The sequence below is a fragment of the Myripristis murdjan genome, chromosome 13, assembly GCF_902150065.1.
Source record: "Myripristis murdjan chromosome 13, fMyrMur1.1, whole genome shotgun sequence".
In the NCBI taxonomy this organism is placed as follows: domain Eukaryota; kingdom Metazoa; phylum Chordata; class Actinopteri; order Holocentriformes; family Holocentridae; genus Myripristis; species Myripristis murdjan.
Window position 1 is genome coordinate 4,873,654 of NC_043992.1, and position 144,179 is coordinate 5,017,832.

General features: G+C 45.3%; 5 protein-coding genes across 7 annotated transcripts in view; 1 reads left to right on the forward strand and 4 right to left on the reverse strand.

Moving 5' to 3' along the window:
• The first annotated feature begins 326 nt into the window (after positions 1 to 326).
• Positions 327 to 6,228, forward strand: sertad3 (SERTA domain containing 3). 2 transcript variants are annotated; one of them, XM_030066348.1, is made up of 2 exons: positions 327 to 473; positions 2,566 to 6,228. In XM_030066348.1, the coding sequence occupies exon 2, from the start codon at positions 2,569 to 2,571 to the stop codon at positions 3,622 to 3,624; it is 1,056 nt and encodes a 351-aa protein (XP_029922208.1). In that variant the 5' UTR covers positions 327 to 473; positions 2,566 to 2,568; the 3' UTR covers positions 3,625 to 6,228. The 2 variants fall into 2 exon arrangements, with proteins under 2 accessions (XP_029922208.1, XP_029922207.1); XM_030066347.1 differs by lacking the exon at positions 327 to 473 and adding an exon at positions 1,034 to 1,276.
• A 1,315-nt stretch (positions 6,229 to 7,543) lies between these two features.
• kcnk6 (potassium channel, subfamily K, member 6) lies at positions 7,544 to 34,162 on the reverse strand. Its single transcript, XM_030066349.1, has 3 exons — positions 33,713 to 34,162; positions 22,052 to 22,444; positions 7,544 to 9,278 (listed from the first exon to the last, which is right to left on the reverse strand). The coding sequence occupies exons 1-3, from the start codon at positions 34,071 to 34,073 to the stop codon at positions 9,022 to 9,024; spliced, it is 1,011 nt and encodes a 336-aa protein (XP_029922209.1). The 5' UTR covers positions 34,074 to 34,162; the 3' UTR covers positions 7,544 to 9,021.
• Positions 34,163 to 40,794: 6,632 nt separating this feature from the next.
• On the reverse strand, positions 40,795 to 59,217 carry LOC115369676 (sarcoplasmic reticulum histidine-rich calcium-binding protein). Its single transcript, XM_030066342.1, has 5 exons — positions 55,805 to 59,217; positions 51,880 to 52,079; positions 46,873 to 47,000; positions 44,798 to 44,912; positions 40,795 to 42,978 (listed from the first exon to the last, which is right to left on the reverse strand). The coding sequence occupies exons 1-5, from the start codon at positions 58,572 to 58,574 to the stop codon at positions 42,847 to 42,849; spliced, it is 3,345 nt and encodes a 1,114-aa protein (XP_029922202.1). The 5' UTR covers positions 58,575 to 59,217; the 3' UTR covers positions 40,795 to 42,846.
• Positions 59,218 to 65,633: 6,416 nt separating this feature from the next.
• prx (periaxin) lies at positions 65,634 to 97,076 on the reverse strand. Its single transcript, XM_030067484.1, has 10 exons — positions 97,009 to 97,076; positions 92,046 to 92,503; positions 88,928 to 88,983; positions 84,490 to 84,597; positions 81,983 to 82,108; positions 80,894 to 81,053; positions 79,941 to 80,134; positions 78,907 to 79,151; positions 66,732 to 78,514; positions 65,634 to 65,920 (listed from the first exon to the last, which is right to left on the reverse strand). The coding sequence occupies exons 1-10, from the start codon at positions 97,074 to 97,076 to the stop codon at positions 65,634 to 65,636; spliced, it is 13,485 nt and encodes a 4,494-aa protein (XP_029923344.1).
• Positions 97,077 to 142,720: 45,644 nt separating this feature from the next.
• The window catches only part of pld3 (phospholipase D family member 3), a 14,721-nt gene continuing 13,262 nt past the window's right edge, over positions 142,721 to 144,179 (reverse strand). For both annotated transcript variants that reach the window (XM_030066344.1, XM_030066345.1), the window contains exon 12: positions 142,721 to 144,179. This exon is cut by the window's right edge and continues 98 nt beyond it. In XM_030066344.1, the coding sequence (XP_029922204.1) occupies positions 144,090 to 144,179 (90 nt within the window). In that variant the 3' untranslated portion in view covers positions 142,721 to 144,089.

The window sequence follows — 144,179 nt, forward strand, 5'->3', positions numbered from 1 at the left end:
TGTCAGACAGGACAACACCGGAAATACCTGTTTCTATCTTCACAATAAAATCAAGAATCTTGTCAAGTGGACGACAGATTGTCCAATAGGTATATAAGTACAATATTATATTTGCACTGATTTCGGTGGTCTTATTTTTGTTTAGCATTGAAAAGTTATTTGTATTCGTGGCAACAGCTGCTGACGGGAGTGGCTTTTATTTTGTAAGTGTCAGGAAGTTGTTTTTTTGTGTGTGTGTGTGTGTGTGTGTGTGTGTGTGTGTGTGTGTGTGTGTGTGTGTGTGTGTGCCCTCTGGCGTCCAATACGCAGGGCGAGGCGGAGCTAAATCTGTTTTTCAAAGTGGACTGGTCGGGACTTCATGTGGCGATAAGTGGAGCCGTGGACTTTAAAACCCAGCCGCTCCGCGGGGACACCGAGCGCCTCTCCGGGCTGTGTCTGCTGGCTGTCCCGCCGGGCAGAGCCCCCTGCTCCAGGTAGGACCCATGCTGCTGTGTGGCTGCTGTGGACCAGCGTGTCCCAGTGAAACTGCCTCTGCTGTGGACGTGGACATGTGAGTCCCTGCGCCGTGTCAAAGCACCACGGCACCGACGGAGAACCTCTGTAGTTTCGGACAGTTCTGACGCCACACACCGCGGCCGTGTTTTCAAAGGCGACAGGAACTTGCAGCTTTTTAGGTCCGTCAGTGAGAAACAGAGCAGAGAGAGGAGGCTGGGAAACAGAGTGAACAGCTGCTGTCGGCGCTGCCTCTGTGCTCACAGCCTGTGCGCCCATGGAAATCCCTCTTTTATCGGTGATGTAATCATGAAAGAATCACTGTAATGCAAATTACATAACAAGGCAGTGTTGTCCGTACAGCAGACACTTAGGGTTGCATTTGTAGGTTTATACAGTACATTACTTCTTACATCATCATTGTAGTTAATCGCTGGTTATTGTTACACGCGCGTTTGATGCAGTTCTGTAATGAAAAATAAACGTGGAATTCGCCGCGGTGGCACGTAACGTATGTAAACTACATTACCCATAATGCCACGAGGCACGGACAGCCCCCAACGAACGGCTTTTGGCGTGAAACTCAAATCCCGGGCGGGAGAAGAGGAGAGAGCAGTCTGCCGAAACTGGAGGCTTAACGCCGAAACCTTTTAAAAACACACGCCTCCGCCGGGTTAACGTGTGTTTGTGAAGCGGCACCGGGGTTTAGCGAAGTGTTTCTCGGTGTGAAGAGGAGCCGGGACGGCGGCGTGTCGGTTGGCCGGGAGGGAAGTGAGCTCAGCAGGTTTGTTTGGTTTCAAAGTTGGACTCCATGGCGTCGGTTGCCTCACATCCACCAACACGTTGGTCCGTCGATCTACTCGTTTCTGTCTAGTTAAATTAAGTATTTTTATTTTTAAAACATAACCCTAGCTTTTAGCAAGTCACACTTATATAAAGATCCACGACGCCCACGTTATGAGACTCGTACAGTCGTGCTAAATGAAACGAGCTAGCTAACTTTACCGCTGCGACCCCCAACCAGCCGCTTCCTCTGCAAACCCAGGAAAACAACACGGTTAGCATGGATGGGAGTGAAAAATAACAATTCATTTGCTATGAATCAGCTGTTTTAAAGTAACCTGCACAGTGTTTAACTCCAGGTGGTTTACTGCGGCGTCGCTAACTGCCAGGGTCATGACGGGGTTTCTGGAAGTCATGGAGGGAAAGCCAGTGAACATGATTACACGGTTTTGGGACAGTTCATATAATATCAATGCATTTTGTCAGCCTCAGTGTAAGAGATCATTAATTAGCTGCTAGTGATTGATCCAGCTTAATAATCTTCCACTGGGTTTATATTATGCTCGCTACCCCGCACGATAAGAGTAAACTTAAATCAATTGGTGTCACTTTAACCCCGTAATTGTGATTTAAACCTCGAGAAAATGATGAAAATAAAATGTGTCAGGTGCTTTCTGTGTCTTTTTGACGACCTAAACAGCTCTCTAGATAAATCATACCCTCACCCACTACTGCAGGAGTGGTTATGTTCTGTTGGGGCTCCAAAGCAGAGAGAAGCTTTTTGACAATTATAAATGGCATGTCATAGTTCCTCAAAGTTATCTAAAACAACTCAAATAATTTTATTTTAAAATGTTGATATTTCTTATACATTTTATACAGCCAAAATAACCTGGGGCCAAACTGACCCTAAACATGAAGCAAAAAATTATGTTAATCATGTATTTAGAGATGCTAAACACAGAGAGATAATAGGAGGGTTAAAAAAAAAAAAGTTAGTAAATTTGAATGTAGGAGGAGATCTTTAGGAAACACTTAACATAACTATTTTCTGTTGTGTTCATATTATGCTCACTATCCCTGCAGAACAATATAAGTTTAAATAAAGAAATAAAGACCTCTGGTTCTGATCTGAAATTTTAATCAAGGAAATAAACTAGGTATGTTTATGTAGGTCATTGAAATTCAGCATTTTAATTGAGGAAAGCTATGGAAAGTCATATTTATGTTTGTCATGGAGTGGGAACCCTGCAGTACAAGTCAGCTAATGATTTCTGCGTCTCTCCACAGAAGATGATCATGAAAGGGCAGAAGCGTAAACTCTCGCATGAGGACGTGGAGGTCTCGGACAGAAGTGGTGCCTCCTGGGAGAGCCAGCGGCAGTTTGTGTTTTACGTGTCTCTCAACAAGTATCAGCGAGGCCAGGAGCTTCCTGAGCCCAGCCTGCGGCGCTCTGTCCTGATCGCCAACACGCTGCGCCAGATCAGCCTTGAGGCCGCCGAGGCCCCCCCTGTTGATGTGGGGGTGTCGTCGCCTCCGTCACCCTGTGGTCCTGCAGCCTCACCGGTGAAGGAGAGGGAGAGCATCGCCCCCAGGATGGCAGCACCAAACTGTCCTGCGGCGGTCGCGGTGGCCACCTGCCCCTTGGCTGCATCAAACCACCAGTCGGTCGCATCAAACTCTGCACCGAGCAGATCTCTGGCAGGCTGCTCGTCGAGTGCAGTGAATTTTTCTCGCGACGATGATGAAGAAGACTGGGGGTCAATGTCCGCCGACCCTGATTTCTCACTCTCGGCGGCCATCTCCTCCATCCTCACCGCTCTGGACTCCACCATCGATGGACAGGCGGTTCCGCGGACGCCTCTCAGGTCCTTGGAGAACCTGACAGCACTGGCCGGGGGTCCTGAGGGAGATGCAGCATGGGCAAAACAGGGCGTGAAAGGTCACTGGGGTGGCAGCTGGGAGCGTCAGGAGGAGTGCAGCATGGAAGGGATGAGGTCCAGCTACCTTGGGGATCTGGCGGTGGAGGATCTGTTCCAGGATATAGACACGTCCCTGCTGGAGAGGGACATGGGGGCGCTTGGCGTTCGAGGAGGGGGAGGTGTGCATTCCAGTGGAGATGATCTCCTGAGGTACCTGCCTCCTCTGTCCTCTCCGTCCTCCTCTTTCTCCCTGTCGTTCAACCAGAATCTCAAGTGCCTGCCCTCATTCTCCTCCTTCAGCCCATCTTCGTCTTCTCCTTCCTCCTCTCCTCTCTCCTCGCCATCAGCTTGTCCGTTCTCCAGTCAGAGTCACACCAGAGAAGGACTCGAGCTGGAGCATCTGATGGAGATTCTAGTGGAGTCCTGATGGCCTCGAAGAAATCCTCTAACACAGGAAGTAAACCGCCTGGCATGGGCTGGGTCGCTGAACAAAGACTGAAGTGGACATGAAATGACTAAAGAGCTGTGTCTTTACTGTAGCTGTTTGGAACTGGTTTTATAAGGCAAAGACTGGCTTGTCAGAGTTGTTAAAACTGCTCTGCCTGGTTTTATATTTTATCTAATTTCCGGAATGGCATATTATGGTCTTTAGTAAGTTTGTTATATAACAGAAGGCTCTAGAAATGTTTGTAGAAACTGTAAAAAGGATTGTTGTTTCAAGACACAAATTGCTCCACTGGCAGGCAAACATGAGTTGCAGCTGTGATGCACCTTGGCAACATTGGTTTTCTGGCAGAAATGAAAGGTGAATCACAGGAGAAAGCATGTTTGAGCAGTAAGTCGTTGACAATACTACATGATGATACAATACTACAAAAGTGTTATTTGCCAAAAACCCTCTGTGCTGTTCTAAAATTACTGCACAAGTGTCAAGTGGCTTTTTCAGGTCAAAGGCAGTCACATGCTGTTGCATCTTAAAAAAAAAACAAAAAAAAAAACAAGGGATACAAATGTTGCATAAGTCTACTTTCTAATCTATAATATTTAAAGAAGAAAACTTTTCAGCCGAGCAGTATAGGTCTTAGGCATTACCTAAAAATAAGTGACACTCAAGTAATGATATTGTGATGGTATGTGTGAGCAGTTAAATGAACATTATGCAGTTACCATGTGTGTTAGTTTTACAGCTCAGCCAGTCAGAACCGAGGGCCACTTATACCAGTTTTATGAGACAGAGTTGATTCAGGAAATGTGAAGTCGCAAGGTAATCACAGCAAGTGCATTGAGAGAACTGCTTGGCCAGTGTAAAATTTGTCAAATGCATCACAGCAGCAAGTCACCCTGCCGTCACACCTGGCCAGCTGCAGCTGCTTTAGCAGCATCACCCATCAGCAGCCAATCATGTGCAAGCATTGCTTGGTGCTGGTGCAACAGCAGACAGCCGGCGAGGTCAATAGGTGGACACAGGTGGGCTTGATGTGGGTGTTCAGTGAGGGGATCTGCTGGTGTTGATGAGAGCTCAGAGTCTGAGGGAAGGAGAGAGATTGAAACACTAATGTCAACAAGTCATATCTTCTGTGAAGAAACCCCTGAAACCTCATGATCAGTGAGCTGTAAAGCAACGTGAAGACAGCTGCTCAGAGATCAGGAAGGGCTGATGAACCAGGTCAGATGTTAGTCAATATTAAACACCTTGTTAGCTGCTGATTATAATGCAGTCGTCAGGTGGCCGTGGTCCAGAACAACCAGGGTTCTGGTTTAATTACAAAAACTAAAAATTCTTGAAATTGATCTCTGTAATTCAGCAGTCCTGCTTCCTATCTGCTTGCTGTGAGTGATACAGCAGTAAGTAGAGAGCACATGAACTTCAGTAGATGTGGAAGGAAGTTGTGTTCATGTACCCTGTGTTAGTACTGCACAATACTAATCACTGAAAAGTATACTGTAAAAGAGAACTGTTAATGCCTGTGAACCCCGACATCACTGAAGGCTGACAAGATCAAGTCCTTGACTGACGCCTGGGTTGGAGCGGTGACCTCTGACCCCGGCAGCGTCAGGATCAGCTGGACGAGCAGGTTACGCTTCATGTGAACCACTGACGTCTGGCTTTCACTTCCAGTCACATACAACCACTATGCAACCGCTCTGAGCCGTGCAGCTGACCTGATCCCGGTTGGTCGATCACAGTGAATGTTTCAGATCGTCCTATCAGGGCAAGAAAAAAACCCTTCAGTCCTCAGGCCACATTGGCCGATTCCAGACGGTGTTGATTTCCACTCTGTACTGTGAGAACGTCTGTTCGCTCACCTGTAGCTCATTTTTTGTCTGTTTCACTCGGGTCCACATGTTTTTACTGGTTTACATTTGAATTATTGCACTTTTGTTAATATGTATTGTTAAGTTCTCACATCAAGTGAGTGTGAATTGTTTTGCTCAGTCCATTCAGCAGAGGTAAAATTTTAGTGTAATTCAACCAGATTTTTTCCCTCTAAAACAATATGCAGTTTCCAGTGGAGTTTTAGCAGCCTGTGTTTGAACCGTAACAGCCAGGCGTAGGTTTTGCTCCAGAATCTAAAAAAATCAAAATCCACCCACTGCTGAATAATAGAATGATGGACTGAGCAAACGCTGAGATCAACTGTTTGAGGAAGCACATTCTGCCTGTTTGTCGGGTTTTTGTACATTTATATCCTGTTAAAGGATCGAAGTTGCTTTCTATGCAAAGGTCCCTTCTGAAGAGCTGGACTGCAGTCTCAGACTTTAACATATTAGTTAACAAGATGGGTAATTTAACGGACGTACCATATGTGAGAATTCACTGATGTGTTTGGGGTTGTTATAGTAATATACCTTGGCAGTTATTTTATTTTAATTATTTCAAAGAATATTTTAATGGTTATGTTTTGGAATTTAGGGTGTAAAGCCCAGATACTATGACTTCATGTTTTTTTTTTTTTTTAAGTCAAAGGCATGAGATACATAAAATGTCTGTTCTCCTATGCTGATATTTTTAATAAAATGTGAAGATAGAGTTGTACATGCTTTTTATTTCACACCTCTGGTTCATTTCATTTATCAAGTGAAAGTGGTCACCTGATAGTGAACCAAGCCACTCTGCTCCAGCCCTAACCCCTAACCCCTAACCCTGTAAATACAGAGAAAATGAACTTGGTGTACTCCAGGTTTTGAAATGTCTGAAACTGGACAGGAAGTCTGGATTAGCGTTATTACACGATCCAAACAGACACCAACAGTGTCTGTGGCTTCAGACCTTTGTAACATCCTGCTGATTGTTGAAGAATAATGTTCATATAGTGTAACGTGGTGTAGTCAGCAGGAACACCTGTCAAACTTCACATCAAGACAAGGAAAAACATTTTGTAATTATAAACCCTCTTATTCCTGGTCTGGGCAGCTGGAGTCTATCTCAGCATGCACTGAGGTGGACCTGGGTCATACAGTACCTGCAGATAAATCCAGATGAAAAGCTCGTTACCATAACAAGGAAGATATTTTTGTCAACACTGAAATCAGGCAAAAACCTGCCCAGCTTTTTTTTTTTTTTTTTTCTTAAATGGTGCAGAGTTGTTGCCAGCACATGCAGATGTGGTTAAATGACAGGAGTAAAGTTCAGGCAGCCAACTACACTGACCCCACGTGGCCAACAGTGAAATTACACCCACACATGACGTCAGCCCACCTGCTCCTCCAGATCTCCTGTCTGTGGTCACTCACCTCAACCTGCACCATCTGTCCTGCAGGACTCCTCCTGCTGCAGCCTCACTATCCTGTTCAGAGTCCAGTTATGAAAAACAGAACTAAGCTGCTTATTCTGACCAATATTTCTTCAGCTGTACCCCACCATGAGCAGCTTCATAACCTCATCAGCTTGCAAAATGAGTTTGCGCAGCTTGAGTACAGTTTTGGCACTTGTCTGAGACAATGTGCTTAAAAAAGTGGCTTTGATTTTTGCCCTTGAAGAGCCTCTTTTAAAAAAAAAAAAAAAAAAAACGTATTCATCTCACGGCTCTGAGGCCAAAAACCACCTCCCACCCCAGCTGACATCAGAGGACAAAACCTGAGGAGGCGCCACGGACAGTCAACTGGAGGACTGACTGGGCTGCATTAATATTCAAACTGCAGCTGATGGTAAGGGCGGAGTGTCTGAAAAGCATGGATACTAACTATGCTCTTTTCTATTACAAAATGTCTGCAGGAAAAACAAACATGTACACACACACGCCACACACACGCCAGCTCTGCTTGAGGATGGATTTATCGTGGAAATATGAGCGCCTGCTGGAAGGAATCCAACACCAGAGTGGAAAAATAAGAAAGACAAAGCATTACAAAGCAAAGTTTATTTATTGTTGGTGTGAATACACATCTAATTAATATTCTAACTCTACAGCTACGTACACCAATGTGGTCAGACAAAGACATATTTACATTTACAGTATCGAGATATATTTGGCCTGTTTAAATGACACTTCACGCAGCTCACTGCTGTTCAGGTGCTGAGAGGAAGAGGCAGGTGTTGTGGAGTGGTGTGAGTCTCCGTCCTGGTCTCAGACAGACAGACAGACAGACAGACAGACTCACAGTGGATCTGACAGGTAAACACAGCAGGTGGTGACTGACGGCCATTGTTTTCCTGCTGAGACGCCGCCACGCCCTCCGTCAGCACAAACACTTCTTATCCACCCGGACTTTCAATTTTTTTACTCCTCCACTCCACCTCTTCCAACCCTTTAACCCTATAATGACTGTTTTCAGAGGCTTAGTCGGACGTTGCAGTACATACACGTGGACACTAGGGGGCAGCACCATAAAAGAAGACAGCTGATACAGCACAGTGCTCGTCCGTTCTCTCCAAGCTTAGACCAAAAACACACAGAGGAAATCTACAAGACGAAGGGAAATGTCCCGGTAAAGTTGCACACACACTGAACCGCTCAGTGTGGACACGGAGCAGCAGCCTGCAGGCGCAACACTTGTCGTTTCAATATGATTTCCATAATCCATGCATGTGAGGGTGCATTAAAAGTACCACGAGGATGAAAATGTAATCATAAGAGCCGGACCACAGACTAAAATCAGTATTTTACAAACCAGTAAACAGTCTGGAGGCAGTGCAGCCTGGACGTGTGTGTGACAGGTGACAGAGCCCAAGCTAGACCATGCATAAAGGACACCTGTGAGCAAACGTGCACGGTGCGTTTCTCTGATCAGAGCTCAGACATCATGTTGAAGTGACAAGTGTGACGTAACAAACTAACTGTGAAATGACTGACTGCATCTGGTGCCCAGCTCCAGCACTTAGGTGTCATGTGACCTGACTAACGCTACAACACAGCATATAGAACACTTGTAAGACACGTCGGGCGTGGTTTTGGTCTGACATCAAGCACAAAGTGAGTGCCGGTGTTTGGTCCCAGCCCTTCCTGTGCTGTGTGAGGCTGTCAGCACACCGAGCCAAGCCCCAGCAAACCCGTGATTGTGCAGCGCCTCCCCGGGGTCTGCCAGGCCTGTGCAGGAAAGCTTCGCCTTGTGCCTCTCAGCCTGGGTGTGCCGCCTTAGTTATGTGGACGGTTCAAGTGAGGTTCGTAAAGTCCACAGCCCTTCTCACTGCTGGTAAACTCCTTTTTCGTCTTTAAGTGTGTCTTTTGTTTTCCCAGAGGCTGAATCTCAAAACTCCCGTCTCAGTTCCTCTCACCCTTTCTCCTGTTTCAGACAGGAAAAGAACAGATGGAGGAACTGAGAAAAAACCTGAGATTCAGCCCTCCAGGTGAGGTATTGTCTCCTCGTCCTCCCAGACCACGGCTCAGCCTTTGTTGATGGTGTTGTACGAGGGCTGAGATCCGGGCTCCAGCGGCTTGGTGGCGCCTTCCTCCGTCAGGCGCGGGGAGGCGGGGCTCTGCCGCTCGGGCTCGTCCTCGATAATGGGCTCGCGGTCGTCGTCGAGCTCGGCCTCCTCGCAGTGCGGCAGCTGCAGGAAGTTGGTGAGGCCGTGCAGGTCGGCCATCCTGTGGAAGGTGCGCAGCAGCAGGTACATCATCATCAGACCCACGAACAGGTAGACTGGAGAGAGGAGGGGCAGAAATACAAGAGGTCATTCCACAGCACAAGACATTTGATTTCAAAAATTTAAAAAAGAAAGTTATATAAAAGTTATCTACAGTACAGACCATCCCGTCTGTTCAAGTTACCATCAGACATCCACTGAACGCAAGTTATCCACCGCCTTACAGTTCAAAATAACACATCTATGTAACTCAGACAGCTTCAGAGCTGCTGGAAGGGTTATTTTTTCTCTTTGACAGAGCCAGGCTAACAACTCCCATAGACTGCAGGTCTTTATGCTAAGCTAACAGGAAATGCTACCCATAGGAACAGAACCACCGGACGTACAGAGGAGAAAATGGTGTCCAACATCTGGTCTCAGCCTGGGGAGGTCAGGGAAAGGAGATTTTGCCTGAAATGTTGGATTATCCTCCTGAGACCCAGCCTATTCAATTATGTCCTCTGTAGTGGACATCAATTGATCGTCTATATCCTTTTACTCATTTGAGCTGCCCTATCAAGTCCTGGTGTGCAGAGGACATCCAGGCCTTTCCAATGATATCTCATATGATAAGGTGGGATGAGGGGAACACCCACTTTCTATTGAGCCAAAATGGCAGCTGCAGAAAAACGCACGTCGTGAAAAAAGAAACAGGAAGTCTTATGAAAATTATATATTTTCTTGTTAATGGCATTGATTGTCTGTAATTGATTATCTGTGGTTATTTGATTGGTTTTTTATTTAAATTTAAAATTATCTGTTTTTTACAGTAAAATCCACTACAGTACTGTAAAATCTAAAATAAAAATATTTTTGTGAAATTCTAAATTGTGAGTTGTTTTAACTCTAAATAGACAAGAAATCACAAAAAAAAAGTTAAATTGGAAGACACTTTTTCTCCTTGGGTCTCAGGGGGTTATTCCTTTAGGTACTGTGTGATCAAAAGTGAATCTGGAATTTAGACTAAAACTCCTAAGTGTGTGGCACAACCAGGACCAAGAAGTAAGGCTGTGAGTCTGATTAATCGATTTGGCATTTCTACCTCAGAAATGACATAAAGTAACAGATTGCATGCAACAGGAAGTAGAGAAAGCTCCCGAATAAGACCGAATGCTCCTGAAAACATGAGGTGACTGCCTGACGTCTGAAGCATTAGGTATGTTTTTTATCTTGTTTTTAAGCCAAGAGGAGGTCATATGGAGAAAACAACCAACGTGTTTGGAGACCCTGAAAGTCCCCAGGCAGCACTTCCATGGTCAAACCATCACAGTCCTAATCCCCACCAGAGCCTCTAAGCTTTGTCTGCCCAGCGTCCAGGGGGTAGATGTGAGGCTTTGACCCCGACTGGACACCACAGACAGACGGACGGCTGCATGGCTTCATTAAGTCAAACCGCTTCAAAACAAAGAGGACAAAACAAGTTTCTGCTCCCATTCCTCTGCTGGCCGCGAGGTTTACGTCAGTCACATGTGTTGTGAGGGCAGAGGTCGTGGGCCTGGATGGCGCTGCCCTCCCTGTGGACAAGTAGGTTACCAGGCCGGGCTGAGGCCTCAGCTCTCATTAGCTAACAGGGGGGGCTGCAGGCACACACAGGACTACATAAGACTCTGTTTTCTAAGTGTGTGCCCCTCTCCCTCCCTTCAGTCCTGGTGTGTTTACAGGGACAGCACAGACAGTGAGAGCACGCCTTGTTTTCCTGCTCCAGGAGATGCCATTTGCTGCCGTTTGTATCCTTACAGGCTGAATGTGTTTTTTTTTTTTTAAGGAAAATCCTACTCAATGTATAAAAGAATCCCTCGCAACCATATCCCCTGAGCCACTAGAGGTGTGTGTTGGTGTGTGTGTGTCTGCCTGGATTTTCTTGTTGTGCTGAGCTCGGGACTCTTCTGGGTGTCGGCCAGGGGTGGACTGGCCATCGGGCCCACCGGGCATTTGCCCGGTGGGCCGATGTGCTAAGTGGGCCGACAGTCCCCCGACACTTTTTTTTTTTTTTTATTGAAATAGCTGACCGTAAGACCAGTAGATCAGCGGCCCAATCGACACTGGGCTGGCCCAGTCACATTGCTAAACAACCCCTTTTGCGTAGTTTGGTCCCGCCTGCATAATGATTTTGGCAAATAAAGTCATTGCAAGAGTTTGTTTACTCAGCACCGGGCCGGCCCTTGAGACACGCTGTGGCCCATTGGTTATTTGCCTTCACTGACACGGGGCTGGCCCAATCATATCATGAGCCTGTGGCTCGGTGAGCCGGTGTGCAGTGCAACGCGGGTCGAACGTTATCTCATAGGATCTACTGAGATGGAGAGAAAACGCAAAAGTGGCGCAGAGAAACTGCGAGAAAAAAAGCGGCTGTCAATTTTCAAACCGATCAGACTTTTTCGGTTTTTCGTAATTTATCAATATGAATGAAGAACAAGCCCAAACAATGCCAGAGGAACACAATTCCCGATGGTAGAGCGGATAGTGCCCCCGTCTGCCATGTAGGAGATCTTTGGTTCAATTCCCCACCCGGACAAAAGTTGGATTTTACTTTATTACCTCAGTTTGTTGTTAACCATGACAGTGAAGTGATTCTTATCATTCTGCCTGTCACTGGCTAGATGACACACACAGTGGCATTTAGCGTTTCTGTAATTTTCATTTCTGTACTCTTTTTGTGAATTTGTAACCCAGGTGCTAAATTATTATTATTATCATTATTATTATTATTATTTTGCCTTGTTTTGGGGTTTTTTGTTGTTGTTGTTGTTGTTGTTGTTTTTGCCTTTTTTAATGCCTTGTTCTAACTTTATGGGGAGATATATATACCAATCGAATCAGATTCAGATTTAAAGGATTTGTGTGGTATACTTTGTTTGTCGCCATGACCTTCCTATGTGCAGTTTGGGCTCATTCTCCATTCATGCTGATAGGCGCCTGCACTTACTGATCTGAAATAGATGCCCAAAAGGTGTTGGCCAGTTGTGGCCTGTTCAATAGAATAAAAAAGTTCAATTCCTATTCATCTATTGTATTTTATTGTTCCACTATAGTACTATAGGCCAGTATGATTGGGGCAGCCAAGTAATTTGACATATTTGAACAATTTTTTAAAAAGTAACGTAATACTTTTCCTGGTAATTAATTACTTTTTAGTAGAAGTAACTAGTAACTATAATTAATTACTTTTTCAAAGTAACGTGCCCAACACTGCCAGCTAACTAATTGCATGGCATTATGGTTTTAAAGAGTTGCACAGGTGTTATACACATTTAAGAGAGCAAAAAGACCGGAAAGGTGTGTGTTATCGAATGTGGTGGGCCGGTCTGGTCCAAAATGCCCGGGCCGATTTTTTGTCCCAGTCCGCCCCTGGTGTCGGCCTTTGGGCACCAACAACACAACGTCCAATAGAAAGCTGCAAAAATTAAAGGCCGGGGAAAACAAGTGAACATCCTGAGGAGAAACGCCGAGCGGACAAAGCTCGTTCCACAGAGAGTCAATCTGGGGTTGAGCTTGCAGCTGCTGGCGAGCGCTGAGGGAGATGAGGAGGATGAAGAGTGACGGGACATTTTTTTTCTAGGATGGCGATGCTATGTCCGGGGGAGGATGTTTCATTTCATCGCCATCCTAGGAAACGAAAAGTGGTGGTATCTTGGCCGACTTTGAATGTTGTGTTTATGAACCACAACCGACCCATCCTGCTCATTCTGCCTTTAAAGTTCAAAAATCGACGTCCAGATCGCACTACCCACCACAGTAAAAGTCAGGCTTTATGTTTGGTCGAACTTTCTGTTTCATCTAAACAGAACTCAAAATGCCACCGCTGCTTTTCTTTAAGACCCAACTCAGAACCAGAAGTAACAAACTATTAATGGACAGAACAAGAACCACATCAGGAAGTTAAATACGGGCTGTCCAGTCCAACTGTGTTAGATAGAGGGCGGTCGGGCCCCCGGCGGTCAGGCTTCACTCGGCCTGATGTGGTACGCGCTCTACCAGCTGAGCCCACACATGCTGCCTGCGGTACCATCAGCTTTGTTCTGTGTAAATGACATTTGCATCTTCCTTTCACCAATTAAAAAAAAAACAGACACTTGTTTACATGTAAACTACTTTGTTACACTTATTTTTTTAATGTTTTTATTTCACCTTTCTGTTATTTAAATTCTCTCTTCTCTATTTTCACTTCCCAACATTTCACTTCCACAATTTCTCCTGTTATCTTTACGCAGTGAAAGACATCTGTCGCTGTTTTTTTTTTTTTTTTTTTAAACTTTACAGACATTTTAAGGAGCTGCAGGCAGCCTGTGTGTTTAGGCCAGGATCACACCAAACTGTCTCTGCCAGCCAACCCAAACCAGAGGAGAACCAGTCGTGTCTGAGTGTGAATGCACAGGTGACCAAACAGGTTCATGCTGCAGGACACACAGCAGTCACAGTGACTCTGCAGCAGCAAACATGAAAAAAAACAAACAAACCCTGACCGCAGCGTCCTGTGTTTGAATCCGACCTCAGGGCCTCTGCTGCAGGTCGTCCCGTCTTGCCCCGTCTCTCTCTACTGTCACTGTCAAATACAGCAGAAAATTAATCCTAAACATTAAAAAAACGACACCAGAAATTCTGTAAGAGAGAAATTTGCTGCTGTGGAAAAGCATTTTGAGTGTGATTTTGGTGTTGCTCTGACTTGTGTCTGTGATTATGAGGTCAAGCTGCTGCCAGCCTCTTCTACCACTAAAAAATGACAATATGGGTAAATATTTATTGTGTTAATGAGGAACAAGAGCTCATTTCCTGCATCCACGCTGGGACGCTGTGGATTAAGTTCACCCACCAGTTAAATCTGAAGTAAATTTTATGAAGTAAAGGGACATTTAAAGACATTAAACTTAATGCTTTTTGAGAATGTAAGTGATTTTTGTTTGTGCTGGTGGTCAAGCAGCTAGAAGTCCTAGCTGAGCCAACATGTTATGTACTACACCTGATCTCCTGACCTTCATGTGAGGGCAGATGTGTGGGGCACACACTGTTTTGAGGAGGCGGTGAGAGGAACAGGCCCCAGCAGGCGGCTGCTCGGTAATCCTCCACAGAGAGAGGCTGCGGGAACCGATGGGGTTAATCTGACTGGATCTGACCTATATCATTATTATATAACAGTCCCAGGGACAAGGAAAAAAATCCGTTTGGCCGCTCCATGTGAACCGCCGGGCCTCCTTCCAGCCTGAAAGCAGGAGATTAGCCGAGAAGGACGGAGAAGAAAACAGTCCCAACACATCGGCCCCGGCCTCTCGGACCACAAACGCAGCAGCAACGTTGCTTTAAAACTAGTGAGAGAGCAGATTACACGAGTGCTGAGACGACTCCAGATATAAGGCCACATTTGAGCATATACTATAAAAACACAAAACAAACCAAAAAAAAAAAAGACATTTTGATTTCGAGGGATGCTGGTCACCGGTTAGAAACACGTCGGTGCTCTGCTCTGGTTGAAATAGTTGTACTTTTGCCAAATTAAATGTTCCAGCTCATGTACACAGATTTTCCCCTTTTGCACTGAAATAAAGTTTATTAGTGGTGGATCTTCCTCTGTGACAGATGGAGAGATAAATGTGTTCAGAGGTTACAGCGCCACCATCTGACTTCTCCTCAGACCAACAGAGTTGTTAAAGAAATATTCCAAGAAGTGTAAGTCTTTATGCAAAGCTAACAGGAAATGCTAACCCATAGGAACTAAACCACTGAACTGAACATCTGGTCTCAGTCTGGGGAAGTCGGGAAAAGCAGATTTTGCCCCAAGGAGATTTTTCCCTCAGCGTCTGCTTCTACTTGGGTTAGTGATTTCCTACACTTCCCAGAATGCCTTTTGACATCCCACAGAGAACAGGTCTGTTCTGAAAATAGCTAGACAAATAGGGTTTGTGATTATTATTATAATGCAGTTTGTGAAGATCCGAGGACAGACGCGCTCTGTGCCTCTCTGATGGATTCTTCTCGTATGATTGTTGAACATCAGTGTAAAACTGGCAATCTATGAAGAAGCCCTTGATCTTCCTGCGGTCAGACTCCACTGCAGAGGCTCTGGAATAAGGATCCGCCATCAAACAACAGACCAGGCAGCAGCAGCTGTTTTTAAATAGTTTGACAGGGCGTTACAGACCATAAGGCCGTCATCTGAATAAACTGGTTGGAGTGTGTTGCACTCATCTCTGTGCAGGGCCACTTCAACATGGAACAGTCATTCCAGCCCTAATTCAATTACAGAGGAGGCGGCTCACACAGAAGCGGAGGAACTGAACATGACTATGATCATATTAACCACGTGGCAGCGACGTCTCAATCACAGCGAGGACGCGGCCACTGTGGTGAGTGCGAGGCGTTTGAAGGCGTAGCGCTCACAATCAGCATGCCAGTGACACGGCCTGGAACACAGCGCTCTCCTAACGGGGCGTGAGAGCGCAAATTAAAACCATGAATCATGGGGCAGCGATGGCTCACAAGGTCTCGTTACACCATAACTGGGATATGACCATTAACTTGTGATGTGTGTGTAGTGCAGCGTGCACACGGCACAGGCCTCGGCCATAAAAACCAAGAGGTGTGTTTACCATTACATCCAGGCCACGTTGTGTTTTATATACAAGTTATACTGTTGATATTTAAATCGGGGATTTGTATTCCACTGCTTTCTCCGGGTTTCATATTAATTCCAAAAACCGGCTTTCAATGATCATCTAAGCCTTTAATACCTAATATCTTTTCCATTTCCGTTTCCATTATTTTTTTTTTTTGTTAAATCGGATTAACCTGCAGTGAATGTGATGGAGGAAGAAGTTTAAAATCTTCAGAGTGCCAAATTGAAGAAGTCAAAGAGCAGTTTCATGAGTGAGGCAGGCTGCCCGACTCTGGGGCAGGACCAGGCAGTCCTCACTTCTGGGACTCACTGTCTAGCAAGTGTGTGTGTGTGTGTGTGTGTGTGTGTGGATATTTGAACAGCTGTTTCTTTTTGCCTGAAACATGAAATCCCATCGCCAAAGAGAAATGCGCTCAGTTCCTTCAACAGCTGTTTTACCTTCCTCCAGACGTGAGTGTGCATCAGCTGTTTTCTTTATCAGCTTCCCAATTCCCCGTTAGCTGTGACTGGGATGCAGGGTGTTGCAGAGACGCAGCCGGTCCAGCATTCCTCGCCAGCATAACCAAGAGTATAACCACACATTCTTTTGGGGAAAATACCAATCTACAAAAGTACAACCAGCACTCTCCTGGTTTCAGTCCTATCTCACCAACAGGAAACAGTTCATCACCATCGGAGACTCTAGTTCCACCCCGGCCCCAGTCAACCAAGGCGTCCCTCAAGGCTCTGTGCTGGGTCCCATCCTTTTCACCATCTATATGCTCCTTCTTGGTGAAATCATCTGCCGCCATCGCAGTGAGACGGGGTAAAGACTGGTGTGTTCAGTGTCCTCAAAAACCCTTAAGTGGACGTGAAGCTAGGAGGTTCGACTGTGGAGATATCGGCCCACTGGACCCTCCATTATAAGGGAATGGGAGATATGATATTTTGTCAAGCAAAAGTCTTTGGTCTGTACACTTTGGGACCCATTTAGGAGCACGTTTCAGGTCATTCTGAATCTGAGTCATTCCGAGGTCCTAACCTTAAAACTTTAACCAGACCATACCTGTATACTAATTAAAAAAAAAAAAAAAAAAAAAAAGCGTACGTATTCACATGCTTTGGGTATGTAGCCTGATTTTCCCCCACTGGAAGCCTTCATACTTGCTGCTGCTGGAAAAGGCATAAATCTAACTGGCAGGTGTGTGTAAAGTCAGTAAACATCGACTCAAACCAAGTGGAGGCACCATCATGGAGAAATCACAGACTGCTCCTTTAAATGTCACTTCAAATGGTCAGTGTAGTCCTCAAAACTATGACTCTGCAGCTCTGTGCTCCTTCACTCCAGCTGAGTGTTTATGCAGATGTCGACTGAAGCCCAGATGGCGACTCAGTGATAAACCATTTATGCAATAACATAATTCTATACATTGACCTTATGTGAACCCTCTGCAAGGAAGCCGGCGGTGGCTTCCAGTGAGAACTTCAACTTTGTGGAGGAGGATTAAGCGAGTTGTTGAGGCATGCCTTCCTCAACTGAAGAGCTCTTTCTAAAATTAGGCCGCTCCTGTCCTTTAACGATTCACAGAAAGTCATTCATGCCTTTATATCCTCTCGCCTGGATTACCCAAACCTGCTGCGCTGCTGCCTCCCTCAGAGGCAAACAGCACGTCTTCAGCTGCTGCTCCAACGCCACCGGGTCTGCAGGAACACACACCGGCTGCCTGTACGTTTTACAATCGAGAAGTCTCCTCTAAACGCTCCTAAACCCAAACCATCTGAAAGGGGGTGGGACCTTTGCTGCCAGGACGGCTCAACCTCCTCAAGAGGTCAGATCAGTCTGTTCTGACTTTTAACCACACTGTTTTAGATTGGCTTTTTTATGCTTAATTGTGTTACTACTTTCTAACTAATGTTTCAGTGAGTGCAATATAAATTTTTTTTACTATCATTGTTATCCTGATGCTGTATTCTACACAAGTCAATCATAATCTTGTTTATTTCCTTCAGTCTTTCTTCCCTGCTTCCCCTCGTCTAACAGAATCTGCCTCCTCTTGTTCTTGTCAGGAGGAGGAAGGTGAGAAAAGAAAGAAAAAAACAAGAGCTAGTGAGGAAAAGAGCTGTGAAATTCATCAGCAGTGTTAGCACAAAGCGTCTGTCACCTCTGGCTCTGGCTGTGTTGTGTGTGTGTGTGTGTGTGTGTGTGTAGGCATCTGGCAGCGCTGTGTGAGCGTCGGGCAGCGAGCTAGGACAGGAGTGTGAGGTGAGTCCTGCTGGCTGGCCCGGCCTCACACACAGTGTGTGTCCACAGTGGATCTCTGAGGTAAACACCAGTCACCTGACGGGCTACAGCTGATGCTGAGACCATTAGCTGATCATTAGTCATGTGACAAAGTGAATTGTTTGGCAGTTTGACAACTGATGAATCATTTTAGATTTGCAGGTTACAGCTTCATAAAAGCTAAACATGTTCTTTCCTTTAGCCGGTCGCTGGTGTTCCAGCGTCAACTTGTGGTTGTTGAACGTGACGTCAGCGCCGCTACCCCGCACACTTGTTGATCAGAACTGATAGTGAGAGGATCAATAAAGATGCCGAAGGCAAAACACTCCAAGGTTTGGCTACATTTCACGTCTAAGGAGGATGCAGACTCTGTGACATGCAACAGATGCCTTAAAGCAACGTCACGCAAGGGAGGTAGCACATCGAATTTAATGAAACATCTGGCACACATGCAGTTTATTTCAAAGCCAAACAATGCAGCGTGTTTGATAATCTACGTCAGCGGTCCGCAACCACCGGTCCGCGAACCGGTACCGGTCCGGGCTGTGCAGCCTGACTGTAACCCCACCTCCCCCGTGGTTGCGCACGAATGGCACAAGTTTATTAGTACCATATGTTACTTGTATTTATATTGTTTAAATATTTAAGTTAATATTGTGTTCAATATTACCCTACTGCAGAGACCCTATTTGAGGTGAGGTGGAAAATAAGTCAAATAAGCTGTTATTCTTTGTGTTGCTTGCTGCTGTAGCCTGCCAGTGTTTTCATGAATCATGATTGTGCTTGTGTTACCACCGGCCCCTTGAACTTTGTTTTTGATATTTAATATCATTAAAAAAACATGTTTTTTTAAAATTCTTTTCACGTCTTAATTTTTTACACCAAATTAAATTTAAGAGTATCAATACGTGTATTGATAAGTACCGGCACCGATAAGCAGTATCGGTATCGGTACCATGAAAATCCTAACGATATACATCCCTAGTCATGGTACATTAATGTCATTATTAAAGAGAAAAAATGGCTCAACACTCTGGTTAGAAAGTTGATCTGGACCTCAGCTCTCTCTGACGGAGTGTCTGCCGCCTGTCTGTGGAGTGAGCTTCACTCCAGTTAGAGCCTCAACAACTACGCTGGCACAAGCTGAGGCACCACATTTCCTATTTACATCTAGAAGATCCACAACGGTTAGTCGAATAATTGATTAGTTGCCAACTATTAAATTAATCAACTATTTTGATAATAAATAAGTTATTATTAAGAAGAAAATGTAAAATTCTTTGATTCCAGCTTCTTAAATGTGAATATTTTTTGGTTTCGTTCGTCTCTATGACAGCAAACTAAACGTCTTTGGGTTGAGGATGTCGCTGTGGCCTGTGGGAAATTGTGATCTACATTTTTCACCATTTTCTGACATTTTATGGCTCAAACAACTAATCCATGAATCGAAAAATGATCAACAGATTAAGCGATAATGAAAATAATGATTTGCAGGTCTAAAATCTATTACATTTATTTCAGTGACAATGTAAGCTACAGATTTCAAAATGGTAACTAGTGACTTCAGTGTTTTTAGGGGAGGTGTGCACAGGCTGCTCTGTAAGCAGAGACTTCAGTGACACGCTTCGTTATATAAAATACAACTTGATCAGTGTATTGACTTGAAGCTGCTGTCTTGGTTAGCTGGTTACTGCAGGTTACTTCAGCTTACAGTCTGTAACTCTGACCACACAGTGTGTGTACGCAGTGTGTGCTCGCCTACAGGAGTGTGTGTGATATCCTGTCTTTATTAAGCAGAAACAGCAGTGTTTGTTTAAGATCCACGTTCTGCAGAAACACATCCTGATATGAACGGCATCCGGGACCAGGAGGAGGCCCGCCTACTTATCAAACACACACACGGCCACGGCAGAGGACATGTGAGGCACACACACACGCGCGCGATGCATGATATTCAAACCAGATGGGAACAGCCAGTGAAGCAGGCAGACAACACAATAAAAGGAAGGGAACACAAGCAGGAAATACAAACTCTCAGTGCAAGTGAAAGCTGGATGACAAGAAAACAATGGAATACCAGCGAGGAAAACAACAACAACAACAACAACACTGTGTATGCTGTATTTCTTAACCAGGAGCACAGACTGCAGACAGAGACAGGCAGGGGCAGCAGCAGGTGTGGGAAGATCCTGAAACAGATGTTTTGGAGATCTGTGATTTTTAGTGATGCAATTTTTTTTCTTTGGGTGTTTCTGGTCTTAAATCTGAGACTGAAAGGCATCGAGCAGGGAGGCAGACAGGAGTCAGTACTGTCAGTGGTGTCAGTACTGTCAGTGGTGTTGTCAGCTGTGTCAGTGGTATCGTCAGTGGTGTTAGCGGTGTTGTCAGTGGTGTTAGCGGTGTTGTCAGTGGTGCTGTCAGTGGTGTTAGCGGTGTTGTCAGTGGTGCTGTCAGTGGTGTCAGTGGTACTGTCAGTGGTGTCGTCAGTGGTACCGTCAGTGGTACCGTCAGTGGTACTGTCAGTGGTGTCGTCAGTGGTACCGTCAGTGGTGTCGTCAGTGGTGTCGTCAGTGGTACGGTCAGTGGTACGGTCAGTGGTACGGTCAGTGGTGTCGTCAGTGGTGTCAGTGGTGCTGTCAGTGGTGTCAGTGGTGGTGTCAGTGGTGTCAGTGGTGCTGTCAGTGGTGCCGTCAGTGGTGCCGTCAGTGGTGTCGTCAGTGGTGTCGTCAGTGGTGTCGTCAGTGGTGTCAGTGGTACCGTCAGTGGTGTCGTCAGTGGTGTCGTCAGTGGTGTCGTCAGTGGTGTCAGTGGTACCGTCAGTGGTGTCGTCAGTGGTGTCGTCAGTGGTACCGTCAGTGGTGTCGTCAGTGGTGTCGTCAGTGGTGTCGTCAGTGGTGTCGTCAGTGGTGTCGTCAGTGGTGTCAGTGGTGGTGTCAGTGGTACCGTCAGTGGTACCGTCAGTGGTACCATCAGTGGTGTCAGTGGTACTGTCAGTGGTACTGTCAGTGGTGTCGTCAGTGGTACCATCAGTGGTGTCAGTGGTACTGTCAGTGGTACTGTCAGTGGTGTCGTCAGTGGTGCTGTCAGTGGTGCCTTCAGTAGTGGTGTCAGTGCTGTCAGTGGTGCCGTCAGTGGTGTTAGCGGTGTTATCAGTGGTGCCGTCAGTGGCTTTAACCAGAGCTCACCTAACTAACTGGCCGCAGCACATGTTTTCCAATTATTAGCAAGAGGCTTTTTTTTTTTTTTTTTTTTTTACACCAGGCTTCAATCGAAAGTGAGTTAACATAAGAACTGTGGCTCTTTGGCTCTGCCTGTTGATGTTTAACTCAACCAACAGGCTGATTCATGCTTCCAGAGCAGCTTCACCAGCTAGAAAAGTTTGCATTATTATTCTTTAAATAAAGCTCCACTTGGAGGATCTATACATTAGAGTGATGCTCACAAAACCAGTCAGCCAGCCAGACCTGAGTGCATTTTAAACCTCAATGAAAGCGGCGTCTCTGCAGGAACACGGTGTCTCTGTTTGACGTATCTGGAGCTGAAGAGGGCCTCGGTGTAGCTGTGGTGCACCTGCCCTCTTCGCACCATGTCTGCATGAGTTTGTGTGCTCTAACTGGTTGGTCAGAGGGACACGGGGTCACAGAGGCACATCAATGGTGAAGTAAAAGTGCCACCATGCTCCTTTCATTCATTTGTCATGTCTTTTTGTGTTTCTTGGACGGGATGTAAATTAAACTAATTTCACTATACAATCTGTTGTATAATGACAAATAAACTTCCTTGTAATCCTTGTAATCCTTGTAATCATGCTTTACATCACATTTAAATGACGTTTGACTATAAAATTCAAGCACAGACTGCTGTGTTTACTGAAGTACATCCACAGCTATCCACTGTAAATCCAGTGAGACGGCTGGACTCACCCATGATGGCGACCTTGTATACCGGCCGGTACTTCTGGCCCGGTTGTTCGCCCGGCACGTAATCCCCGAGCCCGATGGTGCACAGCGAGATGAAACAGAAGTAGATGGCGTCCAGGAAGGACCAAGACACTTCCACCGCGCTGAACACTGCCGCCGGCGCCACGAAGAAGCACAGCATCACCAGGACCATGAGCAGGGTGAAGTGGACGGCGGTGGCGGGCCGAGGGTCCATGCCCGTGCGCTGCAGGACGCCGACGGGGGCGTAGACCAGCGGGTACATGAGCCTCTGCACGCAGGCGGTCAGCACCAGCATGGTGAAGGGCACGCCGATCAGGGCATAGAGGATGGAGAAGGCCTTCCCCGCGTCAGACAGAGGAGTGTTGTGACCGTAACCTGCAGACAGAGGAAGACGAGGGAGAGGAGGTAGAGAGAAGAGGAGGCGTGACAGACAGAAAGATGAAAAAAGTGTTAAATGAAGAGTGTTAAATGTTAAATAGGCATGCTGGGAAACTGGCAGCACGCTGAGTTTGCATATGTAGAGTGAAATGTGCAGGGAGGAGGACCAGCCGTCCTCGTACCATCTGTGAAATATCTGTCAGCCCCAGCGTCAGCCAGGCAAACCCCTGTGCATTAACTATGCACTACAAATTTTTTAAAAAGAATCATATATACAGGGAGTTTGACAGGTCGGGTATCCACTATCAGCAACTTGATGGTTAAAAACTTAAAACTTAAAACTTTCTGTCCTGTTTTCACATTTTCAGCTGCTCAACAATGAAGCACAAGCATGTAAAGATCAATTCACTTCAGTTGAATACACAGCGGGCTCACAGTTTGATATTATCACACATGTCAAACAAAACCCAAATGGAAAACCCTTTAAATTCTGTGGAAAAGCTAGAGACAAAAGACATCATTAATATCGTTTCTCCACTGCAGGAACAGGAACCCTTAACCTCTGCTTCCAATGGAGGAACCAGCCCATCTTCTCTGAGTTGTAGCCCTGAAACGTCCCTCATCGATTAAACGATCATGATGCAAGCAGCACGAGCGTATCACCCCCACCCTGGTGACTACTGACACAAATGATCAAAAGACCGTTCTATCGAGAGACGGTTCAGCTCGTAATCCAGATAAACACACACCGTTTGTGTCCATTTTCAGCTGCCGCCATGTCACAGCCTCCATCACTTTGTGTACAAGCTGTTACCAAACAGACCAACTACAACAACACAGTGGCACGACACTAAATCATCATGATCTTCCATGTTTCCGCCACCTCCTGTTTGCAAAAAGTTCACTATTCTTGGAAAGCAGTGGAAACGTAAAAAACACACAAGAGCTTAGGGTCCGTGCTCTAGCTCTGCCCCGGGACCGTCCTCCAACAGCGAGACCATTGTGGCCATCGTGAATTATTTCATGCCCCTTTAAAGTGATTTAGACCCCAGACACTTGGTCCAACTCTGAGGAGCAGAAGCACATCTTCACCAACTACCAAGGTGCATGGAGAGCAGAGAAGATCTGCAGAAACCAAGCCTGCAGCAACACTTTACTGACAGACCAATGTGGTTTGGCTTGTAGCTTTCATCAGGATCCTTCATCATGACCCTGATGAGGGCCCATGGGAGATCATAAGAAATGCCTGTGATGTAGACCACAGGCATCAACTCTGCAGAGCAACAGTCTAAGAAGTTGCCTCAACATGTAGTTTGATCCCACAGAAACACACAATCGATTACCTGTCCAGCCAGAAAAGCTGGACAGGTAATCGGTCCACTTAAAACCACAGCGCAGCACTGCTACCTGATGCTGGTCTGAGCCGGTTTGCTCCGGCGAGGGGAACCACGTACGGCGACTCCAGCTCACCGCGAGCTGCTGGCCTTGAGCTGCTGCCAACTGCTCAGTGCCAAGAAAACACAGATATGGAGCAAGCGTGGTCAACACTCGTCAACTGCTCACGCTTCAGGTAAGCAGATTCATAAAAGCCGGGTTGTAGTGCAAGCAGCCACTGAGTCAAACCGGACTACAGGGAGCCATTATCCCCCAAACACAAATAAAACGGCTTGAAGTGACGGGTGCTGCTGAGCCGGCCTGGGTTCAGCTGAGAGAGAAAGTTAATCTGCAGTGAGTGCACCCAATGAAAACATAATAGAAACAACTAAGTCACAGTACAAGCTGGTGCTGGGCGGTATGACCAAAAATGTATATCACGGTATTTTTCAAAATTATATCGGTTTCACGGTATATGACGGTATTTTCTTTTTTCATGCACGACTGGGTGTTAACCACATTTTCTAATGATTTAGAGAAGAATTACTGCAGTAAATTAACTTAGAATGACCTATTTTACTGTCATGAGGAATGAATACTGGACATTAATGTCCAAGTTGTCCACCCTAGTATTAATACAGGTTTACATGGAAACACAAAATGATGCAAAGAGGTGGCACTCATGATTCTAATGAAGTGAAGGAATCAGAATGCATGACAGTAGCAGTCAAAATACAGAACCTTTTTATTATGCAAATTTAAGGCCACTTGCATTAATATGCAGACGGATTTGACTGATTTACAATATGTTAAATTATTATTATTATTTTAAAAATGTTAATTACTTATCAAATAGACCTAACAATTCAGCTACCAATGAATGAGCAGTGGTATGCATGTGATAACATAGATTGAAAAATAAGCCGAAGTGATACCTCTTCTCTGAATAGACAAGCTAAGCCAGTGTGCTGCTGTTGGCCAGTGAAAATAGAGCGGAGTGGCAACTCTTCGCTTTGTTACACAATCTATGTCAGTGCGCTGTGGTAGCTGGAAAGTTTCTCTGCCTTTGCCAGACGGATTTTTTGAAGCCGAAGACAAACAGCCGACACAGCTCCTCTTTTTGGGAAAAGTTCTTCAGCTTCATTTTCTGGGTCCCCTCTGCTTAGTGAGTGCAACTGCAAAAACAGTTCCCCCTCTAACGATGTCCCGCGGCTCAACGTTCTGCGTGCTGTTCCAAACGTTATGTGCGCAACACACACACACACACACACCGGAATTTGGGTACTGTATCTGAAAAATTCATATCATAAAAAAAAATAATAATAACACCGGTATTCGGTATGAACCGGTATACCGCCCAGCACTAGTACAAGCACGTAACCAAAAAGCACAATAAACTCAATAAACACACACTTTTTCCCCCACAGCCACCAGAGCAGCCCCCTGTCAGACCAGACAGGGAGTCAGCAGCTTGATGGGGTGTAATACAAATTAAAATGTGCTCATCCACGCCAAGTAAGTGTTTGTACATGCACACCCTGCAATACGATGTGATGTGAGATATAAACACACAAATCAAAACGAATAACTTTATTATTTCAATCTCTTATTATCGCCTCAGATGCCAAAGTAGACAACAACAACACAAAAGGCTGACACAAAACAAAGTCACCATTTTTATCTCAGACAACAGAAGTTTCCCTTTTTTTGGAAAACCAAACCATCAGTTATTCCTTTATTTGTGTCAAAGCAAAATTTGTACCAGTAACCATTAAAAGACATTTAAAGTCGCTGCTTGTAACATTTTAAAATTTGATGGCTTTAGTGCTGAGATCAAGATCCTGGATCTCCAAAGATCTAAGCAGAAGTGAACCAGATAAATAAAAGCTTGAATAAATAATCCCACTGAAAGAAAATGAGTATCTCTTCAAGAGTGAATTAGCATGACTCATCATTTAGGCCTAATCCGTTTATAAGCGACAGCGTAACAGCTAGAAGACCTAACCTCATTAGAGCCTCCGTCTGAAGAAGCCACTGTGATCAGTAGGCGGCTTCAGATAATCTCTTTAAAAAGGCACTGCTTGTTTAGGAAGGATTGCGTTTGAGATTAGTACAAAGCTTCCTCTGTGGAGGTCTGCCCTGCAGGTTCTGCCCTGCCATCGGCCAAGAGGAGCCGGAGGAGAGCCCAGCGCTGCTCTGCACCGCCTCACCACACCAGACCACAGCAACACACCGTGTTAGTTTGGTGAGACGTGGCGGAGGAGTACGCTCACACACGGCTCATCACTGGCTGACCCCTGACATCCAGCGACAGGCACGACCACACTCTGACCCACAAGAAAAACAAGAGAATCAGCAGAATGACACTGTGGCTGACTGTCTCCTCCACAGGTTTACTGCCTTCATGCACCTGAGACTCACTCAAAGGCAGAACGAGTAGGAAACTATTTACAGACTGACACAAAACTAATCCTCTCCATCATGACTGTGAGCCACTAGCGGTGCGTGTTTGTGTGTGTGTGCGCACTGCAAAAACTCAAAATCTTACTAAGATTATTTGTCTTATTTCAAGTCAAAAATGTCTTATTCCTAGTCAAAATATCTCATTACACTTAAAATAAGACATGATCACCTCAGAAGTAAATTGTTTTTAGACAATTGTCTCTTGTTTCAAGTGAAAATTTGCTTGAAACAAGTGAAAATTTGCTTGTTTCATTGGCAAAATTTGTTTCTTGTTTCTAGCTAATTTTCACTTATTTCAAGTGAATTTTCACTTTTTCCACTGGCAAATTTTGCCAATGAAACAAGCAAATTTTCACTTGTTTCAAGTGAATTTTCACTTGAATTTTCACTTGAAACAAGTGAAAATTTGCTTGTTTCATTGTCTAAAAACAATTTACTTCTGAGGTGATCATGTCTTATTTTAAGTGTAATGAGATATTTTGACTTGAAATAAGACAAATAATCTTGGTAAGATTTTGTGTTTTTGCAGTGTGTGCAGAGACCCTGCCCTCTGCCTGGATTTTTTTTTTTTGCTGATCTTGGGACTCTTTTCTTTGGGCAGAGGGTGTGTAGCTTCCAGCCAATCACAGCGCACGGTGCCCGATGGACGGCACAACATCCAATAGGAAGCTCCGAAACTTCCAGACTACAGGAAAAAGGAAATAAAGCGAGGCGAAACGCCAAGCAGACAAAGCTCGTTCCACAGCGAGGGTGAACCCGGGCTTGGCTGTTTTGTGTTTTGGGCGTTCATTTCATTCCGTCACCATCCTAGGAAATGAAAACCGGCTGCCGGCGGTTTGCTCAGACAGAGACTGCAGACGGTTTCCGCAGAGACACTGGAGGAGACCGTCTCAGCTGTGCTCGGCAGTTTCTGGCCAGTTTAGCTTCCCGCTCATCTTTTTACTTCTACAGTCATTCAGAGGTACTGGAAATTGTCTCTTCTCCTGCTGGCCAGGTGGAAAAAAAGAAACCAAATCCTAAAACAAAAAGAGCCCAGGACTCTTCTCTTGCTGTGGTGAGGATCAGGGCAGAACAATGCGCCTTGCCTTGCAGCGAGAGAAGAAAAAAAGATTTCTTGAGTGTCACAAAACAAAAAAATCCACTAAAATAAAGCATATCTTAAGAATGGGTTGACACTGACAGTCATGATTCCCATATTCACTGAAAGATGTTGAAAAGAGCAAAACGTACTCGGCAAAGTCACTTTCTCACTATAAGGCAAGTGACTGACACATTACTAGAGTGATTCAAAATGAGCGGTATGCCTTTAAGGACAGAGGTCAGCAGGCTGCTGTCCCGCTGAGCTGACCTGAGGGCGTCACGGCCACACAAACACAACACAGCCGCTGCCCTGGAGTTCAGCGCACTGACACGGCACGCGGGGCAACACGCCAAAAACACGGCAGCCCCGCTTATCAGCTGTGGGCATCGGCACCTCGGAGGAGGCAGAGGGGAAGGAAACGGTGCGGCAGACAGACCTCGCCTCAACACGTCTCACTTCTCCTCTGCTTCATGTATGAATTTGCATGTTGCAGTGTGTGGGCCGGGCTGGTGATGCTGTGTGTGTGTGTGTGTGTGTGTGTAGGTAGTCATTTGCCTACGTGGCCCAGCAGTGAGTGAGTCATGAAAGCCTCCAGCAGCTTCCCTCTGTGATGTTTTGTGAGTGAGGAAACCCTGGGCTCTGGATTCGGACTCGGAGGAGTTGAGTTTTACCTGGCAGGTTGTTCAATAACTTTATTAACAACAATGCAGCGAATTATGGTTAACTTAGCTCACATCGAATTAGCTAATATTAATGTGAGCCTGAGATGGGCTATGGTTGAGCTTTGAATTCCTCATTTTTAAATTACTTTAGCAGCGGGCCAATGCTTTTAATTCATTTCCTGCGTTAGCGTTAACTTCCCCCTTCATTGTTTCTGCGAGCCGCAATAGTGTGACAGAGATCCACCCACCAGCAGCTGCCTGTTGTGCCACCAGGGAAGTTTTCATAAAGTTATTCAAACAAACTCTCATGCACACTGACGAATAATCGTTTTAATCTTCTGAGGGACGGAGGAAAATAACACCTTTCTACAGAGATAATCAGGAAGCCCACAGACTTGGACATTTGCACATTGCCCAAATCTATTTGCACATTGCCCACATCTTATTTGCACATTGTGTACATCTATGCACACTGGTTTTTTGTTTTTTGCACATTGGGTACTTATACTGCAAAAACTCAAAATCTTACCAAGATGATTTGTCTTATTTCAAGTCAAAAATGTCTTATTTCTAGTCAAAATATCTCATTACACTTAAAATAAGACATGATCACCTCAGCAGTAACTTGTTTGTCTCTTGTTTCAAATGAAAATTTGCTTGAAACAAGTGAAAATTTGCTTGTTTCATTGGCAAAATTTGTTTCTTGTTTCTATCTAATTTTCACTTATTTCAAGTGAATTTTCACTTTTTCCACTGGCAGATTTTGCCAATAAAACAAGCAAATTTTCACTTGTTTCAAGTGAATTTTCACTTGAAACAAGTGAAAATTGTCTAAAAACAAGTTACTTCTGAGGTGATCATGTCTTATTTTAAGTGTAATGAGACATTTTGACTAGAAATAAGACATTTTTGACTTGAAATAAGACAAATAATCTTGGTAAGATTTTGCGTTTTTGCAGTGTAGATCTTTAGATCTCTAGTGTCATCTTTTATTCTTTATTTTTGATTTATTTAATCTTGTACTCTGTGGATACTGCTGAAAACTGTGAATTTCCTTCGGGATGAATAAAGTATCTATCTATCGATCTATCTATCATCTGGTGTGCACGCTCAGAGCTCAGAACCACACAGACGGACCTGCTTCCTTCAGACGAGTCAGCGAGATGCCAGGGACAGATGAGGACTGAAGCCGACGTTTCACAAAAGCTGCTTTCCACAGGCACTAATTCAGTCTTTAGCAAAGTCAATCAGTGACTTTGGAAGCAGTAACTGGAACTCATCAGTGATTTTCAGTAACTTGCTCTGCTCATTCCTCATGCTCCCACCCCAATTTTGTGGATATCTTTTGTGCATTTTGAACACTGGGCAGCAGGGCATGTGAATCAGTGCACGCTTCCATCAGCGAGGACTTCATGATGTGAGTTATTCTGAAAAGCTCATGACTCTGACACGATCAGCGCTGGACGGATCTGATTAATGTGGGAGAATCGGTCATGCCAGCCCTCAGTGAGTGCCGCTCTGCTTTATTAAAAGTCAGCCGCCATGTTTGCACGTCTGCCGGGTCATTTCTTCAAATCAACTTTCAGCCTTTAACATATTTTTATGTATTTGTCGGTACATGAGCTAATCCGCCTCAGCCAAGCGTAAAAGCCTAAAGTAGTTTACACAAAATTCTAGTGTTTCCATTCAGGCTTTCTTGCATGCAAATTCAAAATTTACATAAAAATAGACAAATTCCCCTGCTGACCTACAGCGTGGCCGAGCCTGACCCCACAAAATAAAAGGCTCTTCAGTGAGGAGTCGGTCACATAATTAAAGGGCTGCTGCTGCTGCGATGCCATGCCGGGCTCAGGCCTGCCCAAACGCCCCACAGCAACGTCCACAGAACGTGCAGCTTGGCTTTGCTTGTGAAGATACATCGTGGAAAACAGTACAGCCGGCTCTTTGTCATGCTGTCGGCATGCAGCCCAGCAGAGAGCCAGTGTTCTTACAGTACACAATCACAGGCAGTGATACTTTATTGATCCCCGGGGGGAAGCTGGGTAAACGCACAGTAAACCGGGTGCATGCGTATCGACTCCTATATCCTTCAGCTATGGAAAGAAAACCATGTTTGAAGCTGCTGAGACAACACAGGGCTGCTTTCTACTTCAAAACAAGAAACAAGTTTAGTTTGCAGTGTGAGAGCCAAGTTAGGAGTTTCAAGGGAAGGAGTTTTCATCTTTTTTGGGCAAATTCATATGATGACCTGTTGTGTGAAAACACAGCTGTGACATTTAAATGAGTGAGCAAATCAAAAGATTCAGGTGACTTACTTTGCTGAGCTTCTTGCACCCAGACTCTAACAAGCCTGGTGGATTATTTCATTGAGTCATTATTAAATGAGCCGCTGGCTGCTGATTGGCTGGCAGCGCTGGTGGCCCCACCTCCCCTCCCAGCATGGCCATCACCAACGAGGCTGCTAAAGCATTAAATCTGACATCTGACGTGACTGGCTGGTTTTTGATGAAACCTGGTTTTGACAAACACAAGCCAGCTCTGATTGGCTTTTTTTTTTTTTTTTTTTTTCTGGTAACATTATTTCCCACAGAGAAACTGTTGAAACAGCGAGGAGCACCAGCACCATCTTTTAACACGGTTTCAACATCATCCCAGAATGCAACATCCACACCCAAACCTGGGGGGAAGACTGGCTTTGTAATATCTTCCTTTAATACAGGCTTTCTGCCTGGCTCTGATTTCTTTACCTCGCACTGCTTTATTATTGTGTGTGTGTGTGTGTGTGTGTCTGTACATATTGTCTGTTTGCTCAAGTGCAACTGTTTTTGCTTTGGGGAATTCCAGTGCAAAGTTTAGGTAGAGGCCATGTGTGAGGGAAACACATGTTCTCACATCAGACAAATGTCAAACAGGCATGATGGGCCCGTGCGTGTGCATGACATTCACAAACCAGGGAGAAGAGCGGTGACTTTCTGCATCAACATTTCAATTAAATATGTTCTGCCAGCAAATCCTGTTCCAACAACACTTGGGTGCTATCAGGTGCAGTTGTTTTCAGCGACAGGTAGTTTCATTCGCACCGATCATGCACATCCTCCTACCTTACACCTGCACCCAGGCACCTTGACATTCACTCTGACAGGAAACGAGAGGTGAAAAATGTAAATCGAGACGCTATTTTTGTCTCGACATCTGCTGTGAAGAGAAAGTGAATGCTCAATGCCCGACCCCTCGCTCCACACCCACCGTCTCACCTCCAGCTGCTCCTGCTGGACACGACACAGTGGAGGTCACGGAGGAGGTCAAAACACAGTGCATGCTCACCAAAACCTCCCCGGGATGTTAAAAGAAAAACCATCCGTGTAGTGATGCTGCCAAAAAAAAAAAAAAAAAGACATCCGCAAGTTGAAAAGTGCCGTCTAACTACAGAGGCCTCAGATTCTGTAAATGTTCAAGCACTTCCACTCATCATGTTTTCTGCAGCAGATAGGCTACATATTTTGGAAATGAACTCATCACATGCTCATATGACCATGCATGTGAACTTGAGCTTGTGTGGTCTGAAAAAAAAAAAAAAAAGGCCCTCGAGGAAAATAGCTGCCTACACAGTCATTAGCTCAGGTGGCTAGAAATTTCAACGACAAACCCATTCCTGGAACATCCGAGCCGGTTTCTACACCCTAAATCACACAACAGATGGTTACATCTGACCCGGAATCTGTGCTCTGGTAAATGTCAGGAACTTGAAATCACCCCCTCCTTCTCATCCTTATTAACTTCTTTGTCTCATGTCTGTGCCATGTGAGCTCCCTGAAGCCCTGACTGCACTGCACACTTCCTCTGGTCACTGTGCATGAGAATGAACAGCCATACAGTTTGGCCGTGTGTGCAGACAGGGCCGAGCTTGGATGGGAATGTCCGACTTCATCACAGGGCCAAGCTCATCACTAGTATGAGTTTAGCTACAAAATAAAAAAGAAAGAAACTAGAAGAGTCCTCTCAGCACAATGCAGAGCGCCACCTCCTCCAGCGCTCACACTCAAGACGACAGACCAGCCCTTTTATCGTCTCACAGGGAGAAGGGAAAATACAGAGGCACTGCCTGCGTGCCTGCCCGTCTCCAGTGTTCAGAACAAACAACTGAGCAGTTAGAATGAGTGGGAAAAAATGATTCACTTAAGTATTTTTTAACTGATTTCTTTACTACAGAATCAATTTAAAGTAAAGTAAAATCCGCTGGTATCAAACATGCCATGCTAGGTTGTCGGCAAGGCGAGCTAAACAACGAGCGAAAGTTCGGCTAAATTTTGCCATGGGGAAATCTGTCATGTCTGTTTTCAGCGGGGTCTCTTGACCTCTGACCTCCAGATGTGTGAATGAAAATGGGTTCTCTGGGCAGCCACGGCTCTCCCCTTTGCAGACATGCCCACCTTCTGCTAATCCCATGCAGTTTGGGCCACAAACCCTGCAGTCCACATGTGTTCTTGTGGCCTGTTGTAAAATGGTGTGTTTGTGCAGACTGGGGCCTAAACAGTCTTGGAGTTGCATCAGTTGGCTTTGACTGGAAAGCTGAGACTCTTGTGGATTCAATGAGCCACATTTGATTCATGTGTGATGACATCATTGTATAAACCTGTTGTGGCCTTTAGAATAATCCCAGCTTTATGGAACTTTACATCCACAAACTAGAGGAATAGCAACGCATATGGAATCAGCACCAGAGTATCATCATGACAGTACGGAATCAGTAGAGCAACACATCGTGGCGGCCCGAGGACTCAGCACTCAACTGCAGTACAAAACAGGTTTTTCAAAGGTTTTGAATCACCGCAACACAATTTTTGGCGTGCACAGAAACGTTGGTGGTGTGTGAGATCAGTGGCAGGCAGACACATGGACACACAGACAGAACAAGCAGTCCTTTTTTCACCTACCAGGAGAAGGGAACATACAGAGGCACTGCCTGCACCTCTCCCCTTCTCTGGTGCGCTGAATCACCAGAACCACAGGAGGCCCTTCATCATACATACAGTCAGCACTGCACACACACTGAACACACCATCCCCTCCAGGCTACCGACTGACAGAGATTAAAGAAATAAAAAATAAAAAAAAGCTACAGGACATGAGCGGGCCTTTGAAAGAACAGGAGGCATTTTTCTTTTAAATTCCTCTGATGAACGTGAAAGCCTCCCAGCTGCAGATCCGTGTGCCCACAGCCCACAGCCCATCCTGGCATGTGATAAAACAGAGCCTCAGCTTGGAGGAGCATGACCTCAGGGGCTCACACACACACATACACACACACACAGGCAGAGCTCAATGCCACCTTTATGGCTGCCGTTATCTGCTGAAGGATCATAAAACATATCCTATGACATTATATATGGTCATCATAATGAACTGTAGTGTGGCTGCGGTGCTCGGCAGAGTTCAGTTCACCTCCCCGAGCTCTGCGCTGTTTGATCTGTATCACTCTAACATTCCTATAGGACACCGTTTATAGTTGCAATGACACTTGTGCATAAAATAAGAGCAGCTGTTAAAAACAATGTGAGTGGAGTTGCTGCCTCCTGCGTCAAAACACAGATTAGAGGCTGCAAACCGGAGCGCCTGGTGGGAGCCATCACCGGAACTTTTGGAAAACTTTGTGTGTGTGTGTGTTTGTGTGTGTGTGCCAGCTCACCGACGGTGGTCACCAGAGTGTTGGCGAAGAACATGGACGATGCCAGGTCCCAGTTGGAGGACGTGGACGAGTTCCTGAGGACGGACACGCCGTACTTGTTGGCCGTGAGCACTTTGCGCAGGAACTGTTCGAGCGCCGTGGCGTTGACGCAGCTCTGGTTCAGAAAGCCCTGCTTCAGCGCCTCCATGTCGCTTTTCAGCCGGTCCTCCACCGGCCGCTCGATGCTGGAGAACACCAGGGCTCCGAGCAGCAGGTAGATGACATAGAAGAGGATGAAGCCCGTCAGCAGAAGCCAGGACCTGCTCACTGAATGCATGTCTCCTTTGACGCGTTTCCTAACATCAGCGGAGCGGCTAACCATAGCGTCCCTCCGCCCGGCTCGGTGCCTTCCCGACTCCTTCTCCTCTCTGCAAACTTTTTTTCTTTTTTTTTTTTTTTTTTTTTGTTGGGCCGTCCTAATTGAAGCTGAACCCCTCCTTGTCACCGTATCCTCCTCCCACAGGAACAGGAGGAGGGTGTGTTCTGCACAGGGCAGAGGAAGTGCATCTCGGGTGCTCAACAACATGACTTCAATAAAATAAAGTCAGCGTCCCTCCCTCAGCCCCTCCTGTCCAGTCTGATGCAGCTCAGCCTTAAATTCTGCCTTTTAACAAAGTTTATAATGTTCAGTTTGTGTTGACATTGTGCAGAATGTGTCACTTTAATTCTGTGTTTTTTACTGAGGTTGTAGTTTGCAGAGGTCTTATACTGAACTACATTAGATTGAGGTGTTTCCAATTTTTTTTGTCCTCCCTATTTATTTAAATGAGGGGGGACAGAATAGTGGAAACAGCTGTCAGTAAAATGCAGTCCAGTTCAACAGCAGCACTATGAGCTCAATGCCAAACACAGAAGTGAATGAACACCTCTGTTACCATGACAACAAGAAACGCTGAGCATTATAGGCAGCAGGAGAGGAAACTGTATGCCACAACAGCTGGACTGGACATAACATGACATAACATAACATAACATGATGTGGTATAACATAACATAACATAACATAACATAACATAACATAACGTGACATGACATAACCTGACTTACCATAACAAGACATGCCCCGCGCATGACATGGGATGGTATGGTGTGACATAAGTTGACATAACATAATAACATTAAATAACATCACATTATATTTGTTTCCTTGTCAGTTATTTCTATGTAAGGGACTGGTGATTTTGCCGCCTTTGCAGGTGTTTCTTTGCTGTTTTGCACCCAACGCCGCTCACGTCCCGGGACACATGAGCTCTGAGACGTGACCTGACCATGCCACATGTTTTCTATCACAAGTGGCCTCAGTGGGATTACAGCCTCTGACCTGATCATATACAACCAAAACCAGTGCATACTGCTAATACTGATATCAAAGGTGTGTTAATCACACTTTAATGAATGTAGCATGTATTATTATTACATCCTAATGCTGCAGGACTGTGTGAGTGTGTGTGTACCCTGCTGAGTGTGTTACTGTGGGTGGCTGTGCTTGTGTCAGTGTGCACTGGAGATCAACATTAGTAGGGCATTTAATGATATTTCTTTGGAATTTTCAGTGAATTAGCAAATAAACCAGCCTAATAAAAAGCCTGATCCTGATCAGATGGGGGAGAGGGGCAGACCTTTGGTGCTGTTTGTCTGTTTCTAATCTGTTTCTGTCTGGTGTTTCTTTGCCTGCACAGCTCTATGACTCTCTGTAATACTGAAGGTTATTGGCCAACTTAAGACTTTTGTTTACAAAAAAAAAACAGTCACACTGTTGAGGATGATATTTTTAAAGTTATGAAACATGGCTTCAGGCAGTTCATTTCCAAAACAGATGTAGTTGCTCTTGAGAAGGAAGCTCTGTATTTTGGGGGAAAAAAGGGATATTGTTGTGGTTTAGTGAGCTCATCTCCGTGCTCACCTTCAGGGCACCGGGACAGTAGCTGTGTCGTTTCACAGGCCGGGGATTCTGGTCCCATGTCTGCAGCCACAGGCCCCAGACAGCCGCGCTGCCCCCACGACCCCGTGACGCTGTTGTCAGGTTGGTTTTATTTAGCCGGGGGAAGTCGCACGAACACGCTTGTTTTCATTTTCTGGTTTGTTTTCCTGTGCAACCACAGCTTTCTGCAGCTGGACACTCAAGGGTGAGGTGCCTTGCTCAAGAGCAGTTTGGCAGGAGTCGGTTGAGTCGGTTCATCTATATTCTTCCTGCCAGCTGAGAGAACATGAACCACCGGCTGTCCAACAGGGCTGCAGCTAATGATGTGTTCACTGCTGATTACTGTGTTGATTTTCTTTTTATATTTTTGATCAATTAATCATTTAGTTCAATAAAGTATCAAAAATAATGCCAAAGTCTCAGAGCCCAAAGTGATGTCTTCAAATTGCACCCTCCCCGCCCCAAAGTGTTAATTTTCTAATGAGATGAACGGAGAAAATTGATGAGAAGCTGGAAACAGTAAATATTTGTACCTCTTAATGGTTAGTGAGTTTGTCAGTGTTGCTTAATGTGCTGTATTTACACTGTTAATGCCACATGTAGCACAGTCAGACTGATAATCACTTTGTCAGTTTATCAGGCTGATACTGGCCTCTATCAGGTGTTGACCAGTTATGTCTTCCGCTGCTGTTATGATGGCGGTTCCTCCATGAACGCTAGCTGGAATATTTTATTCGTTGATTTAATGTCTCAGTTATGTTCATTGGAAATCGATTCTTCATTCATAAGCCTCGTGTAACCCAGACTTTGTCTACGACCCAACAGGTGGGAGGGGTTCACTCTCACCCACCAAAAACGATTTCATCAGTCTGGCTTTTGGAGAGTCTGCGTGTCCCATGTGGGGCTCAGTGTTTCAGACTAGAATCAAATTCCACAGGAAACGCTGGATCTGTGTGGATTTTAGTATAAAAATGCTCTGATTTAAATGTGTTGAGTGTTAAATATCCCTAATCTGATCCTAATGGAGAGATGCCAGCTCATGAGAAGCTCAGATATCTGGATGTCTTGCGCCTTTTGACTTCAAGGTGGCGCTGCACTCTTGTTTTCTCACGCGCAGGTTTGTGTTCCTGTGGAGCGCCACCATCGCGCCCTGTCGCTTTCCTCTCGGGAGGCAGCCGCTGCCCTGTTTACAGCGTCTCTGTGAAAGTAGGCTCGCCTCATGTGGTGTAAGCTGAGAGGTCAGGTCAGGCTCGCCATGGGCCTATTTTCTACCTCACAGTACAAAGCTCTGTTATCACGGTGCAGCAGGCAGGCAGCTGGTCTGACTCAGCAAATAAACTGCTTAACTCTTGCTGGACCGCAGAGCTGCTGCTGCTGGACGGAGGCAGCACCTCATACCAGGACCGGACTAAATCTGCACCCGCGCTGTTTGTTTATTAAATATTGGATAAATGTTCACTAGTGCCTCTTGTGATTTGATTTGTCATGATGAGGTGGTGCTGTGTCCCAGACTGTCCATAAGACAGAACTCACAAGAGACGGGTCTCTTCGCCTTACAGAGCAGCTATAATTAAAGTAATTTCATTTGTCTGGGTTTCAGTGGAAAGTTTAAAGCTGCCTACACATGATCAGCTGTAAAGCCGCCCTGCGCTGTATGGAAATTGGCCACACCAGTCACAAGCTGCTGTGTGTCATTGCATTATTTTACCTCATAATAGACTAATAGATCACTTTGTCAGTTTATCAGGCTGATACCGGCCTGTAGGGGAGACTGGGGTAAGATGAGCCATTTTTCATATTTAGGATCACTACATCAAGGCAATCATAGTTTTGTTGCTAACTAATATATCTGCATATATTTCAGGATGTTGTGCATCTCTTCAAACAAACAGAATGAGTGTAAACATGACTGTTTCCATAATATAGCATGTCCAAAAAAAGTGGTCTCGTGGCACAACTTACCCCGTGTATGGGGTAAGTTGAGCCAGGGAGCGGAGTTAAGCCGTATCCCTACTCCCCCCCCAACTTCCTCCCCACCTCCATCCCACCCCTCCCTCACCTTCTCCCTCCCTAAATAACAGTCACTTCTTCACATTCATTCATTTTTTTTATTAAACACAATTCAGCAGGTACAATAAACAGCTGTTTTAACATGCCTTAAAGTGCGCTTGGGAAGAGAACATTAACAGCTGTGTTTTTGGAAAGAAAACACTAGAACACTAGCTTCTTGGTGTCCTTGCTGACAGTAAGGTCAGTTATGAGCATATGAAAGTAACACATTTGGTGGCAACGGCCACCACTGGCCGTGGCCCCATGCCCCCATGCCCACCGGGTGCATGGGGGCATGGGGGAGGGTTAATATTTGTTTAATATTTTAGACATATAGGCTACAGCCAAAATACACTTACCCTATACACTTAATAAGTAATTGATATTTATTATTTTATTTATTATTTAATATTTAAGACATTTAGGCTACAGCCAAAATACACTTATTAAGTGTATGGGCCTCCGGCTCAACTTACCCCTGGCCAAATGGCTCAACTTACCCCATAGCTACCATTTTGACTTTTTTAGTCCCCACAGATAAAATGGTGCACTTTTATTCTAGGTTTATGACCTCATGTTGTAGCTCATAGATACCACAACTGATGTATAAAACAAATTTAAAATGATCTATTTTGGTCTTAACACAATTCTCATGAAACTGATGATGGACTAAATTCACTTTTAAGAGTAAAAAATGTTTTTTTGGAAATTAATGTCTAACCACTTTACCCATGTGGTTCTTACCTTCACAGACTCCATGAAATGATGCCTTCCTCCTAAACATTTGGTCACATGATCAATATTTTTTATCGTAGCAACAGGGGGTGGCTCAACTTACCCTTTGGCTCAACTTACCCCAGTCTCCCCTATCGGGTGTGTGTTATGATGGCGGTTCCTCCCTGAACACTGATACTAACAGCCTCAAAATCCTGACAAGAAATTTGTTTTTCTTGAGATATTTGTTGATTTTGTCACCCAACCCTGGCATATTAGCTATGTGAGTCAACGCTGACTCTGCGGGGATGTGATCATGCAAGGGCACCTTCACTGTCCCGACCTGGTGTTTCACAGACTGGAACCACTCAGTACTTTGGATTTTTGAATGTGAAACTGCTGCCACTTACTTAACGTTTCCTGTTGTGCTCTCTCACTGCAAAGCAAGATGTGCCCACGTCTGGCAGAGCAATGAATGCACGTGGGCGTGCGCGCGCACACACACACACACACACACACACACACACGTGGTTTATTGTGAAACAAGGCCAAACTCACATATGGTGCAGTGTGCAGGGGCCTCACAGCCTCTGCACAGACTCAGCTGTGCCCGTGGAGCCACCGAGGTGAAGCAGATTACAAAGGTTAAATGAAACGTGTTAAACATGTCGTCTGTCTCTCTCTCTCTGTCGTTTGATCCCCCAGCAGCTGTTTGATCTCCACTCCACAGGTTTGATCACACAAGAGCTGCTCCGTGCTGTGGAAGCGCCCTTGAGCAAGACACTGACCGCCTGCCTGCCTCAGTCTCAAGTTTATGGATCTGTGGCTCAGAGATATGCCATGGAACAGGAGGCTGAATATAACACATGGATCATTTGCAACAACTGATAAATGCCATTAAGAAGAAAAGAAAAGGAACCAACTGTTGCATGTAAAGCTTCACCTTTTGTAGTCGAAAATGCCTTTTATGATTTTTGAAAAAAAAAAAAAAAAGTTTATATAAATGATTACAGTTTAAAATATCTGTGCATCATCATCACCTAAAACGAAAGATATCCATGTGGAGAAAAAAAGATGGGATGTTTTGGGAAACTGAAAGCCAGAAACTGAGGAGAACCTTTAAACCGTAGCAGGAAAACTGGTGTGTGTAAACCTGAGATCACTTTAATCACCTCATTTTTTATTTATTTTTTTTTAATCTGTGTCTTTGTACCTGGAATATGGCGACATGAATGACAGTTTGGTAATCAGCTGTACCAACTGAACTGTAATCTGCCCTGCCCTGATTGTAATGCACTGCAAAAAGTCAAAATCTTACCAAGAGTATTTGTCTTATTTCAAGTAAAACTGTCTTATTTCTAGTCAAAATATCTCATTACACTTATTACAATAAGACATGATCACCTAAGAAATAACTTGTCTTTAGACAATTTTCACTTGTTTCAAGTGATCATGTCTTATTTTAAGTGTAATGAGATATTTTGACTAGAAATAAGACATTTTGACTTGAAATAAGACAAAAAAATCTTGGTAAGATTTGACTTTTTGCAGTGTGTGTGTGAATATAGTGGCTGAGTGCTGTAAATGTCCAACTTCTTTAAAAAAAAAACAACTGAAATAAATGTACTAAATGTTCAGCAGTGGTGTGAGCTGCTCTGCTCTCAGTCTGGTGACCTTCCTGTGTTCCAGGATCATCACAAGACTTCCATCAGAGCTGATTTGTGTTGTTTCCCTCTCTCCCTCTTTGTCTCTGCAAAAAGTCAAAATCTTACCAAGATTATTTGTCTTATTTCAAGTAAAAATGTCTTATTTCTAGTCAAAATATCTCATTACACTTAAAATAAGACATGATCACCTCAGAAGTAACTTGTCTTTAGAACTTTGGAACAAGCAAATTTTTACTTGTTCACTTGTGTCACAAGTAAAAATTTGCTTGTTCCATTGGCAGAATATGTTTCTTGTTTCTAGCAAATTTTAACTTGTTTCAAGTAAATTTTCACTTGAAACAGGTGAAAATTGTCTAAAATTGTCTATTTTGACTAGAAATAAGACATTTTGACTTGAAATAAGACAAATAATCTTGGTAAGATTTGACTTTTTTCAGTGCACTCAGCTCTTCTGTTCGGTGCCTCAGCCACTGGGAGCACAAGCCAGCACCTGTGGTTTGCTCCACTCTTACTGCACACGTCGCTGCATTCATTTCACTTTTTCTCACTCAAACAAAACTAAAATCAAACTCGCACAGACAGACAGAGAGAGCCTGGCAGGCAACCTCGGTAATGATCCTCTCATTTCAAAAACAAAGGCGGGCTGAGCGGCTCCACGTGGCCAACACGACGTTTTAAGAAAAGGCGGAAGCGGTCACGCAGTGTCATTTTATTACATCAATTAACAAGTCGACAATTCTTTTTTTCTTCATTTGAACAGATCAGAAAATATTCATCTTTTCCTGCGGGAATTTGGGGAGTTTTTTTGTACAAATGGCAGACACTCACTTGATTGTTTCTCTGGTTTCATCACAAACGATTGGCTTGACGAGTGGAGCACACAGAGGAGATGAGCATGTTGAGGCGGTTACACGTCGGAGGTGCGAATTCAAACATGTACATGGTGATGAGGACGTGATCGGTAGGCTCATAAAAATACTGGTTTGATTGGCAGCTAGATTCAAGTTTTGCCCATAAAGTGGACTGAACTGGAGAGTCGTGGTACACTGAAATGAGTGGACTGAGGAGAGAGAGAGAGAGGGAGAGAGAGAGAGAGAGAGAGGGAGAGAGAGGGAGAGAGAGAGAGGGAGAGGCTGTCCATGCCAGACGTTTTGTTGGAGTGTGTCTGAGGAAGTGGAGGAAACGTCTCTCATCCCTCTGTTTCCTCGTTGGCACCTTCCTTGGTGTTCCTGCTGGCACCAGCTGGAAGACAAACTTTGTGTTTTTGTGAGGAACCCAAGGTGTTTTCTGTTCTGTTTTTTTTTTGTTTTTTTTTAAAGGATCCATTCATGATAAAGGCTTTAGCTAATACACAATGACAGAACATGCGTCACTTTGCAAAATGTAAAGAATCTGCTGAGTGGTGACGGCGGCAGACATGCTCAGCGTGCCGCCGCTGACTCTCCAGCCGCTCCCAACACAAACAGGAGTTTGCTCTGATCGCAGACGGTGTGTGTGTGTGACCTCTGACCAGCGGAGCCAGCGGATGGCGCCGTGGCGTCTCCGGGTCGTGGTCGGAGAGCCACAGCGCCATCTGCGGGTTCCTGCCCGGGACAGGCCGCCATGTTGGTGGACGGACAACAAAAAGAGAAGAGTCGCAGGCTCTTCCTCCCCGACTCAACAAAACAAGCCTGCGGTTCACGATGGGCTGCCTTGCTGCGTCTGTTAAAGTGGTTCGATTTTATTTTTGGGCCAGCAAACACAACAACTTGTAGCTAAAAAATACTTTTCTACAAACATTTTAATTAGGCAGACATGATCTCATTGGTTGAGTTAAACCTCTGTGGGCGGAGCTACAGAGCCACAGCCTTTCACAGTCCAAACGGCAGGGGGTTTGGGTCGGGGCTCGGGTCGGATTTTGGGTTAGGGTGCCGGCTGATGTCTTGCCTGCTGGAGTGCATGGACAACAGGCTGATAAATTTGTCAGTCGGGAAGTGGTGAAACCGCAGCAGCACCACATGATGACGGCGGTGAGCAACATGGCCGCCGGGTGGATCTGGTCTATGAACGCCATGTGTCACAGATTAATTAATTAATTTATATTTTTCAGTAAATTACAATAGATATTTGTGGATTTCTTTCGTTACGGTCCAGGTTTTCCTGGTTGGCTAACGGCGCTCCAGAAACTGGGGTTTCTCTGGCTCCTCCCACTGAGGTTTAACCAGCCAATGAGATCATTTCTGACCCCAGAGCAGTTCTGTCTCTGAGAAATGATTCACGTGTTTATTTAAACTAAAACTCAGCGTTTTCAAACTATATTTTATAAAGGGGTGGAAGAGGAAATGAAGCCAGGTTTTGATGTCCCTCCTCCAACATGGCAGCAAGTCTCTTCTATCTGCTCATAAACCCCCCCCCCAAAAAAAAACAGCCTGCAACAGCCTGCTCCTCCGGCTCCTCCGGCCTGTTTGAGGAGGACGGGGATGGGAGGTGGTGTGTGTGTGGACGATGTGGCACATGTCTGATGAACGGACGAGCGCTCTGCCGATACGCCTCACCGGGGCGTGGAGGAAAGTTCTGGTGAGCGTACACCTGGAGAGCATCGCCTGTGGGTGTCATGTGATCAGTGAGCCGAGCGTCAGTCCCAAGCGAGTGCGCCAAAAGTCACGAGGCCCGCCGAGGCCACGGCGAGCGGATGACGCTCACGGCGGGACGCCACAGTCTCTCCTGCTTTTACTGCATCCCAGCAGGAGGACGGGGCGCCACAGTCACTCCATGATGTTTCGGTTGTAGTCGTAGGACAGCCGTCGCTTAGCGGCGGCGTTCTGACCGTGCTGATTGGCTGACGGGAGGCCAGGGGACAGGCGGCGATTGGTTGTCAAGGAGCTGGTCCTGCTTTCCTGGGAGGGACATGAGAAGAAGCGGCAGGTTAGATACAGATCAACAAATTACAGACCACCCCTCCATCGTAACAGTTCATCCAGTTTCATATTCAATGTTAAATCTGGTTTTCTTAAATGAAAAAACCTGTAGGCTGTGATAACTACACTTGTCTCCAATGCTAATCAACTTGTTTCTAGAATTTTCCTGAATGAAGTGTCATTTTCAGCAGGCACGGCCCCGACAGTCTGCAGCCTGTAGGGGGCGTGTGTTCAGTGGTGCACTGCAAAAACTCCAAATCTTACCAAGATTATTTGTCTTATTTCAAGTCAAAAATGTCTTATTCCTAGTCAAAATATCTCATTACACTTAAAATAAGACATGATCACCTCAGAAGTAACTTGTTTTTAGACAATTGTCTCTTGTTTCAAGTGAAAATTTGCTTGAAACAAGTGAAAATTTGCTTGTTTCATTGGCAAAATTTGTTTCTTGTTTCTAGCTAATTTTCCCTTATTTCAAATGAATTTTCACTTTTTCATTCATTCATTCATCTTCTAAACCGCTTATCCTCACTAGGGTCGCGGGGGGGTGCTGGAGCCTATCCCAGCGCTCATAGGGCGAAGGCAGTGAAACACCCTGGACAGGTCGCCAGTCCATCGCAGGGCTTTCACTTTTTCCACTGGCAAATTTTGCCAATGAAACAAGCAAATTTTCACTTGTTTAAAGTGAATTTTCACTTGAAACAAGTGAAAATTGTCTAAAAACAATTTACTTCTGAGGTGATCATGTCTTATTTTAAGTGTAATGAGATATTTTGACTAGAAATAAGACATTTTTGACTTGAAATACGACAAATAATCTTGGTAAGATTTTGCGTTTTTGCAGTGTGTGTGTGTGTGTGTGTGTGTGTGTCTGCAGCTGATCTCATGCTGCTGTTTCCTGTGCACGGCTCAGACGGTGTGATCGTGGCTGAACCCGAGCCGAGCCCCGGACTCTGCTCGTCCTCCATCGCCGGGTTACACTCACCGCCCGAAACAGCCGGCGTGCTGCCTTCAGGGTCAGCTTTGAAAAGCAAAACGCCTGTGTCGGTGAGCTGTCACGTATGACGGTGTGCTACTCTGCGCATTGTCTCCCCTTTCCTCCACTGTTCTCATGCCTACACGCATGACACCCAGCCACTTCCTGTTTACCACCCACACACCCCCGACATGCCTGGCGAGATCTGCACCCTGCGGCATGCACGCCTCCAGCTTCTTGCTGATTTTCTGGTGTTTTTTTTTTTTTTTTTTTTTTTGCTAATTTGCTAATCACCTTTTGGAAAGAAATGGGGCCAGTGTGTCTGGCTGATTTGAAAAGCCGAGTCATGTATAATTTAATGACGCAGGTCTGTCCAGCTGTGAGACAGGCCTGCCTTGTTATTACGCCTTGATCTTTGACTCCGGCTTCAATAGGGCTTTGACTGTAACAGCGGCCAAGTCATTTGAATGGAGCAGCGCTTTTCAAAGCTATCAGTCAAAGAACACAATCAGTTAATTTTACACGCTGTTATACCCAAGACTGTGTCCACAATTCAATTTAACAACCCTGAAGCTTCGCAAATTAAAGCTCAACAATTACCTAGGCACTGGGCCATTATTTCCTCTGTATGACATGAAGGGTAAAAAGTGAGTGTGTGTCTGTCTGCGTGAAAAATCCAATTTTTCTTTAATTTATTCTAACAATGAAATACAAGTAGTGCAGAACACAGCATGATGAAATGTGTCAGCAACTCGGGTCCAGCTCTGTTTTCACTTGCTGGGCTTTCAGGGGCTGCACGGCGGCTGAGGCAGAGTTACTGACCAGGTGAGCGGCGTCCAGGTGAAGGGTTTTCAGGAGCAGGTCACGAGACACACCGCTGGCTCGCTTATATCTCTGGCCAATCATCTTGTTCAAGTCATGGAAACTGTCCAGTAACCTGCAGCAACACAGAACAGACAGAGGAGTAAATACTCTGATGGACAAACGGGTGAACGTGTGTGTGTGTGTGTGTGTGTGTGTGTGTGTGTGCGCACACTCTTGTGACTGTGTGGAACACATGCATTAGGGTCAGGCTGTTATTCCAGTCTAGTCAGATATCAGCGTTGGCCAGTCATTTAGGTTCCATCCTGATCACAGTGACATAAACCTAGTCGGTAAAAAACCTGCAGTAACTTTTTGTTTTCTTTATTTCCTCCTCAGAGGCTGTGAGGATTTTAGTGTCACTTGATAAAGTACATGAAGTTTCTGTCTTGTCAAGAACAATACTGTGGGAGGAAATGGGGTCTGTTTTAATTTCTCGGTCATGAGACGGGTCGGATGTGGTGATACTGACTGTGAGCTGTTGGCAGCTTCAATACAAAAATACCAGTATCGGCCTTCAGAAACCCTCAGTCAGTGTGTGTATCAAAGGCCAACGATTATCCCTCAGCTAATAATAATCAGTCACATGACCCAGCCGTTCATCACAAAAGCATGTCACATGTGCATGTGGGGCACTGTTTACTTCCCCCTGTTTTTCCTGATTCTATGTATGTGCACATGTTCACACAGAGCTGAGGTGAATGTGTTTCCTTGTGATGTTTGATTATGTTTCATATCACGCGTGTCCAGCCTGTTTTCAGCACTTTCACAGGGAAACTAAAGGCCAGTTTCCATTTAAAGACGATAAAGTTCACAGCGTTATTCCATTCTAAAAAAAAAAAACATTGCTTGGTGCACAACATAAACCAATGTTGAACTGTGAATTCTCCAGCAGGAAAACACAAAATCCCTAAGTTGCTCACATCCATATGTGTGACTTAACACAGCCTCCTGTGGCCTTTCTCTGGCTTTCAGAGACTTGCAGGTCCTGACATTGACCACTAGGTGGTGGTGTTATAATTTCAGTCAGGGCCTTCCTCTGCTCCAGCAGCTGTCAGATGTCATTGATGGTGAACATGAAAAATACATTTTGTGAAGCTTCAATCTGCAGAACATAGAACAGACTGATGTCTGTGGTAGGCGGCTGGTTGGTGGATCAGCAGGCTCAGCAGATTGGGGTTAGCAGCCAATCAGCTTTAAACACAATGTCAGTATTGGTCCATTTTTAGTTGTACTGTCATTATTTGGCTGATTGTGGAGCTGGCACTTCTGTGTACTGTAAAATTAGCAACAGAGGAAAACCAACATGGTCTTTTATTTAAAAACAAAAATTACTCAATTATTTTCAGATGAGCCTAAAGTTTTGTGTTATGGCTCTTAGGAAAATACATATTGGTGTTGGTCATAAAAAAACAAAAATCCCAGTGAGGCATCCCGACTCTCTGGTTAAGTGGAACTGCACAATAAAAACTATTCAGCAGAGACCCTGATAATCAAGACGTGTTCACTCTGTCAGGGCACGGCTTTTATCCTCGGCTCCATTTGCAGCCGCTGAGAGAGACATGTGATCTCAGTCCATTAGAAGACACTCAGCTGTGTCAGTGTGTGCAGCGGCCTGCAGTGTGTGCAGTGTGTGCAGTGAGTCCAGTGAAGCAGAGCGAGCGGCTGCCACACCAGGGCCCAAACCCAGCACCACAGTGAAAAAAACACATCACACTTTTATTGTTCTCCGTCTCTGCTGAGCCATTAAAACCCTGCTGGACTATGAAACATAACTCAACCATAAGACGGCCCCCTGTTCTATTCTGTTCTATTCTAATCTGTTCTGTTCTGTTCTGTCCTCTTCTATACAGTTTCATTCCACGGCGCGCTCCTCTCCTCTGATCTGTTTCGTCGTATTGTGTTTCACTCTGCTCTCGTCTCCTCTGCTTTGATCTGTTCTGTTCTCATCCTGCTGATGGGTGAGCTTTCTCTCTCTGCTCTGCACCCTCCGCTCGGAGCCCTCCCTCTCTCCTCCCCCGCTCAGGCGTGCTCACCCCTGCTCCTGGCCGGCTCTGCTGCGGTGGCGGCTGCCTCGGAGGAGCTCGGTCAGAGTGGGAACAGCGTCGGCGTCGCAGGAGGGCGGGCCGGGCGGCGAGGGGAAGGCCTCCACGAACACAGCGCTCTGCGTGAGACAGACAGAGAGACAGACAGACAGACAGACAGAGAGAGAGACAGACACAGACACAGAGACAGACAGAGAGAGGGAGAGAGAGAGAGACAGGGTCCTCATCAGTTACAAGATGAGACAGGATGATGCGTTCACACGGTGTCTGGGAGACGGTAAACAGCAGCTGGCATCACGGCACAGGAAAAACAACAAACTGCATGACGAGCTGGCAGGACGGGGGAAAAAAAACAGTACAGGTCGATGGGTTGCTATGGTGATGATACATTGTTGGAAGAAAAAAATAAATTGTTCAAAATCATTTTGAGTTTGCTTTATTTAATTCTATTGAGTAATACTGGTAGTTCATATACACTACTCACAAAAAGTTAGGGATATTTGGCTTTTGGGTGAAATTTATGGAAAATGTAAAAAGTTCACGCTACAGTGATATTATATCATGAAAGTAGGGCATTTAAGTAGAAGCATGCACTGGTGATTTCCTCATCTCAAACAGTTTCTTGAAACAAAAGCCAACAACAGTGGTGGATATACCACAACAAAAAATGTCGGTGTCAATAACTTGTCATGTGCCCTTGAGCATCAATTACAGCTTGACAACGACGTCTCATGCTGTTCACAAGTCGACTTATTGTCTGCTGAGGCATGGCATCCCACTCTTCTTGAAGGGCGGCCCTCAGGACATTGAGGTTCTGGGGTACAGAGCTCCGAGCCTCTACACGGCGACTCAGCTGATCCCATAGGTTTTCTATGGGATTCAGGTCTGAGAAAGTGCAGGCCACTCCATTTGAGGTACCCCAGTCTCCAGCAGCCGTTCCCTAATGATACGACCTCGATGAGCTGGAGCATCAAACACCTGATGTGAATTTTGCCGTTAAGCTCCTTGTTAGAGAACAGCAACTTGTGCAAAAAGTACTGAAACATTGAACAGTTGGACATGTGCATTCAAAAGTTTACAGAAGGTCACATTAAGTTCACCTGGAAAGGTTAGAATGCATTTTAGGTTCATCCTGAAATTTCACCCGAAAGCCGAATATCCCTAACTTTTTGTGAGTAGTGTAGCTGTAGACTCAGTGTATTCACATAGACTCTCATAGCAAATGAAAGTTTATTTCTCCACAGGAAATACTGGTCGTATTATTCTGGGTGTTGTTGCACCTGCATTATCAGCTGCCCAAATATGTGAAGCTTTCTGTTTTTCTTATGTGCTGCGTGTCACGTGTGGACAGCAAAAAGTTCGAGTGTTTTAACTTTGGACGACATAATCCAGTCGAATCCAGACGATTCCAAAAGCAACGTTCTTACGGTTTTACGGTCATTTTTCCTGCGAGACTTCAAACAGCCAGACCAAAAGACCCGTCTGACAGCTGCACACACACGCGACATGTCGTCCTCATACAGAAGGCCGTCACACACAAGCATCTGTAATTACAGCGCCCCACTCAGGCCACTCACTGTCCGTGTGTCTCTGGGCTGGTCCAGAGCGGCATATCGCAAAATCCATCAGGGTGGATCGCCATGAGATTTGGAGACGATATGACTCACGATGCCTTGAGGATGAAACTTGGCAATTTTAGTGACGCCATGATCTTTCCTCTAGCGCCACCTGCAGGCCAAGCTGTTAACAGTGCACACTAATATCTCTAAAAAGCCTGACCGAGGCCCAGCGGGGCATCTGCGTTCAAAACACGGAGATGCAGGAACACGAAGAACATGCATCATCCTCATCCTCAGCTGTGTCAGGGAAATCTCCGTCCAGATCCACAGCTGCTGGATGGTGACAGCCCTGAGAGGTGAGCGCCTTTCAGACAGATGTTTCTTTAAAGGGACGCTGAGCTTTGGACGGGCACGGGTCAGACGGCCAGCAGCAGCTGAAAGTGCCTCCTGCATGACTCTGTTTTTCTCTGCGGGCCAAAAGACAAAGAGGTTCCCAGCGGACGCAGGAACAACGTGACCGTGGGATGATGCCACAAGGAAGACAAATTCCAGCTGAACCCTTAACTAAATTGAATTTGTGGATAATGTGTGTTAAATAAGTGTGTATTTTTAGTGAAGTGGTCCTCTAACTTTTCCGCCCAGGAGCGGTGGCTGGCTCAGATTAATGTGAAGAGAGCTGCTCCACATTTATCAGTGGTATTGATCTGTGGTAGATGAGCCTTGTGAGCCTCGTGGTCCCGGCGGCTGGCCCTCCTCAACACATCCATTTCAGTCGTCGGCCGGGGGGAGAAGCAGGGAGAGGACGCCGCAGTCCCAGCAGCCAGAGTTAGCGGCCGCATTAGCTCGCAGACGCATTTGGCAAATGCTTTTATCCAAAGTGCATTACAGCACCGTGAATGCAAATATTTTATGGATTCCTTAATCCTGGGTATCTTCGTCGGAGCTGGAGCCAAAACCAACTTAGTCCAGTCTGAGTCAGCTCGTCCAACGGGGGTCGGGACCGAGTCAAACCACTCGAGCAGGATTCAGAGAGCAGAATTTATCTCCAAATTCAGATCATTCAGCTGCCAGCTGATCAATACACTGTAGAAGTCATTACACACGTTTCTGCCCGTCAAAGTCCTTTCAATTATTTGCAGAGCTGTGAAGAAAATAAACCAAACTTCAATGAAATGACCCACTTTTCAATATTTTTAGACGGGCAATATCTGACATCTTCCCACCTGTAATGACCCATACCGATGTGCATAATTTTTGTAAGAATTTTAATACAAATGCATGTGTAAAACGGGTCTATCTTAGGATCTTGATGATAACCTTTTTTAACAAAAGACCATCTTAGTTTTACTCTTTTGCAAATTTTAGCTGATTTATGTCACACGGTCCAAGAGAAAAGTGCCAACTTCACAAACAGCCGACTATTGACAGTAAAAACACTGCAGACACTGTGTTTTCAAGCTGATCTCAGCCTGTGGCGGTCGTCTAGTTTATCCCTAACAAGAAGATGTCAGAAAATTGGGCTTTAGACAGCAGTGCAGCCCTGCTTTCAGTAATTTGTCCAACAACCAGATCAGAAAATCAAAGAGAGTGGCTTTAACCCGCTGTTCTCTCAGTCCCCCCCTGCTTTCCCCACATGACTCCATGACGGAGAGCAAGGTACACACACACACACACACACACACACCTCCACATGAGCAGTCTGCCTCCAACAGTAGCTGCCCAAGGGCTCTGCTGATACTGCTGGCATTCAGGGTTTTCGATTTTCTGTCTGACTCTCAATATCAGTAATTGCAAAACAATTTGGTCTGACCCATCCCTGAAAAAAATTCTGCCCCAATCCAAACCCTGCTGGAGGGGTGCCGCTTTTTTTGCGGAAAAACAAACAACAACCTGAAATCATGAGTAATTTGCTGTCAAAAACCGAAAAAGGTCTGATATCAGTATTTGAACTGAAGGCTGATCCGAATCCAAACGAGTGAGGACTCCTCCTAAAACACATGAGCACCGTAATAAAAGAGCTCCTCTGTCCTGCGGCTGAGCGTGACACGGTCCAGCCTGGCAACTCGCTGGCGACAACGGAGTTTGATTGCAGAAAATATCTCATCACTGGTAAACATCGAGTTTTGGTGCCAGTCCCTCACAATTGAAGACGAGGCCTTCCTCCATGAGCTGCCGTTTTGCATCGACGCCCCACGATCATCCAGGCAGAAACCTCGTCGTAAAGGAGGACACACACTGACCTCGCCACAGGAGCAGCACATAGACAATTCATGCAAATCATGGAGGCAGCACAGCCGATAGTTCAAGAGAGACCGCTCTATGAGCCAGATACCAAAAAGAAATTTAAGAGACCGATAATATTAGAGACAGGAATCCTCTGTCCTCCTGCGGTGATGTGTTCAATGACCTCGCAGACCGCCGTCCTCCTGCGGCGATGCGTTCAATGACCTCACAGACCGCCGTCCTCCTGCGGCGATGCGTTTAATGACCTCAAAGACCGCCGTCCTCCTGCGGCGATGCGTTCAATGACCTCGCGGACCGCCGTCCTCCTGCGGCGATGCGTTTAATGACCTCAAAGACCGCCGTCCTCCTGCGGCGATGCGTTCAATGATCTCGCGGACCGCCGTCCTCCTGCGGCGATGCGTTTAATGACCTCAAAGACCGCCGTCCTCCTGCGGCGATGCGTTCAACGACCTCGCGGACCGCCGTCCTCCTGCGGCGATGCGTTCAATGACCTCAAAGACTGCCGTCCTCCTGCGGCGATGCGTTCATCGACTTCAAAGACCGCCGTCCTCCTGCGGCGATGCGTTCAATGACCTCGCAGACCGCCGTCCTCCTGCGGCGATGCGTTCAACGACCGACCTCGCGGACCGCCGTCCTCCTGCGGCGATGCGTTTAATGACCTCACAGACCGCCGCCGTCTACAACACCTCCTCCTCTCCTGCCTCTTTGTAGCAGCTCCATTATTGCGACCACTGCCGCCATGTCAGAAACTTTGGACTCTGTGCTGCCCTCTAGTGGATTTACTGCTGAACATCCACACCAACATAATGGACACATGGAAGCATGTAGCCAGAGACATTTTTTGTTTGAAATGGCCAAAATTATTTTTGTGGGTAAAGGGAGCATAAATGAGCCTTTAGAGCAATCATGGACACAGCTCAGTGTTCAGTAACTAGTCATATTTCTATGCCCATATGCTACTTCGATTTTAAAGTATAAAGTTTCACTCCTGTTCTTTTGAGATTCAGGAAATCACTAACAGAAGCAGACAAAACAGCAAAAATGTATATTACATCAGTGTGTCACAAAAGAACTGCTGCGATGCTTTGAAGTCGGCAGGGTGACGAGGCCGAGCACAGCGGCTCACAGTGGATTCTGCCCTCAATTTTTCATGAGCACCATCCTAAGGAGGCTGAGCACTAAAGTCTCACCGTACCAGATTCTGATTGGCCGAGAGCCTGTCTCTCCTCTCCTCCACGGCAGCGACTGGCCACCACTGTCCCGCTGCGTCCCGACCCTCGTCCCCTGAGTCCTGAGGAAAGGCCGTCCAAGTGTCTTCCGATTGGTGGAACGAGCTGTCCGTCCAGCCGGAGGTCCACTGGGCCGACTCCCCCGCGATGGCATGGTTTCCAAGTGCTGTTTCCACACGTGCCAATGCACACACACACACACACACACACACACACACACACACACACAGACAGAAACACAGTTAGCTGTTGCAGTGATGTGACTCTGTGCAGTGTGCACCAACTAGATGTGGTGCTATGAATAGCTGTCATGCTTCCAGCAGGCTCTGGCCTCATTCAGCTGACCTGGATGGAGCAGCTACACACAGGCCACCTCAGCCAGCTCCCTGTCAGCTGGGGACTCAGTCTGAGCTCCTCCAGCGTTACTGCCAGTCCTGAACCAGTTACACCCACCAGGACACTGAGCAGCCACTGCAACAAAACACTCACCTGCACTGCAAAAAGAAATCTCCACCTCAACCAGCCAACTCAGCTCATACTCACTGTTAAAATCTGATTTTTCTCAAAAGAAGAGAAAAAAAAAGATTATTTGTCTTATTTCAAGTCAAAATGTCTTATTTCTAGTCAAAATATCTCATTACACTTAAAATAAGACATGATCAGCTCAGAAATAGCTTGTCTTTCTGTTTCTTGTTTCTAGCAAATTTTAACTTGTTTCAAGTAAATTGTCACTTGAAACAGGTGAAAATTGTCTAAAGACAAGTTATTTCTGAGGTGATCATGTCTTATTTTAAGTGTAATGAGATATTTTGACTAGAAATAAGACATTTTTACTTGAAAGAAGACAAATACTCTTGGTACTCTTGGTAAATACTCTTTATTTTGACTTTTTGCAGTGCAGTGCTAATTTGTTTCGGTAATCGTCTTGAATTAACTGTCATTTGCTTGATCCTAGTGGCTGATCTGCCTTCTTCTGCCTTGTTTCAACACATTTATACTTCCCAAAATCAAGACAAACTGCATTGGACACAAATGGGATTATCTAATCTCAATCCACTGGAAGGAATAATTTGTCTCCTCTGCCCTGAATTTCTCAGATGACTCAGGATTTGAAGTGACAACCTTCTCATCTCAAGGCCACTTTTACCTTCCAGGCTGCTACTGCTGCTGCTCTCCCAGCATCAAAATGATTCATTCATTAATTGATAAATATGGGTCTTCATATATCTTATACCTATGAAGGGTACACACACACACACACACACACACACACACACAGCGCCCACTACCAGGGACAATGTTTTGAGCAACTTTTTAGGATGCCATTCCTGCCAAATTAAGTGTGGTAGGTAAGTTTCTTGTACATGTTGCCCAAAAAGCTGAGCACTGCCTTTAAGCAATGACACAGAAGTTGTTTGTTTCATTTCTGGCAATGCTGATAAGCAATAAAAAGAGAGAAAGAAAACAAAAAAAAGAATCCCACTCCCTGAATCTTGCAAAAAGATGCAGACATTTATTTGAGGGCATTTCGGCTGCGTCGCTTTAATCAGTTTTTCTCCTCTAGAAACAATCAATCAACCCAAAATGGAAAAAGCTCTAACAAAGGTTGATTGTGCCATGTCATGAAACACATAAGTGTGTGTCTTTTTGCAAGATTTAGTGACTCGTGAAGATTTAGTGAGAGTTTTGCTAGCTTTTGCTTTTTGGTAATTGATAGGGAAAAAAAGTGTGTGACTGGCCGCAGCACTCCTGTGCTGTATTCACACAGGCACACTGTGTTCCAGGGAAACATTTGAGACACTCGTGTGTCCCACTTTGCTGCCTGTTGCTGGGTGAGCTGCCTGCTCTATCAACACTTTGCATGTACAGCTTCAGCTGCACAGGCGCATTGTGGAAATGTGACTGATTTTTCTGTCTCACTTTGCTGCCTGCCACTGCTGAAGAGGCTCCTGCTGTGTAAGACACTGCAGCGTTTTTTTTTTTTTTTTATGTGTGTGTGTGTGTGTGTGTGTGTGTCTTTAAACACACCAGGACAGCTTGTTGCAAGAAAACAACTGTGTGAGTCTTATTTGTGTCTGGCTTTAATGTCTGTTGCAGCGTAGATATTGCCTAGCATTGCCGAGAGATTTGCATGATGCATCAGACAGTTCAGTAGTCTTTGTGTCTATGTGTGTGTGTGTGTGTGTGTGTGTGTGTGTGCCTTTTCTTTTAAACCCGTTGCCCCCATAACCTGAGACCAACAGGAGCTTACAGTCCCAAGCCCCTGTGCACTCCTCCTCCCTCCCCTTGCTTCCCTTTAACCCAGCTCTGAATGATTAATACCACAGAGAGAGAGAGAGAGAGAGAGAGAGAGAGGGAGAGAGAGAGAGGGAGAGAGGGAGAGAAAGGGAGAGAGGGGGGAAAAGCCTGGTTAGGAATCCAGGTCATTCCAGACTAGACCTGCTTCTCCACTCCGGGCCAAGTGGTGCTTATTAGGGCAAAGAGAACGACCGGGACACATTTACAACGAGATTATAATCCCTATCATTTAACTGTCAGGTCACATCACAGTGAGGGGACGCTCTGGTCCACAGTGACTCCCAGTGAATCAGCTGCACCGGCTGGGGGGTTCAGCGCCTCCGTCAGAGACGCTCGGACGGGACACACAGCTGTGCTCGGACACTGGCTGTTGGGAACGAGGGGAGCGAACGCGGGACTCTCCCGCCCCGGGACGGTCTGGGGACGCACTCAGCTCATGATGCTCAGGCTCTGCTGAGAAACGTCCCCTTGTTTTGAGCCCTGGCTTTGGCCTTGCTTGGCCCTGTAGCAGAAACCAGGCTTAGGTGATTTGCTTGAGAGAGGATCAGCAAACACTGGCCTGTGTGTAAGACGCAGAACAACACACACACTGCTGCTGCACACACAAACACAGCTGTGTTAAGTGGACTCATTTTATATGGACAACTCATTTTTTCACATTAATGTAATAATTTAGCTGCTATGCTTACCCAGAATGATTTCTACACTGCAAAAACTCAAAATCTTACCAAGATAATTTGTCTTATTTCAAGTCAAAAATGTCTTATTCCTAGTCAAAATATCTCATTACACTTAAAATAAGACACGATCACCTCAGAAGTAACTTGTTTTTAGACAATTGTCTCTCGTTTCAAGTGAAAATTTGCTTGTTTCATTGGCAAAATTTGTTTCTTGTTTCTAGCTAATTTTCACTTATTTCAAGTGAATTTTCACTTTTTCCACTGGCAAATTTTGCCAATGAAACAAGCAAATTATCACTCGTTTCAAGTGAATTTTCACTTGAAACAAGTGACAATTGTCTAAAAACAATTTACTTCTGAGGTGATCATGTCTTATTTTAAGTGTAATGAGATATTTTGACTTGAAATAAGACATTTTTGACTTGAAATAAGACAAATAATCTTGGTAAGATTTTGTGTTTTTGCAGTGTATTGACTCCAAGACTACTATTAATTCCTCTGTCTGCTTTGAGACAGTGTGTTATTTCTTTATACTCCAACTTTCTAAATATGGAAAAAAAAGTATACTAATATGCTCAGTGAGTGTACACATTCAAATTCTGTGTTATGTTACTCCAGTGCAACAATATACAAAAGGGTGATGTTTTGATATCTTTTTTTGTCAGAATCCTTAAAGGGCCCTGTGCTCGACTTCAGAATCCTTTTAGTGTCAGCCTCGTCAGATCTGCTGTCACATGTCTGCGGCGCACAAAAAGAAAAACTTACTAAAGCTCCCTGAGGGGGGGTGAGAGAGAGAGGGAGACAGAGAGTGATAGACAGGGAGACAGACAGACGGAGAGAGAGAGAGAGCGACAGGGAGGGGCAGACAGAGGCCAACACGGAGACAAACAACAGGAACAGCCGTCCAACTCACCAGCGCTCTCTCTGCTCCCACAAGGCACTGAGGCGGACATGGCGAATCCCTCGCTCCAGGCCGGCTCTCCCTCTGCCTGCATGAACACCCCAAACTCATCTTCCTCCTCCTCCTCCTCCTCGTCCTCCTCCTCCTCCTCCCTCTCCTGCTCCCCCAGCTCGGCGGCCACGGCGGAGCCCCTCTCCTCCTCGTCCTCCTCTGGCCTCGCCGGCTCTCTCTCTTCCCCTCTCTCCCCTTCTCCGGCTCGTTCTCCCTCGCTCGCCAGCTCCAGACGGGGCAGGCCGGTTGCCATGGCTCCCGGGGGGGTTGGAGAGGGGGCAGGATTAGCCGGGGAGGGCGCGCGGGAGGCAGAGGGATCAGAGCAGGCAACATTAGTAGCAACAGGGCTTGGCGAGAGGGGACGGCCGGCGCTTCCCTTCTGCTCCGCACGGGTGACATTTGGGGCGCTCACCTCCCTCCCCCCTCCTCCTCCCTTCATCCCTGTCTCCTCCACTAGCTGAGGCAAAGCACACGGTCCTCCTGCCCCCCATCCCGCTGCGGACTCCTGTGCCCCCCAGTCGTCGTTTGCGGGACAGCCTCCCTTCACCTGGCCCCTCTCTCTGTTTCCCTCCTGTCTGTCACCTCCGTCCGGCTCCTCCTCCTCTTCCTCGGCGTTACGCCGTCTTTCGTCATCACCTTTGTGCAGCTCTTCCCTCACGCCCTCCTCTCGCCCGACTGCCTCGCTTTCGCTCGCCTCTTTAGGCTTTCCTCTCTGCCCCTCAGCTAAATTCTCTTGCTCCAGCTCCTCGGCCCTGTTGTCCCCCGCCAGCTCATCCTCTGTCGCTTCATTTAGCTCAGCTCCGCCGCGCTCGCCCTCCTCTCTTCCCGACTTCTCTTTCTCCGAGGGCCCTCTTTCTGCCTCAGAGACGGAAACATTTCTGTGTCCAAGGCGTGGGGAAGTATTTCCTCTCTCCGCGTGCCTCTCCTGGTCGTCCTCTTTTAACACAACCGGGTTTTGTTGGGGCTCCTCATTGAGCCCTGTGTCCTCGGCTGAGGCTGCCGGGCTGTTTTCGGTGTTGAGTTCGCTCACAGGTTCATGCAGCTTCTCGATCACAGTGTTGTCCTTGCCTGAGTCTGTCTCGCACGCAGCTGCAGAGTTCGCCTCTTGTTGTTGATTCCCCTTGTTGCTGTCAAGTTCACCGTCATTATTGCTGTTCTCCTGCTTGGCCTCATGTTCTGCAGTGGAGGTGCTGCCCCCTGCAGGAGTGGCTGGCTCAGGGGTTTTGCGAGGGGAGCAGCAGTGAGACGTGACCAGGGACTCGGTCTGAGTCTCCTCTTGACCGTTCAGACTCACTGACTCTTGCTGTGAGTCTCTGTGAAGTACCACATGATCTACAAATCCGTTTACATCAGCCACTGTTGCGTCGCTGTGCTGCGGTACAGATTTTACGGCATCAAAATCTCTTTTATGTCTCAGTGTAAAATCATCAGTCATGACATCCCGCCCAAAGTGGCTATTAATACTGTCGTTATTTCCTGTGAGTATTTTCATAACCTCGGTTTGGGAGTTCGAGTCCTCCTCTCTCTCTGAATAGACGTCCTTGCTGCAGGAGGTTTCTGTCTCTCCGACCTCAGAGCCGCTGTGGGATTCCAGGTAAAATTGGTTTGATTCTAGGTCGCCGTTTGGCACGACCAAAGTGGAGCTGGGAGAATCTGACCGGGAGAGGCCACCCCTGTCCTCTTCCTCATCCGCCACCTTCTCTTGTTTCTCCTTCCTCGTCCCCTCCGCTTTATTGTTCAGTCTGTTCAGGATGAACTCGGCGTCTCTCGGCCCCTCGCCTCCCTCGTGCCCCTCCTGGCCTTCCCGTCTCTCGGCTCTCCTCCCGCACCGGGTGCAGGTCTTAGCCGGAGTGTTATGGCAGCATTTGGGGCTCCTGCTCCCTCCCGCTTTCTCCTGTCGACCTCGCCTGCTGTCCTGCTGGGGGCTGGGGGTCTGTTTACCGCCCTGGCTGTTGGCTAGAGAGCCTCCTTTGTCTCTCTCTTCCTGTCTTTCCTCAAGAATGATTTCTCCGGCCGCTTCCTCCCGGCTCCTGGGCCGCCTCTCCCTGCCGAGGCCTTCTCTCTCCTGGTTGCAGGACTTCCTCCACCTCCGGCCTGATCGCACTCTAGCCCGGTTTGCTCCGGCCTGCGCTGGTGGACTTGGCCCACCGCCTCCCCCTCCTGCCTTCCCTCTCAGCCAGCCACCGACCAGAGTGGAGGCTGCAGTGTGGGTCACGCCAGGACCCAAGCCCAGGGAGCTAGCGCCGGGCTTGGCTGTCGAGTACAGACAACTCCCTTTCTCGGTCCGAAGGAAAAGGCATTGCGTCTGCGTCTTGCCGCCCCCCTCCGAGGTCTTCAGAGTGGCCACCGTCACCAGCGCGCCGATACCGGCCTGCCTGGCGTCCAGCCCTAAGGGGAGCCCGTATCCCATGCGACCCCACTCCCCGGCAGGGTACACATCTGCCGGCCTGGGGCAGGAAGTCGAGCTGCCTCGGCTTGCGGGCGGCGTTGTGGGAGCTTGTCCTCCTCCCAGCAGGCTGCTGGCCTTGCGGCGGTTTTTGGAGCAGAGGGCCCAGGCTCGGAGCCCCCTGACGAGCGGCAGGTCGCCTAAGCCCAGCTCCAGCCGGGTGGGGAAGGGCAGAGAGCCCCTGGAGCACTTCTGGAGCATCTCCCTAGTGGAGCCCGACATGTTCAGGCACGGGTAGTTGTTGTTGTTATTCTGCTGAAGCATGGTGCTCGTTGTCGGCCTCATCTATGTTACATTGGCTTGTCCTCACTTATCCGTTATTAAAATGCAGCCTGTCTCATCGAAATGAAATCTCATTTGTGAGAGTGAGTACTGCAACTATCATGAGTCTATTACTGATTCAGCGTATGACAGCTCAAAGGTAAAAAGATTAGACTGTGGGAAAAAATAGACTGTTTTACTCAGCGTTACAAGAGAGAGCCGCCCCACTCTGAAGAATCTGCCACCGGTTTAATGTGTCAGTCTCACGAGGGTAAAAGTATGATGATTTGAAAAAAAGTATATGCATTGTGTTGATGCTGAAGCTGACCCACTGCGAGGACTTTCTTGCTGATCGGACGCTGAGCAGCTCATTGTGAAAAAGACAAAAAACATCTGAATTTGAAGAGGTGAGGGGGGGGGGGGGGGGGAAGAGTCTTTTTGTGACACAGAGTTGGAACTGTGCTTCCGTCTCCCCAATTAGCGCTGAACGTTCAGAGGCGCTCGCCGCACCGAAACGCCCAGGTCAGGAGTACAGCTGTCAGTGTTGATGATGAAGAGGATAATGAGAGGTTTGCTTCCTCCCAGACTGATTCTGAGTGACGACGCTGTCAACATGACTCTCCCACTGTCTTGGTAGCTTCACCGGCCTTCCTGTCGGCCGGCCTCCTGTCACCGTGAGGAGGCGAGCCGAACACTGACTCAGCTGCCACAAAACAACCTGCGGGGAGGGGAGGGGGTGGGGGGGACATGACAAGACAATAAGAGATTCAGAGTGGAGAATATGATGTGGCTCCTCGTCAGCAAAACATTGATTTTTTTTAATGGGATGCCTAATTGGAAAACAGAAGACCTATTATTTCTGTGTTCCGTACGGTGAAAATATTGAAAATCAAAGTGCAAAACACCACTTAATCCTTTGTTTAATCTGACATATTAATCAGACAGCAATTAGTGCAGATGTAGGGTACGTCTGACGGAAGGGCTCTTGGTTTTAGATGGTTGAAAAAAATAATAAAAAAAAACAAAACAGCAGAGGAATATTCAGCTTCGGATAATTCAAGACAAAGAAGTGATTATTTCATTCTGTTCGCTCTCAATCCCACGGAGGCGAATAAAACTAGAGCTCAGGGAGAGAGAGGAGCTCACTGGATACCAGCTCGTGTGTGTGTGGGGGCGTGAACATGTCAAAGGTCATCCATCTGAAACCAAGTAGCCCCTCTTTACACTGCTCCTACACAAACAGGCCATATTTTCAAATGTAAAAATAGGGAATTACTCCTCATCCGTCACTGTGCAAATGACATTAGTAACTGCATCAGCCATATGGACTCTATTTATCCCCAGATTCACTAGAAATAAAATAGAGGTGGCAACAAATCCATATGAATCCAGCCCTCATGCCTACACATCTTAAGGAATTCACCTAAACTGGCTCACTGAGCGGCCACATGAACAACAAAAACAGGTTTAGGCCAGGCCGATCAGACTTACTCCAGTCAAATGGCTATCTCCCACTATCATGAACCACACGTCAAAGCACACAATACCACCAAAACCAGTAGATCCAGCCAGCATATCAATTCCAGACAGGGATTCCCACAGAAAAGCTTTCGTCATTGCTCTAAATGAATTTCTCACCTCACTTGCTGGGTCGATGTGGCCGGTCCAGGCTCCCAGATAAACCCCCTCACTTATTGTCTGTCCGTATCCTTGTTTACAGACGAAGCCTATTCAGCCCTCATCGGGCTGTGGAGCATCCTTCAGCGGGATCAGCGCCACCTCGTCCCTCCAGTCGGCCTGCACCAGCGGCGCTACGGCGCTGCAGAGCTCTGGGTCGCTGTTGTCGGAGGCACGCAGTCCCTTCCCATCGTCAAAATCAGCACAAAACATCAGATTTCCTCTTTTTTTAGTCCCCCCCCCTCCTCGCTCGGCCATTGCGCATCATCTCACCCACCACGGCTCAGCATCGTGCGTCGCCGCATCTTTACCGCAGTAGCCTCCGGTGCGCTCAGCGAGCAGGATGACGGAGAGCTATTTGACTTGCAACCCACTCACTCATAGGAGGGGCGACTGATGCCGCCGAGCGGCAGCAGGAGGAGGACAGGCGGGTATGAGGGGCGCTTAGTGCCACAGAGCCGGAGCCGGAGCAGAGGCTGTGCTGTCTGCACACACAGGACAAGGAGAAAAGCCTGTATATGATTTAAATAATAATAATAATAATAATAATAATAATAATAATAATAATAATAATGTAGCAGATACAGTGTGTATGGGGCAACTGTAAGAAGTACAGGTTTGGATTAATATAGATGTCACTGGGATTAGACAGTCAGTGACAGTTGCAGCTGTTTGCCCAGTTTGTGGTGCATCCACTTTAATAAAATAACTAAATGATAAATCTGTCCCTAGCAGGGAAAGAGAAAAAACAACACTGACAGTGACAGTTCTTATGGACAATTTCGTATTTCTCTGTCATCCACATGCTAATCCAAATTTGCTGAATCGCAATTTAATCTTAAATGTAAAGAAGTAGGGTAACTGTATTCATCAAGGGCCAGGTTGAGGTTTGCAGGTGTGAACTCTGTAGCTTCACACCAGGACATCGCCATCACCAAAACCACATTGACTCGTTTTTAATACAGTTTGCAAACTGACTGTAAATTTGCATTGCCATGTTAGGTTTCCATGCAGAATCAGGCTCAAGTACAGGTATCTTCAATAGATTGATTAAATATTGCCTCTGAGAGCCCCACACTTCGCCAACCACTCATTTTTCATCTTAACACTGTGTGTTTCCCAGGAAATCAATCGAATAATAGTCAGACTTTATCCCCATCAAGGCCATAAATAAGTTGCACTTTCCTGTTAACATTTCACTGAACAGCAGCAGCTACCAATGAGGGGGAACATCAAAACGGGAGTGAGGTCACTGTGCAGCCAGGGCAGCCCTGCAGCACCAACACCTTCAGTCTGATCAGTGTATGTACAGAAAATAATCCATGTGACCATCAATCAGTCATTATCAGACCACTGAATGGACCTTATCTGTCATAATCGCCCACACAGGTATGGGTTAATAGGGCTCTGCAGCTCCCCCTGGTGGGTCAGAAGAGTTACCATCTGTTCCTCTCATCAGTCACTCTTAACCAGTCAAACACTGGTTTTAGCCACTTTCGTTAACTTCTGTTAGCGAGTTGGTTACAGGTAGGAAAGGCTTTGTTTTGATGGTTACGTGTAGGAAAAGGTGGTGGCTAATGCTAGCAAACGTAACATAACATTTGTGAACATTAGCTAGCTAAAAATCAACGTGGTTCTTGGGTCTGAATGGTTAAGACAGACTGATGATAGGAATAGATGCTGACAACCCTCAGAGCCACTAGGGGGTGCTGCAGGGACCTGCAGGCCCAAACCTGTGGGGGGATTACATCTGGTAATGTCTGATCAGTGGTGTGATAATGAATGGGGTGCATAACCGCTGCCCAGTGGATGGATCAATGGCTGTCTGTATTTCTGAATGTAGCAGCTTTTAAAACTAAGGTTTTCTTTAACTCATCATGAAGATGCACCACATTAATAACTGAGCTTTGGAAATGCTGAAGGATGTTTTCTCCCTCAGTGCATATCAGCCAGGCTCCTCGTCCAGCCATGCTCTGACTGGACGAGGACCTCTGGTTTGCACTGGATGCACTGGCATGAAACTGGCATTGCTCCTGTCTTGACTCTGATTAAGATCTTCAAACATGGTGAGCTCCTCTCCGGCAGAGACGGTGAGGATGTTATTGACAGCACGTCTCGTGTGGCATTGATCGCCCCTCGTACAACATTATTCACCCCTCATACCCAGTCACCCTCGTAGCCTACGTCGCACAGCGTCATCACAGGAGTAAATGAGTAGATTGAGTGGACACGCACACACAATGGGAAGACGTCATGCACCCCTGTGCCCTAGTTTACCACTTTGTCTCGCAAAGTCCGTCCTCTCCATTATTCAAGCTGCCCCGTCCCTGAGCTGAGTGCTGCGGCTGGGCTCAGCAGACAGGACCAGGGTTCTCATGGAGATGTTTAGGCCCGGCAATGATCAGCCTCTCAGGATATTTTAAATGACCAGTCTGTGCTGACATCTTCAGTCTATGTCTCATCCTGTTAGGCCTGATGGGGAGTGCTGCTGTAAGGTGAGTGTGAGCGCAGGAAGTCTCCCCGGTAAGTAAGATGATGAGGCCTAGTGTTTAATCTGAAAGTCAAAGTACTTCTCATGTGCCTAATTTGAAAATCTTAATTTGTGCCCGATGCTGACCCAGGGTTAGCAGACAGTGGGCAGAGCCAGAGACCCACAGTGAGAGCAGGATTAGCTGGGTTTACCTGTGAGAGTTTCCCACCAGGGACTAACAACTAAACTGCAGCTCCTTTGGTGAAGCACGAATCGCCCGACGTTGGCTTTCCAACATGAGCAAGCAGAGCGCCACACATGTAAATTCCACACGATGAAGCCAAAAATGATATAACTTTGAAACTATGGTGCAACATCATTCAGTTTCCCCTGTTGTTTACATGGATGTCCCCTGAAACAGCCACAGACCGGCTGCAAGTCATACTGTGCCTGGGCTGAGCGATGACCTCTGAATCCAGTTTTTGAACCATAAGAACAATAACTTCTCAGGTTGTGATAAGTTCACTCTCGATCAGTCTGGCAGCACATGAGCACGAGGTCAGATGGAAGCTCAGTGTTTCAAGAGAAGAAGAAGCCTGTATCTAGAAAAGTACATATAAACCAACTTGTCTGGGCTGGCTATAAGCCTGGCTGACTGTCCGAGCTGAAACTCATCCGAGCTTCTAGCTATAAAGGCACTCCAGTTCACTGGTCGTCTGACCTTTATCATGTTTATGAATGGCCTTAAACTGAAAAATCACAGAAACACAAACAGCCTGGGCCTACAGTTTGAAAAAATGATGTCTGGACTTGACAGTGTGGAAATCAGAGAAAGGTACAGTGAATAAAGTCATATAAAACACCATTCAATCAAGTTTTGGGAGTATTAATTTTTATTAATATGACATCTTAACCAACATTCTCTCCAATGCAGCTTTGACAAAACATTTGGCACTTAAACCCTTATATGCTGAAAGAAAAAAATATTTCAAAGACACGATGAGACCAAAAATGCAGCGGTAAAAATCTCTCTATACACATAGATGCTGTTGAGTGTGTGTTATCTCTCCTCACCGCTCTAGTTCTATTTATCACCTGCAAAACAGGTCAAGTGTTAAAAGCTGTTAATGAAAACTTGTTGGACTGTGAGTAGATTCTCAGGTTTTGTCTCTCGTCTTTTCATTTCTATCTACCAACCTTCCCAAAACAGGAAAAATCGTAAGACTTTCATTCCAAAATGTTATATATCCATTTGAAAAAAAAAAGTTGCTAATGTCGCTAAATGTTAAGGAAAACATTGATTCTAGCCTGTAAAACTGTACTGCTCTGTAACTACAGGTCTCCAGACGATTCAGCTGTGAGCTGCAATTTGATGCCTGTAACAGTTTTGTAAAAAGAGTAAAATTCTGTTTGTCAAATGGTGGGAATCTCATTTTGGAATAAAACTCTTTACATTTCTCAGTGTAGATAAAACAAATTATTTAAAGAGCTAAGTGACACATCAGCTTTGTCCCGAAATGTTTTGCTCCCTCATTTTAAAGCAATTAGTGCTTAAAAAGGAAGACACGTTTTTTTCAAAAAAAAAAAAAAAAGAAAAAAGAAAAAAGAAGAGGACCAAGACACTGTCCACCGCTGAGTGAAACTGCCCCCATTAGCGTGATGCTGATCTGTTTAACGTGTGAAATTTGCAGGGCTTTTGCAAAATGCCTCATTATGGAGGGCAGTTTGTTGGAGAGGAGGCGGTGCCCCGGCGCTCTGGTACCTGCTCCCCTCTGAGCTCAGAGGACTTGCTCTGTCATGGCTTTTTGTGTGAGATCCAGGCCAGCCGCTCCCCAGCCACTCTGTCATGGCAGCAGCCTGAGCCGGGCCACAGCGCCACCGCCAGGGAAAACAAGGCACTCTGTTCAACCATAAAAAATTTTTTGTACATTTTTTTCCTGACAGTGGACTATAAAAGTGTGAATATGAAAAATGAGCAGCAGGGTGGCCTGGTGGTTAGACACCAACCAATAACCAGAAGGTCACAGGTTTGATTTCCACAGCGGACAATGTGTCCAGAGTGTCCTTGAGCAAGACACTGGGCCGCGCACCTGCTCACTCACTGTAATTTTCTCTGGATAACACCACCCGCTAACTGCCTACATGCCTAGGCAACTAAATGTAAATGAAAAACTTCAGCAAAAAAAGTAGCTTATAAACTCCAAAAAGCTCACACGTTTCCTACAAGACAAACAGAACAGGACATCAGCCCAAAAATATTATTATTTCTACCTCCTACACTCTCAGAGAATATGAAAATAATTACATTTTCATTGAAGGGATGCTGCCTTGAGCAAGTAATTATATAAATGTATTTACAAGAATATTACTCTGGCATGCACTGTAGTGTAGCAGTGGTTTATTTTTTTTAAACATATGACTAATAATAAAATCATGGCCAAATCCATGATGCTGGTTCAATATGAAAGTATTGATGCATTTTAGCACTTTTTGTGAACAACAATAATGAATCAATATGACATGTTTACATTCAGAGTGAAACCAGTAACCCCCCCCCCCCCCCGCAAAAAATCAGATAAATAATTTTGACTAAACTAACAAAACTCTGTCAAACAGTAACAAAAAATAGTCACATTTAAAATGAAAAAAAAAAAAAAAAAAATACTAAACAAAACAAAGGAAGTATATATTACTCTATTGATCTCATAATGACAAGAAAAATGGTTGATGAAATTTCACTGATTTTTTTTTTTTTATCACATTCATAGCTCACCTATTTAAAATACAAAATAAAGAGCTAAATTTCCTTTTCTAGATGTTGCCACGGTGCAGGCTTAGCTTTCAAGAACACAGCAACCTCACCAAAGCAATTGTTTTTTTGTTTGTTTTTGTTGTTTTGTATAAAAAGAGACGTTTCAGCAGCCGTTCCAACATCTTCAGTACTCATAGTCCAGCACCCGCTGAGTCGTCGTCGTAGTCGCTGTAGCGTCACCTGTCAGTGTTTCTGTGGTAACCATGTGCCGGGTGACTCTGGTGGTCCTGGTCACCGTGGTGACGGTTCCCTCCTGAGAAGAAGAGACGTGGTGTTCCTCGGACACTTCGTCAGGGCTGAAGCTTACCTCCGAGGTGTGGAGGCAGAAAGATCCGGAAACCTCGGCCTCACCTCCCAGCTCCCCCCTCCGCTGGGCCTGAGGAGAACCTTCTGGAGTTATCTGGAGGAAGCCTGAGGGAGAGAAGAGAAGAGAAGAGAAGAGAAGAGAAGAGAAGAGAGGAGACAGGGAAAGAGAAGAACGAAGAAAATATGAATGAAGAGAAGACGAGGGTGCATGAAACAAAGAGGAAAAGGAAATTTAGTCTGATGTAGCAGAGACAAAAGAGAGGAGGTGATATATTAATGACCTTGAGTAGCAAAATTCTAGCTTTCTTTATAAAAAATGGTGATAGTGAAGTACATAGAAACGGATCAGATGAACCAGAGCTGAACCCTCCTGTCATCTCTGTGACTCTGTCTCATGTCTCCAAACACATAATTAACAGCTGTTTCTGCCTTTATATTTAATGACTTTTCTTGCGTTCATTGGTACAACTGGGTAAACATAAATTAACAAGATGATATATTTTCAATGTCCTGCACACATTTTGAATGGGGGGCAGGGGGACGCGGTGGGGAGTATTTAAAAGGCTATTTAGGTAGTCAACAAGAAACATAAAGTGTCTGACACACAAACTTAGGAACAATTTTCCATTACAATCACTTTCTGAAGGTTTCTGAAGGTCAACTGATTAAAAAAAAAAGTTTGTAAATTTCATGTTCAATGTTCATTTCAAAATTGCTATAGATAAGGTTCATAAATCTGTACTGCTACACACGGGGTTCAGTGTCTATGTTTACGAATTAATTTAGTCAAGAAAGGAATTCACCACTGCCCTGTAGCATTACATTGGAGCTTGTTTGATTTGGATCCTTCTATCAGTAATTTCTTCTCAAATGGTGGACATTTCATTTTGGAGGGAATGTTGTCTTAGATCCTCACCTGTGGAGTGTGGCTTCAGGGTGAACTTGGGGACCTTGAACCAGGGGGAAGACTCTCTCTCATCGGCCCCCAGCCCTCTGCTGTCGCCCTCTGTCTCGCCCCAGGCCTGGACCTTCCCTGAGCTGAACTCCATGGTAAAACCAGCTGGCGACTCTGAACTGTCTCTGTCCAGCATCTCCGTCCTGGCATGAGACGACACCACCTCCTCCAAGGGCTCTCTCTCTGCCTCCTCCTCCTCTTCTCTTGACCCTCCTTTCTTCTTACTGAAACCACTGAAGGACATCTTGCCTGATTTGACCTTAAGGCCTTTAGCGTCTCCCTCGGTTGCTCCCGGTGATGAATCCCTCACTAGTTTTGCACTCGCTTCTGTGCTCTCCTCCCCACTCCCCATCTTGCCATACGGAGAGGTGAACTCCACCTTTGGAAGTTTAATTTTACCACTAAACTTGCCTTTATCTTCTTTAGATCCATTGTGCAGACTTGCATCTTTTTCACCGTTGAGGCTGGAAGTTGAACCTTCACCTTTGAGAGTGACATCAAAGGAGCCCGACTTACTGGGAGAAAAAGCAACTTTGGGAAGTTTCATCTTCCCACTCTTTGACTTCTCCTCTCCCTCCACCGCCCCCTCTGTGCTCACAGCAGCTCCTTTGTCTTTGGAGCCCGACTTCCCAAAGGTTGGCTTCATTTTGATTTTGGGCATTTTTACTTTGACATCTTCTGTTTCAGCCTCAGCTGTTGCCTCCACTTCTGGGAGGTCTGTGGATTCAGCAGCCTGGTCTGTTTGAGGAGGATTTACCAGCACAAACACAGCTTTCTTTACTTTAGGCATCTTAGGGCCCTCATACCGAATCTCCTTCCCATAGATATCCATTCTTCCCTCAGGAGAGGAGATGGAAGGTAATGGGACACCAAATTTAGGGATTTTGATTTTCTTACCTTTTCCTGTTTTGTCACCATCTTCATCCTGTGATGCACTTATATCAAAGTCAATATCTGGTATCTTGGGGGCCTTAATTTCAATGTTGGATAAAGAGGGGTCACTTTCTCCATCTGTTCCTAAGGACCCAGTGCCTGAACCTTGTTTGGTCTTTAGACTAACGGTTGGTAATATGACCTTTGGCCCTTGGAGCTTAATATGATCTTTATCCTCTGTTTGTCCATTGTAAGTTTCTCCATGGGCTGAAATCGAGGGACCAGAGAATTCCACATCAGGGATGGAGATATCAGGTAACACTGGACCACTAGCTTCAACCTCTGGCAGCTCAATGTTTCCTTTGCCGGGTTTGCCTTTTTTGATTTTGAATCGACCACTTACTCCTTCGTTCTCATCTTTTCCAGGCTTTTTCACCTCAGCTGTTGCATCTCCACTGTTTTTCATTTTAGGCATTCCAATCTTGAATTTCCCTCCTTTTACTTTAGGCCCCTTGACTTTGCCACTGGTTCCCTGTGAGCTGAGATCCAAGTCTGGTAGTTCAACCTTTTTCCTGTCTTTCTTTCCTTCTCCTCTATGAAGACCAATATCAAGCTCCAGATCTCCTTTGGGACCCTCAATATTTATTGTTGGCATCTTTAGTTTCAAGCCCTTGTGCTCTCCCTCAGCTTTTACATCATGGTCCAGATCAGGTGATGTCACTTGTGGTACTTTGATCTTCCCCCCAGCCTCAGCACTGGGTAAGCTGATTTCTGTATCGCCTAACTTCCCCTTTGGCACTGCTATGTCAACCTTTGGAGGTTTGATGTCTGGCCCTTTGATTTTTCCTGCTGCAGCCTCCATCTCTACATCAGTATCTTTTGTTTTACCTTTTGGAAGTGAAATGTCGACTTTTGGCATCTTGATATGTGGTGTTTTAAATTTGCCCCCCTCTGCTTTTATGTCAATTTCTGGACCCTCAATTTCTCCAGATTTCCTTGTGGGCAATGACAGTTCAACATTTGGCATCTTGATATGCGGCATCTTGATCTTCCCTCCCTCTGCCTCCACACTCAAATCTGGTGTGTCAATATCCACTTCTCTTTTAGGAAGAGATATATCAACATTTGGCATTTTAACATGTGGCATCTTGAACTTTCCCCCATCTCCCTCAATCTCGAACTCCGGACCCTCGATCTTTCCAGATTTTCCTTTTGGTAGTGAAATATCCACTGAAGGCATTGTGATATGCGGCATTTTAAATTTTCCTCCTTCTGCTTTTAGCTCCATCTCTGGCCCTTCAATTTCAGCTTTTCCTTTTGGTAGTGAAATGTCAGCACTAGGCATTTTGACATGTGGCATCTTAAGCTTCTCTCCTGCTCCCTCGAATTCTATGTCCATATTTGCCATGCCAGTTTTGCCAATTTTGGCTTTGGGAAGAGATATATCTACATCAGGCATTTTCATATGTGGCATTTTGAATTTCCCTCCACCTTCTCCCTCTAGCTTTACTTCTGGACCTTCAATCTTGCCAGACTTTCCTTTGGGTAGTGAAATATCAACTTTTGGCATTTTGATACCAGGCATTTTGAATTTGTCTCCGTCTCCCTCAACTGTTACACTCACATCTGGTGTACTAATTTCTCCAGTTTTTACTGTGGGAAGGTTTATGTCAACATTTGGCATTTTGACATGAGGCATCTTAAATTTCCTGCCCTCCCCCTCTATCTCCATTTCTGGTCCTTCAATCTTTCCAGGTTTCCCTTTAGGAAGAGAGATGTCAATGTTTGGCATCTTAATGTGAGGCATCTTGAACTTTCCTCCATCACCCTCAATTTCAACCCCAGGACCTTCAATCTTTCCTTTGGGCAGTGAAATGTCGACTGAGGGAACTGCAATATGTGGCATTTTAAGACCTCCCTTGTTTGTTTCAAACTCCAATTCTGGTCCCTCAATTCTGCCAGATTTTCCTTTGGGTAGTGAAATGTCAATAGAAGGCATTTTGAATTTCCCCCCTCCTTCTCCCTCAATTTCTACCCCTGGGCCTTCAATTTTGCTAGATTTTCCTTTGGGCAGTGATATGGAGGGAACCGTAATCTGTGGCATCTTGAATTTCCCACCTTCTCCTTTGATCTCTGGACCTTCAATTTTGCCTTTGGGCAGAGATATGTCAATGTCAGGCATTTTCACATGCGGCATTTTGAATTTTCCTCCCCCATCTCCCTCTACTTCAACTTCGGGACCTTCAGTTTTTCCTTTTGGCAGTGAAATATCTACTGAAGGCATGTTGAGCTGTGGCATCTTGAATTTTCCACCCTCCCCTTTGATCTCCATTTCTGGACCTTCAATCTTGCCTTTGGGCAGAGATATGTCAACATTAGGCAATTTCATGTGAGGCATTTTAAATTTCCGTCCTCCATCTCCCTGTATTTCAACTTCTGGACCTTCAATTTTTCCTTTTGGCAGTGAAATATCTACTGAGGGCATGCTAAGGTCTGGCATTTCGAATTTCCCACCTTCTCCGTGGATCTCTGGGCCCTCAATCTTTCCCAGCTTTCCTTTGGGTAGTGATATGTCAATGTCAGGCATTTTCATATGAGGCATTTTAAATTTTCCTCCCCTATCTCCCTGTATTTCAACTTCTGGACCTTCAATTTTTCCTTTTGGCAGTGAAATATCTACTGAGGGCATGCTAAGGTCTGGCATTTTGAATTTCCCACCTTCTCTGTGGATCTCTGGGCCTTCAATCTTTCCCAGCTTTCCTTTCGGTAGTGATATGTCAATGTCTGGCATTTTCATATGAGGCATTTTAAATTTTCCTCCTCCATCTCCCTCTATTCCAGCCTCTGGACCTTTAATGGTTCCTTTTGGCAGTGAAATATCTACTGAAGGCATGCTGATGTGTGGCATCTTGAATTTTCCCCTCTCCCCTTTGATCTCCATTTCTGAACCTTCAATCTTGCCTTTGGGCAGAGATATGTCAACATCAAGCATTTTCATGTGAGGCATTTTAAATTTTCCTCCCCCATCTCCCTCTATTTCAACTTCTGGACCTTCAATTTTTCCTTTTGGCAGTGAAATATCTACTGAGGGCATGCTAAAGTGTGGCATCTTGAATTTTCCACTTTCTCCTTTGACCTCCATTGTTGGGCCTTCTGTCTTTCCCAACTTTCCCTTGGGTAGTGATATGTCAACTTCTGGCATTTTCATATGAGGCATTTTGAATTTCCCTCCACCCTCTCCGTCCATTTCTATCTCAGGTATATCAGTGCCTCCAATTTTTGCTTTAGGAAGAGAGATGTTAGGCATTTTTATGTGAGGCATCTTGAACTTTCCTTCTCCTTCAATTTCCACCTCAGGACCTTCAATCTTTCCCTTTGGCAGTGAAATATCCATATCAGGCATTTTGAAATCCCCTCCTTCTCCTTCTATCCTTACATCTGGACCTTCAATCTTGCCAGATTTTCCTTTGGGTAGTGAAATATCAACTTTTGGCATTTTTATTCCAGGCATTTTGAATTTGCCTCCCTCTCCCTCAACTTTTGCATCAACATCTGGAATATCAATTTTTCCTGCTTTTACTGTGGGCAGGGTTATGTCAACGTTGGGCATTTTGACATGGGGCATTTTAAATTTCCCTTCTCCCCCCCCCTCCAATTCAACACCTGATGCACTGAGATCTCCAGATTTTTCTTTGGGAAGGGATATATCTATAGATGGCATTGTGATATGTGGCATTTTGAATTTTCCTCCATCTCCTTTCAGCTCCACTTCTGGTCCCTCAATTTTTGCAGACTTTCCTTTTGGCAAGGACATATCCAAACTGGGCATGTTGATGTGAGGCATCTTGAACTTCCCTCCCTCCACCTCAGCTCCAATGTTACCTCCTTCAATGTCACCTGTTTTTCCTTTAGGAAGTGACAAGTCAATATCAGGCATTTTGATGCTGGGAATCTTGAATTTGCTTCCTTCTCCCTCAGTCTTTGTGTCATGCTTTACTTTAGGGAGGGACACATCCAGGTCTACTTTAGGGACAGAAACATCAATAGTTGGCATTTTGGGGATTCTGAGGTTTCCCTCATAACCTCTGATATCAGCCTCTGAGACATCCACTTCAGCTTTGGGAAGAAGAACCTCGGTTTCAGGTGTCTTAGCTGCTGGTAGTGATAGTTCAACAGAAGGCATCTTGACCTTGGTCTTAGCGTCAAGGTCACCTGACCTGCCCAAATCTCCCTCTTTAGAGCCAAACCCTGGCATGGAGAACTTGGGCAATTTAATTGTGACATCAGGTGCATGGAAGCCACCTTTTCTTTCCATGTCTCCCTCCAGTTTAGCATCAACTTCCCCCTCTGGTAGCTGACCCTTTGGTGAGGATATTTTGAACTTGGGGAATTTCACTTTGTATTTTGATTTATCCTCTGGGCCCTCAACATTTATTTCTGGTTTAGGAACATCAATTTTCCCTTTCTTTGCTTTAACGTCCACCTCAGGACAAGACACAGATATATCTGCATCCTTTTTCGATATTCCAAATGAGGGCATTTTAATTTTAGGCTTTTTCACTTTGACCTTAACTTTTCCATCGCCATCAAATTCTACTGATGGTGCTCTAATTTCTCCCTCTACTTGTGGTGGGCTGAGAGAAATATCCGCCTTGGGGCCTTGTCCTTCTATCGCCAAATCACCACTCTTGGACTTCAAACCAAACTTAGGTAAGGAGAACTTGGGGGCTTTAAGGGAGATATCAGGCATGTCAAAGCTGCCCCCTGAGTAAGGCCTCCCTCCTTCTGCTTTCAGAAGCTCCACCTCCACATCATCACCTTTAGGTTTGGTCAGGCCAAAGTCTAGATCCACCTTAGGAGCTGAGATGTCAACTGTTGGTAATTTGACCGTGGGAAGCTTGATGGATCCACCTGTACTTTCTATGGCACCTGCTTCAATGTCCGTGCCCTTAACTTTTATCTTCGGTGGTTTCACCTCCCCTTTGAAGCCACTAGACATTTCAAGGGTTCCCGATGCATGAGGACCACTGGTGTCCACTTTGAGGCTTTTGTCTTTGTGACTAGATGGAAGGCTGAGGTCAAGGTCAAACCTGGGGACATTTATATCAAGAGCTGGCATGTGGAGTCCACCACCTTTTTTACCAGATGTGTCAACCGCCACTTCACCCTGCCCCGTTATTTGGGGAATTGAGACATCTGTTTTAGGCATGTCAAATTTTCCACCTTTTGCCTCAGGACCCTTGATATTGATACCAACTTCTTTTGACTTTATTTTTGGTAGGGACAGGTCAACTTTTGGCATTTCAAACTTTCCTCCTTTTCCAGATGGCCCTTCAATATTGATATCACCCTCCACCTTTCCTGCGGGAACTGAAATATCAACTGTTGGCATCTTTATATCTCCTCCCTTCATCTCTGGTCCTTTTATTTTTATGTCACCCTCTGGAAAATTCACCTTTGGTAATGAAACATCAAATTTGGGCATTTTGAATTTCCCCCCTTTCCCCTCAGGGCCCTCAACATTTATGTCACTCTCAACTTTTCCTTTGGGAAGTGAAATGTCAATGGTTGGCATGCTGAATTTCCCTCCTTTAACCTCAGGACCCTCTATGCTGACATCTCCCTCTGGAGATTTCCATTTAGGCAGTGAAACATCAAATGATGGCATGCTGAACTTTCCACCTTTAACTTCAGGTCCTTCGATATCAAAATCAAGTCCCTTACCCTTAATTTTAGGAAGTGTGACATCAACTGAAGGCATTTGAAACTTGCCTCCTTTACCTGCATGGCCCTCAATGTCAATATCTCCCTCTATTTTTCCTTTTGGAAGTGAAACATCCATGGTTGGCATTTCAATCTTTCCTTTAATCTCTGGTCCTTCCACTTTGACATCACCCTCTGGCAGGTTCATCTTTGGAAGCGAAATGTCAAATTTGGGCAGTTTGAATTTACCTGATTTCCCTTCAGGACCCTCAATATTGATATCGCCTTCAACCTTTCCTTTGGGGAGTGAAAGGTCAATGTCTGGCAAGTTGACTTTTCCCCCTTTCAGCTCAGGACCTTCAATATTGACCTCTGGTCCCTTAGCTTTCATTTTAGGAAGAGAGATATCAATTGAGGGCATATGGAACTTGCCTCCTTTACCTGCATGGCCCTCAATGTCAATATCTCCCTCTGCTTTTCCTTTGGGGAGTGAAATATCAATGTCTGGCATCTCAATCTTTCCCCCCTTGATCTCTGGTGCTTCTATTTTGATATCACCCTCTGGGAGCTTCACCTTTGGTAATGAAACATCAAATTTGGGCATTTTGAATTTCCCCCCTTTCCCCTCAGGGCCCTCAACATTTATGTCACCCTCAACTTTTCCTTTGGGAAGTGAAATGTCAATGGTTGGCATGCTGAATTTCCCTCCTTTAACCTCAGGACCCTCGATGCTGACGTCTCCCTCTGGAGATTTCCATTTAGGCAGTGAAACATCAAATGATGGCATGCTGAACTTTCCACCTTTAACTTCAGGTCCTTCGATATCAAAATCAAGTCCCTTACCCTTAATTTTAGGAAGTGTGACATCAACTGAAGGCATTTGAAACTTGCCTCCTTTACCTGCATGGCCCTCAATGTCAATATCTCCCTCTATTTTTCCTTTTGGAAGTGAAACATCCATGGTTGGCATTTCAATCTTTCCTTTAATCTCTGGTCCTTCCACTTTGACATCACCCTCCGGCAGGTTCATCTTTGGAAGTGAAATGTCAAATTTGGGCAGTTTGAATTTGCCGCCTTTTCTCTCAGGACCCTCAATATTGATATCACCTTCAACCTTCCCTTTGGGGAGTGAAAGGTCAATGTCTGGCAAGTTGACTTTTCCTCCTTTCAGCTCAGGACCTTCAATATTGACCTCTGGTCCCTTAGCTTTCATTTTAGGAAGAGAGATATCAATTGAGGGCATATGGAACTTGCTTCCTTTGCCACTATGCCCCTCAATTTCAATATCTCCCTCTACTCTTCCTTTGGGGAGTGAAATATCAATGTCTGGCATCTCAATCTTCCCCCCCTTGATCTCTGGTGCTTCTATTTTGATATCACCCTCTGGGAGCTTCACCTTTGGTAATGAAACATCAAATTTGGGCATTTTGAATTTCCCTCCTTTAACCCCAGGACCCTCAATGCTGACGTCTCCCTCTGGCTGTGAAACATCAAGTGATGGCATGCTGAACTTTCCACCTTTAACTTCAGGTCCTTCGATATCAATATCAAGTCCCTTACCCTTTATTTTAGGAAGTGTGACATCAATTGAAGGCATTTGAAACTTGCCTCCTTTACCTGCATGGCCCTCAATGTCAACATCTCCCTCTATTTTTCCTTTTGGAAGTGAAACATCCATGGTTGGCATTTCAATCTTTCCTTTAATCTCTGGTCTTTCCACTTTGACATTACCCTCTGGCAGGTTCATCTTTGGAAGCGAAATGTCAAATTTGGGCAGTTTGAATTTACCTGATTTCCCTTCAGGACCCTCAATATTGATATCACCTTCAACCTTTCCTTTGGGGAGTGAAAGGTCAATGTCTGGCAAGTTGACTTTTCCTCCTTTCAGCTCAGGACCTTCAATATTGACCTCTGGTCCCTTAGCTTTCATTTTAGGAAGAGAGATATCAATTGAGGGCATATGGAACTTGCCTCCTTTACCTGCATAGCCCTCAATGTCAATATCTCCCTCTACTTTTCCTTTGGGGAGTGAAATATCAATGTCTGGCATCTCAATCTTTCCTCCCTTGATCTCTGGTGCTTCTATTTTGATATCACCCTCTGGTAGGTTTATTTTTGGAAGAGAAGCGTCAAATTTGGGCATTTTGAATTTACCCGTTTTTCCTTCTGGCCCTTCAATATTAACATCACCTTTGATTTTTCCTTCAGGAAGTGAAATATCAATGGTTGGCACCTCAAATTTCCCATCTTTTCCAGAGTGAACTTGAATATCAATATCTCCCTCTGCTTTACCCTTTGGAAGAGAGAGGTCAATTTTTGGCATGTCAAACTTGCCACCTTTAACTTTCGGTCCCTGAATCTTCACATCACCCTCTGGGAACTGTACTTTGGGCATGGAGATGTCTACAGTAGGCATGCTGACTTTGCCTCTTTTTCCTCCTTTTGCTTCACCTTCGACAGTGATACCAGCCTCTAACTTTCCTTTAGGAGATGAGATGTCAACTGTGGGCATTTTGATTTCCCCTCCTTTGACCTTGGGTTCCTTAATGTTGATGTTACCTCCCTTTGATTTCATTTTAGGGAGAGAAATATTAATTGAGGGCATGTGGAACTTCCCCCCTTTGCTCTTAGTCTCCATGTCTCCCTCAACTTTTCCTTTGGGAAGGGAGATATCAAGTGATGGCCCCTCAAGGCTAACTTCACCTTCAGGGATCTTCATCTTTGGCAAGGATGCATCAACTGCTGGCGTTTTAAACTTTCCTCCTGTTCCCGAAGGCCCGTCAATATCTAATTTGCCCTCTGCTTTTCCTTTGGGAAGAGAAATATCAATTGTTGGCATGTGAATTTGGCCACCTTTGATCTCACTTCCTTTTACGCTTAGATCCACTTCAGGTGATTTAACCTTTGGAAGAGAGATATCTAATGAAGGCATTGTGAATTTACCTCCCTTTCCACCGCCACCCTCAACATCTCCCTCTAGTTTTCCTTTTGGAAGTGACACATCAATCGAAGGCATTTCAAACTTTCCTCCTTTCAACTCAGGACCTTCAATATCAACCTCACCTTCTTTTAATTTCATCTTTGGGACAGAGATGTTAAAAGTGGGCATCTTGAACTTGGCTCCCTTACCACCGCTGCTTTCAAGGTCCATATCCCCTTCTAGATTTCCTTTGGGAAGAGAAAAGTCAACGGTTGGCAGCTCAATCTTTCCTCCTTTGGCCTCAGGGCCTTCAATCATCACATCTCCTTCAGGTAGCTTCATCTTTGGAAGAGAAATGTCCAGAGAAGGCATGGCAAATTTTCCCCCTTTTCCTTCACCACCCCCAATATCTAAATCTCCTTCTACTCCTCCTTTGGGAAGAGAAACATCAACTGTAGGCATCTTGGCACCTTTTCCCTCAATGGCAATCTCACCTTTGGATTTACCTTTTGGGAGAGAAATGTCTACTGATGGTGCTTCTATTTTCCCTCCTTTAATTTCAGGGCCCTCTATGTCAACCTCACCAACAGATGTCCTTATCTTAGGGAGTGTGATGTCGAATGACGGCATTTTGAATTTGCTCCCTTTTGCTGATGGTCCCTCTATTTCAATGTCCCTCTGTGTCTTTCCTTTTGGTAGGGATATATCAATAGATGGCATCTGTATTTTACCTCCATCTTTCATCTCTGGCCCCTCTATGTTGAGATGACCCTCTGGTTGTTTCAGCTTTGGTAAAGAAACATCAAAGGTAGGCATTTTAAATTTGTTTCCCTTCCCTGTGTGGCCTTCTACCTCAACATCTCCTTCCATTTTGCCTTTGGGCAGGGAAATGTCAAATGTGGGCATTTCAGATTTACCACCTTTTAGTTCAGGACCCTCAATGTCAACTTCTGTCTCACCTGTCTTCATTTTAGGTAGGGAGAGGTCCAATGATGGCAAGTTAAATTTTCCTTCTTTGCCCTCCGCAGCTTCAATCTCTCCTGCTTTTCCTTTGGGAAGAGTCAGGTCTACTTTGGGCAACTTGAAGCCCCCTTTGACCTCTGGGCCTTTAATATTTACTTGTCCCTCAGGTGACTTAATTTTAGGGAGAGATATGTCAAAATCAGGCATTTTGAACTTTCCATCTCCGCCAACATAATGCTCCATATCTACATCTGCACCCTTTGCTGTCATCTCTGGGAGAGAGATGTCCACATCAGGTGTTTCCATCTTTGGTAAGGAGATGTCAACTTTTGGCATGGAGATATTGGGTCCTTTTAAAGAAGTACCTTCCACCTCATCAGGTATTCTCCGTCCAGTGTCCAGTTCCAAATCAACATCAGGAACAGAGATGTCAATGGCAGGCATTTTGATTTCCATCTTCCCATCTGCTTTATAGTCTGGAGGTGTGATGTCCATGTCAGACTTGCCCTTCACTTTTGGCAAAGAGATATCGACAGATGGCATCTTAATAGATGCACCTTTCCCTGAGAGATCCATGCCCTCAACACCCGCTCCCTTGATCTTTGTTTCAGGTGCGTTTATATCTCCCTTTATGGTGGGAAGAGAAAGCTCCAAATCTACATCTGGAGGTGTTATGTCAATATTGGGCATTTTCAGCCCCATCTTCTCAGGACCCTCAGCTCTTATCTTGATGTCACCATCTATCTCATCAGAATGGCGTGAGAGTCGAACTTTGGGTAGTTTCAACTTTGGCATTCTCAGCTTGGCCTCTCCTTTGCGTGCATCTATATCTGCTTTTCCCACAGTCCCCTCTGTATCAGCTCCTCCTTTTAAGTCAATTTTAGGCGCTTTGAATTCTGCCTTTCCCTTCACAGTGGGTAAAGATGCCTCAGCTTTTCCTGAAGGGAGAGCAAACTCCACATCTGGTGCGTTAAACTTAGCCCCTCCCTTTTCAACTTCGATGTCGCTGCCTTTGTTGCTAGACAAACTGAACTCCACTGATGGTGGTTGTAGTTTCACATCTGCTGGTTTCAGCTCTACAGGCTTAGTTGCCAAGGCTGGGTCTGACACTGTGTGTTTGCTCTTAGGAAAGGCAATTCCAAACTTGGGTCCTTTCCCCTTGGTTTTCACTTTAGCTCCCTGTACATCAGGTGAAGAGATATCCACCTGTCCTTCAAATGTTCCTGTTTCCACTTTTCCTCCTGTTGCTCCTCCAGAATAACCCCTCATTTTCATTCCAGGGAACCTAGAAGAATATGATGAATAGTGTATAGAAAGGGGAGGAAGAGGAGTAGAAAAAATGTTGTAATATAATCAAAATCAATGGGAACAGCCAATAGAGACCTTCCAAAAATACTCTATATCTGTTTTGGAAAAAGGAAATTTATCATTCAGTATCTCTGAAATATAGATCCAGATGGTAAAACTGTTATCCTTCCATTAATCTGGGATTTAGGTTACCTGCCATTCTTCAAAAAGTAGCATAATTTGCCTGTTTCATTAATCTAACACTCATTTTGTCTGAGCAGGTGTCATGTTTGGTGACATTTTGGAGCAGACCTCTTCAAAAGGCTTACAGTCAGCACAATGCATTTAAACATGAAGGGCAAACACAAAAAGAGATCGAACACGGCCAACCTGATCCTCCTCTTTTTCTTGCCCAAGGCTGCCGCTCCTCCAGCCTCCTCTGCTGCAGCCTTTGCGCTCCTCCTCTGTTTGAATTTCGGGAGAGAAAACTCCACATCCACATCAGTCATCTCCAGCCTGGGGGGAGTTCCTTCTATCACCAGCTGCTCTCTGCCCTTCTTCTCTTTCAGCCTTTTCAGACCAAACCGGCCTCCTCTCTTCTTCTTCACCTTGAATGGCTTGGTGCTCTTGACACTCTGAAACAGGCGGGAAAACACAGATAGAAGTGATAGGCAGGTCACACTAACTGAAAGGCCCGCACATGTGGTACACTGCCACTTGTTAAACTGCTTTATTTATATAATAACTTAATGGATGAGATATATCTATATATCTATATATCTATATATCTATATCTATATCTATCTATATCTATCTATCTATATATATATATATATATATATATATGTATGTATGTATGTATGTATGTATGTATATACATATCTATATCTATATCTATATCTATATAGAGATATATATCTATATATCTCAATGAGTTTTAAGTATGTTTGGATGTACTAGAGCACAATGGGCCAAGATTTTTGAGAGAGTTCAACACAAAAGAAGCAACAAAGCTACAAAACATGTGTAAGATTGACATTGTGGTGTTTTGACATTGCTACAACACTTATAACTACCTAAACAAGTTGTGACAGCACTTGTATGGTAATAACAAATACTGTGTAATTTACATAGTACTTTACAGAGTCCAAAAAGTGCTGAACTAGCATCACAGTAGCAGAGTTGAGAAGTACAGAATCACAGGAGAGGGAAAAAGCTCTCCAGAATCAAGAATAAATAAGATATTGCAGGATTTCTCTTTAGTAACTAAACTGGAGATTATGTAAAAGTCTGCTTTTGAAAGTTTTGGGGAGAAATTTAAAACATAATAATCATTTGGCTAGCTTTAATTTCTTAAAGCCTGCACACCAGATTACTACTGGAATATTTATGAATGAATGGTGTGAAAATAGTGTGCTGGCTACCATTTTGGCCGTCTTGGCTTTGGGTCCTTTGGCCTCCAGGCTGGGAGCTCCAGGGTGAATGCTGACGTCTCCGCTGGGGATGGTTCTCTTCAGCTGGAAGCTGACCTTGTACGGCTCCGCACACTGCAGGATCTTCAGGGCATCTTCGTACTTCACGTTGTCAAAGTACACCTTGGCACTGAGCAGCTGGTCACCTGCAGACACAACATGATAAGTGACCGTGTCAGCCTGTGTGTTTATACCAGTCACAGTGACTGGGAGCAGGACACCTGAGCCCGGCCTCCTCCAGGGCTGCTGCCTCCCCCCCTCGCTCTGACTCCTTTATCCTGTGCATCAATTTGTTCACACCCTGTTGATGTCAAACATGCACACATCTTCAAACACACTACATTTTATTGCCTTGAGGCCTGAGATGAAAATGCTCTGAATCAGAATCTTCCCACATTTATGTGGGAACAGTATTCAGCCAGTCGAGGCAGAAAAGGCTGTTCATTTCTGACAATGGGGTAAAAATTCACAGAAGTGGTGTACATCAAGCCAACACCTTTTGTTGAAAATGCAGCCTATAAACTCCTCCCAGAGCTGCAAAGTCAGCTAAAAGAAGCTACACAGAATCTGAAGTCATGTGAAGATGCAAAGCTTTCAAAGGCTTTCCCACCCTGACAGGAATAAAATTATGGATTTTATTCTATAAATTAGAGATTATGTGATTATGTGTTATGTGATTGATGCAGATCCTGATTCTGATTATTATTTTGCATGAAAATGATACTGAATAAGAGTTCAGGTTGCAAGGTGCAGCCTGATGAGGGCCTAACACATACACACTGCAGTTTGAGATATACTCTCATGATCTTGATTTTAGCTTGTTGTTTTTATCTATATTTGCATTCACTGTAAAGCCATTTGCTAGAGGCCTGTTTGCTAATTAAATGTGACTTGGCCTGGCTCACCTTGCTGCAGACTGAGGTGCTTGGCAGCCGGGGAATCTTTGAGGACGTCCTTAACAAAGATGCCTCTCTCCCCCCCGCCCATCACGCTGTAGCCGCTGGCTCCAGCCTCCGCCTCCGTCTCCACCACGATCTCCACAGGCTCACAGGCTGCCTCCACCCTCTGGGTCACACACACACACACACACACACACACACACACAGGAAACCTCATGAACAAAATGTGGCCCAGAAATTTGATGGGTCCATTTTCGCCCCTTTTTTTCCCTCTGATTTTCTAGATCCATGCAGGTTGCAGAGCGAGGCTGGCAGCAGTTACAGCCGGGCGTTGAGATGTTTTTGTAAAGATAAACCTGTCTTCTGGAGCTACAGCAGATGAAACTGTCAGGTTGTCAGTGCTGGGAAATCCTCCCTGTTCACAGCGGTGAGTTGAAATTCTGAAGAAAAAAGTTTCTCAGAAACAGCGGCCACCTCAGGTCCAACAAGTAACCGGTTCACTGATTCACTAATTATGAAGCCCACCAAATTCAAAAAGCTACCTTCTGATGCCCTTTAGGGCTTCCCAGTCAAGCTTACACTGTGCACAAAGAGTGGCGTCAGATGAAAAATCACCTGGTTTCCTGTCCATTTTCACTATTTGCTGGGTAGATTAAAAAATGACAGACACTGTCGCTGGGCATCACACTCATGTCTGCTGTTGAGCTTCTGTGAATGCAAGGGCAAACATTTATGGTGATTTGTTACTTTACGCTTCATAATTCACATCCATTTGATCCATTAAGCTGTCACGTAGGAGAAGGTCATTCTATTCTTGAGTTACATTCACTTTTTAAGTCTCATGCTCATTTTCAGCCATGGAACAACACTGTGGTTAAGTGTGTATCTCCTAACATATTCTTTGGTTGCTCATTTGTGATAAATAAAACTGTGAAAACAAGTTGTACTTTCAGTTGATGCTTTTTTCCCTTGAAACCCTGTTAAAACCCTCATGTGACCACTTTGAACGTGCTGTGTACAACAAATTCATGTCAGCCAACAAAAGTGGGAAAACGGTGTGTGAGTGAGTTTGCCCTCCTGTTGCTCCTCGCTCACCCCGGTCTGCTCCTCTGCGGGCGAGTCCATCTCTGGTTGGGCCAGTTGGCAGCTGGACTCTCTCAGGTGGCTCCTCTTCTGACTCAGCACCTGCTTCAGCTCCGCATGGAGCTTCTCCTTCTGCACCTGCCCAACACAGGACACACACACCGGCATGAGCCTCGCTGCAGGGGGCGTCATCAGCCAAAAACATCAACACAAACACACACATATATCTATATATATTGCTTCTGACATGCACTGTGTTTGATGGCCAAAGCCTTTATTTGGGTTTATTGTCCTTTAAAGGTCTGCCAACAACTGTTAATGCTTCCAATTGACCTAATTCAATAATGTGATAAGTAGTCAGACATCAACTCACAAATTTCACACCTTCAAAACTTTGATCACTAACTGTGTTGCTATGCAAACAAAGCTTGTGTAAATGCTTTACATTTAATGATGTCCATTTATTTTGGCTAAAATAAACATAATAATAAAATAATTATTATTATGTTAATGGGAAAAGTTGCCACATTAACATTTATTAGATGAATGTGAAATCTGTTACATTGAAATGTTTGTTACACTATTTCCTGAAGCTACATATGATAGTAATGGGCTGTTATGTTAATGGCAAGTTCTTACATTCACAGTTGTAATAAATGTCAGTGATGATAGTGAGTTTGTCTGGTTTGTGGGGTCTATTTGTTTGTTTGTTTGTTTTGCCAGGTATCTGTGAGTAAACATCCAAAACACGTGATCGGTGGCGTGGCGTGGCGTGGCGTGGCGTGGCACGGCGTGGCGGGCGAGACGTGGCTTGGTGTGCCGGCCGCCAGCGGCAGCGCCTCATGTTTTCAGAGGAATGCTGAAAGTGCGAAGCTGCTACCTTTTGGTGCATGAATGTGGGTCGAAGTGTTTACGAGCACTTTGACTCCTGACACCTGTGCGTGGTTTCAGATCTGCCGCAGTCAGATGTTTTTTGTTGTCGGCCGCAGCCGTCACCTGCTGCCGGCTGAAAAGGCCCGGGCCGGCAGCTCTGCTGAGCTGGGAGAAATGAATGGCTGTTTACGTCGGGGGGAGCGACCTCAGCAGAACGGCTCTGGACTATTGTGATCCCGTGTGCGTGCAGCCGGTGGCTGGCAGGGTTACACGCTCAATCACAAGGCTCAACTCCTCAGTCCAAACATATCCAAATAACAAGGTGGCCCTTAAATATAACAGCAACATGACCTGAGGCTAATTTCATGTCTATCCAAATATAACCAGGTGATGTGGATACACATGGACCATCCAGGTATTTATGAGGCTCAGCTAGCTAGTGATGGTACCAGTCCTCACTTCTGTTGTCATGACATAATATTAACATTTATCATTTCACACTGTGTGAAGCAGGCTGTGCACAGTTTTTGCTGAACCTCCCCTCATTTTTTGTCGTTTACCAGTGAATTTTGAAAGGGTTTTGATGGGTTGCAGAATCTTCTGATACCACAGAGGAACATTCCCCCCACGTTAAAACCTGAAAATCAACAAACCTGGATCCACAGTGTTTTTGCCTGGCAGACAGCAACATGTGAGCGCTCACATGCTGACAGACATGCTGCTGTATGGTGGCTTCAGCTTAGGACAGGTGTGGACCTCGCAAAGATTTTAATTCTTGTTATTATCCTGCTTGCCTCTGTAGATTTTTACATCATACAAACTTCAGAACTACATATTAACTTCTGAACTTTAACAAAACCAAGAGAAATAACAGCTAACTCAGCTGTTTTCTCTATTCCTAAAAAGATTTTTTCTGGTATTTTTTCCTCAACACCAACTGTTAATATTTGGCGACTGTGTTTCACTGTATGTCTGAGACAGCCCGTCATCACTGAGGATGTTTGGATGTATTAATGTGTTCATGAAGCCAGACTGTGTTTGTGTCTGTGTGTGCTCACATGTGACTACAGCACATGAGCATGTGTGCACCTGTATCCCTCTGTACCTGAGGCACAGCAGCCCGTTTTCATCCCCAGAGCGTCAAACACCGTAACTTCAGGATCTGATCCCAACACACAGGACACCATTAGACCTTCACGCGCCATGCTTGAGTCTGAGTCTCGTTTCCAGCGAGACCTTTCATGGGTGACTGGCACCATGCCCAGTTTCCCTTTTGGGCAAGTGGATTTATACCTAACCCTAACCCTAACCTTACCCAAGTGGGTTTATACCTAAACCTAACCCTACCCGTAATCTTACCCAAGTGGGTTTATACCTAAACCTAACCTTAACCCTAACCTTACCCAAGTGGGTTTATACCTAAACCTAACCTTAACCCTAACCTTACCCAAGTGGGTTTATACCTTAACCATGCAGTTTTGTTGCCTCACTCTAGCCACAAAATAAAAGTGAGTGAGCCTGGTGCGTCTCATCTTGATGCTGAGTTGTGCCTTTTGGCGACTCAGCTGCAACCTGGGAATGAGAGTGTTTTCAGTATACTTACTGTCATGTGTGTGTGTGTGTGTGTGTGTGTGTGTGTGTCTCACCACTCTCTCGGGGCTCTCCTGTTCGTCTGTGGAGCCGCTGTGGTGGGGGTGGCTGTGGGGGGCGGAGGGTGGTCTGTCAGAGGGGGGTGACCTCCTCTTGTCTTTCACCTGTCCACACAGGAGGGCGGGGTCAGTCAGCAGGTGAGCAGCACCTCAGCCAGAGCAGTTTTGGTTGTCAACATTCTCTAAAGATGAATGTGGGACCCACAGTAACACTGGACACCCACCCATTCTCAGTTATTATTTTTGTTTTGGTTTATAATTTTCTCATTTCTCACTTCAATAGCTGCTGTAACATTTTAATTTAGGGTTACAATGAGCAAAGCTCACACAGGCACTAGGGGCAGCTTCAGGGTCCTCGAGGTGAGGTGTGTGTGTGTGTCATGCAGGCGACCCGCACGGCCTGCACCATGCAGCCACATTGAACTTGAACTTATGTGCTTGTGTTTCTGTATTTAACCTACGCATCTATGGCTGGAAGCCTTTTTGTATCTGAGTGTGCAACACAACACACACACATGGAGTGTGTAAAAGAGGGAAAGGCCATTAAGTGATAGCGACTTCATTCCAGATGAAAAACTCTCTGCTCTGCAGCTGCTGCTGATTGAGTCGCTCTCATGTTCAAGGCACCAAATGCTGGTGGAGCTGCTCAGCGGCCAGCTGAGGAAACGGTGATTTTATTACAGGCATGTGTCAGCTCCTCAGTGTGTGTGACAGGGAGAGCATGAGACTCACTCAGCCTTCCTTGGACAAATAAAGGCTGATAGAGGCTGTAAAAGCTGAGGGATTAGCATGTTCTGCCTGTGACCCTGGACCCCTGTGTGATCTAGACCACCACACAGAGCCTGTAACGAGCTTTAAGCACCTGGGCTCAATTACTGACCACAAACGAGAACACATAGGTGTTAAAAAAGGAAAGAAAGATGGCAGCGGCTCTGTGAGGAAGCTAAACTTGTTTCATGTCTGCAGATGACTGATGGTCTTGTTTTCTAATTCTGTGATTGAATTGATTTTGCCGGCCTGCGTGCCTGTATGGTTTGGTGATCAAACCCCCAGAGGGGCGTGGTTTTCAGGAAAGAGCTGCAAGGAAAGCCAGAGCAGGTCTACAGTATCGCCTTTTCACCTGATTATTGCTTTTATCTGCACTCACTGTTGTCTTTTATGCATGGCTGTCGTCATTTTGTGGTGCGTCTGTTTTATTCAGCTGGTTGCAAAAGGATTTTCCCATGGAGATAATAAAGTTCATTAAAATAAAGTTAATTGAACTGGACTTTCCTTTTCCGTCCTACCTCCCTGTCTCAGGAAACACTTCGTCTCCCTCAGGATCACATCACCCCCTCCCATACCGTCTTCTTCCATTTGTTTCATAAACTCTCTTAATTACCTCACTCACTCTAATAAACATCATGACTCCAGCGTTGCAGGAGGATTTGTTTGGCCAGTTCACCTGCTTGCTGCTGGTGGCTCATCCTGTTCATGAGCTGGAGAAAATGAGTCTCACTTCACTGTTGCACGCATTGTAATTCAGATCAGATGTCAGGATTAGATCCTGAGCAAAATTCCTAAATGTTAATTATTAATAGAACCATTTACTGCATCTTCGTACTTTTTCAGATCCCAGGTAAAAAATATGTGTGCCTTGCATTTGTGCTTCTTCAGGCTCCCTCCTCAGCCTCAGTGATAAATCTGTTGTCATGTGACGAGAGGCCAAATGCACTGGAGGCGAAACACTGACATTGCATCATTTGCAGGCGACACATTTGAAGCATCAGCAGCACTATAGCACCTGCATTTTATCACAGCGTTTGTGACCTTACTATCTATCATATTTTGTGTTCCATGGACTGTTCTGCTCTGCAGCCTGTTCATATATTTGGAGCCCAGCTGGCAGAGCAGCTAGACTATATAGTGTTCATATTTTATCCATACATGCCAGCAGCTGCACTTTGAGCAGCCTCTCAGTTTGCACTGTAATTGGAATTTGTTAATTAGTGTTTCCTAATCAGCATTTAAATGTGCCCAGAAAATGTGTTTACAATGCAAGTGAGCCGACAGTGAGAGGAAGGCAGGGCTCCTGTACACCGCACCCTGGTTACCGTAGTGCCGTTAGGTAATCATGCAGAAGGGCTTTATGTACTGGTGTAAATGTGTCATAAACCAAAGGCTGTAGAGGATCAGCCCCACTTTACAGTAAAACCGCCTTGATGAAGAGTTTATGAGTGGGTTAAACAAGTCATAACATAGTTTTCATACATCAGTGCAGGCTCACTATTTGGCAAGATCATGTTCCTGCTGCACTGCATCTCTTCTGTTAAAGCTCAGATCCTGCTAGCTGCTTAGCTTACTTTACTTGACCTTGCCAAATAGTGAGCTGCATCGATGAATGAAAACTGTATTATAACTTGTTTATAATCAATAACTGAATAACAACCTGATTACTAACCTAATTATAAACCATTCATAAACCCATTATAAGGGTCGTCTTATTGTAAAGTGGTGCCAGGGTATCTTTGTTGACTCTTTTATATTTTAATTATTTGTATTTATGTATTTATGTAATTATACAGCTTACTGATGGTTATATGGTTTAATACACTGCCGCACAGCATATTGCTCTTGTGGGGCAAAGAATGAATACATGTGTTACTTGGAGGCTCTGAGCGTCTCTGCAGGGAGAGGAAGGACATCACCTTGTGTTACTGACATCAGTCAGCAGCTCTGACACTCATGTCACATGTGAGCAGAGCTGTGACACTGTGCACCCACGGAAACACGTGAATCAGTTTCTATCAACATGACAAAAGAAAAAACAACATACATATTTGTGAGCAGATAAATAAACGAGAACAGGAGCTGAGAATGTTTTTGCAGCCCCAACTAAAAACGATGCTGTCTGTTGATGGAGCGTCACATGTGATGATGTCAGAGCTGAAGTGGCTGCTGGGTAATACGGCATCGGAGCTGAAGTGGCTGCTGGGTAATACGGCATCAGAACTGTGCTGCTCCTCAGCTTATCACCTTGACATTTTTATTTATTCATTAAGCTGCCCAATTTGTCTTATGGTTATGTAAATAACAACTGTAGCAGCGGTGCACTACTGTGGAAACTGAGGGTAATTAAAGGTGCAGTATGTATAACTGCTGAGAGTTGACTGAAGTGAGGACCGGGGTCATGCTATGTAATTAATGTATGACTATACTGCATTGTCTTTGCAAGAGTCGTGCATATCTCATGTTGTCAATCATTTAGATTTCTAAATACATACACCCCTTGTCCATGTAGTAAATCATTTGCTTCAGTTTACAACAGTATTGGTCTTTGAGTGCAGAAAAAAGAAAAAAAATAAATCTCGTCTATTGTGGAAAGCAAAAACATATCTCTGGCAGACACCACACACCTGGTATTCCCAAATTGTTGGATACCTCGCTCCATGATTGGGCTTTTTTAACGAGATCCCGGTAGGACTGTAGTCTGGTGTCCCACAGCTCTGCACACAGAGAGACAGCCACAATGAGGCTTTCCTCCACTGTTGTTTTGCCGTTCTGCCAAAATCCACCTGATTTTTTCCTGATTCCACTATTCTCTCCTATTGGACGTGCCGAGGTGACGTCACAGGGCGCTGTGCCCAAGATAAATGTTTTCAACTTGGGCGCAGCGCGCATGGGCGTTGACGCCAGCCTCGCGCCCCATGATCACATACACAATGAATGGCTGTGCCAGCCGAGGTCTGCGCCGCGCGCTATGAACACAAAGGGAGGGCGCTAATGGGCATCGGAAATTATTATCATTATTATTATTATTGTTATTATTTCTTTTCCCTAAGGGTGACTGGCGCTGGCAGCGCCCCTCCAGCAGATGGCGCCCAAGGCGATTGCCTATACCGCCTATGCCAAGGGCCGGCCCTAGCAGACAGGTTTGACATTTAGCTCCCAGAATAAAATGAAAGAAGTGCTCTTTCCATCTTTGTGGAAAAATCCTACGTTCCATGTCGATCTTTTGCTTTTTTACTGTTTGTCTGCTGACGTCACACAGCCAGCAGCTCGGAGCCTGATGGTATAATTATAGAAACCTCTTACTTTGCTTACCGCACATTGTTGATAATAACTGGATGCAAAAATAGCAATTAAAAAATTATCATTCGATTTTAAAATGTGTTTGTTTTGTTGTGTTTTTTTGTTTGTTTTGTTTTGTTTTTTTTTTTTTTTCAGAGGCCATGCTGAGGCCGCATGGCTGACATCGCTGAGTGGTTCAGACTCAGCTGACAAAAACTGTGCAGTAATGTCATCACATTATCGCCGTGATGCTCCTCACTGCCCGGCCCACTAACACGCTATGAACTCTGAGTTTAGTTTTTTTTTTTTTTTTTTGACGGTTCCTCCAAATGGTCCTCACCTCTGTCGACCCTCTGCAGTTTCTGATCATGAATAGTTTACTCACGGCTGGTTCTCTGGTCTGGCTGAAAACATGGCTGTCCTCTTGGTCTCTGTCAGAGTCTGCAGCCAAAAACAAAAGAAGAAAAAAGCTCAGATTATTCTCATTATTATGACTTTCACTTCAGTTAAACTGAGGCTCCAGTAACGATGAGCTTTTGTTCTCAGTCCATCATATATAAGACATAAGAACCTCCTCTGGCAGCATGGTTTGGAAAGAATAGTAATGAAAATCAATTTCCTTAAACTGGCTGAGCCCAATAAGAGCTGACTGTCCCACAGATATGACACACAGCCAAACATTGAGTTCAGTCAGAGCCTGTTCATCAATAACCTCTGACCCTCCAGCCAAAGCAAGTTAAAGGCATGAAGAAGAGCAGGCAGCCTCAGCGGGTTACACATGGAAGTGATTTTGTGTTCGAGGAGCAGATGAGTCATTTCCCTCAGTGTTTTTTTTTTTTTTTTTAATAATGGGGGAACTATTGATCAGTCTTCAGTCTTCATATGTTCATTTGTTCAAAGTCATGCATCACCACTGCAGTCATACATTTAAAAATTAAAGTGCAGTAGAAAAAGTTATTCAGACACCACTGATCCAGCAGACGCTGCATCACGCCGGCTCCAGAGGCTCGCTGTGATCACCGTGTGATGCAAGGCGACATGTTTGTTACTGGCTGGCCCACAGTGGCGGTGCTTCGTTTGGGCGGCAGATTTCTTCTTGCCTTTGTTGCACCAGCTGAGCCAGACACACAACAGCGACTAACACTGGAGTGAGATTTGATCCTGCACCGGTAAGAGAAGACACGGCTGATATGACATCTGGACCGTGTCATGTAACACCAAATTAGCTCTGCAGAAAGCCTTGCATCAGGTGTTCACGTCAGGCTTGTGCATTTGGATTTAAGATGTCTGATTTAGTGACAGGCCCGTCGGTCTGAGGCCTGCGAGGTGGCGGTCTTCAGATTCTTTCCACGGGCTCGATGAGGCCGCTGCATCAGCTTTCTGAGCACCAGCCAGCTAAGTGTTTCCCCCGGCTTCTGCACTCAGCCTCTTTCAGAAAACCAGTGGCACCAGTGGAAAGCCAGTAAGGCCCCAAAACACCCACGGCGGCATTACTGTGTTAACCTCAATTTACATATTACTTTGAAGCCACTGCAAAAGACTCAGTGCTGTTTCATAAACGCTTGACACAGAAATTTTACCTGAGCGTCCCCGACCAGAGCAGCAGTGTGGCTCTCGGCTGTGCACTGACAGACAGCAGTAAAACAGGCACCACGTCTTACCCTGCCTGCTGCATAAAACTGGTACCAGGAGCCGAATGTGGAGCCGAAGACACCACACCCACCTATCACAGCTCGAATCTGCTCAAAAGCTGTGTGATCAAACACAGCTTGATATATTTTTTTTTTTTTTATTTGCTGTAAGTCTAAATTTAGTGGTGAACGGAGTGCCTATTAAAGTACGTAAATATGTATGTTGTATGTAAAAATGGGAGGTGTCAGCCCACACCTTTTCAGTCAATATTTTGTTTTTCTTTTAATTTCATACGTTAATAAGGACCAAAATAAATTAGTACTAATACTAAGCCATTTTTCCTTATACTGCATGACCACATGTATGCTGTGTATGTGGTTGTAGATGTCCCGTGCATTGTGTTGCACACATCTCCCTGTGATTCTGCAGGACATGTTTGGAAACCTCCACTGGACTGTAAAATAAAATCCTGTGGGTTTGACTGAGCGGCGGCCGCACAGCAGTGACAAAGCCACCGGCAGGCGGGTCCAGGTTGAAGATGTTGGCCATGGCCGTGCACATGCACACACCTGAGGGTTTATCTCAGTCCATCAGCAGCACAGCTATGCTGCTTTGGGAATCACTTGACTGTCTGGGCCCCAGCGATGCCATAGCACGCAGTCCTGCCGTCATGTGATCACTGCTTTAACTGCCTTGGCCTACGTGCGTATGTGTGTGTATGTGTGTGTGTGTGTGTGTGTGTGTGTTAGGGAGAGTGTGAGAGAGAGCAAGAAAGTCCATCTGTGTGTGGATTTGTGTTTTTGCGAGTCTTTGTGTATGTGTGTGTTCACCCGTGTGTGTGGTGCAGGGTGTCAGCGTGGTTGTCGTGCCTGTGCGGGCGGGTTGGAGGTGTCTGGTGTCCAGCAGGTCACACACACATGCACGCACACACACACACACACGTACACACGCACGCACGCACGCACGCACGCACGCACGCACGCACGCACGCACACACAAACACACACACACTGCTGCAGGCTAACTGCACATAAACTACGCTGCATTGTTATGTTGCATCTGGAACCTAAATGCACTGCTGCTTTACAAAATTTACTTTATTTTGTTTCAAAAATATTATTGATTAAATAAATTTATTAAAAAATTAAAGGAGACCTTTCTAATGTTTGAAACTAAGAAAAAGTCAAAGAAAAGAGAAAATGATAATATAGATAGATAGATAGATAGATAGAAGTTTTAAAAAAAATGTTGAAAAAAGAAAGATAACATCTTCGAAAAAAAAATATATACAAATTGACACTTTGGCTTATTAAATTGGTCATCCAAAAAAAAAAAAGAAAAAGAAAAAATACAACTTTGGAATGTATTTATGCATTGTTTATGCATTGTTTAGATGATTCTGTAGTTACTTCTGTACTGTAAAAAAAAAAAAAAAGACTTCATCATCAAAAAAACTTCATCAGCCAAAGAAGCATTTTTTTTTTTTTTAATTCTTTTTTTGGAAAAGGGAATTTCATTTAGGTTTTGATATAGCTGATCATCGGGCAGGCTGACACCAGACCGGCTGCATCGGGCCAGCTGACACCAGGCATGCTGTACCAGGCTGGCTGACAACAGGCGGCTGATGCCAGGCCGGCTGTACCAGGCCGGTTGATGCCGGGCCGGATGATACCGGGCTGGCTGATACCAGGCCGGCTGAAAAAAAAAAAAAAGACTTCATCATCAAAAAAACTTCATCAGCCAGAGTAGCATTTTTTTTAAAATCTTTTTTTGGGAAAGGGAATTTCATTTAGGTTTTGATATAGCTGATTATCGGGCAGGCTGACACCAGGCCGGCTGTATCGGGCCAGCTGACACGAGGCATGCTGTACCAGGCTGGCTGACGCCAGGTGGCTGATGCCGGGCCGGCTGATACCGGGCCGGCTGATAGAGGGCCGGCTGTACCGGGCTGATGCCGGGCAGGTGGGAGAGGGGGGCCAGGACGAGGAGGAGGAGGAGGTGAAGATTTGACATTCCTCCCGGCTGACACCAGGCCTCCCTGATTCCGGGCCGGCTGACACTAGGCCGGTTGTACCGGGCCGGCTGATGCGGGTCCGGCTGTACCAGCATGCCTGATGCTTGATACCGGGCTGGCTGATGCAAGGCCGGCTGATACCGGGTTGGATGATACCGGGCCGGCTGATACCGGGCCGGCTTTATCAGGCCGGCTGTACCAGGCCGGATGACACCGGGCCAGCTATACCAGGCTTGCTGACACTGGGCCGGCTGACACCGGGCCGGCTGACACCGGGCGGGCTGTACCAGGTGCAGCAGCAGCAGGACAATCAGACTGTAAGAGGCACTCAGCAGAGATGTGAGCAGCAGTCATGTCATCATTACCACGGAAATAAAGCAGCTGGCAGCCGTGGCAGTAAACTGCAGGATAGCACTGCTGTCAGCGGGAAACCTCATATGTCCAGAATGACACCTTTTCACCTCCATAAAATGAAGAAACTATTCGTTTTCGAGCGACAGTCCTACACATTTTTCAGTGGTGTCGTCCTGTTGGGAGATACAGCTTTTTCCCCTTTCAGAGGACCATCCTTCAGTCTGAGTCAAAACAAAACTGGGCTTAGGGGTTTCACCTGACAGCAGCTTTAACCAGCGGCTCCGTGTGACAGATGGAGGCAGGTGGGAGCGGCGGCACTCCCTGCACTGACCGCAGGAATGGAGGGGGGAGAGGGGGGAGACGGATAGAGGAGGAGGACGAGGAGGAGGAGGAGGTGAAGATTTGACATTCCTCCCAACCCAGTCTTATTATAGATCACACTCACATCTGCATGCCTTGACAGGCCCGCTGATGAACCTCCTCAGCATGGAGCCTCAACCCTTGGGGCCACGGAGGCCCTCGGGTGACGTAACCAATCCTGTGGTAGCCATGTTGGAGGCCCTCGGGTGCAACAATAGCTGCAGGACAGTTGACTGTGGCTGCTCTGATACTGAGCTCTACCCAGGCTTTAATTAGATATCATTAATCTCTGTGCATTATACTCAATAACAACAAATCAGCTAGCTAACCATGGCCTGTGGTCAGCTAACCATCACTGGTAAGAGAACTGATTTACAGACTAGCAGAAGCTAGCATTGGTTTGTACATTGCATGTTAACAGTAAAGGAATAGTGTAATTTTTTGGGCAAAATCCCCTTTCCCCGACCTCCCTAAAGTGAGACCAGATGTTGGACACCATTTCCACCTCTGTATGTCCAGCGGTTCAGCTCCTATGGGTAGCATTTCCTGTTAGCTTAGCATAAAGACTTGAGGTCTATGGGAGTCGTTAGCCTGGCTCTGCCAAAGTGAAAGAATAAACCCTCCAGCAGCTCTGAAGCTGTCTGGTTCACACAGTGGATTATGTGGATCTGAAACACACGTCTTGGGATTTAAAAAAAATAAAGGTGAGTGGTTTGAGGAGTTAATTAGTGGTGGATCGTCCTCTGCCTTCAGCGTTTACAGCTCCATCATCTAACTTCTCCTCAAATAACTCGCATTTTTTTCTTTTTAAATCCCGAGACGAAGAGCTGGACACACAGAGGTGAAAACACCGTCCCGTCTCAGTCTGGGGAAGTCGGGAAAGGGGATAAGTTATCCGTTTACTTCAGACATAATTAGTGCACAGCTGATTTTGCAGCGTCGCCATGGAAACCCAACAAACACCACATCCTTCACTGACACAGGAGTGACCCTTAAGCTTTTTTAATGGCTGCGGTGCAATTCACATTACACACAAGACACACACACGTTATTTGGACAAACTGACCATGTATTTGGAATCTACATAGTTATTTTCTCGCCTGAAAAAAATTAAAACTTAATAAAGTGACATATTAACAGTTGTAAAACGAAAAGTCAACTCAGCTTTTTAGGTAGCTACTTCCGGTCAGTGGTGCCGTTAGGGTGAGAAGTGTCCATCGTTCCACACTCAACTTTTTGACCGTTTTGAATGTACATCCGGGTATTTGCAGTGCACTGCATTTTGTTAGTATTTTCAGTGTGAATGCACTTATGCACTCAAAATACTAAGTGTAAGTACAGAAGTGCGTGATTTGAGACACACCATGTAGATAGATAGATAGATAGATAGATAGATACTTTATTCATCCCGAAGGAAATTCACAGTTTTCAACAGTATCCACAGATTACAAGCGTGTGACTGGCTCTTTCAAAAACCACTGTGAATGTGTGCAGCTGGATGGATGTGAAGCGATGCTGGAATAAACACAGTGACAAAATGCACTCCTGGAAAATAAATTAAAGAAAATGACCTTTTGTTGGTATGACTGCAAAGTAGTAAATTGTGCAGGTTGGAAAGAAAAAAAAAAAACGGAAGCAAAAAAGAACTTGTAAAAACTCACATCTATGCTCAAAATAAGCAAAAGATAAATGAACTAGTGTGTTACTGTGTTTAGTTTAAGTTTAATAACAGGTTTATACATATTCAGTAGACATACTTTAATATACATATATATATATATATATATATATATATATATATATATATATGTATGCAAAAGTTTATTTTGTGTCATCTACTGTTGTTCATGTGCAATGTCTACACAACCTACGGCTGCAAGAATTTATCAATTTGGGATTAATAAAGTACATCAATCCATCCATCAATCCATCCATCTATCTATCTATCCATCCATCCATCTATCCATCTATCTATCTATCTAACATCATGTATTATTGGAGGGCACATAGCAACAGCAAATGTGCACGTGCCTGCACATCCACATTTGCTTCCTGTCTGTGTATCTTATCAATCCTCCTCCCAAACAAATTATGTCATACATTGTTTTCTTGAAATTTCTGGTGTAAAACAGAACTAATGATCATTTCAAAACAGCCACAATTGTCAAAGGGTAAGAGGTTCACCTAACACTGGGCGAGGACAGAGCTGCCCACTAATTTGATCCCAGACACCTAATAAAATTCAATCTTCATTTAAGCAGAGACTCTCAGCAGCTCATGGCTGACTGCTCTCGTGGTGAGCGTGGCATTTTCAGATCAGAGAATGAAGCAGAAAGCCCTTTTTAATGATCCCGCCGGCGCCCTCGGCCATTCACACAGACCGCTCTAAAGGGAGCAGGATTAAGTTGTCTGTACTGGATTTGATAATGAAGTAAGAAGACACCGCTGGTGGGTTAGTGAGGTCAGAGCCGAACACACATAGATCCAGTGAACTGAGGCGGCGTGTTGGGCTTTTCACAGCGTGCGGAGAGCCCGGCGCCCGGCTCAGCACACAACATCTGGACAAAATGATGCTCGGCTTCAACATGCCGATAGAGCTGCACGGTTAACTGTAGACACTACCCACTGTCTCCTAGTGGAAGCACTCAAGTGATTCAAGATTAGATGCCTTGCTCAAGGGCAGACTGGTCGAGATATGTGTTCGGGAATGTGATCATGTGATGCAGGCTGACTAACTTTTCTCGTGTACTGTCCTCTCTGGGATCCTGCTCAGCGGCCGGCGTCAGCCTGCTAGTGATGGACATGTTAGCGGTGTTATGGCTGGCTGGCCCGGGACCAGCACGCCTCGCGCGTGTCAGCTGTCCGTCTAAACAAAACAAACAGCCATCTGCCCTTTACAGAGTTGATTATGTTTCTTTGACATAATACATCGCAGTGGTGATGGGAGGCAGCTGACGATGTGGCTTTGGGATTTGTTTGTGGATGAATGAATTATTGCTGAAGGACGGATATCTCACATACACACACACACACACACACACACACAGGGAGGACAGTTACACTTCACACAATTGGTGGCAGCGTGCGTACACCATGCAGCCCTCATTGGCTCTGAGTTAAGAGCGGTCATGAGACCAGACAGGAGACAGCGCACGTCATTATGGTCAACTCCACGGCACCGCGCCGGGCCAAGCACCACATGGCCTGCAAAACACACATGCACACTAACACTGGCAAGTGGAAGAAAACACATGGCTGCGGTCATCAGAAAGTCAGAATGACACGAGTGGAGTGTATGACGTGTACTTTGAGTGAAAGAACAATCTACTGTCTAGCTGCCGCAGGGATGGGCAGCTTTGATGGGCATTAAAATGTAAATGTGTAAAGCAGCTACTTGTGTGTGAGGTAGCGAGCGTTCCTGCTGAAGTCAAGCAGTAATTAATTTTTAGAACCGTTTGGTCTATCTGACATCTTCACTTATGTATGGAAGTAATGGAGGTTTTATGTGCCAAATTTCCATGCAGTTTCCATCTCAATAGGTGGGGTTAATTCAAAATGGCCACTATGGGAATAATATTGCATTCACACAATATTGCTATAACTGTAAGCACAAGTTTCCAATTAGGTAAAAACAACCAAAAAAAAATCACATCTGCTCTGTATAGCCGTATTCATTACCTGACAACAGACACAATAACAGCAAATGCCTAGATGATCTATATCAGTTTGTATGTTGGTTCCTATAGTTTATACACATTTATTCGGTTTATTTATATGTTGTGCTAATGGTGAGCTCAGCTCAGCTCAGTTCAGTCCCTTTATTATTCCAGATGGGAAATCTGACTTGCAGGCAGGTACACAAGTTCAAAACATCACAAGCGCAAAATTATTTGTTTGTAAAATTGTTGTTGTTTGTTAAATTTCCCCTTGGGGATTAATAAAGTAATCTATCTATCTGTCTTGTTTCCTGTACATACAAAATACAGAACCCAGCACTACAACCAAACTGTGTCTGTTTGCTAACTCACTGCAGCCTGAGCAGGGTTAATGCACAGCGACCGCCTGACTCAGACAGAAGCGGCTGGTCTACCTGGTCCAACACACACCTGGCCTTGCAGAGCAGCTGCTGGTCACCTCCACACTGCCACTCCCACATTAGCTTCTTGTCACTCATGCTGAGGTTACCCAGCGATCAAAGAGGTAAGAACAGATTCAATAAATCACCAGTAAAACAAAGACACCGTTCTCCTGTCTACAAAAAAGCATTTACCTTCCTAGGACAGCACAAACACCGCTGTCCCTTTTTACACCTCACATCAGAATCTGCATCACATGTCAGGTTACTGTCAGTGAATGTTCCTACATATTCATAATGTTCAACAAACTCAATGCCAGTTCCCCTGATGAAGGTCTGAGGTGATGGGCTTTAATGTTAACTACAGCAGAGCCTCTGTCTCATTCTCACTCACTGAACTGAAAGTTTCACCTGAACGTTTTTTTTTTTTTTTTTTTTTCATGCAGAGCAACAGTTTCACCTACAGATTGTGTCTCTGCTGCTTCATTAACGCTCCATCACACCTACAGTGAGTGAACTACTCAAACCTGAGATGCCATTGTTTTATGGCTGCAGCATTATATCAAATAGAAAATCTCTACCTTTCTTGTGCCTCATTTTAAACATATTTTCCTGTACTTCAGCAGGACATATTTGGCGTCTTTGGAAACACAGGGATCTCCACTGCAATTTCAAACAAAATTCTGAGCGTCTGTGCAAAGCTCAGCCATGCAGCACGCATTTGTAATGACGAGCGCGCCGGTGGGACCACCAGCAGGGCTGAAGAGGTTAACTTGAAAGCATTAACAGAAGGCTTTAATGCTGTAGTTATTGTTATTATTACGCAGGAGATAACCAGCTTTTGAAACACCTCCACATCGGATGAACACGTGAACCCCCTCCTGTCAAGACGAGCTGCCGAGTCAGACTTCCCATCTCTCCCACACGGCGTGAGCGTGGGAAAAGGTCAACGCGTGCATATTTTAATGGATGTGTGGGCAACTTTTGTACTTGTCCTTTTGACGGGGGAAAGGGAAACATGCACCTGTGGAGCAAGGCACTAACGCTGCCAGTGTTAGGGGTTTGCGTCCCGCTGGGGCTGCTCACGCTGAAAATGTCTGAAGTTGCGGCTGCCCGCTGTGAAACACTTTGGATAAAAGCCTGCGCCAAATGACGTAATGTCAAAAACCATCCAGGATTGGTGAGACAGATCCCAGTGTGTCTCCTGGTCCTCTGAGAGCTCAGATGGAGAAACCCGGCCGCACCCGCAGGCGTGAGCCTCCCCGACAGGAAATGCCTCCATGTAAACAGGAAACAGAAATATCTCAACCAGATAAGATACACTTGGCACACGGGGAGACACACAAACAACTGTGCTCCTCCAAAGGTAACCACTTGCTATCGCCAATGAACTGTATCTCCTGGTTGAGAGGCGAGGACTGGCAGCGGCGGCTCCAGTGAGGTTCTTGTCTGCACGCCGATCCTCTTATCAGCTGATTACATGATTCTTCCTTCCTGAAAGATCCTCTCAGCTCCCTGCGTGCACCGAGGGAAGTCTGCCCTCATACGTCAAGCAGCGTTTCCTCCTCAAGTCCCCTCGGCTTCTTCCCGAGACACCCCGTCAACTCTTGACCCCACTTCCTGGTCTAAACTTAAACCCCACCCACCCCGATCACAGCCGCCACCCTGGCAGCCTGTCGCCAGGAAAATGCTGCCATCATTCATTATTTCACTCTTGCCTTCCTTTACTTTCAGCCCATGGATACTCATGGATCCAAATGACATGCTTGGCACGGCTCCTTTATATCCCGCGCATCCCCAAGGCAACCTGTCGCCTCAAAATAACAGTGACTATCAGAGCCTGCCTCAGAATTACACAATGCCACCAGGGTTTGATACCTAAAACTTTATTTACAGCATCGCACTCTGATCCGTGTGACAGTGTGTTCCCGCGGCATTAGCAGAGTGTCCAGTTACTGGCCCCTATTTAAACAAGGCCAGCTGGAACTAAGAGGGATTTAGCAGCAAACATCGACGTCAGCATGTGCGCATCGACCTAATTGACTACCACACGGATTAAAAAAAAAAAAAAAAATGCTTAAGAAGCTGCAGTTGAAAAGAACAAGCCTCAGAAGTTTGTAAAAGGAAATCTCTCAAGACAGCAGAGCCGTGACAGTTGACAAACAAACGTGTAAAGGTGAAGTTTTATAGTTGTGGCTGTGCGGTGAATCGTCCCAGTTGTTAAAGCTTCACATGAGAGTCGCACAGGATTCAAACTGCGACCGCGTGGTTTTCATGGAAGGTCACCTATCAGACGCTACAGGCCGAGAAGCTGAGAAGTTTCTATTTCAGAACTCATTAAAAGACTGGATCTATGGGTCTGACAGTAGCAGACCCACCCATCCACACACACACACACACACACACACACACACAGGGAGATCCAATGAAACATTTGACTTCGCAACCTGACAGGAATGAACTACAGACGTAGGCATGTTGGCATGCCCTGCAGACACCACAGATCTACTATCTCTCTCTCTCACACACTCACTCACTCACACACACACACACACTCAAACCCATTCAAGTTGTTTGCTTCGACTGCAGGGGAAGAGGAATCACTTGAAATGAAGCGTCTTGCTCTTGCTCACACATCAGTTAATACACAGAGCAACTTTCAGGACGTCACTGCCCTTGGAGCTGCCTGGCCAGGGCTATAATTACCCCGTCTTACTGCCATCTGAATGTATTATTGACCCTGTGGCTCACTGTCACTGCCTGTTGCTGGGAGGCTTGTCTGCCTTTTTTTTTTTTTACTGATGTCACAATAATGGACTGTCAACACCACTTCAGAACCGCTGCAAAAGATTGACTTCAACACTAGATTTTAATGAAATGCTCAATACTTTCACCAAAGTAAAAGAAGGAGGAGGACTGGAATTGTCAGAGACTCTTGAAAGTGGACTGCAGCACTCAGAGTCAAAAACTGCAAACAGGGAGACAGAGCCAAACCATTCACCTCATCTTGAACTGAATCCCAGTGCACCTCAAGCGGCTGATAGAGCTGTTTGCAGGAGGGACAAACAGCACCTCTGTGCCTGCAGAGCTGACTACATCTATCACAATCTTTGCCCGTTACTACAAAGTTGTCCAGGTCAAGTGTGGCAGCAAACTGCTTGATGTTTGTTCCTGTTTGTAAAGTGAACTCTTCAGGCATTAAATAGCACTGGCATCAAAGTGAAACATCTTGTATCGTGACAACACTAATCTCTATTGCCCTGTAAACTGTGTCCTCAGTGTCTCACCGGCCTTATGTAACCCAGTGCCACACATGTGCTTGTTATCCACCGCCCTCCGTCATGTGGCAGGGTGTGTTTTGGCCAGCAGAGCTCTGGACCCACCTAGCATACCAGGCCGGTGGGTGAGCCCAGTGCTGGATCTGGAACTGGAGGTCGAGCAGATCCTATGACCGTCAGAGTGCAGCTGTCGCTGCGGTGTAAAATTAAGACAGGAGCCATTTGAAATGACCGCGCACCGCCACCGCCAACTCTGACAGCTCTGCACTCTGAACTGCAGCCATGCAGGCAATGCAGGCTGAAGCCGTATCATTACAGCCAACTGTGGGTCCAAGAGCGTGTGTTTCAGCCCCCCTGGAGTACCAGATGGGTGGGGTTTACTGCTACAACGCAATTCAGATAGTGTCAGTTTGTTGTTAGTCATAGATGGTGTAATAAACAGAAAATTATACTGAAGTTGTTGTCCAAACTTGAGGCTATCAGCAAACAGCACCCATATGGATCCCAACAGTAATAAAAAAATACTACTCCCAAATCTCTTATTATAACACTATATTATTAAGTTAGTGTTCAAATGCCAGTGTCTAACATTCTAGCTGTCTTGTCTTCTCCAATCCGGCAAACCCCACCCATCTGGCGCTCCATGAGGTTCAAAACAAATGCTCCAAATAATTTGCAAGCACTTTTTAGGCCGGGTCTCATTACAACACTGTGTTATAAACTTGGCCTCATAGTGACACGCCACTCTGCAAATAGTTACCATAAACCTCAGTGAATACTCGAGTGTTTGGAACCGGCTACTGGCATGTTGGCATAAACACAAGCGGCAGCTGTCTTGCTAAAACTGTCTTTGCATTTAAACAGCGCACTATTGTTATGCTCTCAAAACTCAGCACTGTGGACTTTGCAGACTGCTGCATAAACTCTGCTGCACAGCTCTGGGCCGTCCCAGCGCTTGGCAAATGTTAAGCAACATTTGGGGACACAAAAACAATTTCCTGCCTCAATTAAAGATGAATTATGCAAACACAAAATGACAAAGGCCTGACTGTTGAAGCTATACACTTATACTCTTGCTACGCCACACAGTAAGATACAAGCTTCCTTCAAACACAGCTTGCAACAGCCGCTTCGCTCTGTGCAGTAACTAAACCGTCCACACACACACACCCACCAAGCCATAAAGCTCTTTGCAGCACATTTACAAGAGAGCCAGAAGCCCCTCCGGTAGCAGCAAGGCTCTGCTGTGCCATCAGCAGCGAGGACTTTATTAAAGCTCATCCATCCAGCCTACCTTAACGCGCTCAGCCTGCCTCCTCCACTCGCTTCACAGGTGACACACCTCAACCTGCAGCAGCAGCACAGCCTCAACCTCAGCCACTCCGTCCTCTCCTGCCGCTCCTACAGCTGCCCTCTCTTTGTAACTCACGTGCTGTCTTTCTCCTCTCACTCACTAACTTCTCCTCACTTCTTCTTCTTCTTCTTCTTTTTCTTGCTGTTTTATGTCACTCTTTTCCCTCCTCTGTGTCTAGCCTTTGCCCCCTTGTCACCAGCCAGCCTGTTGCTCCCCTCACTGAAGCCTCAGGTCCAGCCTGGGCCCATGGCATCTCTAGGAGGGACGCTTCCTGGCACCTGATTGGCCGGAGGGCAGTGACATGCCCCCATATTAGGGCAGTAGGGGGCGGGGCTTGTCAGGAGTTGTCGGGGCATGAGGGAGGAGACGACAGAAAGTTTGTGACACTCTCTCATCCCAGGCTGAGTCCTGTCCCACCACTGACACCTCCAAATCTAATTTATATCTAATGTCCTAACCTCTTAAGTTCCTCATTTTAATACTTTATTTTACCTTTTTTTTCTTCCGTATGTTTTCCACTGTAGTTTTGGCTTTTATGTATTCCTCTTCTAATCTTGTCCAGTTGTATTGTAAACCCTCTGCTACGACTGTAAAGCACTCTGCGGCGACTCTGCTTGCTTCTAAATGTGCTACAGAAATAAAAGTGACTTGACTTGGCTTGAGTAATAATAACAATAATAACACCCAGTTTGCCCTCAGGGATCAGTAACGTAGCTCTGACTCTGATAAACAAGAGACCTAGTGATAATGTCTGTCTGTCATTTGGTCCTGTGCAGCTCACTGGGTACAGCGTTTGTGTACTAATGTTGTCAGTGTTAACATACAGCAAGTTTTTAAGGGATCAGCTCACTTCTCAACTTACCCATTAAAGGAAAATTCCACCCTAAAACATCTCAACGCTGTTTAAAAAAATAAAAAAATAAAAAAAATTGCCTCACATTGCATTTCTGGTGCTGTTTTGTGTTGAGGTTGTAATTCCAGTTTTCTGTTGGTAAAATCACACACACACACACACACACACACACACACACACACACACACAGCCTCTGCTGCAGTGGAGCGTAATGGGGAAAGACATTATGCTCCTTCTTGTATTCTGGATTTCTCCCAGCAGGTTGTTTCAACTGTTCATTGCTCCAAATCAACAAAGAACACTTTACAATTTTTATTTTTGTGATTGACATTGAAACCGGACTGCTCACACGTCTGTCTCAGACTGTTGAATTTTTCTCCCTCGGAAACTCCACAGTGGCTGAGCTGAGACTCACTTGCAGTGGATTCCCTTCTGGCCGGTTGGCACAGAATACAACATAAAACAACAAAACAGAGCCATATATGCCATGTAAATCACAAAAAGCAGTGTTAAAGTGTTTCAGGCTGTGTTTCTGCTGACAACATAAATCCTTCACCACTGGCTTTGGTGCAGCATGCTAACTCATTAGCGTGCAGTGGACTACTGACGTTAGCATTTTCTCAAAAGTGAGAAAATCACGGGTGCCAAGCTAAATGACAAGCAGTTTTACATTAAATGTGGTTGAGTCAGAGTGCAGTTTGAGTTTGGTAAAATTTGCAGAAAAATGAGATGTAAAAAAATATTACACTGTTTCCCTGTTTACACTGGAGATGAAGGTCATGGCCGACTGGAGACTTACTGCTCAGCGTATGAGTAGGTGCTTTCACACCTAAAAAACTTCTAAAATTTAGAATAAAATATTGAGTTCAGTTTTTTTTTTTTATAATTATTATGTTTATTGGTTTTCAGTTTTACAGATAAGTTCACATTTTTTGTGTTTCACAAACAAGAGCAAAAAGGGGAAAAAGTGACAAAGAATCAGAAAATGGACAAAAACAGAATTCAACATGAAAACCTCCACTGATGCGGCGTGTCCAGAAGTGGTGACAGTGACTGCAGGTCTGCAAGTATGAAGAGCTTCAGCTTCAGTGTAGTCAAAGCAAGGCGCTGTGTTTTAAGTATAAAGCTGCGTTCCTCTAACTTTAAGTGCTCTCTCAAACATACAATACAACTGGGAGGCTGTGGATTTATGAAATTTCATTTTAATTTTGCAAATGTTTCCTCCAGTGCTGCAGAACACCTCAGTTAGTGCCCAGCGAGGAGGGCCCCTGGTTGGCCTGCCTCCCAGAGAGCCGTCTGCTGGTGGCTCACATCTCTCTGTCCCCTGGGGAAGCTAACCTCAAACCCTGCAGCCAAAATAAATCAGGAATAAGGCTATTAAAAAAATCCCTCAGGTCCTCAGATGCCTGGCGAGTGCAACTGATGTTGTTAGGAAGTTATTTATATCCCAAAGGGGCTGAAAATAGGAACAACAGGCCTTGGATCTTGTTTAGAGCGTGTGTGACTCTACTTGTCTGGGAAGCAGCTGTTGTTGTGAGCTGAACGCTGGAGGTTGTGTGGCGAGGTGTGTGTGTGTGTGTGTGTGTGTGTGTGTGTGCATGTGCGTGTGTGTGTGTGTGTGTCTGTTTGCTGGTGACTGGTGGTGAGGCAGAGCTGAGGTCAGTATGAGGAGGGGAGGCTGTGCCGGTCGTCCAGCCCCAGCCTCCTCCCTGCCAGCTACACACCTTAAATCACTACAGCCAGCTCCTGCTCCTGCCAAGCCCATATAGACTTACTGTAATAATAATAATGTGATACTTTATCGATCCCCATAGGGAAATTCACTTTCCTCCCTGCTCTCCTCCACCTGCCATAACACCCATAAGAAATTAGAGGTGAAGTGAGGCGAGGAGGCGTTCACTCCGGAGAAAGTTTTCTCAGTTTGGGCCTGACACAGTAAAGTCAAACCCAGGCCGCCTCCAGCAGGACGCTACAAAGGTGCCTGTAGTTTCTCATTCACACTGGTGGTGTGTTAACGTCTGCAAAAAAAAACAAAAAAACAAAAAAAAGTTTTGAAAAGTTGGATTCCCCACAGAGGATGTATTGATGCTGCTGGCTGCCAAGTCCAGCAAAAATATTTCACCTCAGCATCATGGAATTTGGAAATGAATGTAATCCTGAAGATGAGATTAGATGAATCTTATCGAGCCGTTTGGTGTTAAAATCAGTGTTTAAAAGATGTTTTTCAAAAGAAGCCAGCTGTATTACAATAGATAATAAAGACAAATTATATTGACTGCAACAACCTAATGGCAGTAATTTACTGTGTCTCATCATAAAAATAAGTCAGGAGACATGTCAGTCAGTTTGTTGCTCTCTCTTGTACGAGCTGCTGGCACTCCATCACTCCAGCTTTGTGGTTTTGTTTTTCGAGTCCAGCAGTCAAACTCATGCAGGTTCCTGTGTGAGCGTACAGGCTCAGTCTTTGGCTCCAGGTTCCAGACTCATCAGTGGTGTCCAGCAGCAGAGCAGCCCCCTGCAAACAGCTGCTCACACCCAAACCTGCCACCCCATCCCACCCCCCCCATGCCCAGAGACCCAGTCCCACAGACATTACAGATACCCGACTGCTTCCCCTGCCACGGTGCCCCAGCGGGTCGTCCCGCCCTGGCGAGAGCTGCGCCTCTGGCCGGGGAGCCCGGCAGAGCGGCAGTGCTGTCAGGGCAGATCAGGCCGCCAGCACTGTGTCAGCTAACACCGTCATTGTTGCCTTCCAGCTCCCATACAAAGCCAGGATTTAGACAGGGGGACGGCACGGCTGGACGAGGGGGGGGAGGGCGGTGCGTGTATGCATGTCACTGTTGTCATGTGAAAACCTGGTAACTCCTGTTTTGCTGATTTTCATCATTGCACCGCTGCTGAAGGACAATACACTCCTCTGTAGGTATCAAGAACACGCTCCAGTCTCTTGTGCTGCAAAAAGTCTCCCTCTTAACATTTAGCCTCCTTTTCAGGCTCATAATTTTGCTTTTCTTGGAACAAGTGAAAAAAAAATCTGCCAACAGGATGCGATAATCTCACTTGCATCTCATCCACTTTCATTTGTTCCAGAAACTTCTCTGAGTGTGAGTATAAATCTGCTGAAACAAGACAGAATGAGACAGAACAGCCCACTGGGATCCAGAAAATGCCATGGCAAAATGGATTATCTCATACCACTAGCAGACTTGTTCACCTTGTTTCAAGAAAGACTTTAAAAGATTTGCATTGCATTGTGAGCTCAGGAAAAATCCACTGGACATGATGAGAAGTGCGTCTTAATTAAACAAAAAGTGGGCTTATTTTTCTGAGTTCCTGAGAAGTCGACATGAAGGCAGATGGGCTCGGTGAGACCAGACTGGACAGAGGAGAATTTAAGGAGGGCTGAGGTGGGGTGGGGTGGGGTAGGGGCTACAGGGGGGAGGGGCGTGGTGAGAGGCGAGTGAGTTGTGTGTGTGTGTGTGTGTGTGTGTGTGTGTGTGTGTGTGTGTGGGATGGAGGGGTGTGGGCTGCTCAGCTGGCATCGGGCACAGTGTCCCATCAGACCTCAGCTATGCCCTCGTCAGCGCTTAAATGGGCCAGGAAACCGGAGCAGGCTGGTATCTGCTGTGTGTGTCCATGTGTGTGTGTGTGTGTGTGTGTGTGTGTGTGTGTGTGAGTTACAGTGAAAACCATGCCTGACAGCGGGACAGCTGCCAGTACTCCAAAACTTGTTGACATCAATAATATGGATCCCACATAGCAAAATTGGTCTGGCCCAATTCTGGCCCACATAATGCACTTACACTCGGCCGACATACCGCAAAGAATGACGGCCCTTTGGTGGCCCAGATCTCATTTGCCAGAGCTGGCCCATACATGGGCCAGCACAAAGCCAGCTGCGGACACACTGCTGGTCCTGTTCTGGCCCCGAACAGTTTCTGCACTGGCACCAGATGTCAGCCTCAAGTATACCTTAATCAAGCCATGTAATAACCACACATGCCCTATTTGGCCCAGATTAAAAATGACTCAACAACGGTGGTACAATTATACAAATGACTTGTATTTATTTTGATATGGAACATGTTCTAAATAACACGCAATTCATATTAAATGAGAATTCAGTATGAATTGAACATTCAACATTCCACATATGAATGAACACTGACTGCCTATGGCATCACTCCATGTACAAGGTAAACAGAATTTCAACATACAGGGTAGCAACACTATGTAACTTTGACCGCTAACCCTGGCTTCCAGACTTAAGGATGCACATTCATACTTGCATAAAACAGCAATTTCAGTAAAACCGGGTCATATTTTACAGAGAAAATGTCCTTTGGTTTTCCCTCTGATGTCGTGCGACTGTTCTGCCTCAACTCTGTGGTTCACGGAGGTTCCTACAGGCTGCATGTCCGCTTCCTGCCAACTGAAGCAGCAGCTACAGCATCGGGACGACCGCGGGTCGGTTGCTGGTGACAGAACCCACAGAATACTGTTACAAGACATAACAGCTTGCAGGGACATATGTGCACCGTGTGTTAAGTCACAAAGTTATTCCTTAATCAACAATATTAAGAAACTGTACAAGTGGATATAATAAGACCGTAAACATACCTCCTCTTTTCTCTCTTTTGCTCAAAGTAGCGCGTTCCAAAGTAAACATTCAATTCTGTGCGCGGGATTTACAACAGGAAGTAGCTAAAGCCAATGAGAGCACAGGAAACGGAGTCACATGTTGAGAGTTGGCCAATGAGAGCGAAGGACACAGCCTGACACGTTCAGTGGCGACCGAGCGGTGGTTTTATTGGTTGGCTGTCAGGGAAACATCACGACCAATCAGCGGACAGTCTTTCAGGACTCAGGCAGTGAACGTTTTCTTTTAATATAAATAATATATTTAATATATGATATTTCTCAACACAAAAACACGAAGTTGTCCTTGATAACTCAACAATAAGGTTAAGGCCATCAGTTTTAATTATTAGGCTACTCATTCGATTCTGAGAAATAAAGTTTTTTTGTTTTTTTTTTTGTCAGTTTTGAAGCTCATTATTGTGTTGTGGATTTGTTTATCATTTTAAATTAACTTATTACTGTAAACTCTGAAAGACTCAACTGATTTAGGAGTGTATATGTATTTTGGGGTGGTGATGTGTGAGACAAGGTAGAAAAACATTTGAAAGGTAAGACTTAACAGTTCTTTATTTGTACAGAACCTATGTGCGTCAGTTAATATAAGACAGATCTGGGCCACATAAACCCAACCACAATCGGCCCACATGTGGCATGCCGTCACATAAACAGTGCCATCAATTCCAGACCTGGCCCACATCCGGTTAACATACCACTTGCCATGCCAGCAGTAGCCCAGCAGTGCCGCCTTAATACCGGATCCGGGCCACACCCATCTGCTATGTGGGATAGATAGATAGATAGATAGATAGATAGATAGATAGATAGATAGATAGACAGATAGATAGACAGATAGGGAGAGAGAGAGAGAGAGAGAGAGGGATGTCACTGTGCGTGTGTATGTATGTATGAATCTACAGCCTGCTGCATGCAAGTGCAATGCAAGTGAACACACACACACACACACACACACTTGAGCAGAGGAAGCAGATTTGGTCAGATAAGCCGGTCTCTCTCACACACACTCCTCAGAGAGGCTGAGGAAGCTCCAGCACATAAACTAAACAGTCAGCCACACAATGCTCACTTCCTGCCTGTGCTTCACCTCCAACCCTCCACCTCGCCTCCCACTATTCACAGACAGGTCACTCACGCTACACCTCCATTTTGGAAAAATGTCATGGCTGGCAGTATTTCTGAAGCGCTGAGAACCAGAGAATCCAGCGAGTAGAGACGTTGTTTTGTTGCAGCATAGCGGGAGCTCTGAGTGGGTTCAAATATAAAACTATAAAACTAACCTGCATTCTCAATTCTGTTCTGAGTGGAACACGTTTCAGTCGTGGATCATGTTGGTTTGTAATGAATCACAAGAAGGTTTGTAATCCCTTATTTCCAAGGCCACACCAGCAGCTGGGTGGGGTGGCAGATGGGTCAAACTACTGACTGCCACCCAAACGAGTGCAGCACAAAGCGATAGTGGTAGTTTTTTGAAAACATTACCGGTACATAGTATTTTTTTTATTCTTAAACGTAACCTTTCTCAACCTTAACCGAGTCGTTTTGTTGGCTAAAGTAACAAAAACGTCTTAAATACTGCCCGACATGATATATAAGATATGTTAATTAGAAACAAATTTGTCATATGTCAGAAACAAACACTGAAGACAAAATATGTTTAACCCTAAATGTGACTAAGAATGAATTTTAGATGTATTGTAATGTAATTTTTAGTGGACACGGTTGTGTTAGGGTTTTAAAAATAATTTATTTTTGGTTTCAAATGTTAGGTAAGAGTAGGTGTCATATATTTCTCTATTCGGTTGATACGGGAAAATGAACTAAAATGAAGTTGACGGTAAACACTCGCCAAACATGATGTATTTGTTCTGCAGTGAACGAGTCACACATATTGCTATAAATGCTGTGATGCAGTGGTGAGATGCATCATTCCTCCAACTTTTGTCAAACCCAGAGGCGCTGAAGGGGGAATACACAGCATAACCTCCAGTTTCCCTGCTTTGCATGTGAGCGCGCGTCATGTGTGGTGAACTGTGACTGGGAGCCCACACAGCCGGCTGCTGCAGGCATGATGACCGGCAACAGGGACGAGTGTCTAATCATGGCACCGTCACATCATCCCACTCATTTCTAATTTTTTAAAAAATTTCTGCTTTTATCAGATGGTTATCAGACGGTTGATGTAGCACGATGTAGCACGAAGGGCCCGGCTGTGACGGCAACGCAAAACGCCATGAAGCACACGGTCAAACTTCATCCAACACGGCTGTGGCACAGAGACACATCATGAAGACACTGCACACGCTAACAACCACACGCTAACAACTGCATGCTAACTGGATGGGGCTAGCGCTCGGGTCTGAACCTAGCATCACAGCTGGGGGCGCAGCTAATTAGCTGTTAGCGTCCTGTGCAAAACTCCTACCACACATCTTGTTTTTCACTGCGAGGAGCTAATTTAATGGAGCATGACAACAGTCTGTGTTAGGTTACCGCTGTTATGCTCAATGTGTTTCACCGCGACCGCCTTGGACGTCCATGAGAAGACAGACGAGGTTTGATCTGTCTGCTGTTTAGCAAATGAGTCGCTAACAAGAGAGAGCCAGCGTTAGCCTGTAGCGTTAGCCTGTAGCGTTAGCCCGGCCCGCTGCGCTTTGTGTTTGTTGAACTCATGGCCTTCAGATCTTCTCTGAAACATGGAGGTCTGGAGTTCCTCGGCACCTTTCCATGTAGGAAGTCGTGTTTATCCCAAAGCCCCATCAGTTCTCAGGTGAGACTGGATGTGACCATGCAAGACGTAACGTCGCACTGACACGAATGCAAGCTAGAAATAAAAAACGGCCCTGTCTTTACCAGCTGGAAACACATGAAGACGATGGGAACTGAAGCTTTTCAGACACAGTATGTCTGAACTTTATAACCCAATAACACTTTAATATTTAAAGAGTTGTCCTGTCAATATTCAGACATGAACACAGATGGCTATGGTTTTCAGTGAAGACGGACCGTCAGCCCCCACCACGCTCAGCCAGACCTCACCGGACACTGAACCTAGGAAACCTCACAACTGCACTTGTCTGGACTCTGCAGACTTAAATTTCCACTGAAGGATTCCATGCTTGTGTTTGGGTTGAAACCATATACCTGCAATAAAGTCTGATGTAGAGACCCCTCCTAAAACACTGAATCAATGAGTGATGCACAGCAATAACAGGAGGATGAGCTTCAAACAGCACCGAGTATTACAGCCACGTTAGGGCTTTACTGTCCGTCTCAGCAACCACAGAATGAAAGAACAAGAACAACATCTCTATTTTTAAAAAACTAATTTCAGGAAGTTGTTCTCTCGGTATGAGGCTGACTCTCTACCTGTGTCCTCCAGACCAGACTGTCAGGTGAACACTGGTCCCACCCTACAGCCACAGAAGTCAGAACCACTGAGATTTGGTGAAATGAGCAAACATGCCTGTAAAAACGCAGACAGACGTGTTTTCTCTCCGTGAAAGGATGACATGAAGGAGTCCTGACGAGAAACAGGCAGCAGCTTTGACACAGTGACATTAAAGGTGGGCTGGTGGATGGGTGGGTACTTTTCAGTCAACTTGGGTTCAATCCCCAGCTCATGACAAGAAAATGACGACTGTGAGTGAAGTTTTCATTTTTAGCCATGAACAAAACATTTCCCTTCCAGTAGCCAGACTGTTGAAGTTTAAGCAAAGGTTTGTTGCTGAAATCCATACCTTTTTTTGCATGACAAACAGAAAAAATAGCATGCCCAGTTTGTGCTATTGTCACAAAATCCATATTTGTGGTGAAGGAACCTAATCTTCAGCTAATTTGTGCCCACGTAGCACATGATTTGCATCTCATGGTTCTCACTAAATTCATGAAACGGTGTGGATCCACACACACAGCCGTCCCACTGACCTGCGTTGGAGGAAGGCGTCCAGGTGACTCTGAATATTCCACGAAGACACTCACACATGGTCCGGAAGAGGGAGCCGAGAGAGGAAAAACAGCAGCGCGGCGGCCCATGCACCGGGCCGCGGGTCCTGCAGAGCCGGGAGGCAGAGCTGAGGGAGGCCGGTGGGTCACAGAGGCAATCCGGGGGTCGGCTTGACTGTTTGGGCCCGCGGGAGAGCGAACGACACTGTCAGTGTGGCTAGCAAGCAGAGAGAGAGAGGAAGAGAGAGAGAGAGAGGGACCTGGTTTGGGAAAGAGAGAGATGGAGGGATGGATGGACGGACAGACAGAGAGAGAGGATGGAAAGCAGAGAGGAGGGGTGGATGGATGGATAGATAATGACACACACACACACACACACACAAAGGGGTTTCAGATGCATGGGGGACAGACAGAGAGAAAGATAAAAGAAGAGAGGGTGTGTTCTGTGAGTCTGCGTGTGTGTGTGTGTGTGTGCTGGCGTATCCGAGGGTGTGTATGCATCAATGTATGGGCCGCTGAGCTCCTCTGCCCAGTGTACGTGTATACACACCAGCAGAGAGCGGGAGAGAGAGTGTGTGTGCGTGTGTGTGTGAGCGAGAGAGGCGACAGCAGCGAGACAGGACAGAATAGGGGTGTATTAGCGCGAGTGGACAGTCAGCAGTTTGCTCTGGCCCTCAGGAAAGCCCCGCTCCATTGTTTGTGCTGGTGGAGGCTTTAGCTGTGGCCCACCGTGGCCTTGTTACTGGGCTTAGTGGGGCTGGACACTGGATACCAGTCAGACACGACCGCAGCCAGCACATCTCCAACTGGGGCAACACACTCTCTCTCTCTCTCTCTCTCTCTCTCTCTCTCTCTCTCTCTCTCTCTCGTAAACTTCACTGCAGTTCTTCTTGAAATGACCTCTGCAAACATGGCCAATGTACTTCCATTTGATCGTTCAGAGTGCTTCCCACTGTCAGCAGGGGTTTAAGCCTCCTTGGTCTTTGGTTCACTGGAACAAATTCAAATTCAAATTCAAATTTGCTTTATTGGCATGCATGTTTGAAAAAACACAGCTGCCAAAGCATCAATCAATAAAATAAACAAAAGCAAAACAAATACATTTCAGAGATTCAAACACATACAGGAACGTACAGGTGTGGTTTCAAAAGTTTGAGGACGAGACAAGACCAGGAAGAAGTTTGTCAACAAAACCAAAGGTGTCACTGGGCATAAACAGAGAATGTGTAGCTGACTGCAGGGAGCTGGGCTTGGAGACGTGGAGCCTCCAGCTCCGTGTCCTCTGCCAGCTCCAGGCTCCAGGCTCCAGGCTGCAGGTTCCAGGCTCCAGGCTCCAGGCTCCAGGCTCCAGGTTCCAGGCTCCAGGTTCCAGGCTCCAGGCTGCAGGTTCCAGGCTCCAGGCTCCAGGCTCCAGGCTCCAGGCTCCAGGCTCCAGGTTCCAGGCTCCAGGTTCCAGGCTCCAGGTTCCAGGCTCCAGGCTCCAGGTTCCAGGCTCCAGGCTGTAGACATGCAGGCAGAAGCTTCTGGATGTTGAACAGACTAATATCTGAAATCTCCATGAGGCACACAGGCTGTCTGGTTCTGCGCTGCAACACTGAATTGTTGATTTGTTGTTTTTCTGTTTATATTAAAAAAGAGACCTTGATTTGATTTGATTTGAAAGTTTTATTTTGAACAACAAAACAACAACAACAACAACAACAGCAACAACAACAGGCAATGAAAAGTTTATTCAAAAAGGATCCAATCCCACTCCCTCTCCCTGCACAAATGATTTATAAATCTATCCTACTTACTTAGAAATACTATGAATAGCCATCGTAATAATAATGATACTACTACTACTACTGCCACTACTAGCACCAGCAACAACAAAAACAATAACAACAACAACAATAATAACAATAACTAACATAATTTACAATAAATATACACCAATTAATCATCTACATTTATAGAAAAGGACATAGAAAAAAGGACCTAACAATAACAAAACACAACAGAAAAGAAAAGTCCCCTCACCCATACTGTTCCACTGTCTCACCCCACAGAATGAGATGCTTTGTATTTTCCTCTTAACTAATATCCCTGTTTGGTCTGAAACCATATTGACTATCAGAGAGTAGTTTGTGTTTTACTATGAAGGTATCCAGGTTCAAGTTCAAGTTCAAGTTCAAGTTCAAGTTCAAGTTTTTATTTGTCACATGCCTGATGTACAAGTACAGTAGCAGTGAAATGCAACGGTGACAACTCCAGCACTGTGCAAGTAAAATGGATAAAAAAGAAATAAAAATAGAAAGAATATATATACACTCCTATATACAATCCTATATACAATATACAATATACAATTACAATTATGAACATAAGTGTGCATTAGTAATAAATAGAAGGAAAAGGTTGATGCATTGGCCAGGAATCGAACCCAGGCCTCCCGCGTGGCAGGAAAGAATTCTACCACTGAACCACCAATGCATTATTGATCTGCTATTGAAGAGTTTTTCTAGTATTTTGGAAAATTGTGGAAGTCAGGAGACAGGTCTGTAGTTGGTGACATGATGTTTGTTCCCAGTTTTGTACAGCGGAATGACTTTGGCTATTTTCATTTTGTTGGGAAATGAACCAGTTTGAAATGATAAATTGCAGATGTATGTTAATGGTTTTGAAATCCCTTCAATGACCTTTTTCACTATTGTCATATCAATGTTATTATCATCAACTGACTTTTTGTTTTTACATTTTTTAACAATATCCAGTATTTCTTTCTCTTCCACCACTTTGAGAAACGCTGAGTTGGGATTTTGTTCGACCAGTATATCCATGTTTTCTCCAGCTGTAACTGGATCAGAGATGTTTTTTGCAAGGTCAGGTCCTACATTTACAAAAAATTTTATTTAGATTGTCAGCCATATCACTTCTATTACAAATTACGTTATCCTTATCAATAAAGTACTCTGGATAGTCTATTTGTTTCCAAATACTTCTTATAATACTGTTTAATATACCCCATATTCCTTTAATATTGTTTTTTTTATTGTCTAATATTTTCCTATAATAATCTTTCTTGCTTATCCTTATAATATTAATTATCTTATTTTTATATCTTTTATATTTATTCTCAGCCTCTTCTCAGTCTCAGTCTCAGTCTTATGAATTCTCTGTATAGTGTATTTTTCATTTTGCAGGCGTTTTGCAGTCCCTTTGTAATCCACAGACAGTTGCTATATTTCAGTTTTCTTGTATATTCTCGTACCTTGAATTATGAGTCAGTTCAGTTTTTCAACACAAACCACGAGACAAACTGAATTGTCTGTCACTGACTGTCCAATCAAACGAATGCTATACAGCACAGCTCTGGATCTGTAGTAACAGCCGCAGCCGTTCCAGCAAAACAGATTAAGCATATTGGTAAGCATGCCTCTAGCTTGTTAGCACGCTGGTGGACAGTTTTTACTATTTTTGTAAGGAAAATCTACATTGATGTCCTGTGTTGTTTCTGATTGGTCCTACCATGTTTTTTTTTTTTTTTTTTTTTTTTTTTCCGGTCAGAAAAAACACTTTGGTTGTGGCCAGACTGGCTCCATGAATCAAACTAATTTGATCTGTCATACATACACCATGTACCTTTAGGGCATATTTGCATGCAGGATCCCATTTTAAATGTGGGCATGGAGACCTCTGTAGTTTAAGTGTAATATGTTTTGTTGACCATTTGGAAGATAACACTATGTGCCCCTGTCGTCTCTCACACACTCATTCACCGCCTCTCATCCACCTTCCTCTGCCTCTCACTCACTTTTTCTCACTGTCACTTGCTAACTCACTCTTCATTTACTTGTTCACTCATTCACTTGCTCACTCACTTTCCTCTTCTCTCTTGTCCTCTTGTGCTGATTTACTCACTTTCACTTTCTCACTCACTCAACATCTTTCAAATTCAATATTTATTGGCATAAGTAGAAACAAAAGTTGCCAAAGCGCATTGTGTGACATTATCATACTAAATTAATATAGTGGCCAGTGAAAAAAGGGACAGCAGAATGAAGTAAATAAAACACTAGCCATACAGTTTTCTGCAGCCTCAGTCCTTTCCAGGCACTGTATATGAAATGGAAATCAATGAGGCGTTTGATGTGACTGCTGAGCCTGGTGGCCTGTGTCTGCTGTGAGTGTTGGGCCTTCTGTCTGTTTTATAGTATCTGATACACACCAACTCTGATAGTGTTTGTCATGTTCTCTGTTTGTGTCAGTGTGAATCTAAATAAAACCCTGTTTGGGTTTTTTTTGTTCTTGTGGCTTGAGGCTGAGGACCACTAACACCGTCTGGACAGTGATAAGTGGGCGTGGCTGTGTGTCCACCAGCGTCTCAGCAGCTGCATGCCTACAGAGGACACTAATCTGTTGAGAAGTGATGTGACGTTTTGTGATCTGCTATGCACACAACCACGCCTTCTTTTGGCCAAGGTGCACCTAACGTTAGAGAGTTTATGCTCGGCCCATGATCACCTTTCCCACTGAATCTGGTAGAAATCCAAGCATCTGTGTGACAAACAGACCGACGGACGAATGGACACACAGTGATTCAGTGTGCCCTCATCTGACTCCACTGGGTGACAACAACCACATGAGAAGCACTGCTGCAGGCTCGCGTTTTCATTCAAATCCAAAGGGAGGCGAGCGATAAGTGAAGATTCATGGGATCCTCCCTGGCAAAGCAGCCCATGATGCACTGCTGCAGGTAGGGATGGGATTTGATAAGATTTTAGCGATTCCGATTCCATGATTGAATCTGCTTATCGATTTGATTCTTTAACGATTCTCTTATCAAATCTCACTGGGCAAGGGGAAGAAAAAAAAAGTACAAATGAGTTTATATGTATTAACTTTTGCTTTATATCGCTGTTAAAATGCCACCACTCCTGTCCATCCAAATGACTTTTACACAACTACATTTGTGTGTTCAAATTATTGAAATATTTATTAGTTCTGATACTACCTGGTACTGGGTTATTTTGCTGAATAGTTTTAAAGGTATTGAGTACCGATACCCAGCCCTACAGCATATACAGTATGTATAAATAAATACATTTTAAATAACCTTAAACAAACCTAAAGCATAAGAAAAAAAATCTCCTCTCCCCTTGACCCCAAAACAAAACTTTCATTTAAAAAAAAAAAAAAAAAAAGGGTTAATGAGCTGAGCTGCCAAAAATAAAACCAGTCCAGCAGTGACAAATACAACCAAGTTAGGAACTCTAATGTAGAAAAATAACAGTTTAACATGTTACTAGACAATGCTAGCTTTAGCCGCGCTAGCTTTAGCTGCACTCCTGCTGCTGCTTGGTTGAGATTCATTAGCGTTAGCGTCACTCCAAAGTGTTTCGAAAACGTGACATTCCTGCAGAGTAACTGTCTGCCGTGTGGACAAATGTTTCTGCTACTAGTATAGCACTTCCTCCCTTTGTCAAAACAGAAGTTTTGCAAGCGTTACGTTCTTCCCTTGACCCAAAAACATTGGGTGTGAGACAAACGCATTTCAACCCGTTCACACGCTCACACACCACACTTTGTATTTCTCACGGAGAGAAATTACCAGGATTGCGCCCACCAAGTTGCGCTGCTATTTTTTATATCAGTAGAACAGGTAACTGTTCCCCCATCCCCCTCTCGTCCCCGCTGCCGCCGCCGCCAAAATCTCACTCTGAACTCTGTTCAAAACTTGAGAGCCCTGCAAATACAACCAAGTCAGGAACTCTAATGTAGAAAAATAACAGTTTAACATGTTACTAAACAATGTTAGCTTTAGCCACACTAGCTTTAGCCGCACTCCTGCTGCTGCTTGGTTGAGATTCATTAACATTAGCGTCACTCCGGAGCGTATCGAAAACGTGACATTCCTGCAGAGTTACTGCCTGCTGTGTGGACAAATGTTTCTGCTGCTAGCACTTCCTTCCTTTGTCAGAACAGAAGTTTTGCAAGCGTCTCAAGTGGCTCTGTTGTCGTCGTTCCACGTGAAGTATAACCAAACTTTTGACGCCTCTGCCTCGACACCATGCTGTCTGTATAGCAATGCAGCGTGCGTATGACGTCATAGCTCATGCACAGCGGACTCGATAGCGAAATCGTCAAGCACTTCGCCAAACGAGTCCAAGGATTCGGACCACTGAGAATCCCTTGAATCCCATCCCTAGCTGCAGGTTCCCATGCACACACAAGGGTTGTGGCACAGGAACGCAGGAAAAATTCAACTTGTGTGTTTGTTGTGCATTGTTGAACAACAGTGGAGTTTTTTCTGCATTGCTAATTGCAACCTGTAACAGCAATGGCAGATTTTATGTATGTATGTTTTGATGTGAAAAAGACAGGAAACTGATCAACGATGTGTAAGGACAGTAAAATTGAACTGAAATGGTAATCACTGCTTGTTAGATGTGCACTGTTACCAGTGTTGGGACCAATTACTCACAAAACTAATAAGTTACAATTACTAATTACTTCTGTAAAAAAGTAATTTTGATTACTACTCAATTACTGCTGCAGAAGAGTAATTCAATTACTGGGGAAAGTAATTTTTATGATTACTTTTTTCTTTTCTTAAATCCTCTTATTAATGCACATATTTTTGTGTTGCTGTTGCAGTGTGGACATTGCTGTCAAATTTCATCTATCGTCTGTTGGCCACGTTACTTTGAAAAAGTAATACATTATAGTTTTTAGTAGTGATGTCAGTTAGTCAGGATGGGGAATTGAACCCGTGGTCTTTTGTACGACAGGCGGCAAAACTACCCGCTCTGCCGTGGGAGAACACAGACAATTCTTCTAATTTGTGCTTGGTCATTCTCCATGCATGTTGATAAGTTACGAAAAACTGCAAAGTCCGACCGGTTTGAAAATTGACACACCGCCTTTTCTCCACAAGACGTAAATTTTTCGAACAGGATAGTAAAATAATAATAATAAGTATTAGTAGTAAGTAACGGCAAGTAACGGCAAGTAACGGCGCATTTTATTGTCAGTAACGGTAACGGCGTTATAACGGGGGAAACAGTAATTTCTTTGATTACTCGTTACTGATAATAGTAACGCCGTTACTTTGTAACGCCGTTACTCCCATCACTGACTGTTACACACCTGTCACAGTGTCCAGCCTCCATCTAGCCACTGCCTGAGCCCTCACACTGTCCACCAGCCTGCCTTCATCACCCTGCTGAAACGTACTTTGTGTTGATGCCGTCTGGATGCCGGGTTAGCAAACACACAATGGTGCAAACAGTACAAGTATGTCCTACTGGCTGGAAAAAAATAGTTCATGTAAAATGTAGAGTAAAAGGTTGACTTAGATTTTAGAAAAGAGAACATTGTTCCAAATGATGTTTTCCATGCAATACCTGGGCTAAATCCTGGTACCATAAAAAAACAGCATTTAATGTCATCGGTCATCTCTTCCCCACCGGCATCAGATTGCTTCATTTAATTTGTACATTAATTTGTCCATGAGATAAGGCACAGAGCAGTGCCTTTGGTTTGGACAAAACTTGTGTTTGTGTGCAGTTTGCTCTGGCCGCTGGTCACATTTATCAACCTGCTGACGAGTGTGTCTGTGTGTGATTTATGTGCTTTACTGTACTTGTAGGATGTTTTTTTTTTTTGTTTTTTTTTTTGAGCTTTTGTTGTAGGTGAAATGAATTTCCATGAGGTTTCTGGCTGGAAGAATATGATACTGAAGTAATTAGAAGAAACACACAGTGAGAGGTCTAGTCTGCATTGTAGTGGAGCAGATTTGAGTGTTGGGAGGGGATTCTCTTGTTCATGGCGTTGGCTGGTCTAATGTTCAACAGTGTGGTGTACGCAATGTTAAGATACTGTGTGTCAGTAATGAAATAAGCCAAAAAAAAAAAAAAAAAAAAAAAGTCCTCATACAGTTTTCAGCAGTGCTCCCTGTAAGCCTCACTTGTGCTTGACATTTGTCAGGCAATATTGTGATGAAATATTGCACTAGTAAAAAGCAAACAGTGAGTTCTCCCAGGTCTCAAAACCATAGAAACAATCAAACAATGACAGCATCACAGTCTGCTGGGGAAAAAAAAAATCCAACTCCAAGTCCTGGGGCCTCATTTATCAACCTGTGCGTAGAAAAGGTTCTAATTACTTTCATAGGAATGAAACTTAGAATGTGTGTAAGTACAAAAAAATTCGTATTTATCAAATGTGTGGACACCGGTCGTACGCACACCAGTAAGTAATCTGTGATGATAAATCCCACCTGTTCTAAACTGCCATGCTCGTGCATGGTTAGGCTCATTTGCATTCAGAAACGCCTCCAATTTACCATATATGGTAGCAGCAATCCCTTTAAAAATGCGGGAACGGATTTTTTTCCCTTAGGCCTATTGAAATAATGGCGAAGAAGGCGAAGAAGAGGAATTTCTCCGATACAGAGATTGAGGTACGTGTAGGAAAAGTTGAAACAAGCCAAAAAATACTGTTTGGAACACTAAATGCAGGTGTGACCAACAAAAGAAAAAATGCTGCGTGGGAGAAGGTGACGGCTGCCGTTACCTTATTAATTAGGGGAAACAGGGAACATGTGTGAAGTTTGAGATTGCTGAACACTGTGACTCTCTTCGTGTGTTCTATTGGTTTTTTTCACCGTTCTACCACTAGGTTTTGTGTGTACGCATGGTAAGAGTTGTGCTTAAATTTACACATGTTCCTACGCACAAGTACAAGTTGATAAATCCCATACTTTGCGTGGGAACATTCTTACGCACCCATTACGCACACATCTGTGTGTATGCACGGTTGATAAATGAGGCCCCTGGGAGGAGGCTCATGCTTCCCATAAAGTGTTAGAAGCAGAAAATGAACCTTTCCCAAAATGCAATGAAAATTCATTCCCTGAAGTTTGTCAGTATTTGTAAAATGTGGAGAACGTTTCTGTCAGCTGATGACTTCAGGTTGCCTGCTTTACTTTAAAATGCTCCATAATCTGGTTTGATTCTGGACTACTAATCATTTTCTAAGAGTCAGTGAACTTTTTTTTTTTTTTTTTTCAAATGGCGGATATTTCCTTTTTTGAGCAAATTTCTAATATCTGCACCAAAGAGAGAAACTGTGTGATGGTTCATCAGGTCTTGGGGTGATAAATGTAGTTTCCATACTCATTAGAAGTGGTGTTTGTCCGCCACATGCCTCACTTTAATCCCCGCAAAGTGCCGAGTAGTTGAAAGCTGAGTCATCCACGACACACACACACACACACACGCACACACACACAGAGCTCTCAGCACTGCGAGCCATGCAGCGTTTTAAGCCCTGAGAATCCTGTGGGTTTGACATATTATGACTCAGAAAGATCAGATTTTCCTCTGCCAAGTACGCGCTCAGAGTTCAGTCCTTGAAGCAGAAATTCGCAGACGTCACATCGCTTTCCCAGCGCTTAGACAGATGAATAATTTATGCGAGGCTGGAAGCTCTTTGTGTGAAGACATCAGTGTTACTGTCTGCGCTGTCAGAAAGGCCACCAGAGGGGGAGCATGAAATGCAAACACACCAGAACAATTTGCACAAGACGCCAACTCCAGGCATCCAGTGTGGGGGCTGATTATTGGCCCGGTACCACCGTCGTCCCGGCTCAGGGACGCACACTGACACTTTTGGGGCACCCTGATGGGCCACGGCACCCACATGGCTTCCTCGTGTCTGTCATGACTGCCTTCACATGGGCCTGAGGCTCATCCTGGTTCTGATCATACTCAGGATGTGGTGTTTCCATGGGACACAGAGGGATCTGGTGGTTCATATGTGTGTGTTTGTGTGTGTGTGTGTGTGTGTGTGTGTGTGTGTGTGTGTGTGTGTGTGTGTGTGTGTGGTGAACACTAGTATCCTGCTGTTTGCAGCACATTTACAGCGTTAATCTGATACTCCTCTGTAACTGTTCACCTGAACTTAATCTGACTGTGGCAGCTGGACCTGAGACCCCTGTGGCTAACAGCAGCTTGGCTCTATTCAGTGCCAACACGGGGGGGGAGGACCAGGGAGGACCAGGGAGCAGAGGATGAAGATACACAGCTGTGGCTGGTGGGAGAAATTTGAAAAATTACATTTGAACGTTGCTGGTAGTAATGTGTCTGACTTGCTCCCCTGTGCATGCTGGGAAACCGGCGTCCTGCTCACTACACACTTGAACCGCTCAGCATCTTGATGCTTTCTTTCATCGAAAAAGCCAAGTAAACTGAATTCTTTCATCACTGAAAGACAAAACTCACATCGCTCCACAGGTGAGACAGGCGTGTGTGTGTTTCTGTCATTTGGCTGAAGCCACACCTGCACAGGTAGTCGACAGCGGTCAGAAACCTTCAGCCTTATCCCGGTTTCTTTAGGAACACACCAGCTAACACAACTGGGGCTCTCAAAACAGGGATAGGGGTTGAGGGTTTCTGAAATTGGCGTATGATGTTTACATGTGCAAACACAAAAACAGCATCATAACTGATACTCAAGTGAATGCAGTTATTCTGTTGCTGGAGCAGTGGCCATTCTGTGTCCTGTCTGTGGCTGAGATAAGCCTAGAAGTGGGTGTTTTAACCAAAATGCCTCAGTGGCAAAAATGTCAAGTATCAGGTCGCTGGGATTTCTCCTGGCTTTTATTAAGAGGCTGTCTTGATGAAGCTCAATGTGGAAAATTAGTGCCAACAAGCCTCTTTGTGGCTTCAAACTGACCCCCAGTGTGAGCTAAAGACCTCCTGCAGATCACAGCGGAGACCTGGCACATCAGCCTGCTGATGGCCCTTATGAGCCATTTATAGCCATTTATTCCTATCAAATTACTGTAATTACATGGAAGATGTCACAGGGAAATGATCTAATTGGTTGATTATATTCAGAGGCACGAAGGAGAGGAAGTGAGAGCTGGGAGACAGAAAAACATTTATTCAGCCTCTCAGCAGAGACAAATGAAGGGTCAAGCTTGACACGACACTGAAGGCTTCTCTGACGGTTAGGACTCCAAAAACTGTATACAAACATCAATCTAACTCATCATTAAGAAACAAGCTTTTATGTGTTCTGTCAATAATGCATATTTACAATATGAACTTAATGAAGGCTATCAACAACACATGAACAGAACTTCAGATAGATAATAGTTGGGTAAAATCAGCTGGATGTTTGGTTGCTGGTGTGTGATGCTGATCCTCCCGGCTGACTGGCAGCTGGCCACACCTGGGACAAAGAGGACACACACACAGAGACATGGGACATTTGTTCCTTTCAGTCCAGTAAGAAAACTCATTATGGAGCTAGCTTTAAGGTAAGAGCTGAGCTTGTCACCCTCCGCCTCCATACAGGTACTTGTGAGGAAGCTTTTCACTCCCTTGACTTAAACTGGGCGGCTCCTTCCTGTGGTGCCCAGTGGACGATGCAGACGCTCTTTGGGCCAATCGGAGAAAAGGTGAGCCTGACCCTGACAGGAGCCGACTGATTCGATTCGCTCTCTGGCTTAACTGCTGGGTTTGGGTGCGGTTCAGGCTGACAGGCATACACACTGATTTTTTTTTTTTTTTTTTAATGTGTATGTGTACAGGAAGAACCAAAGGGCAGAATTTGCTTCATTTTAAATAATTTGCTTTGCTCCTATAGGCTCTCTGCACCCACTGTCCCCTTTAATAATGAGCCTTTTCAATGTGAGATCTAGCAGACAAATGAATGATGGTGTCTTTCAGGCTGGGGTCGGGTTCAGACAGAGGTTTTTTGGCCAAAGGTCAGGTGGAGCTCGTAAATCTGAGTCCAGCTTTAGCGACAAGTGAACAAATGCAGCACTGCCCTGACACTAATCGACGTCTTTTAAAAATGCCAGAAAGATAAAGGAGATGCATCCATTTCCTCTAGTTTTGTGACAAAAAGACATTTGACGACATAAACTTAAAGGATAATTCCACTATTTTTCAACTTGGGCCCTACTTTTCCACCTTTTTGGGTCCAAAACTGATAGGGACAAAATTTTTTGACTGCTTCAGCCTCACTTCAGTTGTCAGACACTTTTAAACCAATCAGAGCCTTTCAGCCTTTCCGGTACATACTGTGACTGTTAACCCACACACAAACACAGAGAATCCAATTATCTCCACAGGACATTCAGTTTGTTTCTCACATGGTAGACAGCCCTGGGTAGTATTTCAGTTTTCTCAGCATTTGTTTTAAATTGCATGAAGGTGCTACCACTGTAAAGGTAATGCTGAGGAGGAGGAGTTCTCAGCTGGATCGTCTGAACTGGCACTCTGAGTTGTCCTGTGTGGCTCACAGTCTGACACACCACACGGCCAAAAGACATCAGGACACGGTTTTGCAAATAATTCAACACTTTTTGTTATTATCCAGCAAAATATGTGCTTATTCCACATTTTGTTTTTTGACAGGTGAGTTTAAAAAATCCCCACTTCAACTGACCCTTGGCAATTTTGTACAGTGTACAATAAAAAATGAAAAACAAACCTGCATAATTTGTCATTTTGGTCAAATCATTCAACATTGAGTGGTCTGTTACAAGTGGGCAAAATATAAAAAAAATATTTCACAATACAGTCAGTACTCATGGTTTTCTAAAAGAATTAATGCCTGCCTTTATAAAGGAGAATCTGCTGCTGGTCGTAACAGTCATACCACACCATGTTCCCTGATGAGTTTTGGTCAAAGCGGACCCAGCAAGGCTTTTCTGTTTTGCACGCTGCTGCCGCCATGCTTGGCCGCCAAAGGTGTTTACATTCATCTGACAAAAAAACAGGAATAATTTAATATTTGGCATTCAAGGTTTTCATTAGCAACTCAGTGATAAATTATGTGCTTAGAAAACATTGTTTTGATTGAAGTGAGGACCGTGTAGAGTCCTTGCTTTTGCATATTGCACCTTTAAAGGAATACTCCAACTATGTGTCTAAATCCCCTTTTCCCGACCTCCCCAGACTGAGACCAGATGTTGGACACCATGTCCACCTCTGTACGTCCAGTGGTTCAGTTCCTATGGGTAGCATTTCCTGTTAGCTTAGCATAAAGACTTAAAGTCTATGGGAGTTGTTAGCCTGGCTCTGTTAAAGTGAAAGAATAAACCTTCCAGCAGCTCTGAAGTGTCTGATTTACACAGAGGATCAGGTGGATCTGAAATTCATGTCTTGGAATTTTAAAAATAAACTTTTTTTTCGCTGTGATGGAACCAGGCTAATGACTCCCATAGACCTCAAGTCTTTATGCTAAGCTAACAGGAAATGCTACCCATAGGAAGTGAACCACTGCACGTCCCTAGGTGAAAATGGTATTGAGCATCTTGTCCCACTGCTCCTTTGCCACTAGCAGAGTGTCATGTGTTGTAGTGGAGCCCAGGCGAAACACCAGGCCAGGTACAGTCACACCTGGCCAGGTAAGACACTGAGCTCCACTGCTTACTGTGCGCACCCTCGTCACCACATGTGACCACTGGCAGGACACTGTGGTAATTAAAGTGCAAACTGGCTCTCCATTCACAGATGATCTCTCTCTCTTTGTTTCTTGACTACTTTTTGCACCTCGATTCTTTTGCCATTTGGACAAAAGCTATTTTTTACCCAGCTTTACTCACTGCTTTTTATCCCTGTCAACTTGTTTCTGTGATTTATCACTGTGCAAATAAACTTTAACTATCGTACCAGTTTTCAAACCTGGCTGCTGAAGTGTCCTGGAGCAACGCACTGCATCTCCACCAGACCTGCGATCTCCCTGTGAGGCAGGAGGAGACAGAGAGTTACCATCCAGGAGTCAATAAAACTTTGTATTAATTTTGCAATGCTAAAAGGTGCATACAGTTCACACACACACACACACACACACACACACACACACACTGATTCACATGTGTGGACACCTGCAGCTGTTGTGACGTGTGTTGCAGAGCTGCTCCTGTCTGCTCACTGCGCACACACACACACACACACACACACACACACACACAGTACCTGCTGCAGAGAGGACTCTGTGTTTTCTGCTCGTCTCTGCAGCATCTCGGCTCTGAAGCACCTGCGTGAAGAGTTAAAGTAAAGGATAAAATCTCACAACAGACAGTAACATGAATTACAGTCTCCTCAAATGGCTGGGAGTCCTCAGGGCAGCACACACACACACACACACACACACACACACACACTGGTGTGTAGCCCTGTCTGCTGATATAAATGCATTGTGGGAGTTGCCCAGAGCAGTGGAGAGCCTTTCCTCAGCAGCATTAGCTGGGTGGTGCAGCTTGATTCACTGATAAGCTCAGACACTGTGAGGAGGAACAAACCACCAAACTCCCACTCAGTGTTTTGGGAGCGCCGCCTGTGTTTCTTCTCTTCATGGACGCTGCAGCTGAGCGGTCACCAGTGTTTACAACAGGCACGCCGCCATGTTGGAGGAGCGGCAGCAAGACAAATGACTGGATTGTCATGGCCTCTTCCTCTCTGAGCTTTTTCCCCTTCAGAGAGTTTACAGTCCGCACGCTGCTGGACGGCAAGCTGAGGCCCGGGAGCAGAAACACTCCCTGAGGTTTACAGAACACAGCGAGCATGCAGAGCAGGCTACCAGAAACCACTGCAGCAGACAAAAACTGGGAACTTTAAAGGAATTCTCCAGTGTTTTGGGCAAAATACTCTTTTCCGGCTTACCCAGTCGTTTCAGGAGAAGTTAGTTTGTGGTGGATCTTCCTCTACCTTCAGCAGTGCCATAGACAGATAAATGAGTTCAGCGGTTACAGTTCAACCATCTAACCTCTCCTGAAACCTCTCTCATTTTTTTTTAAAATCACAAGATGTGTATTTCAAATCCACATGATCCTCTGTGTAAATCAGACAGCTTCAGAGCTGCTGGAAGGTTTATGTTTTCACTTTGAAGGGGCCAGGCTAACAACTCCCATAGACTTCAAGTCTTTATGCTAAGCTAACAGGAAATGCTACCCATCACAAATGAACCACTGGACGTCCATAGGAGAAAATGGTGTCCAATATCTGGTCTCAGTCTGGGGAGGTTGGGAAAGGGGGATTTTGCCAAAAACGTTGGAGTATTTCTTTATTGAAATCAAGACGGAGATACAAAGACCCACCACAGTTTTAGACCAGCAGCATTAGACTGAGCTGAAAATGGCCCTGAGGCCGTCAAATTATTTACAGCAGGCCTACATCCTCGCCCTCACCTCAACCAGTGCAAACCCATGCCTAACCTTAACCAGTGCAAACCCATGCCTAGCCTTAACCATCTTCATGCCTAAATCAAACCATCTCTCATGCTAAACTCACACATAAGCCTGACCCTCTGGGCCGGTGCGTGACTTTAACTCTGAGCGGGTCTCAGGAGGACATCGAGGCCCAACCGAACTGAAGAAACAGAGCAGAGGACAAACAGGTGCAGGTGTAATGATGAGTGGTGGGCTAATGACAGCTGTCAAATGTGGTTTCTTAGCAACGGCATGACGTATGCCTAAAAATACTGAAATATGAGATTTATTTTTATTGAAGACTCCCAAAATACTTACTATCAATATTGGTACAGTAATGTTTATTTTGTGTTCTTAGTAATATATTTTGTATATTTTGCATTCTGGATATTTTATTTTATATGTACTTCAGGGTGTGGATGCCCGACTCAAGCCTGTCTGTAGTCGACGGGTCGGACAAAAATTTTGAAATTATATTTGGGTTCAGGTGCGTATTCATTACATTGGCTTTAAAGTGAACAATGATGGACCTGCTGTCTGCTCTGGGCAACTTCCTGTATGGTGGAGTTTACGTGACGTCATTGAAGGCAACACGAAGGTGGTAAATGCAACCTAGTGATGGAAGACGAGCAAAATCTGGGGCTCAGGTGGGGTTCAGTTTCTCTGGTCTCGGGTCGGGCTCAGACAAAAACATGCTGCCTGGTCCGCACTCTGCTGTTGTGTGTTGGCAAAGCCAACGTTGTCCATATGGGCTGCAGGGACTAGTTAACATGGAGCATGGACATTAGAGACCAACACAAAATGGCAGCTTCATACGATCAATATTAGTGTGACTGAGAGATTTGCTGGAAATTTTTTCCCCTTGCTTAGTTTATCAAACATGGCGCATGGTTCATGACCAGAGCTCTGGTTACGAGCCGGTGTGGCCACAGGTCAGGAGGGGGGTGCAGACTTATCTTCAGCCGTTTTAAGGCACTAAGGTGTTTTTTCATGGAGAATACGTATGGTATATTGATGACAGAGATGATTTTTTGGGCTGGAGGCAGACGTTAACCCTACAGGCTGTCTTCGCCTGACAGGAGCCAGTTCACTCAGAGGAAACCTGACGAGGGGGAGCAGAGGCTGATGGGACAATTACACACAGCTGCCTAATGAGCTCCGCAGTGGGCAACAACAGTAGGACCCGACGAGACACACACACACACACACACACACAGCTAGACAGAGAGAGGACTGGGGCGGTGTGTTTGTTTGGTCAGAGGCTTCATGATGCAGCAGCTGGTAGCAGCAGGGTGAAGAAGCTGTTTTTTTTTTTTTTTTAAATGTCAAGTTGTTGCTTCAGCTCGGAGTTCAGCTCTGCTGGGACGAAATCACACTAACACTGAAAAAAAAAATGCATTTTTTATTCTTCTTATTATGTTTGTTTGTTTGTTCATTTTGTATTCTCAAAATTACGTTAATACAAATTTCCACTCAACTGGATGAAGTAACTCTAACTCAAAGAGTCATCATCCATCAAACTGGCTGAAACCGAGCTGAGATAAATGATTAAATTAATTCAGATGTATGTGACTGAAACAATCAAACTTTACTTTATCTGCTCCTGCAGATCTCAGATCAGTAACAGTCAGACTTCACACATTTCAGTTCACTTTTGTCTTCTGATGCTCCATTTGTCTTTTTTTTTTTCTCTGCTGGATCGTATTACTTTGGCTTTGGCAGCCTAATTTCCCCCACAGGAATCAATAAAGTTTCATCTTATTAAAACAGTATAACAGTAACAGGAGCCTGGATTCAGATCTGTTTCCCTTCACATCATTAGCACATTAACAAGACTGAAAAAAAAAAAAAAGCTATAAATGAGGGATGCAGGTGTGCGGCGAATGTGGAGAGCTGCTCAAGACAAACTGCAGCAGGACCAAAAAAGAAGAAGAAGAAGAAGAAAAGAAGAACAAGCCAGGATCTAAATTATTTTTTATTCCGTGTCAAATTGATTTTCCTAACATTAGTGAGCCGGATCCAGAGTTTCAGAGCAGGACGGTCGCAGTGACATCACAGCCTGACCGATAACGGATGTCTGGCACTGAAAGTGAGAGGGATGTTTGGGAGTAAACACGTAACGATGTACTGGCCAGTGTTTCATACACTAAAAAAATCACTCCTGTAACGAGGGATCGGAAGATATGACAGTCAACTAGAACTCGTGGTATCAAAGCTCTGCAGAGGAGGCTTGATATTTTACAGAGGAACAATAAACCGCTCTGCAAACTCTCTGCTGGTCACAGTGATGTCGAGCCTGATGGACAAAGACTTTATAATTATATCTAAATGGTACATGGACTGTTTTTACAGTGCCTTTCTGGTCTACCAACCACTCAGCACGCTTCACACACACACACACACACACACAGACACACACATACACACACACACACACTGATGTGGAGGCTGCCATGCAAGGTGCCAAGCTGCCCACCAGGAGGTTATGGGTTCAGTGTCTTGCTCAAGGACACTTTGACACGCTCTGTGGAGGAGCTGGGGATTGAACCAGCAACCCTCCGCTCTATCTCCTGAGCCACGCCACGCCACTCCACAGCCCATATCTGCTTCTTTTTGCTGCAATATGTGCTGTTTTTCACATATTAGCCAAGCAGTGTGCTCGTACCGATACAGCTACCAGCCCACATGCTGCTCGGCTCGAGCCCCTCGAACTCCGAGTTCCCCTGAAATTTCACCTTCAGGAAGGTCAAAGTTGAAGAAAAAAAAACTTTTTCCATGCCATCACTTTGATACTGAGTGAAATATTCAAAGCCAAGGTGCCGTTGTTTTGTGGCTGCAGAATCACATCAAACAGAAAAGATCCACATGTCTGGTGCATCATTTTAGACGTGTTTTACTGTCATTCAGCAGGGCATGTTTGGGATCTCTGGAAACCACAGGATCTCCTCTACAAGTTTAAATAAAGCTCTGTGGGTTTGCACAAAGCCTGGCTGCTGTAATGATGAACAGACTGATGGGACTGGCAGGACTGAAGAAGCTAGCAGGCATGCAGCTGTAAGTCCATGTCCCTTTTCTGCTCCGGTCATCATTCAGTGTCACATATTTGTATTCAGAGGGTGTGCTTCATGTTTCCCTGCGCTTATTTACCCAGCAGAGTTCACTGTTGAGTGCGGCAGCTTCCTGCTCGCAGGCCGGCCTGTCTGCAGCCTCCACAGGCGGCCGCCGCCAGCCGCCTTGCTCCAAACCAAATCGAGGCCTGACGGGGCGGGTCGGGTCCGGCTGTCAGTGTTGAACTCTACCTCTGCTCACCCAGATGCATTACTCCTCCTGACCCCCCCACCCACCCTTTCCCCAGAGGGTGTGTGTAACTGTGTAAGTGTGTGTGGTGTGTGTGTTGACATGGCAGTCAGAAATAACCTCCTGGGTTGGGCCGTGCTGCATGCCACGACCCCTGACGACACGCTGCATGGTTTACACATCGGGGAAATGACACTGTGTGCATTCCTCAGAGATCTGTGTGTGTGTGTGTGTGTGTGGTGAGACACAGATGGAGAGAGAGAGAGAAGGAGTCAGAGAGCGAGGTGGGTTTACTCCTCTAACACGACGTGGGCTGAGTGGCCTGTGAGGAGCTGTGAGGGCGGGCGGAGACAGGCGAGGCTGAGCGATAACACACAGGTTATCGCCGCGCCTGACGCAAATCTGCGCTCGCGCTCAAATTCCAGCGGGATTTAGCACCGCGAGCCTTATCCAGGATTTGGCATATTTGGGTTAGAGCGCTGCAGGGCCCACACACACAGACAGTAGGTGTGTGTTTTCCAAACGGCACGTCGCGGTCAGCGGAGACTGGGTGTGTTTGGCTGGAACTGGTGTTAACGCCCCTGATCCACTGGGACCCACACACACACACTCACTCTGGACTGGGCTGCAATTAAAAGATATGGCAACTTTTTAAATTACACTTCCATTAATTATGCAGTAATGATGGACATTACCGAGAAATGTACAAGCATTACAGATGTAATAACCAGCTCCACAAGGCTCCTGCTGAATGTGCACCAAATGTACAATACCTTGACTTCCCATTACTAAAATACTGAATTTCTCTGACCTATGCAAACATAACATGGACAACATTTTCATTTTAACACTTCAGATTCCTTACTAGCTTTTATTATTATTATAATTATTATTATTATTTTATTTTATTATTATTTTTTTTTTTAGTATTATTATTATTATTATTATTTTAATTCTGCGAGGGAAGTGAGCATGACATGACCATGATGGAAATTACACTGGGTAGCTAATTACTTATTTTCTTTTTAAATTGAGGTTGACAAATCTCCATGATATTCCATGATCTGTCTCAGTCATTTATTAAATCCCTTCACTTTCCCTGAATAGCTTTTCAAAATTCCATGACTTTCCAGAAATGCCATGACCCCTGATGGGAACTTTCTAATAGCACTGAAATGAATGAGAAATACAGTATTCATATAAAGTGAGTGTTTTATCTATAATTGTACTGTACCGACTAGCTTTTTCAAGTAATTACAGTGTACCTACAAGTTGTTGTTGTGTAATAAGGCAGATAACACTGACAGCTGTAAAATTATACCAGGCAGTGACTGGTGATGGTAAATATATTAACTGGTAATTAGATTGTAATGCACATGTAAAAACATCATGTTTCAGTAGTAACAGTCATGATGAGTTGATAGGATTATTTCAGTTTTGGACAAAACTTCCAAAAAGCTGAAAGTTCAGGCTTGGTGAATGATGAAACTTTCCAAATCAGGGTTTAGATGCTGTCCGGCTTCCAGCGCAAGTCGGGCTGATCTCTGATGAGTGTGTGAGTGTGTGTGAGCCGCAGCTGACCGAGTGTGTGCAGGGTGAGAGAGACACTGTGCTCGGCCAAATGGCCCAGCGGTCTGAAGCTGCACCAATGCTGCAGACAAGTGTTAAAAATCTGCTACTGCACCAGGACACACAGTGACTGACCTCCCGCTGGAAATTAATTAGAAATATAAATAGCAGGGGTTTGAAACGCAGACTTTATTGAAAAGGAAAAAACCACCTTCAGCCGCCACAGGCCAGCTGTTTCTCTGCACACAGGAAACGTGTGGCTCTGTGCGCTGGATCTGAACCATCAACCACCCAGAGTTCATGCCCTGAGCTGCCTGGCCTGTCTGCTCACAGGAAGTGGACAGCCTGCTCCTGTGCTGCCTTCACTGCTGACAGGAAACTTTAATGCTTTGGGTGGCAAACATGAAACGGATACACTGTGTGACAGAGGCATTCGGTTACGCTTTAATTTCACAAATCAGGTGTCATGCAGCTGCTGGAACAAAGAGGAGATTAGGCACGGAATTATTAATGTGTTAATTTAGAGCTTACAATTAAAAACACAGAATGCCTCACTCAACTGAACATGTGTGGAAACACAGGCAGAGCGCAGAACCAGTTGTTTATACAGAAAACTGGATGTAGATATGAAATACACTTTACAATCTGCTGCTTTTTGGTGCACATTTTATGACAGCGCACGTCTCCCTTGTCTCTTGACTGACACAGCTTGATCTGAATTCATCTCAGCAGCTTGGTTATTGCTGTAAATTTCCATTTTCCTGTTACTGTTATTCTTACTTTGTTGTTGGACAACAAAAACTTTGAAACGTACTGAGCAACATGAGATCCACATTTTACACATAAATCAAATGTCCACTGTTGGATTAAAGTAAATCATTTACTCTCACAAAAAGATCCATAGCCCAAAAAACAACACAACTACTGTGTGTGTGTGTGTGTGTGTGTGTGTGTGTGTGTGTGTGTGTGTGTGTGTGTGTTTAAAGACAATTGCAACTTAGTGACAAAATACTTTTACAGATTGGATCCTCAGTTAATCTTTTCCTCCATGACATTTATATTCCATTTAAAAAACTGTGAGGGTTTTGTTTATTTGTTTGTTTTTGTTTTTTGTTTGTTTGTTTGTTTGTTTTTTGCAAGGAATATGTGTATAATGACAGGGTGAGGGCTGGAAGGAGAATGTAGACCAGAAACATGCATCATGTCCCTCCTGTCCAGCCGCTGGTAGGGACAGCAGCCCCGGACACTGGGAGCTTCAGGCTGCTGGTCTGGGCGGAGGCACTGAAGCTGCAAAGGCAGCAGTTTGGGAGATTAGCGGCGGGTTAGCTGCAACAATAATGCCTGAGTGTCCTGCACTCTGTAACGCTGTCAGTCTGTGAGCACAGCATTATGACCACATGTGATGTGTCTGCTGTCCTACACCAGCCACATGTGGCAGCTAACCCGGGCCTGTGAGGGGCAGAGGAGCTTTCTCCTGCCCAGCAAGTCAACTATCATGACGAGGACTGACATGTCTGCTTTAATTATCCACATGGCGATTTAGTTATGTAATGAGTTTCATCTGAAATGGAAAGGTTCTGGGGCTGTTTAGTAAAACTTGATCCAGCTGTGTGCACTCTGAGGTCTGCTCCACAGAGCAGCAGCAGACACTGCCGCGTCCCTCTCCAACCCAACACACCGTATGTAAAAACACACACAGCCTACATGTCGCCTGTCCTGGAGGTCAGCTGTGGTACAGCTTGTGCGCATTGTGCGGAGAGCCGCTCAGCAGCATGAAAAACATCTAGGCTACTTAGAAAAGGAGTTGGAGAAACTGTTGGAAAATACATGATGAAAAAGTTTTTCAGCCATATTTGAAACTAAAAAGCACTTTGTCTGAGCAATAAATTCTCATCTTACCTTGTCTTTCTGGAGAAGTGACAGCCGTCCCGTCCCGGTGTGGCTCTCCGCCTGGAAACTTTTCCCCGGCACAGTCAGAGGTTTGCGCATCAAACCGGCAGAATCACCCGCAGCTCTGCCCGGAGGAAGACACGGGGGCGAGTTTGGCTCGTCCGTGACTACATTCAGCATCAGTCGACGAGAAAAGCCCCGAGCGGAGAGACAGGCAGGGATCATCCGGGCTGAGCACCGCCATGTCCGCCCTGCTGCCCGGCGCTGCTACGCGCCTCCTCCGGTGCGTGTGCCGGGGCAGGCGGCGGCCTGTGGGAGTGTCCGGAGGCAGGATGCCCCGCAGGGCTGCAGCGGAGCCCTGGCCGCGGCCAGTCCGGGGCGTAGACACGTCAGGAGCCGCTCCTGCTGCTGACCAGCTGACCACCATGTAGACTAGTGTGACCGGCCACATGACCTCAAGACACAATGCACACAAAGCTGCCCCGTCCCCAAATGGCATTGCTCTTACAGCCTGCAGTCCGTTCAGTCGGTAATAACAGTAACGGCTGCTATTGTTAATGCCATTATCACTATTGTTGTTGTTATCGTCATCATAATAACCTTTATTTAATCAGGTAAGTCCCAATGAGGTCAAGGTCTCATTTACAGGGGAGACCTGAGAACACTGCATCAATAAAACAAACAATTTAAAATGTACAATATCTTGTAATAGCACAATAAGAATAATAATAAAAAAAGGTTTTATGTATGTTTTATGTATGTTAATACAGACAAAGTTAAAAACTATTATTGTTGTTGTTATTGTCATTAGTGCAGCAGATAAGTTGGATGTAATGAAGGTGGTGGTGATGGTAGTGGCCTGTAATAGGCTACAGTGTAGTACCACTATGATCACATCAGCTTGGGTATTTCCACGCAGCAAGCAGCCCACTGCCGTTCCAGCCCAGTCACATAGCACACAAACAGCAGGCTGCAAATATGTTTTAAAGTGAAGCTTGTGGCTGTGTGTCTGCATTTGGGTTCCGCTCTGTTTCTATGGTCCTGATGTTCTGTTGTTTTTCCAGAGAATGTTCCATGAATCTGGAACATGACTTGATGTTTATTGTTGAACTGGCAGCTTGCCTGTCCTCCAAAGCTACAGCAGAGATGAGACAAAACAAACTTCAAAGATGAGAGTTTTAATGCTACATGAAAGGTAGGAGGAAACAGCTTCAACCATGAGAGACCTGTTCTCCGGCACGGAGCTGTACCACGGCCTGGACCAGGTGGGACAGGGCACTTTTGGCAAGGTGGCTAAATACTGGAGGAGCAGTGACGGAGAGCTGGTGGCCATCAAAAGGATGAGGCTGAAGCTGCACAGGGGAGTGATCCACAATGAGCTGAAACTGCTGGGCGCGCTCAGACGGCTCGATTCATCCAGCAGCCACATCGTCCAGTTCTTTGAGGCCTTCTGTGACCAAACTCATCACTACCTGGTGTTCGAGCTGCTGCAGAAGAACATCTTCCAGCTGCAGGAGGAGGCCCACTTCAGGCCCATGGCCATGCGCCACATCCGAGCCATCGCCTGCCAGATGCTGAAGGCCCTGCAGAAGCTGGAGGAGATTTCCATCATCCATGGGGACCTGAAGCCTGAAAATATCATGTTGGTGGACCACATCCGCCGGCCCTTCAGGGTTAAACTCATAGACTTTGGTTCTGCCAGCATCTTCAGTGAAGTGTGCTTCATTAAGGAGCCGTACATACAGTCCAGGTACAGCAGACCCCCCACAGTGATACACTGTGGAAGGAAACGAACAAAACCACTAGGCACTGCAGGAATGTCGCAGTAAGAATAAAATGTGTAGGCAAATACAAAGTAAGGCACATTGTTTGGTAACAAAAACAATCTTCAGCTCTCTCCAGTGTATTTAAAAAATATACCAGAAGAAGTAAGTAGTCATCAGCTCTCCAGATGATTCAGTTTTAATGATAGTCCACATAATATGTTTTATTTTGAGGGTTTTGAAAGTCTGAATGTGAATGTTAAGCGGGGCGTTGCTGGGATGTTACCAGCATGCTCTGTGGTTCCCCTGAATAAATCCATCCATCCATCCTCACCTGTGAATCCTTACGTGGTGCCCAGAGTCATCGCCTCCTCACTTTTGTTTCCAGTCAAAGCTTGTGACCAGAAGTGAGGCTCTGGAAGAATCGACAGAGTTATGTAAATGCAAACAAAACATTTGGAGAAAATGAGAAGGACTCAAGTGTGAAGTGTTTGCAGAACATGACAACAAGGTTTCAGTTTCAAACTTTATACATACATGGGTAACTTACCATTTGCCATGATCATCAGCTGGGAGTTTATGGAGCTGAAGTGGAGAGCATAAAATCAACTTGAAGCATATATCAAAAGTTTATTGATCCATGTAACCATGGGTTAAGAGACTATGAGGTGTCCTTTGCTTCGGTGGTGCTTTCAGGTTCTACCGGTCCCCAGAGATCCTGCTGGGCCTGCCCTTCTCTGGGAGGATGGACATGTGGTCTCTGGGGTGCGTCATGTCGGAGCTCTACCTCGGCTGGCCGCTCTACCCAGGGGAGTCTGAGATGGAGCAGGTAATGCACATGCAGTCCATGAGGCCGCATGGCGTGCACGCAAATATGAGAGAAATGCATGTAGACATGTGCACACAAGCATGCACAAACCCACTCTTACTATTTCACCTCCTCACCTGGAACAGCCAGGACGAGCGCTATCATTTTACCAGGTGAGGCTGTGAACACGCGTGCTGAGTGTGCAGGTTTTGCGCCCTCCATGTGCCACTTCCTCTGAATCAAGAGGATCTCCTGACTGTGACATTGTGTGATCGGGGCAAAGTGGGAGACTCTACAGCCCCTCAATTAGTGCTATTAGTCGTCTGTAGCAGCCCTGCTTCAGCCAATGATTCAAGGATATTTGGTCATAAAATCCTGTCCGGTGCAGCTTTAACGTTTTGCTATCCATCATTCTGAGTGAGTAGATGTCACTGTGTTAAATGGTGGATGTCTAATTTTAGAATGAAACATTTACAACATGTTGACCTTTCAGGGACAGAACGTCCCTCACCAGCGGGACACACACAGACCAAATGAATTAGCATGCACCATCGTCCTCTGCCCCACAGCCCATCCCGTTCCTCTCAGGACAGGCACAGTGGTTTTCCAGCACTGGCCGTGCATTACTCTTCCACACACCGCTCCGTGCCACATCTTTCAAGACCCGTCGATAATGTGCAGTGTCACTGAAGGAGCAAATCGATGCGTAAATCTCCCTCCGTCTCATTAACCTGCCCGCCTCGCTCTCCCCTCAAATCTTTTAAGGCACTCTGGACAATATGTAAAGTCACTGAGATGAACAAGTAAATCAATGAATCTCTTTCTCTCCTTTTTACTAATCCCACTCCACTTTACCTCACATCTTTCAAGGCACTTTAGGGACAATTTGCATAATGTTGCTGAAATGAACAAATCAATAAATTTCTCTCTTTTTCCCTCCACCCACTTCCCCTCCCGGCGGCTAGGTGCGATTCATCTGCGAGACCCAGGGCCTCCCTCCCTGCAGCCTGCTGGACGCCGCCAGCAAGGCACACTTGTTCTTCACAGTGACCAAGTTGGTGATGGACGTGTGTGTGTGGGTGTGGGAGTTGAGAGGGAGATGATGATCTATGTCTGTGATCATAATGGCTGAGTGTTTTTTCACTGATTAAATGTTTAAGAAAAATGAATGATTACACACATCTAGCCTGAAATTACCTACATAATATTAGAAGTGAAAGTGAAAACATCCTCTGGTATAGCTAAAAAAAGTTAAACATAATCTTGTCCTTGTACTATCTTGTACTTTGGTATTTATAGCTGTTAATGCACTGTATAAATATGTAATAATGTATTTGCTGCATGGTCTAAACACATTTCTGTAGGGGAGACTGGGGTAAGTTGAGCCAAAGGGTAAGTTGAGCCACCCCCTGTTGCTAGGAAACGGTAAAAAACATTGATCATTTGACCAAATATTTAAGAGGAAGGCATCATTTCATGGAGTCTGTGAAGGTAAGAACCACATGGGTAACGTGGTTAGATATTTATTTCCAAAAAAATATTTTTTACTCTTGAAAGTGAATTCAGTCTATCATCAGTTTCCTGAGAATTGTGTTAAGACCAAAACAGATCATTTTAAATTTGTTTTATACATCAGTTGTGGTATCTATGAGCTACAACATGAGGTCATAAACCTAGCATAAAAGTGCACCATTTTAGTTGTGGGGACTAAAAAATTCAAAATGGTAGCTCTGGGGTAAGTTGAGCCATTTGGCCAGGGGTAAGTTGAGCCGCCCCAGGAACAGCTGGAGAAGAAGTGTAGAGGCAGAAATGTCGGAGAGTGGGCTCAACTGGGGAGAGCCTGAGCAAAAAGCCACGAACAGAGTGAAATGGAGGATATTTGTCAGTGGCCTATGCACCCAAGAGAAGCAAAGGGCTTAAGTTAAGTTGAGCCGTATCCCTCCGGCTCAACTTACCCCGCTCCTATGCTCAACTTACCCCATACACGGGGTAAGTTGTGCCACGAGACCACTTTTTTTTGGACATGCTATATTATGGAAACAGTTATGTTTACACTCATTCTGTTTGTTTGAAGAGATGCACAACATCCTGAAATATATGCAGATATATTAGTTAGCGACAAAACTATGATTGCCTTGATGTAGTCATCCTAAATATGAAAAATGGCTCATCTTACCCCAGCCTCCCCTACACTGCTGAAGCATCATGGACTGTGAGTTAAAGCACAGATAAAAAGTTGGAATCATGTCTGGTGGGTAGTGTTGCTTGTGTGTGTGTGTGTGTGTGTGTGTGTGAGGGTTGAATGTGTGCTTGTTTTTTGGACTCACTTGTTGTCCTACATTTACTGTCAGGCCAGGAGCATCAGGGCTGTAAGTCAGAATGTGGTGTTAGTCAGCTGGCTCAGTTAAATCAAGGCCAATAATAAACATTTCAGTGGTCAAATAAAACGAGAGTGTCTTTGACGCAGGAGCAGCCTGGGCGAGAAGCAGTGGCGGCTGAAGTCCAGAGTGAGGCGCTCTGCCTCGGGGGAGGAGGGACACGGGACAGGGCAGGAAGCAGCAGGAAAAGACAGGAGGAAGCACATCCTGTCGTCTCTGGACCAGCTGGCCAGTCTGGAGCTGACAGGACACCAGCGGGAGCTACGCAAAGAGGACAGGGCTGCCGAGGTGTGTGTGTGTGTGTGTGTGTGTGTGTGTGTGTTCAGCTGTAAATAAATGTAACTGTAAATACAGTTTGTATATCATCGATCTGTGAATTGTGTAGCGCTCAATGTGAACTCTGAAAAGCTACCACAGCTTTTATCCCTCCATCCTCCCATGACTCCTCCCTTCCTTCACCTTCACCAGTCCCCATCACTTCTTCCCTCGCTCGTGATCTTCCCCTCCATCCATCCTCCCGTACCTTAAACTGATCTGAGCATCATGTTGCTCCGTGTCTTCTAGTATTGTAATACTGCTCTTTATGTGCAAGACAGATTGAATTTGGCACAATAAAGGTTTTCATTCAGTTATTCACTCACTCACTCATTCACTCATCCTTCTCTCTATCCACGCTCCTTCCATTGATCCTTCCTCTTCCTCCCCTTTTCCCATCCTGCCCTCCTTCCTCCTTCCTCCTGTGGTCCTTGCTCTTCCTCTCCTTCCTGTCTTAGGAGACGGACCGTCGCAGCATGGTGGACCTGCTGAAGATGATCCTGACTCTGGACGCCCAGGAGAGAATCGCCCCCTTCGATGCTCTCTGCCATCCCTTCATCACCACTGAGCACCTGTCCTCCTCCCAAGAGCTCAGCCAGTACCACAAGGCCTGCAGGCTCGCCATGCAGCAGGTGAGCACCCAGCACCCAGCAGGGGCCCCTCACCCTCTGGGGGCCTCGGGGGCAACAAGAGCTGTGAACAGTTTGTCAGTGTTTGTCCAGAAACGGTGCTGTTTTGCATCTGAAGGGACTATTTCACCTCAGATAGATCTTTATTCTTTATTCTTTATTTGGATCCCCATTAGCTGCCACTGAAGTAGCAGCTACTCTTCCTGGGGTCCACAAAAAACAACAGAAATTATCACATATTACAAATCTCAATAAAAACAGTTAACAATCCTAATAAAAACATTTCCAAGACAAACAAAAGTCACATAAAAACAGGCATCACAACTCAGTTCAACTCATGCACGTTAGGGTTATTCATCATGTGTTTTCACCATGTGACCCTTAGTAGCTTGCCTGGTAGAATACTTATGATGATCTCTCACATAATGTATTTGCGAGTACAGACAAACTGGTTGTTTGCTATAACAGATGTTCCTAAAGAAACACATTAAATTGCAAGCCAACCCCTCTTCTACTCTGAGCCATGAGAGACTGGCATGCCGTCGCTCAGGACTCTGCCTCACACCCAATCGACAGTTCAGTGCAAGCCTTGCCGCTTTATTCTGAGCCACTTGAAGCTTAGGCAGCCTCCATCAGACAGCATCCGATCCATTTTGTGTTTGCTTAATGTCATCTTGCTAGCTAGCTAACATCTGGTCAGCTGGCCGTCACTGTCTTGTTGCGGTGGAGTTAAGGAACTGAGAAGAAGCCGGCATCAGCAGTGAGAGGCTAGTTGCATCGGTTCCTTTGCTAAAGTGGACGTGGTACCTGTGAATGACGGCGGCGTCTGTCCCTGATACAGCCTGAACCTTCAGTGACACCTCATGACCATGTTGCTCATCTAGTTCTGTGGTTTGGCCAGCCAACGGGGGGCTGCCACCAGTAATGACATCATCCAGTCTTCATAATCTTCCGCACAATGCAAAACTTCAAACACATCTTGTTTTGCTAATATTATCACCAGCATTATTTGATTCCCAAAGTTTGGTCTGATGGCGGCACTAGAGGAAAGGTTGTGACCAGAATGCTGGAGTTCTTCCTCTGGCAGTCATGAGTTTGCTGAGAAAATTTGAAAAAAAAAAAAAAAATCAGAAGTTATTTCAATTAAATTCAGTCAAACTCAAAGCCGGGATCTGCAGTGGCAGTCGGGGTAAACCTATAATATCCCTAACCTGACGTTTTGACACAACATGTTGGAGTATTGACCAGGGCTGAAGACAAGACAGTTTCCTGTGTCACAATGATCTAAGTTGTGAAAGTGGCTTATTACTTCAGAGGGTAACTCATCACTAAATCATAAACGCCTGAAAACGTCAGCTGTACCGTCCTGTAGGGGTTTAAACTTCAGGCGTGTTGCACCCAGCTGGTCCTCAGTCAGTGACGTGGCCGCATCGTGATTTAAGCGCCCAGTTAGACTGGGTGTGGACAGAAGTGCACGTGTCTGAAGGTTTCAACCCCTAGAGGGCAGCACAGCAGAGGTTTTCTGCTGGTGTTGTCACTCTTTAATATTTGTTCATAGTGAAAATGTACTCATCCAGTTTACATGCAAATTATCTCTGCCCTCCATCTTTCCTTCATCATCTGCAGGCTGGTATCTGGGACAAGGAACCTGTGGGAGACTCCTCACAATGCCAACACCTTCCTCAAAGCTATCGACCAAACACAGGGTCAGCTAACAGCCACACCAAGCAAGTCCACCTCGCCAGGGAGGAGGGTCATGAGCCGTGTCCACAGAGGCCCCTGGCCCCCGCACAGCATCAGGAATACATCCTGCTGAAGACTGCAGAGTTAAAGCTGGAGTCAGCAAATGTTTCTGAGCCACCTAGTTCTACAGGGAGATCTCAGGAACATCATGTTCAGCTTCCCAGCTTCGATACAACACACAGCGCCACAGTGCTTCCAGCGAGTCCGCCCATGGACATCCCAGCATATCAGTTCCAACAGTACAGCCCAGCTCACTCATACACATACTGGCCTTACCAAGTATTCCCAGTCAAAACCACACTGGACCATCATCACTACCAGTGTGGCTTCCAACAACCTCAGTACCGTCCAGGGGAAGTCTTGCCTCAGCTGCTCCAAGGTGAGTGCTTGTTCCTGGGACAACGGCATGACCAGAACTCCCAGACTTGCGCCGTCCACCATTCCTACCTGCCCAGGACAAGTGAGAACCACCAGTCATACCACCAACCCGCCCACTCTTCTCACTCTGACCCATACCAGTATGGGATGGGCAGGATGGACCCTGGAGGAGGACACTGGCCACAGCTCCAGACTGAGGCACAATCTCAGTCCTGTCCCGAGCCTTTGACCCAGCTCTTGACTCAGGCTCAGGCCATAGCAGCTCCCCAGCACTGGTTTCTCCCACAGTCACAGACTGTGGCCCCGTATCTGTCTGACTCTCTGTCGCTGCCACAGCATCAGCTTCAGTCCCCGATGGGACCTGATGCCCCCAGGCGGTCCCAGCCCGAGTCTGACTCCCAGGCTCAGACAGCACCGCCGGGCGGGGGCATCACTCTGACACCTTAAGAGACCCGGCAGTGCAAAGTGTGACGAGTGCAATAACACAGCGATATTCACTCTTTGAAAAATGTGTGTGATTCTTACACTGACGGACTCAATTGTTAGCTTGAAAATAAAATGATTATTACTGAACTTACCAGCTTATTGTGCCCTTAGACCTATTTTAACCTTAAACCCTAAATCTAAAGTTTAAAAAGTGAATGTTCTCATTTGTTAATACTCTTTAGTATACCATCTACATCATCCACCAACATATGAGAGTTACAAAAATACAGTAAATGTAAGAGGCCTTGCTACAGGCTAAGTGGTCGATTATATTTGACCGGTGGAGCTGATCACACAACAGTCAGCGATGTAACACTGTAACAGCAGAGATTTTAACAACCAAACATCCAAATTCAAACACCAGTTTAAATCACAGACAGTGGCAGAGGTTATTGTGCAAAAACCATTTTCCACATGAAGAAAATGTGTTGATCTGAAAGTGTATATTTGGGTGCAGGTCAGTGCTCAGCCTGATGTCAGGTTTGTGAAGCCGGTCAGATGGAGCTGTAGGGGGCCACATTTTCTAGATGAGGCCGTGACCCTGGACCTTCTCAGATCACCTCTAACCCATTTTCACACCTTTTCACACAGGTAGTCCCACTTTGGGTTCCATGTTTCTGTTGTCTCCAAGCTTTGCAGTGCCTTGTTAACTTGTCTCCCTCCTTTCATGGCTGGAAAGTGGATTTAATTCTGCATTCGGTATATGACCGGTTATATAAGCCTGCTTCACAGAGACAGCACGGTGCTAAACTGCCCACAGTAGTCTGAGATGTCGAGCAGATAAACAATTTGCTGTTCTTTGTGTGTGTCTTCTTGCCCCTGTACTTGAATGCAAAGAAAATATCAGTGATGAATCCATCAGCAGCTGGAGGGTCTGTCTGTCAGGGTCCTGTGGTTCTGGCCTGTGGTCAGAGCCTCTCAGCTGGGCTTTAAAAAAACAGAAGTGACGGTGTATGGATGATGTGGATGGAGGCCATCATGCCACCGTGTGCAAAAGAAACATTTTACTGACAAAGTGAGAATAGCGTGAATCAGCTCAGGGTGCCTCAGGAAAACTATTTCATTGCATCATAAAATATGTTGGCAATAGCACTAGATGGATGTTGCTGAAAATGTTTAATAAATGCATAGAGTGCTGAGGAAATCTTAAGGCACTTTAAAAAAAAAAAAGACTGTATACACACTGGTTGGTTCATACATTTATTGAAGGTAGTGCTGCAAACAGAGGAGGAAGGTTCTGGTACATGCACATTTGATCTACGACGCTAGCAAACTGCCCCAGGGCTTTTAAAAAAGCACTGTTTCCTGTAAATGCTAACGTACTTAGACAGTTGCCATGACAACCATCTCCTCGCTAACTGGTAGTCTCAAATCACTCCACACAGTGGAAATTAAATTTGTTTGTCTTCATGTACGAGTGCTGCAAACTTTCAATTGATTTAGCATGCATTCCTGCTGTGAATGTTAAATTAATTCAATTAAACTCAGTCCTGAAGACGGTGGGACCATATTTTAAAAACCCATCTTATTAAAAATGCAGACACGGCACAGCACTTAAAGCACTGATTAAGAATTCGAGAGTCCAGCAATCTAAAAATGTCAATAAAAACCCATTAGATTCAAGCATACAACTCCCTGAGAAAAGCTGGGATGAGGAACTCCCACAGAGGCAAAGTTATGTAAAGTAATGCTTTGTGACTGATCTTAAAAAAATGAGACATAATCAATGAGCTGATCCATCAACATGAGCCAGCTGAAAACATCACACACTTGTCTAGACTAAACCCAAGCAAGCCCAGACAGTGCCCCCTGCTGTTACTAGCACCAAACCTAAGAACCCGAGCCATCACATTTCTTCTAAAATGAACAACGCAGTGTAAACGCAGTACCTTGGACAAACTAAATACTGTAGCTACTCCTTACTCAACCACATGGCTGCTGTCTGCTATAACTTAAAAGTCTCCTGTCATTGGAAGTGGAGTGACTTAAATTCCTCCCTAAAACAATAATCTAAAAATAAGTGTGGCCTTTAACCCCTCGGAGCTGAGGAGAGGCGGTCCTGGGACGCTCCCTGGGATGCTCTGAGCTCCGGGACGAGGCTCCGTGCACACCTCGGGGTAAATACAGAGGAAAAGAAAAGGAGCGCCGTGTTCACACCATCACCAACATGATCAACACGTCACCAGAAATCTTTTCACTTCCTGTTAAGAGATTTGGCCGATGTGTGGACGGTCAGCAAACCTGTCACTGCTGCTGACAACGGCCGTCAGCAGCCAATCAGATTTACAGGCTTCCCTGTTTTCCTGCTGATGTGATTTCACACGATGAAGAACAGTTTCACGTGTCAAGTACAAAGCAGACAACATGCTGGCACAGTACAATCGGGTGCAGCCTGAGTGGAGGACGCCACGCCGACGGCTGAGTGTGGTGCAGGGAACATCCGGCTGAGTCGCACAGTGGAGGCTGGCTGGTGGGATTTAGTGGTTTTGGGTCAGGGTTAGTGTGTTGGCTCTGGCTTTGGTTCAGCCGCTGACTGCTGCACAGACGGAGTGGCCTCTAACAAACGCTGTTCAGGTCAGAGTGCTGGCTGATAGGAGTGCTGTAGGCGGAGCTCCAGTCCCTCTCAAACACTTCCCTCAGCTGTGA

Coding starts and splice junctions, on each gene's coding strand:
- sertad3 (XM_030066348.1), top strand. CDS start 2,569: ATGATCATGAAAGGGCAGAAGCGTAAACTCTCGCATGAGGACGTGGAG.
- kcnk6 (XM_030066349.1), bottom strand. CDS start 34,073: ATGGTTAGCCGCTCCGCTGATGTTAGGAAACGCGTCAAAGGAGACATG. Junction 22,445..33,712: donor CACTCTGGTGACCACCGTCG/GTGAGCTGGCAC, acceptor CTCTGTCTGCAG/GTTACGGTCACAACACTCCT. Junction 9,279..22,051: donor ATACAAGGTCGCCATCATGG/GTGAGTCCAGCC, acceptor TCCTCTCTCCAG/TCTACCTGTTCGTGGGTCTG.
- LOC115369676 (XM_030066342.1), bottom strand. CDS start 58,574: ATGAGGCCGACAACGAGCACCATGCTTCAGCAGAATAACAACAACAAC. Junction 52,080..55,804: donor TGGGAGCAGAGAGAGCGCTG/GTGAGTTGGACG, acceptor GTGTGGAAACAG/CACTTGGAAACCATGCCATC. Junction 44,913..46,872: donor AGAGCCGGCCAGGAGCAGGG/GTGAGCACGCCT, acceptor GTGTTGCTGCAG/GTTACTGGACAGTTTCCATG.
- prx (XM_030067484.1), bottom strand. CDS start 97,076: ATGAGTGACAAGAAGCTAATGTGGGAGTGGCAGTGTGGAGGTGACCAG. Junction 82,109..84,489: donor AGGAGAGCCCCGAGAGAGTG/GTGAGACACACA, acceptor TGTGTTGGGCAG/GTGCAGAAGGAGAAGCTCCA. Junction 78,515..78,906: donor AAGAAAAAGAGGAGGATCAG/GTTGGCCGTGTT, acceptor ATATTCTTCTAG/GTTCCCTGGAATGAAAATGA.